The 144,179-nt window shown below is 35.3% G+C and overlaps 1 pseudogene; it reads left to right on the plus strand.

Moving 5' to 3' along the window:
* The first annotated feature begins 3,616 nt into the window (after nt 1-3,616).
* LOC114497224 lies at nt 3,617-5,364 on the plus strand (annotated as a pseudogene).
* Nucleotides 5,365-144,179: the final 138,815 nt, after the last annotated feature.

Genomic DNA, 144,179 nt, shown 5'->3' on the forward strand with positions numbered 1-144,179 from the left:
TTTGGCTGTTTCCAGCACTTGACTATTGTAAATAATGCTTCCATGAACATAAGGGTGCATAGGTTCTTCTGAATTAGTGTTTCAAGGTTCTTAGGGTATAATCCCAGCAGTGGAATTGCTGGATCAAAAGGCAGTCCCATCTTTAGTTTATTTTTAGGAAATTCCATACTGTTTTCCACAGTGGCTGCACTAGTCTGCATTCCCACTAACATTGCAGTAGGATTGGTTCCCTTCTCTCCTCAACCTCAACAGCACTTGTTGTTTGTTGATTTGTTAATGATGGTCATTCTGACTGGTGTGAAGTGGTATCTCACTGTGGTTTTAACATGTATCTCTCTGATGGCTAGTGATGTTGAGCATTTCTTCATTTGTCTATGAGCCCTTTGTGTCCTCCTTGGAAAAGTATCTGTTTTTTTTAATTGGATTGTTTGTTTTCCTGGAGTGGAGTCCTGTGTATTCTTTATCTATTCTGGAGATCAAACCCTTGTCTGAGGTATCATTAGCAAATATATTTTCTCATACGGTTGGTTCCCTTTTTATTCTGCTGATGTTTTCTTTAGTTGTGCAGAAGATTTTTAATTTGATGTAGTTCCATTTGTTCACTCTTTCTTTTCTAGTCCTTTCCCTACAGGATGTATCAGTGAAACTGTTGTTGCGTGGGATGTCTGAAATTTTCCTATGTTCTTCTCTAGGACTTTTATGATGTCATGACATATTTAAGTATTTTATCCATCTTAAATTTATTTTGGTGTATGGTATAAGTTGGTGGTCTAGTTTCATTTTTTTCCATGTACCTGTCTAGATCTCCAACACCATTTATTGACAAGGTTATTTTTACTCCATTTATGTTCCTGCCTCCTTTGTCAAATATTCATTGACTATAGAGACATGGGTTTATTTCTGGGCTCTCTATTCTGTTCCATTGATATATGTATCAGTTCTTATGCCAGCACCAGACTGTTCTGATTACAGTGGCCTTCTAATGAAGTTTGATATCAGGTATTGTGATCCTCCAACTTTGTTCTTCTTTATCAAAATTGCTGTGGCTACTTGGGGTGATTTATGGTCCCATGTAAATTTTTGACATTTATTCCATATCTGTGAAATATGTCATAGGTATTCTAATAGGGGTTGTGTTGAATCAATAAATTGCTTTGGGTAGTATGCACATTTTGATGATGTTAATTCTTCCAATGCATAAACACAGTACATGCTTCTATTTATTTGTGTCTTCCTTAATTTCTTTTTTCAGTGTTGTGTATTTTTCTGAGTACAGGTCTTTTACCTCATTGGTTAAATTTATTCCTAGGTACTTTAGTTTCCTTGTTGCTATGTCAAATGCGATAATTTCCTAATTTGTTTTTCTGATATTTTATCATCAGTATACAAAAATGCCTTTAATTTCTGAATATTGACTTTGTATCTTGCTGTTTTTGCCAAATTCACTTATTAGGTCAATTTTTTTTTGGTGGAATCTATAGTGTTTTCTATGCACACTATTATGTCATCTGCAAGCAATGACAGTTGTACTTCTTCTTTTCCAATTTGGATGTCTTCTATTTCTTTTTCTTATCTGATTACTGTGGCTAGAACTTTCATTGCTGTATAGAATAAATGCTGAAAGTGGGGAAAGCAGACACCCTTGTATTGCTCCTGATGTTAGGGGGAATATTTTTTGTTTTTGTTCATTGAGTGTGGTAGGTTTCTCATATATGGCCTTTATTATGTTTAGGTATGCTTCTTCTACTCCCATTTTGCTGAGTGTTTTATTATAAATGGGTGCTGTATCTTATAAAATGCTTTCTCAGTGTCTATTGATATGATCATGCAAGTTTTGTCTTTCATTTTGTTTATGTGATGTATTACATGTATTGATTTGTGAATGTTGTACCATTCTTGCATCCCTGGGATGAATCCCACTTGATTTTGGTGTATGATCTTTTTAATATATTGCTGGAAGTGGATTCCCAATATTTTGTTGAGGATTTTAGCACCTATGTTCATCAGCAATATTGGCCTATAGTTTTCTTTCTCTCTTATGTCTTTATCAGGTTTTGGAATTAGGATAATGTTGAGCTCATAAAAAGAGTTTGGGTATTTTCCCTCTTCTTGGATTTTTTTTGGAATAGTTTGAGAAGGATTGTGGTTAACTTTTCCTTAAATGTTTTGTAAAATTCTCCTGTGAAACTGTCTGGTCCAGGGCTTTGTGTGCTAGGAGTTTTTATTTTTATTACTGGTTCAATTTTACTAGCTGTTATAGGTCTATTTAGGCTTTCTGCTTCTTCTTGACTCATATTTCGAGGATTATATGTTTTTTTATAAATTGTGTGTTTTGCCCAGGTTGTGAAATTTCTTAGTACATAGTTGTTAGTAGTAATTTCTTATAATCCTTTATATTTCTGTGGTATCAGTAGTAATTTCTCCTCTTTCATTTCTGATTTTATTTATTTGGGTCTTCTCTCTCTCTCTCTCTCTCTCTCTCTCTCTCTCTCTGTTTCCTAAGGAATCTAGTTAAAGGTTTGTTGATTTTATTTTTTCAAAGAACCAACTTGGATTTATCGATCACTTGAATTGTTCTTTTAGTCTCTGTGTCATTTAACTTTTCTCTAATCTTGATTATTTCCTTCCTTTGTTTCACTCTGGGCTGTGTTTGTTGTTGTTTCCCTAATTCTTTAAGTTGTAGGGTTAGGTTGTTTATTTGAAATTTTCAGTCTTTAAGTAGACCTGTATTGGTATGAACTTCAATCTCAGGATTGCTTTCACTGTGTCCCATAGGTTCTGGTCTGTTGTATGTTCATTTTTATTTGTTTCCAGATATTTTTTTAATTTCTTCCTCAATCTCATTGTTCACCCATTCACTGTCTAATAATGTGTTATTAAGTCTACATTAATTTGACTGTCTTTGGGTTTTTTCCTTGAGGTTGGTTTCTAATTTCAATCCATTGTGACCCAAGAAAATGTTTGATATAATTTCAATTTTTTTTTGAATCTGTGGAGGTTTGTTTTGTGTCCTATCATGTGGTCTATCTTTGAAAATGTTTCATGTGCATTTGAAAAGAATGTATATTTTACTTCTTTGGGATGAAAAGTTCTATATCAGTTAAGTCCATTTGATATAGAGTATCATTTGGTGGCATAATATCCTTGTTGATTCTTTGCTTGGATGATCTATCCATTGTTGATAGTGGGGTGTAAAGAGCCCCTATTATAAGTGTGTTTTTGTTATATCTTTCTTGAAGTCCTATAAGATTTTCCTTATATATTTGAGTGCTCCTATGTTAGGTGCAGATATGTTTACAATGTTTATATCTTCTTGATGGATTCTACCCTTAAGTATTATGAAGTGTCTTTCTCTGTCTCTTTTTATGGCCTTTGTTTTTAAATCTATTTTGTCTGATATAAGTTTTGTTACCCTGGCATTTTTTCCTGTCCATTATCTTGGAATATTTTTCCAACCCTTCAATTTTAGTCTGTATAGGTCTTTTGTTCTTCAGTGGGTCTCCTGTAGGTAGCATATATGCAGGTCATGTTTTCTTATTCATTCAGCTACTCTATGTCTTTTGATTGGAACATTTAATCCATTTATATTAAAAGTTATTATTGATCTTTTTTCATATCTGGTTTATTACCAGAACACAGGTGTTGTGAAAACCACCACTAAATCAAAGCCAAAATGGGAAAGGAAAAGACTCACGTCAACATTGTGGTTATTGAACTTATAGATTTTAGCAAGTGTACTACTACTGGCCATCTCATCTACAAATGTAGTGGTATCAACAACAACAAAAAAAGACATTGAAAATTTTGAGAAGAAGGCTGCTGAGATGGGGAAGTGCTCCTTCAAGTATACCTGGATGTTTAATAAACTGAAAGTTGAATGTGAGCATGGTATCACCATTGATATATACCTGTGGAAATTCAAAACCATTGAGAATTATGTGACCATCATGATGTCCCAGGACACAGAGACTTTATCAAAAGCATGATTATAGGCACATCTCAGGCTGATTGTACTTTCCTTATTGTTGCTGCTGGTGTTAGTGAATTCAAAGCAGGTATCTCCATGAATGGGCAGACCATAAACATGCCCTTCTGGCTTACACATTGGGTGTGCAACAGCTGATTGTTGATGTTAACAAAATGGATTCCACTGAAGTGCCCTACAACTAGAAGAGATATAAGGAAAGTGTTAAGAAGTCAGCACCTACATTAAGAAACTTGGCTACAACCTTGACACACATTTGTGCCAATTTCTTATTGGAATTGCAACGACATGCTGGAGCTAAGTACTAACATTCCTTGGTTCAAGGGATGGAAAATCACCCATAAAGATGTCAGTACCAGTGGAATCACACTGCTTGAAGATTTGGGTTGTATTTTACCACCAACTCATCCAGTTGACATGCCCCTGTGTCTGTTCCTTCAGGATGTCTACAAAATTGGTGGTATTGATACTGTCCTCTGGATTAAATGGAGATCAGTATTCTCAAACATGGCATGATGGTCACCTTTGCTCCAGTCAGTGTTATAACTGAAGAAAAGTCTGTTGAACTGCTCTATGAAGCCTTGAATGAAGCTCTTCCTGGAGACAATGTAGGCTTTAATGTCAGGAATGTGTCTGTCAAAGATATTCATTGTAGCAATGTGGCTGGTGACAGCAAAAATGACCCACCAATGGAAGCAGCTGGCTTCACAGCTCAGGTTGTTATCTTCAACTATCCAGGCGAGATCAGTGCTGCATATGCACATGTTTTGGATTGTATCGCATCTCATGTTGCTTGAAAATTTGCTGAGCTGAAGAAGAAAATTGATCTTGGGAAAAGCTGGAAGATGGGCCAAAGTTTTTTTTTTTTTTTAAATCTGGTGATGCTGTCATCATTGATATGGTTCCTGGCAAGCTCATGTGTGTTGAGAGCTCCTCTGACTATCCTCCTATGGGCCACTTAGCTGTTGATGACATGAGACAGACAGTTACTGTTGGTGTCATCAAAGCAGAGGACAAGAAGGCAGCTGGAGCTGACAAAATCACCAAGTCTTCCCAGAAAGCTCAGAGGCTAAATGAATAGTATACCCAACACCTGCTACCCCAGTCTTAATCAGTGGTGGAAGAACAGTCCCAGAACTGTTTGTCTCAATTGGCCAGATATGTTTAATAGTAAGGGACTGGTTAATGATTACAATGCATCATAAAACCTTCAGAAGGAAAGGAGAATATTTTGTGGACCATTTGGTTTGTGTGTGTGTGTGTGTGTGTGTGTGTAAAAGTTTTCAAGTTATTAGTTTTTAAAATCAGTACTTTTTAATGTAAACAGCTTGACCAAAATCTAACACAGAATTTTGAGACCCATTAAAACAAAGTTCAATATGAAAAAAGCAAAGTTATTGTTGATAAGTATTTATTCATTTCCATTTTTCCTCTTTGTACCTGTGTTCCTCTCTCTCTCACTTTGTTCCTTCATCTTCTTAAAGCAGTCCTTTTAGCATGTCTTGCAATGCTATTTTGGTGGTGATGTATTCTTTTAGCCTTCTTTTGTCTGGGAAACTCCTTGTTTTGCCTTCCATTTTAAATGAGAGCCATGCTGAGTAGAACAGTCTTAGTTGAAGGCCTTTGCTCTTCATTACTTGGAATATTTCTTGCTATTTCCTTCTGGTTTGTAGAGTTTCTGTTGTGTAATCAGCAGATAGTCTTATTGAGGCTCCCTTGTCTATTTCTAGATTTTTCTCCCTTGCTGCCTTTAAGATTCTCTTTTTGTCTCTGAGTTTTGCCATTATAATTATGATGTGTCTTGGAATGGGCCTCTTTGGGTTCATCTTGATGGGGGTCCTCTGTGTTTCCTAAACTTGTGTGACTTTTTCTCTCATCAAGTTAGGGAAGTTTTCTGTCATTACTTTTCAAACAGGTTTTCTATCCCTTGCTATTTTTCTTCTCTTTCTGGTAACAGTATTACACAGATATTACATTTCACATTGTCCTGCAGCTCCCTTAGCCCCTCCTCATTCTTTTTGTCTTTTTTCATTTTGCTGTTCTGTCTGGGAATTTTTTTCTACCCTGTCCCCCAGCTCACTGATTTGATCCTCTGAATCATCTAAGCTATTTTTAATTTCTTCTACTTTGTTCTTCATATCACATATTGTATTTTTCATTTCTGCCTGGCTTTTATTGATAGTTTTCATATCATTTTTGAGGCTGGTGTAATTCACAGTATGTTCCTTGAAGCTTCCCTGGAGTTCTCTGAAGTTCTCACAGAGCTCCGTGAGCATCCTTATGAGAATTATTTTGAACTTGATGTTTAATAGTTTCGTTGCCTCAATTTAATTTAGCAGTCTTTCTGGGAATTATTCATTTCCTTTTGGTTGGGGGTTGTTTCTATGTCTTCCCAATTTAGGTGGTGGTTCTTGTTTGTTTCTCCATGTAAGATTGATCTGCTTTGACTCCATGTAAGATTGATCTAACTTCATGTGGTGATCTTCTATGGTAGGAGACATGTGAGACTCAGTGCTGCAGTCTCCTTGATTACCTGAGCTTGGTGCTCTTGGGATGCCCTTTATGCTATTTATGTGGTACCTCTAGTTGTAGTTCATTTTTGGTTGTTTTTGAAATATTCCTTGGTGGGCTCTTCCTTCCAACTGACTGACTGAGAGTCACTCCACCCACCATGTAATGTATACTTTGTACAGGAGTTGCCAGAAAATAGCCAAATATCCCAGGAAACAGGCCCACACCTTAAAAATAACCCCCACCCCAATTACACTATTAACAGCAAATGAGCCAATATTAATAAAGTATTAAGAGAATGACTATCATAAGAAAGGAAAAATGAGTATGAGATGACTAACTGAAAGAAAGAGATTTTGCAAGGGTAGAGGGAGGGGCAATAATAAAAGTAGAAAATAAAGACGAGGCAAAGAGGGAAAGAAAGTAAAATTTACTGCATAAATCACAAAGGGAGGAGGGAAGGTGGAATGGAGTAAGAGAAGAGAAGCATATAGTGTTAGGTCAAAACCGCAGTTTAAAGAACGTGTGTGTGTGTGTGTGTGTGTGTGTGTGTGTGTTTGTATCAAATAATAGGGACCTAATTGTAGGAAAAGATCCCCCACAGCAATATCAACAACCAATGAGCTGAGATTTATATATGTGGGATGGGAATTAGAGGGAAAAACAAAAGAAATAAGAGATTAATAGATGTTTAGAGGAAAGAGAAGTTCTTCTGAGGGGACAGAGGGAGAAGGAATATTAAGACTGTGAAATGAAAACATGGCTAAGGCAGGAAAAAATTAACATTCAAAACGAAAAGGAGGAAAGTAAGTGCAGGAAGAAGGCTAAATGGAGTAGGAGAGGGGAATGGTGAAATTTGAGATTTGAAATATAAAGATAGTGACTGTCTAGAAATAAAATTGAAGAACTGTAACAACAACCTCCTTATCCACAAACTACAAGCAATGATTGATAAAGGTGGAGACAGTAAGGGTATTTTAAGAATGGGAAAAAGTCATGTTAGATGATAATGACAATAACAAATGGTTTTGAGTGGCTGGAGGGGGAGCAATAGTAAGAGTGAGGAACAGAAACAAATCATAGCAAAAGAGAAAGTTTAAAACAAAAACACAAAGAGGGAGGAAGGAGGTAGTATGGAGTAAGAGAAGGGAAGAGCAATATATGAGATTTGAAATGAACTATATTATAAAACCTGATGCTATATTATTCCCAAACCTGGAGGATATGAAATGAATGTTAAACGTCTATGTAGAAGAGAAGATAGTGCCTTCTTATGCCTGTCTCTATTTTTTTCTGCTCTGTTGTTTTTAGTAGATTGGGGCCTGAGGAGCTGTGCTGAACATAATATCTGGCAAAGGGCCTTATCTGTGTGCTTTTTCTTCGTTCCCCTGAGGAACTATATACAGCAGGAAACTTCTGAGCCTGGCCTTGCTGATACACAGATCCTGTAATCCCACAGGTGGGGTTTGGGTTCAGTTGTCTGTGAAAGGGTATGGCTGACTGGAACAAATCTCAGGCATCAGCTCCTGTCTTCTGGACCTAAACCTTCTGCTCTCTCACAGGAAGTTCAGCCCAAATTCTCCACTCTGAGTGGCCCTTTGCTTGCGAACCATGCTGGATCAGGTCCTTTCATTCCTTCCATGTATTCTCTGCCTCTGAGTTTTTGGTTAGCAAAGCCTCTGCAACCTGCCTGCATGCACAGGCATGCAAGCCCCAGATCCTTGCTGAACCTCAGATCTTGCCTCAGCTCCCCTTTTAAAAGAGTTTCATTATGGCCCCATGCTATAGCACTGGTCCCTGAGGGTCCTGCTCCCCACACTCTCTCCCTCCCAAGAAAACTCACAGTCATCCATGGTCAGGGCTGGCCACCTTTTTTCAGAGCCTCTGATAGTTTTAGTTAAAGTTTCTCTCAGCATCTTTTCCAGTTGGTATTGGGAAGAGCCCTGCAGCTATACTATAACACAGGACGGTGGCAGCTTGCTGACCCCACTCCCTCCAGAGATCTTCAGCCCTGGGCAGGTGTGCTCCTTCCATGTTATTTCTGGAGCTCACGTATCCCAGGACTTCTCTCACTGCCCCGGTAGCTCATGGATCCTGAGCCAATCTACACTAACCCCAACTTTGTGCAGCCAAGAGTTCTGGGATAGGCAGCATTGGGAGTCCACTTAGAAAGCCCAAGTCATTGCCACCCAGGCACCCTGCAGTACTCCTCACACTCCCCATGCTCTTGTCTCCATATGCACTCACTAACAGACATTTTCACTCACTCTCCACTCTGTTTTGGGACTGCAAATCTTGTCCATTTCTGAGACCAGATGAACGAAGCTGCCAATTACTCTGCCACCATCTTGTATTCCACCTATCAGTATTTTTAAATGTCAAATACTATGATCAATTCCTCCAAAAGCATTACCAAAGAAAAGGATTTCAGTGCAAATAATTTATTTGGAAGCATGGTGAAGGATTAAGAAAGTGAGAAAAAACTTCTACAAATGATACCATCAATAAAATGAAAAGACCACCCAGTGAACTTCATGCAAGAATGTATTTGCAAATCATATATGTGATAAAGAAACTTTATCCAGGATATATAAAGGATACTAACAACTAGATAATAAAAACCAAGTGCCTAATAAAAACTGGGAAAATTATTTGAATATACATTACCCCAAAGGTATACAAATTGTCAATAGAAACATGAAGAGATTTTCAATCTCATTAGTTATTAAGGAAATGAATATCAAAACCACAGTGAGTTACCACTTCACACCACTAGCATGGCTAAAATCAATAAAGCCAATAATATATGTTGGCAAGGATGTGGAGAAATTAACCCTTTCATACATTGCTGGGTGGAACGTAAAATGTTGTGGCCACTTTAGAAAACTGGCCATTTCTCAATATGTTAAACATTAAGTTACCATACAGTACAGTAGTTCCATTGCTAGGTATAACCCAAAGAGCAATGAGAACATAAATCCTTACAAATTTCTGTATATAAATGTCCACAAAAGCATTTTTCACAATAGTCAAAAAGTGGAAACAACTCAAATGTCCATCAACTGATGAATGAATAAATAAAATGTGGTAGGTATATCGATATAATAAAACATTGAGCAGTAAAAAGGGATGGAGTCTTGACACACGCCATAAATGTTTGAAACTTGAAAATGTGCTAAGTAAAGAAGCTAGTCACAAAAAGATCACATATTATATCCTTTTATTAGTTGAGAATGGTTGGAAATCAACTGAACCAGAAAATATAGATCAGTGTTTGTCTAGGGATGGGTAGTAGGGAGAATGGAGAATGTTATCACAAAAATGTTCCAGATTTACATTTTATTGATGATTCCTCAATTTTGTGAACAAATTATCAAAATAATAAAGAAGAAAAAAACAAGTGAAAAATCATTAAATCATATACTTCAATTGGATGAATTATATTGTATATAAATTATATAACAATAAATCTGTTTTTGTTTTACTTTTGATAAATCCAAAATAAAACATTAAATATTGTAATAAAAAATAACTTGTTCTTAGCAGCTTGTGATTTTATAAAAAATTACAGTAATTTCTCTATGTATGAAACTAAGGTTTAAAATAACTAATGTAGAGCCCTGAGTGGTGTGGCTCAGTGGACTGAGTGCCAGCCTGAGGACCAAAGGGTCACTGGTTCAATTCACAGCCAGGGCACATGCCTGTGTTGCTGGCTGGGTCCCCAGTAGGGGGCGCTCAAGAGGCAACCACTCATTGATGTTTCCCTTTCTTTCTCCCTCCCTTTCCCTCTCTAAAAATAAATAAATAAGGTCTTCAATAAATAAATAAATAAATAAATAAAATAACTAATGTAAGTGCATTTCTGAACACCCCAACCACTTCACTTAAGAGTCCCAATATTTGTAACAAGATCCTTTAGTGAATTTTCCTGAACATTTGCTATAATAGAAATCTCTGCAAGGTCAGGGAACAGAGAGTGACCCTTGCTGCTTCTCTAGCATTTTCTTTTTTGTTTTTTTTGTTTGTTTTTAATTATATTTTATTGATTATGCTATTATAATTGTACTGATTGTTTTCCCTTTGCTGCCCCTACATCCAGCAGGCCCCACTCCCTCAGGCAATGGTGGGATCTCCACCATTGTTCATGTGCATTGATCATGAGTATAAGTTTTCTGACTACTCCATTTCCTATACTGTCTTTTACATCCCCACAACTTTTCTGTAACTACCTATTGTACTTATTAATCCCTCGCCTCTTCCTCCATTCCCCCACAGCCCACTCCCATCTGGAAACCATCAAAATGCTCTCTCTATCCATGATTCTTGCTCCGTTCTTTGGGCTTACTTAGTTTGTTTTTTAGATTTAACTGTTGAAAGAGATTTGTATTTTTTGCCATTTTATTGTTCACAGTTTTGATCTTCTTCTTTTTCTAAAATAAATCCCTTTAACTTTCCATATAATAATGGTTTGGTGATGATGAACTCCTTTAGTTTTTTCTTCTATGGGAAGCTCCTTATCTGCCTTTCTATTCTAAATGCTAGGTTTGCTGGGTAGGGAAATCTTGACTGTAGGTCCCCATTCTTCATGATTTTGAATATTTCTTGCCCATCCGTTATAGCCTGAAAAGTTTTTTCTGAGAAATCAACTGACAGTCTTATGAGAACTCTGCTGTATGTAACTAACTGCTTTTCTCTTGCTGCTTTTAAGTTTCTCTCTTTATCTTTAACTTTTGACATTTTAATTTTGGTGTGTCTTGGAGTGGGTCTATTTGCATCCATCTTGTTTGGGACTGTCTGTGCTTCCTGGACTAGCATGTCTATTTCCTTCACCAAATTAGGGAAGTTTTCTTTCATTATTTTTTCAAATAGATTTTCAATGTCTTACTCTTTCTCTTATCCTTCTGGCACCCCTATTATGCAAATGTTGGGCCTCTTGAAGTTGTCTCAGAGGCTACTTACACTATCCTCATTGTTTTGGATTCTGTTTTCTTCTTGTTGTTCTGACTGGTTGTTTTTTGCTTCCTTAAGTTCCACATTTTTAATTTGACTCTCAGCTTCATGAACTCTACTGCTATTTCCCTGCAAATTGTACCCTATTTTAAATAATGTTTCCTTCATTTCTGACTGGATCTTTTTTATGCCATTGAGGTTCTCACTAAGTTCCTTGAGCATCCTTATAGTCAGTGTTTTGAACTCTGCATCTGACAGATTGCTTGTCTCATTTTGTTTAGTTCTTTTTCTGGAGTTTTTATCTGTCCTTTTATTTGGATCATGTTTCTTTGTCCCCTCATTTTGGCAGCCTCCCTGTGTTAGTTTCCATGGATTAGGTAGAGCTGCTTTGACTCTGTATTTTGGTAGTATGGTTTAATATAGGTACCTGTAGGGTCGAGCAGCATAACCTCCCCTATCACCCAAGCTGGGTACTCAAGATGTGCCCTTTATGTAGATTGAATACACCCTCTTCTTGTAGTTGAGCTGTGGTTGCTATTGGCAGATCAATGGTAAGGATTTGCCCAGATAAGTGAGCTGCAAGGACTGGCTGTGACCACTTACCTCCAACTTCCACCCTCTGAGCCTCTATGGAGGCTCAGCTGTGCAGGGGCAAGGTGGTGGTGATCCTACATGCTCTGTAGCTGTATACTGAGTGCACTGGCCCTAGGGTCTCCTGGGTGGTGCAGGCCAAGGTCAGCCCCCACCTGTGTTTTGCCTGGGGCCAGCCTGCCTGAGCAATCTGAGATGGCTAAAAGTTGTGCTGGGCTTGGATATTCCCAGGAGAAGACTAAATGTGAACCTCTGATGACTGCTGCTGGTGTCAGATCTTGGCCTCACTGAGGCCAGCTATTGTTTATTTGATAAAATTTAGGAAGATGTGAAGCATGAGCCAAGGAAAAGCAGATTGAGTGGGCCCAAAAGTTGGGTGGGACCAAGTCTCTGGGTATCTCCGAGGTAGGTTAAAGAGTGTTAGCCAGTTTGGAGTCTCAGATATGGCACCAGCCTACTGACTGTATGTGGGGAAGGTTTAGAAAAGGGTAAATGGATTCTGTTCACCTTGATGCCACATTTCAGTTTTTCTCTTTATACCACTGGTGCCTTTCAAGCTGCAACCCTGGTGCTGGAGCTCAGAGGGAGTATCTGAATAGATGAGTCTGTGTGTGGGTTCTTTAGGAGGAACTTCTTGGGGCTCCAGAAGTTTCTTCCACCAACTCAATCCCCCTGGTTTTTGCAGCCAGAAGTTGTAGGGAATTATCTTCCTGGCACTGGAACCCTGGGCTGGAGTCCTGGTATGAGTCTGGGACACCTTACTCCCAAGAGATCCCTCCTGAATTTTTATCCCCCACACATGAGTGAGGGAGAAGCTCATTCCACATCTGTGCCCTTCCTACCAGTCTGGACGGATGCATTTTCTTTAATTCTGTAGTTGTCAGATTTCCATTCAACTTGATTTCTGATGGTTCTGAGTAATGGTAGTTCCATATTTTAGTTGTAATTTTGATGTGGTTGTGCAAAGAAGTAAGCTGCATCTGCCTATGCCCCCATCTTGACCAGAATTTCCACATTTTGTAATAAACCTATGGAAATTACCAAGGTATTATCACACATTGTCACAAACTGCCCTCAAAATAGGGGAAAGCTGGGAAATATCAAAAGCCGCATTGTTTCTTGTTTTGGCAATGCATTCACAGGGTGTTTTTATCCAGAATTTTCTATTTTCATAGAGCCTTGGGAAAATAACCAGATTAATTGTTTATGGATTACTACATAATTGTGTTTCTTCACCGAAGATATAAGTCAGTCTGAAATACATCATAAAAATAAAATCTGAAATTCCTGTAAATCTGAAATGAATTCCTGTAAATCTAACATTCAATTATTGTCTTAAAGCCATTCTCCTTTAGGCAAAGATCACTTATTTGGTCTTCCTCTAAACCTAGGCTTATGTTTGACAGCTAGGACTTTAGGACATAAAGAGAGGGGCACTAGCTAATTCCCATGGCTGCCTAAGACTTATCTGAAGCCAAGTACCTAAGACTATACCACAGACAATAATAGAAGTAAAATCACAAGTCTAAACTCTCTAGCAATCTTTTTCTTTACAATTTTAAGGGACTCTCACAATCTTACCCAATGCAAATTACTCAAGGGATAAACATTATATCAATCCTGGAATTTCCTCTTTAGAACCTAAAAATATTTAAAAGGATAGTAAGAACCTTCTGCATAAAAGACATTTTTTTGGTCTTTAGGAAATAACAAGCAAGTTTATTTACACAATTAAATCAAGTACTTAGATTAACATCCAATCAAGTACTTAGATTAACATCAAAAACTCATACAAGCAAGGGCTAATTTTATATATATGTATATATATATAGTGTATATACACACACATGTACATAATATATATACATATATGTATATGTATATATATAAATTACAGAATGGAATTTAATTGCTCTTCTGTAGTAATTAACATGCAGCTTTTTTAAGTGGTCACTTTTCTTCAGTTCATTAAAAAATCATGTTCAATAGAACAATTAGTTTCAATCTGGAAATAGCCTTAGTTATCCTGTAATATTATATGTGACAACATATAAAAGTCAATGCTTCTTTAAAAAAAAAGATTTTATTTACTTTTTTTTTTAGACAGAGGCTAGGGGAAAGAGAAAGTGAGGAAGAGAAAAATTAATGTGTCCTTGCCTCTCACATACCCCCTGATGGGGACCTGGGCCACAACCCAGGCATATGCCCCAACTGAGAATTGAACCAGCAACACTTTGATTTGCAGGCTGGCGTGCAATCCACCAAGCCATACCAGCTGGGGCAAAAGACAGTGCTTCTTAACTAATACAACAGGTGACAGAAAAAATTACATAGAAAACAGAGTTATTCATGCATTTGTTTATTTATATCTGCTTCATTCCTTAAAAAGAATCAGTGCCTACTTATAAGAAGTTTGTGTATAGGCAGGGAGTGTTGGTGAAGAGATGTGAGCACTTTCAATTTGGAAAGAAAAAAAAGATATAGTAAAGATGAAATATTTGGAGTGAGTAGGCTTTGTTGAACAGAGATTTTATTTTTACCAGAATCTTATTCAAATATTATCTATGCCAGGAATTAAGTAATCATCAAGGATCCATTAGACAAATCAGGTGTCAGTGAAAGCTCTCAGCAACACCTTTTCAATCCTGGATATCTTTCTTATCTTTTTATCAGGTTTGATAGAAATTGATCCTGTCAGCACTTACGTTTTAGCTCTGTAACTGAAATAGTGTAAGAAAATTCAATTGGCCATGCTGCTTTAAATATAATAGTGACAATACTTTGCTTTCTAAATGTGCTACTTCATGACCTTGAATTTGGGGAACTTGCATTAAATTACAGGTATGCTACAAAGTGTTTGAATAACTTTGAACAACTTTCCAATGTCTCAATTTCTTAGTTTTTTCTCCTAAAAATGTGACAATCAATATCTGTTCCATCCATAACACAGTATAATATTATAAATTTAAAAAATCTATGATGCATTTACACAATGGAATACTATGCAGCATAAGGAAAGAAGGAACTTCTACCTTTCTCACAGTATGAATGGAACTGGAGAACATTATGCTAAGTGAAATATGCCATTTGGTGAAATATCATATGATCTCACCTGTAAGTGGAACCTAATCAACAAAACAAACAAATGAGAAAAATAGAACCAGTGACATGGGAACAAGGAACAGGCTGAGAGTGGCCAGAAGGGAGGAAGTAGGGGGATAATGTCTAGTCCCTTTCCCTTCCTTTAAAGAAGGGAAAGGGACTAGACAAAGAACATGTACGAATAACCCAACGACATGAACAACAGTGTGAGAACTGTGAGAGTGAGGTGTGGGATACATGAAGGAGGACAAAGGGGGAAAATTGTGACAACTGTAATAGAATAACAATTAAAGAGATTTAATAAAAACATAACTATACAAGCTATTACTGTAAGATATAAGAATAACTTACATAATCCTTTACTTTCTGTTAATTGATTTTATGTGCATACTCAAAGCAGCTCCAGGTTCTCTAAAGAGAAGATCGACAGATTAGAAAGCTTCCTGCACCCATATGGTTCATGACAACAGTGGAGATAGAGGGCACATATCTGTCAGTTTCTTAGTGATAAATTAGCATTTTATCACTTTAAGTTATAAAAGGTTTTTATACACATTATTTCACTTAATTATTTCAACAGCTCAGAGCTGTTGAGGTATATCCACCAAAATATATCCATTTGTAGATAATAATAATTGCTGACATGTCCTAATTACTTACGACCAGCTGTTGTTCTAAGCACTGTACATACGCAGGTATTTTCGTTATCACAACAGTCCTATGGGCAAGGAAGAAAATTCCTCCTGCTTAAAAATGGAGAACCTAAGTAAAGAAAGACTAACATAATTAAAGTCACCAATTTAATTAAGGGCAGATATAAAGCTAGGTCCAACTCTCTTACATACTATACTGCTTCTCAACAAGTGAAGCAAAGACAAGTTGCAATATCTCATATAGCCTCCTGAGCTAGTTAGTACTGGAGGCCCATAATCTTTATTTTAAGTCATTTTGTTTTTGAAAACAGTGTGTGTGTAGTGTCATTAAAATGAGAACTAATGAATAGGTGAAATGGCTATATTATATAATTATAGTAAAAATGAAATAATTTTTTATATTTACAGAAAGTACATATCCTCAAGTTCTTAAATCTCATATAAGAATATGAAATCTTCCCTCCACTGAAGTACTAAAAGATAATGTAAAAATCTTTATCATACAGAAAATGTAATGTTTCATGTTCAATTTATACCCATTGATCATTTTTTCTTTTTTTATTGACTTTATTGGAGAGAACTGGTTAACAAAATTATAAGGTTTCAAGTTCACAATTCCACAACATGTCATTTGTACATAGCTTTGGGGGTTCACCACCCCAAGTCAAGTCTCCTTCCACCATTGTGTACATGAACACTGGTGGTTCAGTGGTAGAATTCTTACCTGCTCTCAATCACTCTTTTCCATGAACACTTTTTTACTGGAACATCATGCCATCTTTCTTGCTTCTAGTTACTGGTTCAGCAGCAGTTACATTTTTTGTTATATAGATGCATTTAATATTTAATTATTTTCAAAAAGGTATAACTAATCTTTAACAAAAATATATTAATAAATTCTCAACACTCTTACATTAAAGTGTTTGTTTAAATGTACAGTGAGTACCTGCTCCAAAATGCATACAAATATGAGAATATGATGATATTCATTTAAAAATAAATAAGTATGGGCACTCTCTCTGGAAGCAAATTTAGTATATCATTTGAAGAATGTTCCACTTAAAATTCTGTTTCACCAAGTTGGTTGATTTAATCCTGTTTTATATTCAGATAAACCAGCTGTTATTTACTGCCTGTATACTAGCTCTACCACAAGTGAATACATTTTTTTTTTTACTTTCTCTCTGCTTGGTTTAATCCATGGTTATTGATAATTCAGGAATGAGAATAGGTTAGTCTAAATAAAAAGACTGTATTGAAATAAATTTATAAAGTATTTAATAAAGCAATAGACAGAACATTGGCTGAGATTTTTTTCTGCTCATAGGTGCTGTACTTGCACAAAAACTCTAACTGTGGTCCTGTCACTTTCCTCCAGTGAAACAGGTGGCTAATAGGTTAGAGGCCACTTTCCCGGCAAGGACACCATTAGCTTGAAGAATGAAGGCAATGAGAAAGGCAATATTGGTTTTTCCAGAAAGGTGTACGTGGTAGCTTTTTATGCTTAACAATTTAGGTTCGAGTGGCAGAAAAACATAGCAATCCCAAGCAAATCTTTGGAGAAAATATTCATGATCAAAAGGGGTTTCTTTAAGTAGAGCCTACACATTGTATGTATAACCTTTGGTCTCTTGTGCTATTAAATTGGGAAAACAAATAAACTTATTTTATGAATTATTTTCTGTAAATAGGGGAGAAAAAGTATTGGCTGTTTCTGCTGAAAAGACTGAGTAGGCAACAAAAGTAACAGAAGCCCACACTGTCATTTTTAACAAAACACTATAATTTCTTTACCTTCGTGAAGTCCCTCCTCTGCTCTTTATCTTCAATGCTGCTATTAGAGGTGGAAAGAGGAGACTGGTATCACCCTTGTTATTCCTGGTTTTGAAGAGGCATAGACATAAACAGGCTGGATGACATGATGAAAAGATCTCTGTCTGCTAAACCAAAGCCAGCTCTCTTCTATCCTAGAGAGGAATTACAACCATGATCTTAGCCTCTATAAGAAAGGAATCAGGAATCTAGAAAGAAAACTGATTTTCCCAAACTGATCAGGCAAGAAGATTGGAAGGGTTACTGGTATCCACACAAGACCTGACCTCCTTTTTCCAGGATGGATTGGCAAGACTGGAGCAGCCAGCAGCTGCAGAAGATAAACAGTGAGCCCAAGTAGCAAAAGTTGTTCTCTGCCTACAATTTTTGTATGGATGAGGCCAGGCCACTAACAACAATGAGGTATGTATCATATGCCAGTTATTTTTTACCTGCTTGGTAAAATCAGCCTTCACTTATAGTTCATAATTCTTGTTTGCATATTTAGTCACTTAAATAGTGACTCCCCTAATCATAAAATAGATATAGGGTCTTTCCAGATGCAATTAATTGAGATGTAATTAGTCATAACAGGTTTGCAATGTTGGGGGGAGCTAACTCCAATAACAGGTGGTGTGATAAGCAGACAACATACAGAAGTACACATATGAAAGCAAGCCACCTGAAGATGCAAACACAGACTAGAATTACGTAGCTACAAGATAAAAAAAATGTCAAGGATTGATGCAAGACAAAGAAAGGAAAACACTAGGAAGGATTCTTCCCTAGAGCCTTTAAAGGCACATGGTCCTGCTGACACCTTGACTTTGGACTTCTCGCTTCCAGAACAGAGAAAGTCAGCTTCTGTGATTTCATGTCATTGGTTTATGATAACACAGTATAGCAACCCCAGGAAGCAAACACAGATGTCATGTCCTCAGAGAAGTCTTCTTTGTCCTGGATTTCATCTCACTACTCCACCTAACTAGAAGTTTCTTTAATGTCATTGTGTGCTCTTTTCTCTATCACAATTTAACACAATTATCCACTTATTTGCCTTTCACTTCATAAAAGAGTAAGACTTTGAGGTAAAGGTTTTTGTCTTTTTTTATCCACAAATCCTCAGGATTTAAGTAAGGGACAGAAAGTGTAAATAAACGCTTATAAAATGAATGGTTGACTTTCTATTAGAATGTAATCATTTCCTGATTTCAGTGTTTTGTACATATATCCTTTCAGATTCACATTATCTTAATTAATAATATACACCATCACCTTCTGCATACACCAATAATTTATCATGTGAGGTCTGAGAAACTATAAACCAAGAAGATATGACCCTTGACTTCAAAACAGTCTAATGAAATGGATTTTTCTTTTTAATCAAAGGTTTGTGAGAGCTGAGGTAACTTGTGTTTGGATTCACATGGAGGTCAGACGGATTCCAAAACTTTTGCTTTTAACTGCTTGGATATAATGTCTTTCCCCAAGAAGAGAAGGTGATCTCTTCTATGAATATTTTCATCATGTTTAGGAAGGGAGTGCAAGTACTGACTGATGTATACTGACAGCGGGTTTTAAGTCTGGCTAAACTCTACCCACATGTGGTGCATCTCAAATCATGGTGAGCATGATAAGCACCAGAGATTCTTTGGATTCGCACCAAAGAGGTCTGGGTTAAAATCTAAAGATGCATCTTTTAACAGTCAGCCCGATTATTTAGATTTCAGCTATTTTTTCTAAGAAGCTTCTGGAATTCTAAACACACTCCTAAAGAAACATGTGTTATTTGTTCCCACCTATGTATCTTGGTTCATACCATTATCATACTGTAAAATGTACTACCAGTTTTCCTCTATTGCTACTAAAAGATGTTCTCCAAATTCATATGAAGTCTCACAAATTTTCTTAACCATTTCAACATCACACTAATGACTATATAGCAGTTATGCAATTATTATCTTATTCTATTTACTTATTCTTATACTTTTGCTATATTTTTGCCTCCATACAAATGGCAGAGGAAATTTTGATATGCATAGTTGATATTTAGTACTTTAAATAAAACTGTGTTCAAACTAATTTTGAGAGACCATAAGGAAATAAGTTGAGGAGGCTAAATATTTCTTGCTAATCAACTACCTAGGAACATTATCTACCTAGAGATACCCATTTATAGAACCTGTTCTATCTTTAAAGCTTGAATTCATTTTTAATTTTATTTTTATTTTATACAATGTGTAGACAGTTCCCTGTTCTCTGCATTTAGAAGTATAAACAATATAAATCTGTTAATTCTGTAAGTAATATTTATAATTATGATGTAACTCTATCTTATCCTTAAAACATTCAAAATAAACCCTTTATGTTCAAAAAAAAAGAAACTGTTCTAACACACTATAGGACTGTAAAGCATTAGAATTAGTATTATGCCTGTTTCAAGTTTTTTCTTGAAAAATTTAATATTCATACATAATATTCTTTTGCCTGAGAAGGCTATTAAGCCCAAGTAATATGTATGTGCTGAGTGTGATTGCAATTGCATGTATATAACCCAAGACCATAGTAACAGAAGGTTTTATTAGTTTGTATTGATATTATAGGTAAAAAAGAGAGTACTTAAAAAATCTTGGTGAGACTGACTTCTTTATATACAGTCTGCAGAGCAAATCATTTTTAAATAAATTACTGATAGTATAAAACTTATTGAACACAGTATCTAGGCTGAATTCAGAAATATGGAGTTCATTGACAAGGATTGGTGAGAAATTTCTCTAATACAAAACTTTATACAGTTCTCTATATATTTACATTTCCATTAGTCAGTCTTCCTGAACCTTGATTTGTTTAAAAAGATTGATTTTGCTTTTGTACTTGTAAATACAAATAATGATCTCCTTTTACTTTCCACCTACAGCTGCAGAATCCCACATGAATTAATCTAGTGATTTATTGAAAATGAACACATTGATCTTCCTTTACCCTCCCCTTCTTGGCTCTGTAGAGGTACTCCTGGACCCTATGGTATCTGATAGTTAAAACTCTGTGGAGACTGAGCCTCCCTGGTTGAAAATAAATTGCTGCTCCTTTTGGTCAAGCTCAATTGGTTTTCTAGAGCAGGGCTAAGTTCCTTGTCATGACCACTCAGTTCCTGGTGGAAGGAATTGATTGATTGATCTTGCTCAGAATGTCAGAGGAGCAATGCATAGAGCATAAGGGATGAGTCACAGTGGGGTTTCTGGGTTGGCTTTGTGGGGGGATGTAAAACCCCTGGCAAAAAGGCAAACGTGACAGTTGCGATGGTAAGTGCCTCTGTACAGCAGCTTCTTCCATCGCAGCTGGTCGTGTCACAGAAACAGCAGGTATCAGGTAAAAGTAATTGCTGCTAGGTTAGTTACACAAAAATTCAGTAAAGAAACTTCTTAAAAACCATATCATCTTTCTTAAATATAACATACACCTGGTCTTTAGCTTCTTTTTTTTAATGCATCTGTTCAATTTCATGATTACTTGCACATTATCCAATTATCAAACACATATAAATGAGAACATTTTAAATAAAATGGCTCACAACCAACAAGCCTCATTTTCTAAAATTATGCTGACTATTGAATTTTTTAGGTGTAAAACTGAGTCTGAAAAAAGCATCTTTCCTGTGGAGAGCAAGGATGTTGAAACTAAGCACTAAGGCTGGCTTAATGTTTCATTCTCTCATTTACCAATTTATTGAACACCTGCCATATGAAAGACATATACTAGAACTTGGGTCCACAGTGGTGAATAAAATAACATCCACCACCAAGAATTAGTTACCTATATACTAAGATAGATTGAGTGCAGTGTGATGACTGCTATAATATGGTTAGGGACAAGTTGGTATGGAGCACATAAGAAGGAAGTTTTAGTATTGTCTACCACAGAGCATAAACCTGTTTGAAGAGTACCTCTCAAGGACTAGGTTAAGTGTAGGTGATGTAGTCAGCAAAAATTTCTTTAAGAAAAAAATGGCTTTTTCACAATCATTTTAAATTTATTCTGAAATACTGCCTTTACAGGACTAATTAACCACAAATTAGGATTTTTATAAATCTAAGCATTTCATTTCACTCTGGCTACTGTGGCTCAGTTGGTTGGAGCATTGTCCCGTAGCTGAAAGTTTACAGGTTCAATTCCCAATCAGGAAACATGCCTGGGTTGCAGGTTTGATCCCCAGTCTGAGCATGTACAGGAAGCAACTGATTGATATGTCTCTCTCTCTCATTATGTTTCTCTCTCTCCCCTCCTCTCTCTCCTCTTCTGCCTGGAAGCAATAAAAAAATATCCTCAGGTGAGCATTAAAAAATAAATTTAAAAATTATTTCATTTCAGTTAGCTATCAACAGAATATTTTACTTAATTTTTCTTTCATAAACAAAATAAAACTTGTCTTTTGTTAATACATAAAACATAATTTGAACAGATCATAGTAAAACATTTTAAGACACATTTTTCAAATATTTAACACTTCCCACAAGATACTAAGGCGGTACTATCAGGTCTCATTCATGCCATATACTCATTTAAAGCATATCCATGGCTTCTTGTAATCACAACAAAATATTTCAAGCAATTAAGACAGACCTTAAGATCCCTCATTGTTTGGCTGCTACTGTCCTCTCTAGCCACTTCTTCTAATCCTGCACTTGGAGTAGCAGACCCCAAGATCACCATGCTACTGTTCTTCCTGAATCCACTTAGCATCATGTTATGACCTTAATATGGTTTTTTCTTTGACTTCGTAGTCTTTTGTCTCATTGACAGAAACCAGTAAACACTTCCTCACTCATCATTTGTTCATCATCCATTGGATGGAATGTTTTCCCACACCCACAGCACAGTTAACTTCTCCTGGTCTTCATTTCCCTGCAGGCATTATACTGTTAATGATGTAACATTTTTTCCCATTTTTTCTTATACAGTTGATCCTCATTATTTGTAGATTCTACATCTGCTAACATTTATCTAAAGTGCCAATAATCATGGCACTTTCACAGTCATACACAGACATGTGCAAAGTGACAAAAAAATTTGAGTCACTCCATGTAAGTATTCCCACTGGAGGTAAAACAAGGCAACACTCTGCTTTCTTGTTCCTGTTCTCTTACTCTAAACAACTGTACTTTTTGAAGACATTTGCTACCATATTTATTAAACATGTCTTTGCTTTCATTTTGTGACTTAACTATTTAAAATGGCCCCCAAGTGTAGTGTGGATGGCTGTCTGTTGCTCCTAAGTGTAAGAAGGCTCTGTTGTACTTTATGGAGACAACATATATGTTAGGTATATTTTTTAAGGCCTGTGTTATGGTGTTGTTGACTATAGGTCCAATCTTAATAAATCAACAATACACATACATGGTGTCTTTAGACAGAAACACATGATAAATCCAGTTTATTCATTTTGCGGTTGGCAAAATCGAGGAGAGGCTCTCAGGAACCTAATCCTATTCATGCCAATGGGGTGTTCATAGTGACTTTATGGGGCGTAATTACTGCAAATAAGAAGAACTGACTATATATGTCTTGACTATTATATTGTCGACTCCTGAAGTTTAATAACAAGTTTTGTTCAACTTACTATCTCTGGGACTGACTATCGTGCTTAATACTGTAGGAGTTAATAGGGGATATTTATCAAATGCTTGTTTAGTAGAAGGACAGGTAAATGTGTTAATTAATCAGACAATGACTGTAGACTGTACTTTTGTCAGACTCAATGGAACTATTGCAAGTTTTTGACCTAGCAACTTTTAAGGGGAAAAAAAAAGAAATCCCACTTTGAGAAGACTAATTTAAAATCATATCAGAGAAGGAAAAATAAAAGTAAAAAACAGAATAAAATATATATTCTACTTAGAAAGGTTTTCTAAGAACATAGGAAGAAATTGTGTCCACTTAATATAAGAAAGAATGGAAAGGCTAGATGAAAGGAAATTTTAGTAAGAGAAATTTTAAGGTATCAGTAGTAACTATATATTGTTTACATTCCTCCTCTCAAATCACATACCAAGAGGCAGAGCCAGGAGACGAAACCAGGTTTCCTGCCTGGTAGTCCAGTTTTTGCATTTAAAAGCCTTTGAGCTGTCATAGACCAAAACATTAAAAATACCATAGACCCAACTCTGTGTAGTATCTTTTACTGTCTGAATATAGAACAGGGTCCCCTGGTGATACGTGGAATAAAGGTAAAATTATGACTGCAGGGAGGCCAAGTTTCTTCTTCATATCCATATCCTCTGGTTTTCATCATGCTCACACAGCACAGGCAGCAGTCAGGAAAGGAGTTCCATGTGGACTCTGATTCCAGATTACCACAACTAAACAGATGGAGCGGTGAGGGTAACACGACACCCCCTCATTTATTCTCTAAGGCAGGAGGATTCATCTCCCAGAGCACTGTGAATGTTATTGCTGTCTCAGTGGCAACAGACCTTCTTTGTGAGAGCCTGGTCTGTCCTAAGTAGACTTGGAATCTTCTTTTTGTTATTCTTAAATAGAAATAGTGATGGCCCAGAATACAGTGGCACTTCAGGTAAATTTTCTCTTATAGTTCCTTGGAATTAGATTGTATTAGGAATACAGTTCAGTTGAATTTTGAATGGCAGAAGTTGTTTGAAGATATAATTTGGCAACCAGCATTTGCCTTTTTTGTCACAAAAATTGATCAATTAATCCATCTTTCAAGTGGCATGCTATTCTGGGCCTTGCACTATGTACCTAGGAAAATCTATAAAGTACTATTAAGAAAATTAACTTCCATATAGTTTTCAGTCTCTGCTGAGTTGAAACTGGGTTTATTTAACAGTGGCAGACATTTTTGGAAGCTGCATAAAGAAGACTTTGTGTTTTGTAGAGGTGATATTCCTACACATATTTTATGGTATTTATTTATACATTCATTTAATAAAAAAACATTGTTACTCTACCAAAGTGCCACAGGTTTGATTCCCAGTCAGGGTACATGCCTGGGTTGCAGGCCATGACCCCCAGCAACTGCACATTGATGTTTCTCTCTCTCTCTATCTCCCTCCCTTCCCTCTTTAAAAATAAAATGGATAAAATCTTTAAAAAAAAAATATCGTTACTCTGTAAAGAGCTGGAGACATAGATATTAATGAGAAATTGCCCCTCATTTCCACAAGTTCACTCTATAATATGGGGGCAAATAATTTCAATACATATAATATATTACGTAGCGATAAAAGGGCCTTATGATAATGGTTACTGTGCAGGAAGTATGCAGTTCTTTGAGAATATATAGAAGATGCATTTGTCTCAAAAGAGGAAAGTAGATACATCTAGGAAATAGTCTTCAAAGGTTTTAATTGAATTCAATCTTCAAAATATTTCAAAAATAGTTCAATGAAATTCTAAAAGAGGTAGAGGGGAGATGGATGGTTGAATTTTTCATCTATTCAGACCTTGAATGAGGCATTCCTAATTGAGAAAATGTTATCGACCCCATTGTCCTATAAGATCAGTTTATAAGTCTATCATCTTTCATGACCCGTAAGCTCCTTGAGGGCCAATATTCATTCATATATACATTTGTATTTCTTTTCTAGAGTTTTTATATCAAAATACCACAAAGTGTCCCATGTCCTTCTTTTAGCTTTCAGTGGTATGCTGACCTCTTTGTGTTCCTGGATATATAGGCACATCACATCAATCTTTGCTTTCAGCTTCACATGGCATTTTTCCTGCATGCATGTCTATTCCAAATTTTCCCTTTTTACAAAGATACAGTCATGTAGATTAGGACTCCCCTCATGACCTCATATTAACTGTATCATCTGCAAGGATCTTATTTCCTAATAAGGTCACATTCTCAGGTACTGAGAATTAGGACTTCAACAGCTTTTGGAGACTGAAAATCATGATTCAAACTATCATCATGTTCTGGATGTACAATGAGTGTATGCTGAGGAAATAGATAAATATTAAGAATGCTTTCTAAAAATGACTAAGGGCCCTGGCCAGTAGCTCAGTTGCTTAGAGCATCATCCTCACATGCCAAGATTGCAGGTTTGATTCCTGATCAGGGCATATAGAAGAATCAATCAATTAATGCATAAATAATTATAACAACAAATCAATGGTTCTCTCCTCCTCCTTCTCACTCTCTAAAATCAATAAATAAAAATGACTACAACCCATAATTATAATAAAGTGATATTTTAACAAGGAAACAATATATTTGAAACCCAAAATTATTATATAGGCATACCTTAGAGATATTGTGGGTTCTATTCTAGACTACCTCAATAAAGCACATGTCACAATAAATGAACTGCCAAAAGTTTTGGGTCTCCTAATGTATATAAAAGTTATGTTTCTGTGATAATGTAGTCTATTAAGTATGTAATAACATTATTTCTTTAAAAAGTATATACATTAATTAAAATCTATATTATTGCTAAAAATATTAACCATCATCTGAGCCTTCAGAAAGTCTTGTTTGTTTGATTGTTTTAGAGGAAAACTTTTTATTGTTATTCTATTGCCCCAATTTTTCCCTGTTGCTCTTGCCTGCTCCAGACACCCTCCTCTCCCACAGTCAATCCCCACCCTGTTGTCCATGTTCATGGGTCATTTATACTTGTTCTTTAACTAGGCCCTTCCCATTTTTTTTGTCTTTTATTCCCCTGCCCCTCCCCTCTGGCCACTGTCAGTTTGTTCCTTGTTTCTTGCCTTTAGTTCTATTTTGGTGGTTTGTTTGTTTTGTTCATTGAGTTCCTGTTGTAAGTGAGATCATGTGGTATTTGTCTTTCACCACCTGGCTTATTTCACTTAGTATAATGCTCTCCAGTTCCATCCATGCTGTCAGAAAGGTAGGAGTTCCTTCTTTCTGCTGTGTCACACTCCATCGTGTAAATGTACCACAGTGTTTTGCTCCATTCATTTACTGCTGGGAATTTAGGCTGCTACCAGCACTTGGCTATTGTAAACTGTGCTACTGTGAACATTGAGGTGTATAGGTTCTTTTGAACCAGTAATTTGGGATCCTTAGGGTATAATCTCAGCAGTATTAATCTATTTGCTGATGAAAGACCTTGCCTCAATATTGCTGAAAATGCACTATCTGTGAAGTGCAATAAAGCAAAGCTCAATAAAATGAGGTATTCCTATAAATAGAAAGAGACTAAAGTCTACCTACTGCCTGAGTTTGCTCTTAAATCTTTGACTCTTTTATTCTCAATCTCTGTCATAAACTGAGTGCAGGCATTTTATAATGAATGCTTTAAAACTAGTTAACCTACCCACATCCTACTGTTCTACAAGCAGCCTCTCCTCACACTCAAATCTGTAGACACAAAAGTAGGCACTGAAAATTGTCATTACTAAGGCCTCTGCTTACAACAGTTGTTTGTATCAAGGTGATCAGTTGGCTCATACTGAGCTAATGAACATCTTTGGAGAATTTCAGAATAAGAATATGTAATTTCACCTATATTAGGTGACATATACTGTACTTAAAAGGGGGATATGTATAGCTTATCTCTTTCAGCCATATATGTAGTGTGTAGAATAGAATATAAAGAAAACTAGTATGTACTTAGAAAAAGGAAATAAAGCAATTGCCAAATAGATACAAGGACAAAAATTAAATATATCCATTTCTGGTTCACCTAAGAGTGACTTGCTTCCATAAGAAAGTTCTTATATTTTATTTTTCCTTTTGCTTAAGCTAGATATAGAGTTTCTTGAGGAGTAGCATTAATAACACAAAATTTTGAGCCCTAATTCTTAGAGTTTGAATTCTGCTCTACTACCAATGTGTAAAACTTTTTGAACTCCTTTATTCTTCAGTATCTGAACTAAAAATAAAAATTATGAGGTAACATAATTTGTAGATTGATGACAAAGTTAAATAAGACTACATATGTATAGGTATATGTATATTTATCTCTGTATACACATATGCACACATATTTATACACACATACGGTCTTATGCTGTAATAATCACATTTCACTCAATGACAGATTGTGTGTATGAAGGTGGTCCCATAAGATTATAATGGAGCTGAAAAATTCCTATTGCCTGGTGACTTATAGCCATTGTATCCATCAAAGTGCAACACATTGCTCATGTGGCAATGCTGTTGTAAACACAGAAAGTCACATAAAAGTTTAACATATGCAATTACATACAGTACATAATACTTGATAATAATAATAAATGACTATGTTACTGGTCTATGCCATCATTTTTGTTGTTATTTTAGAGTGTTCTCTACTTCTTAAAAAAATGTGGCTGTATAACAGTTTGCCATGTACACCAATAGCAGCTTCATATACCTCCTGTTTACATAACTTTATTCCATCATTTTCTCTTGTGGTTGATCTAAACTCATGTTGTTTTGTCCATCATGAACCCGAAGCATACAAAATTCACTGCTAATGTTGCCAGTAAGAGGCCACATTGAGTGACTTAAATCAAAAGAAAATTAAAAGTCACTAAGGACTCCAGTGGTGAAAGATCAGTAATGGTTATTGCTCGTCAGTGAGGCATGTCTCATTTCACCATACCTATGATCTTGAAGAGCAAAAACCAGTTGATGAAAACTGTTAAAAATTCACTTCATTGAAAGCAAGACTAAAAAATAAATACAAGAAGGAACTGTATCAGATATAGAGAAACTTCTAATGGTCTAGTGTTGGGAACTGCCCTGCCTGGTATCAGAAGCTGTAACCCCCACCTAGGCTAAGGCTAAGGAAAAGCCCTTGGAACCATAAACGAGCAAGGAGACAAATTTATCTCCCTGGCAGGAGTGCTGCTTTTGCTGCTTCATTCATAACTGAACCTCAAAGCTTGGTCAGTTAGCCAAAGATGGGTAAGATTCCCCAAGGGGGGAACAACATAGGACAGGCACAATCAAGAGGGAGGCCCCCAAAAGAAGGACTTTGGGGGCTACAGCAAAAGGGGGTGATGGACCCTCACTCCTCAGCTTTAACATAGCCTGAGTCCTCGTCGTCTGGGAGAAAATCTCTTTATCTCTTGGTTGCCTTAGTTCCCTTGCTCCACCTAAACCTGAAACAATGACAGGGTGGTGCAGCTTTGTGCTGAAAAGGGCGGGTTCCCCAGGTGATCAGTACTGAGAAAGAATATGTAAAATCCTGTGAAACCTTCTTTGTTTAGAATGCTCTCAGTTGAATGAGAAGGATCCAAGGAGGAAGTTAGTTTGTTCCTCAATGCTTACAGCTCTTTGACCCTGACTCAAAATAGGCCCTCAGACTTCCTTGTTATCTATTGTTTGATCCTTACTTCCTAGCAATGAGCAATGACCTTTTACCTGAATTCTTATGCAAACGAAACCAATAAAAAGCCTCTCTGGAGGGGGAATGTCATGTTCTCCCCACCAGGGAGGGTGGCCTTGGTGCCCTCAAGGAGAGAGGGTGGCCAAGGCGCTCCCCATGTGAGGAGTGGCCCTGCTGTTCCTATTCCCCCACAGGACCTGGTTGTCTCTGTGCCTGTTTTTTCTCACGTTTTTTGACGAGCCATCCACAGCGTTCCGTGATCACTGCTGGCCGGTGAACCACGCATCAATCTAGAGTGACCAGTGACCAATCAAGACCAGACACAGAAGAGTATCGTCTCACCCTCATGAAAATCACAGTCAAAGAAAAAAGTTGGTTTGTGATATTGAAAGAAAGCTGAAACTGACCACTATGTTGAATTTATTGTTAGTTCTGGGTGGCTTAAACATTTCAAGAATTGTTATTTACTACATATTGTGAAAATGAGTGGCAAGTCTACAAAGGCTGATATCAAGACAGCTGAAGAATTTTTGGAATCTCTAGACAAACTGATTGTGGAAGGAAATTACTTGCCAGAGAAAACATTAAATTTGAATTAAAACTTTCTATTCTGGAAACAGATGCTTGAAATTACTTTCATCAATATGGAGACCAAGTCAACACCAGGTTTCTAGGCTTTTAAGGGCAAGATAACAGTCTTCCTTGGGGGCAATGTTGCAGCTACAAATTGAAACCTTTTTTAATCTGGCACAGTAAGAACTTGGCTGTTAAGTATATTGATAAGCACATACTGACACCCTACCAAAGAGTAATAAGAAATCATGGATAGCCCAGCTTTTATTCCAAGATGCCCTTCTGAACTGCTATCCAGTAAAATGGAAAAGTACTTTTTGGAGAATAACATACCCTTCAAGATTTTGCTTATTTATTGATAACACTTAAGGACATTCTCCTTTTATTGTGATTTTTATCCCAATATCAAAGTGATGGTTCTTCCTCTAAAAACCACCTCTATGATCCAATCAATGAATCAAAGATTTAGAGCAGCTTTTAAGGCCTATGGCCCGATGAAGACCATTGCTCAGATTATTGCTGCAATTGAGACAAACAATGAGAAGACACTGAAGTAATTTTGGAAGGACTACAACCTCTTTGCATCGAGAAACTTTATTGGGTTTGGGGCGATATTATCAAGGAGTATATAAATGACATTTCAAAGAACACACTCAAGAGATCTTAACTTTAAAGGATTTGCCAAGGATCAGAAGATTACAACAATCAACAGGCTGTGGTTGAGATGGAAAACCACTTTAATATGCCTGTGAATAAGGATGACATTGAAGAATTAACTCCTTGCGGTGGTTCCTGAGGAACTGATAATGAAAAGTTATTAGAGCTAGAACAGGAATATATAACCAAAGAAGAGGCAAAAGAAAATGGAAAAAAAAAAAAAACAGCCTAAGTGCCCATCAGTAGATGAATGTATAAAAAGGCTGTGGAATACTTACACAATGGAATACTACTCAGCCATAAAAAAAAAATAAGGAATTCCTACTCTTCACAACAACATGGATGGAGCTGGAGACTGTTATGCTAAGTAAAATAAACCAGTTAGTGAAAGACAAATACCATATGATCTCACTTATATGTGGAATCTAATAACAAAATAAACTAATGAGCAAAAGAGAATTAGAGGCATAGAAATATGGATTAAACTGATAGCTGTCCAGAAGGGAAGAGGATGCAAGACTGGTTGAAAGAAGGTAAAGGGATTAGACAAAGAACATATATGCATTACTTATGGACATGGATAGCAGTAGGAGGACTGCTTGTAGGAGTGGGGGTGGAGAGTATAGACAAAGGGGGAAAATTTCAAACTGTAATAACATAATAAAATATTTTCTAAAAAAAGAGGAAAAGAAACTGCAGGAGAAGAAAAAGAAAAACACTCCAGAAAATTCACAGTAAGGGGATAGTAGAAGTTTTTGCAGACTTCACCAGTCTCCTTTAAAATTTTGAAAACATGAATCCCAAAACTGGGATTCATTGCAGTTTTTATTGCAGGGGTGTCCAACGTTTTGGTGTCTCTGGTCCACAGTGGAAGAAGAGTTATCTTGGGCCACACATTAAATACATTGTCACAGGTAATGATTAAAATATCTCATAATTTTTTGAGTAAATTTACAATTTTGTGTTGGGCTACATTCATAGCCATCCTAGGCTACATGAGACCTACATGCTGAGGGTTGGACACCCCTGGTAGAAGAATGTCCGTGGTGCATTATCTGCTTACAAGCAAATCTAGATGAAAAAAGAAAGAAAGCTAACCATCATGGACATGCTTCTGAAGAGTGACACCTCCTACAGAAGAACTCTAGGGAGGTTCTTCAGGAGATATTTTAAAAGAAAACATTGTTATCATAGAAGATGACAGCTTCAAGTGTGTTATTGTCCCTGAAGACCTGACAGCGAAACGAGATGTGGAGGTGGAAGTCAGTGATACTGAGGATCTTGACCCTGCATTGGCCTAGTATAATGTGTCTGTGTTTTAGTTTTTAACAAAACAAGCTTAAAAAAATTAAAATGTTTTTAAAATAGGAAAAAACTTATAGAATAAGGATATAAAAAAATAAAATATTTTTGTACCGGTGTATAATGTTTGTTTTAAGGTAAGTATTACAAAAGAGTAAAAAAAAATGTTTATAGAATAATCTGATCATATTTGTTATTGAAGAAAAAAATTTAACTAAATTTGGTGCAACCTAAATGTACGATGTTCACGAAGTCTACACACGTGCACAGTAAATGTCTTAGGTTTCACATTCACTCTCCAGTCACTCGTTAACTCACCCGGAGCGACTCCTCGTCCTGCAAGCCATTCATGGTAAATGTCCTATACAGGTGTACAAATTTTTTCTTTTCTACTGTTTTTCTACTGTATGTTTTCCATGTTTAGATATGGAGAGATGAACGATTACCATTATGCTTTAATTTCCTACAATAGTTAGTAAAATAACGTGTTGTACAAGTTTGTAGCCTAGAAGCAATAGACTTATACCATCCAGGTTTATGTAAGTGCGCTCTATGAGGTTCACACAAAGATCTAATCACCTACGTAATGACACAACCTATCTCCATTGTTAAGTAATACATGGCTGTACATAATATACATATATACTGCACAAATTCATCTATGCATGTAAATCATATACACATATATGAGATATATAATACACAAAAATGTACACATATATATAAACATGCAAATATAGGGCATATAAACACCTATGGATGGAGAATATATATATATATACCACACACCCCCCCCAGAAAGTTAATAGCACCTGACCCATAGGATGCACTCGATAAATATTAGCTTACCAAGAATGAATACAGTAGAGAGGCAGTGCTGTATTCCAGTGACTTCAGATGTTTTCCATGAGATTCCTGGCCATAAACAAGCCAGAACAACTGCTTTTTTCTTTGGGGGGGATGTCTTTTAACAGAATTATAATTTTTCTTTAAGTTTTTAGGAGCTATCAATTGGGCTTCCCAAGTAATTCCCTTAGAGAACTGGTAATAAGCTTAGAATGTGAACACCAGCCTTATTCACCAGACTGTTCCCACAGCCTATAACAAGAGAGAAAAGTGGGGGTGTGGTTTCTCTCCTGGAGCACACCATGCATGCATCTGAGTTCTCTCACATGTAATCCTCTCTAAGGGAAGATAAGAGGACAGGAAAAATAAGGTGCTTCATCTTGCTGATTCTCAGCTTGAACGCGTTTCGAACAAAATGCATGTTAGGCTCCCAGGGCTGTTGTAACAAAGTTACGCAAGCCTGGTGGCTTAATCTCTGACATTTATTTGCTCACAAATCTGGAGGCTAGAAGTCTGAGATCAAATGTTGTCTAGGCTATACTCACTTTGAAAACGCTTATTGAGGATCTTTTCCATCAGCTGCCCCATTGTGTTTTCCTGAAGCTCATTGACGGTCTGAGATCTCTTCCCTTTCAAAGGTAATTTTAGTTTTGGGAAAATCTAGAAATCACAGGGCACCAAATCTGGGCTGTTAGGGGGGCTGACTCACGTGGGTGATTTGATGTTTTACCAAAAAACTCTGCCTGAGATGTGATTCATGAGCTGGCATGTTGTCATGATGAAGCTGCCAACTAGAGTTCCCCCAGGAGGGACACACCACAGGTTCAGGTTGTGAACTGAAACTACCCCTCTACAGGAGTAGTTTCAGCTGGGTGGAGCCACCAGTCTCTATGGCTTTCTGAATCATGTAAATAGTTTCCATGGAGGAATGTTCAAGCTTAACACAAAATCTGGTGCAGATTCGTTGCTCTACCGCTCAGTCATTTTGAATGTGATAGCTACACAGTACCCAATGCTCACTCAATGGCATCTACCACCCCTACTGACTCCTACAGTGAAGTCATTATTGCTCACACATATGCATTCCAGTCCACTCTCCTTGGCTGCCAGGTTACATCAACGTTGAACAAACTATTCCTGTTATATTAACAATGGCTGGACTTTTTCCGGATGGACTTCATATATTCTCTTATTTCAAGCTTACTTTTTGAGTTCAGAAGTATTGATAAAACTTTTCTTGTATAGATATTTTGCATTTTTGTTAACTTTATTCTTTAGTATTTAATCATCTTGTTGTAAATATGGTTTTTGCTATTATAATGTTATTTAGTTGATTATTTTTTGTATATATGAAGACTATTGATTTTTGTAGGTTATTTTTGTATCCTATATTTTTGGATTTGTAGTTTTAGTTCATTTTATTATTGATTATTTTGGATTTTTCATATTTCATACTATATACAGAGACTTTTTATTACCCATTATCATTCCACTAATTGATTTCTCATGTGTAATTACATTGACTAATACCATTAGCACTTGTTAAATAGCATAGAGTGCCATTTGCTGTCAAATTTAATGGTTTTGAGCTTTTCATTTGTGTTTATTCTCCCTTTAGCTCTTAAAAATCATTCTTAATTTATGATTTTTCTTCTACTATTTCTTCCATTTCTTTCCAGAGTAGTTCAAGTCACTCTTTTACATTTCTGTGTTTTTTGTCCATTTAATTTTTAAATTTATGATTCAAAAATTTCCTGGGCACACATAATTTTGTTTGGAATACTAGTTTAGACTACTATTTTCCTTTTTGTTCTTTGACTGTGGGAGTAGTTCATTTTCTATATGTTACATAGTTTTTTCTAAATTTCTTCAATAGTTTTATATTTCACTTTTGTTTATATTTATGGTATTGTGTATATTACAGTAGGATTATCATAAAACAATATACAATATTTCTAGTGTAAGAACATACTTCTTTCATTATAACAGAGTCCAGATACTTTTAAGGTTTTGTTTATGTGTTTATTTGCTTTGATGCAAGGGTTATAATCCTCTGGTTTTATTATTCTCTTTAATCTTTCAGAACACTGTATCTCCTCCCCTTTTCCCCTTTCATTCCTTCACTAACCAATTGCCAAGGGACACATCTTTCTTTTTTGTTTTACTTTGGTTTAATTCCCCAGCTGGCATATGTTTTAAGAAGTGTCTCTGTGCATCTGGCCCTTTATGACTCTGAATCTCTTGCTCTTGAGACCTCTTCCCAGTAGACTGTGCTCACATCTGCCTAAACACTTTTCCAGTATTTTCAGATTTAGGGTGGTTGTTTCAGATCATATTAAGGCCCCTGTGCCAGCCATCCTCATCTGTCTTCCCTACAGTTTTGTTTTTTTTTTTTTCAGTCCGCCTTTGGTCACCACAAAAACATCGAGGCCGACCAGAGGCGAGACAGAAGTTTGAGAGATCACTTAGTGGGATTCAGTAATTTCATTCTCCTTACTACTACTTATTTTTTGTGTTTATTATTCTCTGCCTTTAATTATGATAAGTTTTCCATAGAATTTATTTGCCTTTTTTTTTTTCTATTCTGAGTTGCAGGGAATTTTTAGGGATAATTAGTTTGTTACCACAATTTTTCTCAGCTATATAGAAGTCTGGTCTATTGGACTGATTTGCTTAATTTTTATTTTACTATTTCTTATGGCTTTTCCTTTTCCTTATTACTAAATGAAAATTTTTATTTCTTTACCATATCCATACTGTTTTTTCAGCTTATTTCTTAGTAAACTTATTGCTGTTACTTTATTTTTAAATCTTATCTAATTTTGTTCATAATTTTTAAAGATTGTTTTGTATTTAAATCTTGACTTCCTCCAATAGTTTTGTTGTCATTGTTACTTGTTCACTTTTTCAAAAATTTGTAATTATCATTTTCTTTTGCTTTGTTGAGAAAGAACTTCCTTTCCTTTGGTATCCAGTAATCAAGTAAAATGGCATGATTAGAACAATCTGACCTATACGTGTTCTCTCAACTACTTCTCTAGTGAGGAGGAAAGTGTCTTGTCTAACAGGAAAATTTTGGAGAAGGATCTGAACATGTCACGACTCTGTTCCTTTTCTCTCTTTTTCTGCAGATTTGATGTATTAAAAAGATGAAACACCTAACTAAAACCTTTAAAAGAAGATATTAGAAAAGGGAGAAGGGTTTAAGTTGTTGCTAGATCAGAAAGTGACTGAACTGCAATGACATCTGACAGAAGAAAAGAGTGAAATTTAAGATAATAGACTTGAATAAGTCCACCAGGAAAAGCCAGAATCAAGGAGACACTATAGAGAAGACTTTCAAAGCTACTGATAGATAATTCCCTATAATAGCAATACAGGAAACATCTTTTAGATATCTAAATAAGTAAAAGTGAAGGGACATGAAAGGTTAGCATGAAATGGTCAAACCATTTTAGGTGATACTTCAGGGTGTTATAATTATTGTAGGCAACGTACCTGGCAAATCTGTGCTTGCATAGATTTGAGACATTAAAAGTGTTCCAGGCAGAGGTACAATAAAACTCCAAGCTTGGTTCTGATGTTGGTCAACAGGAAAAATAATTTCTTGATGGTTTATCCAATTTAGGGTGGTGAAAAAGGATAATATTTTGGAGGCTTTTGGAAACTCTACTATCTTTGTTCTATTTCTATGGGAAGCGGACTCAACTGATGTCAAAGCAGAACTTTTGATGAGCCACCCGAGACAATGTGGTTAGACGTTATTTCAGTTGAAAAATACAACAGAGAGTGGAGTTTCAGCAATAGATACAAAGGGATATTGATTTTTTTTATTTGTCTGCTCCTTTAATCCATTCCAGATACTTCTGGAGTTCAATTTTGAATTCCCACTAGTGGGAGGTTAGAGAGGCTGGTGTTGGAGTAGTCAGTTTAAGGAATGTAGGAAAATTGCCCTGAAAAACTGCTAATCTCTTTGCCTGAGAAAACAGTCACGCTCTTGGTTTATCGGAAGGCTCATGGTTAGATAAATGGGTTAAGAAAACAGATCTGGGGAAACTTGGAATATGAGATTTAGGGGAACTCTTCTCCCCTCGCTTTTGTTCCTTCAAATTGCAGCCCATCAGGGACCACTATTCCTTCAGTTCTCAGGAAACCACTCATGTTTGATGGAATTATTTCTTTAGAGGATTTTTGGCACATAAAAAGAGAGTTTCACAAATTTCAGTGCAATTCTCAATTAAATATATGCTAGATCAATGATGTTATTCTGACTTTTCTATAAGTTCACATTCAAAGATACCATTACTATAATGGTATCTGGGTGTCCAGGTATAAAAAGAAAGATAAATTCACAGCCAACAATTCTTCCTATTTTGAACTTTAAAATAGTGTTATTTGATCTGTGTATACTTTAGTTGTAGAGGTATTCATTGACTTCAACTATATGACTTTATTTACAAAAGCCCTAGGCCCATGAGTGTCTGCCCTTATTCCTGCATGTCAAGGTGGCTTCTGTAGTAATTCTCCATAGCAGTTCATGGCTATGCAACGACATTTAAATCCCTATTATTTGCTTATTCATGTACAAAGATGAACTGAGTCAAACCATCTGCTCAAAACTCAAGATACCAGAGTGAACAAAGACATGAGGACTTTACCTTTATGAAGCTTGCACTCCAATAACAGAGACTGACAATCAAACTGAATAAAACAGGTAGTTACCAGGTATGAGAAGTGCTGTATACATACAACTGGCATTTAGTAAGAGAGTGCCTGCTGTATGGGTAGGGGTTTCTTGATGTAAAATGGAAATGGAAGGAGACTCAAAGAAGAGGGCATTTAAGTGAACCCGAAGACAAGGAAGAGCCAGAACTGGCAAGAGTTGGAAGGTGAAGAGCACATCACTAGCAGTGAGAACTACCAGCAAGTGTAAAAACCTTCAGGCCCTGAAAAACTTCTCAGGGCTGATACCCAAAATATTTAATGATTAGTAGGATACAACTTGTTTGTGAGCAACCACCATTACTGCACCAGTGCATAGAGACTGCAATACTGGTTTGGGTTCTTGTTATAGTCAATAAATAGTGTGGCTATACAGAGGGGAGTGAGAGAAAAAGTAAAAGTGTAGAACCAACTATACAAATAGAAAATATATTTTACCTTGTGTATGCTGTTACTATGCTATACAGTTAAGTCCTGTTATATTGTTTAAACAACTTGTTTTTTTAATTAGAGGAGTAGCAAAGGTTGGTTCACACAACAAACTGTTGCTACTTGGAGAATAGAGAGCAGAGAAACAAGAATGGAGGCAAGGAGGTTGTACTCTGCTTTCCTCAATTGACTCCAAAGAGCTTGTGCAGGGTACTATCTTTGGCTCTTTCAGTGTGAAGACCTGCATCTTCTCTTAGACATTTTAAGCTCAGGGGCAACTACTTTTAGCAGAATCCACAAAATATAAACATTTCCATATTTAATGGCACACAGCAGGAAAGCCCCTTGAGCAAGGAAGTCTTGGACTTTCGCCAGGCTTCCAGCAGGAGGGTTCACTGAAAAGCCGCTAGGACAGGATTTGTGGCCAAAAATGAGCAGGGTGGCAGCAAGGATTTCTTAAGTCTAAAGTACAAATTTGAGGATCCCAGTGGAGTCGAAACTTGGCAAAATTCACTATAGTAAGAAAATCAATTGTAAAAATAAACGTATTTTTTCCCTTTTCATACCTTTCTTTGGTAATACCTATGAATTAATCTATATGATTTCAGTACACAGAAATATTTGTCTTCAAACTTCAAATAGGAATACTGTGGCTTACTAGCTGATTTTCTTTGTAAGCAAAGAATGGAAAATTATACATTTCCCTATTCCTTTTAAATATTTTATTTATTAAGTCATATTTATGTGTCAAACACTGATTATAGGTTCTAATCTGTAAGGGCTTTCAGTCAAAGTTTAACAGTTGGTACAAGGCAAATGATTAGTTTGTCCTAAGGTAATGCTCTGTGCATCCTAAATCCAAGGTCCTATAATTAGAAGGTAATATTCATAGATAGGTAAAATCTCTGTGGGGTTGAGATTTCAACAGTGTCAAGTTCAAGTGTATACAGTATAACCTTGTTAACAGAGTTTAGAAAAATGTGTTTTAGAACCTTTTATTATTAAAAAGTAACTTTGGAACATGGTGAAAAACTCTCATTGTAGCCTCCAAAAGAATATGTGGCCCAGGAGTCATATTATTAGTTCGAGTTATATGACTGTGTACATTTAGGAGAAAGTTTATTCAATGTCTTGGGCCTTGTATTTATTTTTCTTTGCTGACACCAAACCTCTTCTGCAACTAAGGACATTACTGACAGATATAAAATAAAATAAAGGAAATATAAATATCTTGAGGACTGTGCCATTGACAATCAGTAACTAGCTTGGGTCATTCTGATCCTGTTAATATATATATATAATTTATTTTAATTTGAGGGAAGTATAATATATGTGTTTAGTCTGGTGAAATTTCAAAAATTGATATCACTTGTTCTGAGATTTTTAAATCCGGTGTCCGCTTCCCATAGCCTTTTCACTGCAAAAGTTCCCCATTTGTACTCTCTTTAATCATCATCAAACTATGAAAAAGCAGATTGGAATCTTAGTCCATAAATGGATCTTGTCAACTACTAACTATACATTTATTCAGTATTATTACATAAGCCAGTTAAAACCTCCAAAAGCCTTTCTTTCCTCTTGGACCTGTCAAATTCTGCAAAGATCTTCCAATCTTTTGTGTAGAGAGAGATCTGCCACTGAACGTGCTGGTAGCCAGCTTGAATTGATTTAATCACTCTAAAGACTATACCTTTTACTCCCCCTCAAATGTGCCCAATAGCCCTGACTCCAGAATTACTTTATACTCTGCAAAGAATGAACTTCCAATTGTTTTTTTTTTTTTTTTTCCTGTGAGAGACCTCCCTAACCCTAGAAAAGAGTAAGGGATATAAAATTTTCACTGTTTTTTAATCAGGCTTTTAATCAATATTTCTATTTTTAACATTTCTTATTACATCTACAGCCAAAGGTACTTGTTTTGTTTTCCTAAATCAAGAGCTCTCAGGAGATTTAGTGGTGTGATTTTCAGCTGTCACTCTCTAGTATATAATCTAAATTTCTTTGATATAATAAATTATTTATTACTTTACCATCATTTTCCAGATTCTATTTTTTTTAAATTTCAGTCTTACACTTTCTTGGTTTTTCATATATACACTTTATTGTCAGAGTATGAGGGAGAAACAAAAACAGATGTGTGTGATAGAATATTCTACTTTTGTTCATAAATCTCCAAATTAGTTTTTGTTTCCTTAATTTCATGATAGGAGTTAAGGATCAATTTTTCAAAAGTATTAGCTAACCCCTCAATTCCATGGACAATTTAATTTCATTAAACTTTATAAATTAAAAATATAATGAAATATAATGAAGTTTTCTCTTAAAGAATTTTCTTTCATGGTCCTCATTTTCCACCATATTCCCCAGGTCTGTTTTATATAAATATAAATACATACATATTTACATGCAATATACAAGCATATATTTACATATGTATATGTATACACACACACACACACACACACACACATATATATATTTCCTGGGACTTCATAGGTATTTTTCTTTGTTTCTCTGTTTTATGAATCCAGCGAGGAACTGGCTCTCCTTTGTTTTTTATTTTGTTTCTCTAGGTGTCAATATATGAAAATTTTTTCTAGGACTATTTAGTTGTTCAAGAGAAAATTCATTTACTCTCATTGACTCTGGTACCTGAAAGAATAAGTTTTGCTTTCCAACATTCATAAAGCAGGCCAGGGGAAGGTCCTTTAGTGGGTAGATTTAATACCATTCAGGTACAGATTTTGCATGATTCATTTCATTACTTATTTAATCTTGTAGTCAAACTTTCCCTTGGACATGAATGGGATAGATACTGGGTTATGGAATCAGGGCAGGACCTAGATGTGGTCAATCCTCTCTCTGAACAAACTCTGAACCAAATTCCCCACTATTAGTGGGAGCTTCACAGCCACTTTCCTGTAACCTGTGCTTTTAAGCTTTGTGACTCTCAGATGTTTACAAAAGTGAATTGCCTTATTTTCCTGGCTGCCCACTCCTTTAACAATTAGGTTATAAGTTTCCCTACTCTTCAATATCATCACTTTCTCATTTGCCTTTTATTTTGAAAAACATTTTGAAAAAAATTCATTATTGTTGCCTCCTCACCCCTTCCCCTTGTCTTTATGTTCTCACTAAACAATAACTTTGGTGGGGTTGCATGTTTTATAACCATGTAAGAAGTTTGAAGGCATGCACATATTTTGTTTAGTTTTTCTTTTTTCTTTTTCCACCAGCACTTAGGTTAGTATATGGCATAAAATAAGAGTTTAGGGGATCACTTTCTTTATAAGGGAATGATTGCTGAAATCAGTATTTATTAAACTACTGCTGAATTTGTAACATAAATATTATAGACAGACATTTATGATAAGATATATGTAATATCTTATAGTATTGAGAAAATTCAACTCAAAAAACAGTCCAACTAGAATGTTGTTTTTCTTCTTTGAAATCTCCTTTGTCAGCAGATTTTCTATTTATTCTTCAAAATGTTGACCTAGTGGGGTCATCACTTCTAACTGGACTTCTCCTCCATTCTGTACTATATTTGTGTATTGTGATATACTTAATATTTAATACAATGATTTGTATGCTTTTATTAATTGAGAGAAGACACCTGGTCATATCTGCATTTCATCCCTAGGAGCTAATACAGTTGACACAGAATCAAAACTTCACAAACATTTATAGCTTAATAAATAATATATTTATACATTATAATACATTTACATATACATATAAGTAATACATTTATAGTTTAATAAAAATTACTCAGTTTAGAAACAAACTGAGTACTTCCCTCCAGAAATTATAGGAGAATCAGAAAGGCAGATATTGTTATTGCTACCAGTTGATTTTAACCATTTTAACATAACCACAAAGTGCAGGAAATTGGTTTTGATTTCCCAAAAGAATTTTGTTACTAGTTTTATTGTAGAGAAGGAAAACTGTGCTTTCCTACAAAGGGAATGAGGAAAAATATGAAACAAATTGTCTCTCATAAAGGTTTGGAAACATATACCCAAATCAGAATTGGCCCCTTGATTAATTTATTCTACTAGTTTTAGACCATCCAATAGGACATTTAGATGATTAGCCATGTGGAAAGTCAAAGTAGATGATCTATTCAGCTCCCTTTTAATATCAATATTTTTATTGGATACAATAGCTATAGGTATCCATCAGTTTTTTCCTAGTGCATTTCTATCTTGAATGTGTGTATTTCAGAATGTGGTCCAAGGTCAAAAGCTGCCTCACTATATTTTAAACAATGGAGGAGTCATCATTTCAGAGAGGCCAGGAAGAATTTTTCCCTCTATGGGTAGCTGATTTTTAGGTTTTCATACTTGCAGCGAAAACTTAATTTTATAGAAAAAAAGAAGTAGCACCTATCCATTGTAAAAAGCATCTGTTATTTTGAAGGTAGGGGAAAAACTGAAGTAGCGAATGAAAATGATTCTCTCAGATTGGTTTAGCAATGAGATTAACTTTATTCAGCTCTATCAGTAATAGCCCAAAGTACAGTGACTTTTTTCTTTTCTTTTTTTTTATTTAAAATTAATCAAATCAAACCCTGATATGCTGTATCTCATAGCTGATATGAAACAAGAAAGCCAACTTACAGTGGTCTGGATTACTACGCTTTACTCTTATTGATTGGGAGCTATAGTCCTGCCAGTTGAATTTTAAATGCGTCTTGATGCACCCAAGCATGTGTGATCATCTAAATACAACTCTGGACATTTTAGCAATTAGATAAAAAGCAATATCTCTGAAGCTAGTTGGAAATACAAATTGCTTGTCAAATGAATAGAATATGTTCTCTTTACCAGGGAGAATAAGATGAAGAAACGTTGGAGAGGTAGAAAAAGAATTAAATAGTTAGCAACCCTGCTAAATAATTAGCCTTCCTGCATTGTAAAGCCTAACCTTTGTTCTATAATTATTGAAGTAATATAGGATTATTTCACTGATAACTGTATAGTTTCAAAACAGGAAAAGTATTTTAGCAAAGGTTCTGTGAATGAGAAAAGTAAGTTTGTGTTTCTGCATATCATGGAATATAGTTAATACTCAGCATAATTAACAATGTACATATTGTATTCTTTCTATAAATATTTTTAACGTCCAACTGATTGAATAGAAATTAGGACATGTGTTTTAAACACACCCTATTCTAACCTTAACTGAAACAGCAAGAATGTCTAGTCACTAGAGGGCACCCATAATCTGTTATAGTCCATAAAGATCTTCCTAGATATCCAAGTCCAATTGTTGCTGTGGAGGGCATGATTTAGAATCAATGAGCTGTTTTTTAACTGTATGTATTTCAGAAACAGGACACTGACATCTATGTTTAGACAACGTATTAGAAATGATCTGATTAAAAAGAAAGCAAACAGACTATTGCAACACTGTGTAAATTTCATGTAAATATATACCTCAGTTATCAGAGGGAAAAAACTGAATGCAATGAAAAAGAAAGTACATGAATTTTCACGTGGATGGACTGGCTTCATCCACATTTCTATCAGTTTGCTGATGTTACCAGGAAACCAAAGTTCCAAGCGAAGAAAAGAGAATGACTAAACAAGTAACTATGGAATGCCTGTGAGGCTGCTCATTTTTCGAAATTTAGCTAGCTTCCGCATGCATGGAGATCTACTGGGAGGACTTGGAAATCAAAAGCAAATGAACACTTCCTATCAACAGATGTTACTAGGATTTTGTAACTGGGATAAATGTACTCTCTGCCAACCTAAAAAAGAACACTGCCAAGTAAGCCTTACACATGGTAGAGTTTAAATTTCTTGCCTTCAAAGAGACCTTCTTTTCTGGCAAATCTGAGTTAAAGATAAATGCCAATTAGCATTATGCAGACATTTCAGCTACTGTCCTTCCCCTTAGAACTACCCACCTATCCTGTTTAAAAATCATTTGCAGGATCTATTGAGCCCAATAGAGGACACTAATGAGCAATGCAGTGCATGGTTATTTCACTCTCACTGCTGAGACTTACTGTAGGTGACCTATATTGCCTTCTATGAAGCATACAGGAAAAATACTACTGTTGGTGAGAGTATCTTACTAACAGAGCAATGTTTTCACTCTTGATTTTGTCCCACAGCAAATTCCACACCACTTTCAATTCTGTTGGTCACATAGAAGTCCAGTTGAAAGAATATGGAGAGATACACATGACTATTTGTATAAAAGGAAAATAATTCTAAACACACGTCTTATTAATATTATATCTCCTGACTGCAATGAGATTAATTTTCCTTGAATTAATGAATTATGGATGAAGAAATAAATTGGATTAATATCACTTTCATGTAAGATAATATTTTGAAGAAATATATATGGTAGAATACACACATACCCACTACCTTTAATTTTTTTCAGATGTCCATAGATGCTTCTGTGCCTCATAATTTAAAATTGTGACATAATTCAGATTAGCTCCTGCTATACTTATTTTAATCAACATTCACTGAGAGTAAAACTGCAATCATGGGAAGGTCCAAATAGTTTTAAAGTTATTGGCAAGCACTTTTTATAAGTCCAAGTTATATTTTAGATGTCTGTAAATAACAAAAATAATGCTTTTGTCATGACCTATTGATGGGAGCTTGCTGTTTTGCTCCACTGACAATTCTGAATTGTGCAACCACTTTGTAAAATGTACCAGATATATAAATGGGTTTACAAAGTTGGAAAATTATATTTATTTTGGTTCACCAAAATTTTAATTCATCCCATGTATTTTGCAATGTATATATTTTTTGATATATTGTTATACTTTTGCATTAAAGTTAAACAAGCTAGAGCTCCAAAACAATTAAAGTTAGTTCAGGTCCCCAAAAATGACCATGCAATTTGAATTAAAAAAAGCTCTTGATTTGAAGTTAAAAGACTTGACTTCCACTCCTGGGTGTGTTCTAATATGCCATGTGACCTTAAGCAAGACATTTACTCTTTTTTAAATTAGTTTATTATTTTTTATTTTCTCTATGCATTCTTATTGTATTTTCTCCATTATCAGTTGGTCCCATTATACCGCCTCTCCCAAAAAATCACCACACTATTGTTGTACATGCCCATAAGTTATTTTTCCTTTTTGCTCAATCCTTCCACCCCCTAACCTCCTCCTTGCCCCCACAAGAGCCATCAGCCTACTCTCTGTGAGTCTGTCTCTATTTTGCTTATTAATTCAGTTTCTTCATTACATTCCATATATGAGTGAAATCATGTGGCATTTGTCTTCCACTGACTGCCATATCTCACTTAGCATAATGTTCTCTAGGTCCACCCACACCATCACAAAGAGTAAAATTTTCTTTTTTTTATAGCCAAGTAGTATTTTGTAGTGTAAATGTCCCATAGTTGTTTTATCTACTCATCTACTATTGGACACTTGAGCTGCTACTATATCTTGGTGATTGTAAATAACACTGCAATAAACATAGGGATGCTTATGTTCTTTTGAATTAGTGTTTTAGGTTCCTTCAGATATATTCCCAGAAGTGGGATCACTGGGTCAAAAGACAGTTCCATTTTTAATTTTTGAGGTATCTCCATACTGCTTTCCACAGTGGCTGCACCAGTCTGCATCCCCACCAACAATGCACTAGGGTTCCCCTTTCTCCAAATCCTCACCAGCAATTGCTATTTCTTGATTTATTGATGACAGCCATTCTTCAGATGTGAAATGATATCTCATTGTGGTTTTATTTTGCATTTCTCTGATGATTAGTAATGTTGAGCATCTTTTCATATGTCTATTGGCCATCTGTATATGTCCTCTTTGGAGAAGTGTCTATTCAGGTCTGATGTCCATTTTTTAATTGTGTTGTTTGTTTGCTTGTTCTTGATGTTGAGTGTTCTAAGTTCTTTATAAATTTTAGATGTCAACCACTTATCAGGTGTATTTGTGAATATGTTTTCCCATTCTGTGGTTTGTCTTTTTATTTTGTTGATATTCTCCTTTGCTGTGCAAAAACTTTTTAGTTTGATGTAGTCCCATTTGTTTTTGTTGCTGTTGTTGTTGTTGTTCCTTCTGTTTCCTTTGCTTGGGGAGATATATCAAACATATTGCAATGAGCAATGTCCAAGATTTTGCTGGCTGTGTTTTCTTCTATGATTTTTATGGTTACAGGTCTAACATTTAAGTCTTTAATGTATTTTGAATTTTTTCTTGTCTCATAGTTGTACTTCTCTTTGGTACCTATTTGATTTCACACTGTGTATGGTCATTTGTGTACTTGTCAAATTCTCCTTTGTAAGACACAAGCCCTGTCCTTGAAAGCAAGGAATACTTCAGTCATCTTCTCTCCAGCAAAGGAGATAGCAAAGGAACCAGCACATAGCGGTTGGGAAGTGCAGTAAATATTTCTGAAAATAAAAATGGGGCATAGGAGCTCTGTCTTATTGTAGAGACAGAAGTGCATTTTTCTGTGTCTCTTACCATCACCTATCAACACAGTACTGAATCTGATGTGTTGTGGTGACTGCACTCCTATTTCATCATTATTGAAATGAAAGATAGCCAGTAGGCAAATATTCAATTATTCAAGATATCACAGCTTAAAAACCTGTATGTAGAACTTGATTGGAACATTACACCTATTATTTTGTGATGTTTTTAAATTAGCAAAAGTCCAATATTTCTTTTTTTAGGAGTTAAGTAATCAACTTCAGTCCAGAAAAGCTTTACTCTATTCTTTAACTTTCCACTTTGCAAACTTCCCACATATATCTGTTGTTTTCTGGACATTTTTCTTTTTAATAGATTAGTCTCTGTCCAGTAATATCAGCATATGTGAATCAATCATTTACCTTTAAGTTTACAAAAAGTAGTAATACTAGGATATTTTATATATTTTCCCTTTGTGCAAATCTAGGAGGAAAAAAAATACCTGAAGATAACAAAGATACACAGGTATCCAGATTTTTCCTAACATTTATCCTCAAAGCACACTTTAGAGAAGTTATTTCAGCTGTAAAGAAAGGAATGCCCATGTCTTATTACATTGCATCTTTGTGGGCTTGCTTTTAATTACTTTATAGGTTAAAAATAAAATAACTTATAGTCAACGATTTAAATTCTCCAAATCCTATATGAGTCTAAATAAAATAGTTTATTATAAAAGTCACTCAAACTATTATAAACAAATTGAAATGAGCATACCGGAAAAGTGTGACAGATCTTAAACCTCGATCTGTTTCTGTTTTTCTTAGACACTTGAAGTGTTTATACAAGGAATGAGATTAAGGTTTTTAGTTTTATTACTTCATTGTGTGTGTAAATGGGTAACAATAACACCATATATGCAATTCTCAAAATCATAAATATGTGTCTAAGAAGATGACCTTCTCAAAGCCATTTTCTTATTTCTGAAACTCTTTCTTTGCTCTGGCCATAAGGTTGAAGAAAACACTCAAGATTCTGACAACCAACCACAGTGGCCCATCTGTCTGCTAAACCATCCCCACTACCCTCTTTTGTATTATTTTCCCTTCATTTATCATGACACTCTCAAGGCCTTTTCATAACTTCCAGAGAATTCACACATGGGACATAGGGGACTGTCCCTCGTTTGCCCTCATTTGACGTGGTTGGTTAGCTTGCCCCAGACTAAGTTTCTGTTCCCTGGGGATAACCACCTGATAAGATCCTGCTGGGTCCTGTCTCAAAGGAGAGAACAATCTGCACAGTCTTAAATCGACTGGAATAGGGGTTAAATGCTGAAGTGCCCCTGGCACCTGGAGATACCGCATCCCTGACCTTCAAGCTGCTGGGCCTGTGAGTGACTGCTGAGCTGCTGGAGGTGTCACAGAGAGACTCAGTGGGGATGAGAATTTTTAATGATTTATGGAACTTCAGTAAGTACTGAGAACTACATTTTCTAGTTATAAGACATTTTAGAAATTATTGCAATATGGAACTTCTGTTAACTGCTTTGTAGAAACATATGCACAATAATGTTTATCATTATCAAGATTTGCAGTGTGTATTCACATGCACTCTGTTGCCTGTGAACATGGAGTATTGTACTGACAGATGTCATCATCTCCATCATCACAGTAATAGCTCGCATTTATCTAGTGTTTACCATGTGTCAGTTACTGTGCTAAGAACCTTCTATGTGTTTCCTTATGTAATCCCCTCAGTAACCCTGTATTATTTGAGCCACATTTTCATCCCAAATGTTGTTACTATTATTATCCCATCAGACAGGTGAGGAAAATTATGCCTTGATAGTTTCAAAGCTAGCTAAAAGCCCTATAGCTTTTGACTGGTAAAGAACAATTTCAAACTATTGCTGATTTCCATAGCCTTTCCTTCAAATAATAAAGGAGCATGTTATTTATCCTTGAATGTGTTCAACCACTACAATATGCAAGTCATAAACAGAAAGAACTTAATTAACATGGGTGATGAACTATCCAGAGCCACGCTACAAGGGTCAAAGGGACTACTAGGGTCTCTAACACAACAGCACCTACAGCTGTTATTCTTAGATCACCTGATGCAATGTAGACACTTAATAAACATAGTAGAACAAAACATCACTGGAGCTTATTAAAGGAGAGATGTTATCACTAGCATTCACTCCTTTGAACCTATTGAAAAGTGACTAATCACAGGATAAAATGTGTTTTCTACTTGTTGGGGAGGGTGCATCCTGAAGTGGAAAAGCAGTGACACACACCGATGGGCAGCCACTTCCCAGGTGCAAAACTAGAGCTAAAGTATTGATATTTTTAGGACCTGGGGATAGTAACCACCTTACCAACCACACAGGGTAGTTGTGAGGACTACATCAAATATTTCATATGATAGGTTTAAAGAATACTTGAAAAAACATATCATAAGCCCTCCATAAACATCAGCTATTGTGATGGTTGTTTTCCATTTTACAAACATCTCTGATGAAAAGGGCCATTGAAAGCCACCCAGGTTTATGAGTCAGGCCCAATTGTAATGGCTTACAGTATATAAATAATACTGTCTTCCCCTTGCATCCTCCTTTAATATAAATTTATGCAACATTGTGCATTCATAGCTAAGGAATATTATGTAACCTGTTAAAAGAGTGAAGTAGATCTACATTTTGGTGTGTTGACTTGAACACACAGCGTTCACACAATATTTTTTACCTGCAGTTACAGGGATGGGCACATGGTGAAGAAAGGGGAAGAATGATACCCTTAACTATATTCCTTGGATCAACATAGTGTTTCAATCATTTTCATGACAATATGTTATTTTTAAAAATATTAAGTGTAATTTTAGATGTCGAGGACATAAAAGATGCCTTATCTCTCATGATTTTTCAAATATTTATGGAAATATTTTGATGTATAATAACAACTACATATAACTGAACAAATATTTAATGTTTGGCCAACAGGATCTTAATACAGGTAAGTCTTATTCAGTGATTCTGAAAAATCAAGCTATCTAGTCCAGAGGAAAGAAAGGTACAGAATTATTCCACCTGAAGATCCCACGCAAAGGACAAAGAAGAGTTAGCATTAACCTGTACCTTAAAAAATCCAAGTGGATCGGTGAGCAAAATAAAATATCTTAGGCAGAGCATACAGCATGTTCTAAGGTAAAGTAGGACATGTGAACAAGACCAATCGAATTATAGCCCATCTTGGCAAGGCATGAGGTGAGAGATGACATTGAAATGATAAGCTGGTTCTATGAGGAAAAGGCTGACACAAGGATAGTAGGAAGTGTATCCTAGAGAAACTGGAAAAAAAAAAACTAGAGAAATACAGGAGGATTTTTAGGGAAGAGAGGAACATGACCACGTATATTTTCTGGAAAGTTCATTTTAGAGGTGATGTGAAGAACTGATCTTAATGAAGAGAAGGCTGGGGCCAGGTAGACTAGAGAGAAGTATGTTAAAATAATTCAGCAGAGAGATGACGAGTGTGTGGGCTAGACAGTGGGAGCAAAGGAGAGGAGCAGGCGAATTCAGAGATGAGTCAGTCCACGTACAAGTTACTTCAGCCCTTGGGGATGTAATCAATCTGGGCCTGGTAATGTGAACTCATTTAAGTAGCTAAGTGCTCTCTTACTATCTCTTCACTTATCTCAGGATTCAATTCCTTTGTTTGTCCTACCCTTCTGAGTTTGAAGATCATTTTTTTCCTGATTGAGAAAACAGAAGCAAAATAGGAGTTTAGTCCTTCCAATGTCATCTACTAATATTACACCATCTGGCCCAGCAAGCAGGCCTATCTCGTGTTCAGTATTTCTTAGAAATTATATTTAAATTCTCTTTAGTGCTTTCCAAAAGACTCGGCTCACACTGCAGCTCAGCCTTCATGACACTATTTTTGCAGGTCCCTGCCACTCTTTGAATTTTGCCCTTGGTAATATGTCTCTCCTGCTGGCTTCCATTTTCCTCAAGATTTCAAGAAGAAAAATATCTGTGTATAGTCTGTGTTAAATTTCTTCGGCTCAAATTTTTAGCTTACCTCATTGTAAGAGAATATTAAATATATATCCTTTTCATTTTTGTTAATAAACAATATAGACTGGCAGTGTTAATACTAACACACATTAAGAATATTCTCTATATTTGAGGTTTTTTCCCACTTCAGTTTAGAATGTCCTTCACCTATATATTCTGTCCTTTACTTTTATATTCTGTTTTCTTTTTATTTGTTTTGTTCTAGGCTGTTATGCTTTATATAACTCTTCTCTCTTCAAGGATTTTCTTGCTAATAATTTCTATTTTAATTTCCCTACCTTCTTCTGAATTTTCAAGTCTCCTTCATGGCCCCCTGTGTCTTTCTCAGGTTACATGTATTAAACATACCAACACTAATGTTTCTGTCATTCCCCAGGCCAATGATGTAGGGATCACCATATATACCATTTTTCCAATGGTATTTTAGAAATCTGTTTATTTATTTTAGAGTACTTCAAAACCACTTTACTTTATGTCCTCTGGATAACATAAATTTTATAGGTACTAAAATTAAAGTATTTAACTGTTGTAACTTATATTTATGCCATAGAAAGGAAAGCATTCTGAGTTAGTGGAAACAATCCCTGAATAGGAGTAAAAAGATAAGGAATTTTCTGCTTTGAAGCTATGTAACTTCCTTGTTTAAATCACAATTTTCCTAAGGCTCAGTTTCCTTCTCATACATAAAATAGAAATAGTAATAATTTCTATGGTAAATCACAAACTTGTAACTACTGAATGAAATGATGTACATAAGGTCTATTTGTTAACTCCAATCGTGGCCCACTTAACGAAAAGGATACATTTTGAGAAATGCATCATTAGGTGATCTTGTTGTGCGAGTATCCTAGAGTACGCTCACACAAACCTGGATGGTATAGCTTGCTACACACCTGAGCTATAAGGCAGGAACTATCGTCCCTAGGCTACAAACCTGTACAGCACGATACTATGCAAAACAACACAATATTCAATCTAGCACAAGAGGAAATGTTGCAGTCAAGAAACAAGGTAAACACGGGATATATAAGGCTACTCCCTGTATAACAAAACACACTGTCTAAAAAAAAAATGCATATGGTTTTATAGCACAGTGTTTATAAGTAGAAAAAACAATAGAGTGTAGTATAACAAATATATAAACCAGTAACGGGTGATTATTATCATTATCAAGTATCATGTACTGTACATAATTGTACGTGCTATACTTTTATATGACCGGCAGTGTAGCAGGTTTATTTTCCTTGGCATTACCACAAGCGTGTGATGTAATGCATTATGATGCTATTATGGCTACAGTGTCACTAGCTGATAGGAATTTTTCAACTCCATTAAAATCTTATGGACCACTATCATATATGTGGTCTGATGTTGACAGAAACATCATTATGGGATGCATGATTATATAAAGTATTATAAAAATACAAATCATTGCCTTTAAAAATTAAGCCCCAAAATTTTGTTTTTGTAATTTTGTTTGTGCATGACTCCCTGTATATAACTTAGAAAAACTAATAAAAAAATTGTTCACATATATATTTTTTCTACCTGATGCTAGGAAATCTAAGCTCTTTAAAATTCTTTGATTTTTTTTTTGAGTTACATTAACTTGAGGTCAATGAAATACAATTAAATAAATTAATTAAAATCTCAGCTTTTAATTAAAGTTTTTTCACCTCTTGATGGGAAAGCATATTTAGCCCATGGAATGAACTGTTTTTGCATGATATTTTCATAGATAAATATCTTCCTAACAAAAAATCACAAATATAAACTATTTCTGAAGTGTTTCTTTGTGAAAATAATTATAGATATTATGAATATTGTTTTCAAAGACTATAGATTTAACTATCCTTCACACAAAATACATATTCATAATGATTATACTGGAAATTATTTTCAATTTTAATAACCAAAAATATAATAATGCTAATACCAATAATTACTTTCAGTTTTAATAACTAAAAACAGAAAATCAAAAAATGCTCTCATGAGTTATTGATGATTTCCAAATCTATCCACTTTCACACTCATCAAATTGACATTACCTTCACTTGAATTAAAGACAAGATTCATATATGGAATCTACTGGGGGATTAAGGAATTCAAAGAGAATGATAGGAACTCCTTGAATAAGTAATTTTGTCCTTTTTGATAAAACTTCGCAGAGTCCTGATGGAATGTTAGTTGTAATTGCCATGCATGTCCTGAGGTTAATAGGCTCAAGTTTGCAAATTCAAGCTAAGACAGAAAGTATGGGAGGACATCAACTCAGGACCCGGTGCATGTTCTCTCTGTATGGGATGAGCGTATGTTTCTCTACTTATGCAATGCAAATCCCTTTGCATTTTAAGGGAAGATAAGTTCAAATGTGACACTGACCCTACTGGAAAGGAACCAGCAAAGTTTTCCTGGTAAATGAAGGAAAGACTGGTAAAGTGAAGTATGTTAGCCTGGTAAGTAGAGAGTCAGTCTCTGATGAACTAGAGGGTATGGATATACCCGAAGGTGAAATGGTGTGGTGATGCTGTTGCACCAGAAATTGTCCGCATTTGGCTTGAAGGGTAAAGAAACAAAAAGCAGCGAGAATCAACATTCTCACTTAGAATCTGCCAGTTCTCTGCTGCCAATGAAAGCCCTGTGTTTTCAGTCAGATAGATGCCCATTATATTTTTCCTCCTTCCATTTAACCAGTACTGGGCCTTGTTACAAACCAAATTCAATTCACAGCTCAGCTTAATGCCTTTCACCCCTTCTGTTTTCTTCATTCCTAACATTCTCCCTTTCACTGATAGGAAATAGGTGGACAAGATCAATACCCACATTGGGCCATCACTCTCTTAAACCTCCCAGGAATAAGCTCTAGAAAGATGCCCTGATTTTCTAATTCCAAAGGATTCTTGACTGATTTTGTTTGTGAATTAGAATGTGTATAGATATAATAGAGGCAGTCAAAGCAAAATTAACATAACAGAACACTATGTTTTAGATTTCTTTGATTTTTCATTGAAATGGTCAGCAGTACACTGTAACATTGTTATTACAGATTTAAATAAGCATAATTGATTGACAAGATCAATAATTTTAAGATCAAATAGTAATAGCATTTTTTTTTCTTTAATCAGGGCCTCTTTGTTTTATACATATGCTCACAGCTAGATACTGTTTGCAGTTGGTAGACAGTGATTCCTGCTGTGCGCTATTGAGAAAATGAGAAGACAAAACAGAGAATTAATTGAAGGAAAAAAGCTTTATTTGGCAAAGCTTTATAATGGATCAATGGAATCTAACTAGTTAAGATATCTTTTAGTAGCTGAGATAAAAGTATATAATTACTGTAAATACTCTTTTTGCATTCTATGTCTTCCTCATTTTGAATTTCATTATTTGGAGAAAAATCTGCATAAGTATGCAAATATTTCTCTTCTGACATTTCAATGATTATTTCCTTTGTGAGCTATACATAACCACTGTCATAAAGCAATAAATAAAAAATAATTCAACTCTGTAAACAGCCCACAATTATTTGGAAGTCATCTACTTAACAATGGAATTCTCACCCTGACTGGCGTAGCTCAGTGGATTGAGTGCGGGCTGCGAACCAAAGCACCGCAGGTTCGATTCCCAGTCAGGGCACGTGCCTGTGTTGTAGGCCATGGCTCCCAACAACTGCACATTGACGTTTCTCTCTCTCTCTTTCTCCCTTCCTTCCCTCTCTAAAAATAAATAAATAAATCTTTAAAAAAAAAAGAATGAAATTCTCCTCCAAGACTTTAGAAAAAGAAAAGTATAAGTTCAGTTTCAAGGTGGACATAATTGTTTCATTTGATTACTTAGTATTTAAAGGAATTAGTTATTTTTTACTTATTCTTTTATCGCTTGTTTGTTTAAACAGGTTTCCCATAAACACAGGATGTATAAGACTGAGGTAAAGCAGGAGCATTTGTTTAATTGGTTAATCCATAGATCCCATATTTATTTAATAGCTGTCACTAAATTTGCATACCAAAATAATTAGCTGTTTAAAATTCCTAATAGCATTCAGTGAACTATTGTTTGAACTATTTTAGCACAATTTTGTTTATTAAAAACTAAACAAACATTAACAAAAGTCCTTTTAACTGGCTCTAGTTCACAAGAAGAAAATATTTCAGCAACGATGCTTAGCTATAAAATAATGAAGTAAATTATTTAGAAGCTAATTTAAAGCTTCCAGTTAGTTTACAAAATAAATAATATGTTTCACTTTAAATACACTGTATATGGAGATACTTGCTTTGTAAATAGGATTATTTTTATTACATCAACATAATTTTTATATCAAGTCAGAACTGTTGTGTATAGAGACTTTAGTGATTCTGAAGCATGGTTATTCAAAACACTAGCAGAGCAGTAACCATGCACTTTTGAAACATTCTGATTGCTAAATGCAGTTGACACTTAAAATCTAATATTCTGAATACACTCAATGCACTAGTTCCAAATTGAATTGCAAGGTACATATAAATTTTCACATGGTAATTCATCATTAAAATGCAGTTTCTGGACTTGGGAAAGCATAAAATATATGTGCACACTCACCAAATACAAATATTCATCTGAAAAAAGGAAATTATTGATATCATATAGCCTATAAAGACTACTCTGATCAGCAATACTTGAGTATGCTAATTATTACATTTATTTTTCTCTTGAAGACACTATTCTATTTGTTCTAAATAAAAACATTCCAGTAGACTATGATTGTTGTTAGGGCAAATTTTAACAAATGTAGCTATTGAATAAAAACTCTTGTGCCATCTTGTAGCCATTGGGGGAGTTCCGAGACAAGTCGGGTTTTCTTTGATATCTATGATAGCAGATTTAACAATTCATTCAGCAAATTTTATTGAGTTCATAGTGAAATGCTCAGAGTTAACCGATTGGAATTACTAGGGGCAGATCTATAGATAAGAAGTCTATATGGAGACAACTTAAAAACCTTAAGTGTTAGAAAAATATTGAACATCTGAATTTACAATTTTCTTTTATTGATAAGGGACTCAAGGCTAATATGTCAATGAACTTGCCCAAGATCACTCAACTACTTATTGGGAATAGCATACATTCTAAATTTTACTTTTTTGTTTCAATATACTGTATTATCTCAATCAGTGTTCCAACCTTAATGTCCCGACCCTGTTCTTGGTACAACCCAGAGAGGGTTCCTGGATTGGTGGAGAATCCTATGGCATGAGAAAGCAAATCAACCAACATTTGGTGAAAGTTTGAAAATATAATCCAAATTCAAAAGAAGCTCATAATCAGTTTGCATTTTGAGAAGCACAAGACCATGCCAGGTGATTAAAGAACCAAAAGTTAATGAGCCTAAGAAGGAAGGTATACAATGTTCTAGATAAGCACTGGGTCAATTGCAAGTGTCTGTTCTGTCTTCTATATTTTTATATTAAGATAAATGATGAGGGCTGACAATGGAGTGAAAATAATCATAAAGAACGTTTTACAAGATGGTATGGGTAATGTAGTATGAGATGTGAAGGGTTTAAATTGTGAAACAGGGTCCCTGCCTTCCTAGAGCAAAGAAAGGAAGAGGAAGTTGTAATGTTATCTGACTTAGCAGTAAAATACAGGTTAAGAAACAATAAGGGAGCATGATTCTTTATGTGCAAGTATTGACTTCTTTGAAGAAGGTAGGTAGTTACTCTTATGCTATGAGGCACCATATATACTTTAAGATATCAGGAATAGAATGACCTCACCTAACTCCCAGGTTTAGGAAAATAATTATGACCTCACTACACTACTTTCTGCCAGATAATTGCTTCCAGATAGAACATAGAGTAATGAATAAATTTCATATTATATGAAGCTACCAACTTTATGAATTGTGTCATGGAGAAATACCTGGAATATGGTTGGGATCTTCTTAGTGAATCTGGGACCATAAATGTAATATGATCTCTGTGGCAGCAGTGACAGCAGCCTAACAGGCACAAAGCAATAATGAAGAGGATGGATGAAGACAGGCAAGACTATCAATTGAATGAACTTGGCTGTGATCAGCCCAGATAAGGATTGAAATCATGTATGCATTGGTTAATCATCACTTTTTGGGTGTGAGGTCAACAGATTTGAATTGGAAATACATCCTTATATTGATACTATTATTTGATAAGCTTATTTCTGGGAAAAGCTTACTAGAAACATTAATTGATGAAAGCCTTTTTTTAGGTCAAGTCAGTTATCAAAGTAATCTGACTTTACCCTATTAGAACTGAAATGTAGTTCGTGATTCCATTAACTGTGAGCATCAAGGGAAGCTGTGTTCTGGAAAATCGTGGAGGGTAATGGTCTACTTATTCAGATGTGTAAATAGGGGTCAGGGAGGAGTCCTACAATACAATCTTGGATCACTCTGGTGTTTACTTAGAAAAATGTCATGGTACTGTTGGTAAAACATACTAATTTTAGTCAAATCATTGTTTAACTTCAGCAAGATTATTTTGATCTGTGGTTTTGTTCAGCATTATTTTAAGTTATCTCTTTTTGGTTGGCAAGTATTGTTCCCAGTTTACCATTTTCCTGATATCACTGTTCCTTATAATCTCTCATTTGATTAATGACCTTGGATAGTGTTTTATAAAATCATTCTATTTTTGTTCAATTAAATATAATTTTCATACATATCTTTCAATAATAATTATTTAATAATATATTAGTGTTACATTATTGAAATATAATATTGAAATAAAATATATTAAAATGATTAATAATATTATTGACTCTTATATACACTATATATATGATTGTGATAATATAATAGGAAAATATATATATTTTAGGGATATAGATCCATCCCTAAAAGTTTGGTTAAATAAATGTTTGTGAAACAGATAAATTGGAAGAAGTATTTTATAGAAATCTTCCTTTTTTTCTTTCTTTATGTGTTTATTCAGAAAATATTTAACCACCTGCTTTATCCCAAGCTTCAGGCTAGAAACTAGTCATTGCTCTCATATAATTTGTACACTATACTAAGGAAGATAGTATGGTGAGAGTGGAAAGAAATACTGAAAAAAAGTGTTAGGAATTCTGAATTCTTGTTTTCTTCAGTTGTTGGTAAACCATGTCACTTCATCCACCTTTTCCTGCCTGTAAAATGAGGAAATTTAAACTAGACAATCTTTGAATTTCCTTCAAGTCACCAATCTCAATTTATCTCTCTCTAGATATCTTAATCATTCTCTCTATTTATAAACAGATACAGATATATGAACACATTTTATGTAATATATATACCTGCACTGTAGCACAAAAATGTACTATAAAAATCATTGTGATATGGTTAGTAAACTTTTTATTATTATTCATTAAAGTTTGATATTTAAAAATTTCACATGAAATTTATTGGAATTAAATATATTAAATGTCATTAATGTTAAATAGCCATTTTATCTTAACTTCATAAATATCATCACAATGTTTTCGATTGTCTGTATCTTTTTATTCTCATATTTAACATTTCTTTGGTATTTATTTTATTCCAAAAGCTTTATTCTCTATTAAAACACTGGAGCATAAGTTGATTTGGTGCAAAAAGTTTGGCTTGTCAATGAGTATATTGAATTTCATTTTAGCCTGCTTCAAAGCTATTTATCATTTTCTATTATTTTACCAATAATGGGTTCAGGCAGAAATAAGCCAACTTTATGTTGCTGTCATATAGAACACCAAATGGCCCTAACAGACATAATAATGTTTTATAATAATGTGGTAGTTTAAAATGTCCAATGCTCTGTAATATCTTAATATTTTTGCAGTACAGAAAGATGTTACTTTTATGTATTTCTAAAATATTTAAAATTTAATTTAGTTATTTTTTTTAAATATAAACTAAAGCCTACAGACTTCAACTGATTTGTCCCAGGCCACAAAGGCAGTAAATGATGATATTGGAATTTAAGTTGAACTCATTTGAGTCCTAGACTTTTCCTATAATACCATTCTGTCTCTTGTAACAAGACACACTCATCTGAAGATAAAAAAAACAATGGAAATCCCGAACTAGAGCCATCTTCCAAGACAAGGATTTTATGTGAACAACTTGGCAATGTATTGTTTTAAATAAAAACAGTTCAGAAATAGAATCTAGGCTCCCAAGTTAACCAACAAATATGAATTTACTGCATAGAAATATAAAATTATGTTTGATAGTATAGTAAGCACAGACAATAATTAGGGATTTCTCAGTGATAGGGTACATTAAATTGGCTATTATGAGGTAGAATTAGAGATATATAACTGCTGTTTCTCTCAGAATAATGTATTCCATGAAGTGAGAAGAGAATAGAACACGGTACCTCCACAACCCAACCTTAACCCTATTAACCATATCACCAGGACAGAGAACAGATGGGGAGGGGAGGAATGCTCAGAATACTCTGATCTCTTTCACTTTTCTGCTATAGGTAAGCAATGCCAACATACTTAGATGACAAGAAAAAATGGATTGGAGAAAATGCTTGCTTGTCAAGTTATAGTAAATATTATAGCTATTATTGCCCTAATATGCCACACTTACATATTAAAGCCCAACATTTATGATTAGAAATTAGTATTCTTGATATTTGGACTCTGGAGTACCAACTATAGTATGCTGCAGTAGTAACTGCCAAATTTTCCATCCCTTACTGTGTGTGCGTGCGTGTGTGTGTGTGTGTGTGTTTAACTTGTAAATATCTCTTAGGCACCTTTCTCTTTCATCTGCACTAACATAATTGGGCAGAAGATAAAATACATTTTTCAATTGTCTGAAAAAATCATCTAGAGTCACCATGGCTGCATAACCAAATACTTCAAAACCTAATGTCATAAAACAAGAGCATGTTTGTGATTTTGGGAAGCTAACAAAATGTACAGATCAGACATTCAGTAGGGGTCACAACGGGAGAGGCTTTTCTTTCTTCAGAGATGTCTGGATCCATGGCCTAAAAGAATTAAATGATGGGGAAGGAAAGGTGACTCAGGTGACTGAGGGTGACCTGCATGGCTGATGGCTGAAACAACTAGATCTGGATGATCTATGTCCACTTGCTTTTCTTCACTCACCTGAGCTTGGGTAACTTGTGGCCTCAGCTTAGTTAGGATCGTTGACCAGAGAAACTGCATGTGAGGCTTGAGTTCTAAGAGGAAGCATCTGGAGAGACAGATAGGAGCTACAAGTTTTCTCTTGACCTAATCTTGAAAGCCATGAAGTGCTGATGACACTTCATTCTACTTATTATAAGGAATGAACTAAGACAAGCCCAAACTCAAGAAAGGCAAGGGAAAATAAACTCCAGCTCTTGATCAGGGAGTTACAAGTTCACATTACAAAAGAAATGGGAGGGGGGAGATAATGAGGTCATTTTTATCTGATCTCCACTCAGGTACCACCACCTCGAGGAGGCCACATTATTAATCTTTTTAATTTATAGCACTGTGTGACTTTCTAGAATTTATCAGAGTTCCCATTTTAAAGCCTGTGGTTAATTCTTTAAGTTCTGTATTCCCCTAGGACTTTATACTTCACACCAGTGAGAATGGCCATTATAAACAAATCAACAAACAACCAGTGTTGTAGAGGATGTGGAGAAAAGGGGACCCTGGTGCACTGTTGGTGGGAATGCAGACTGGTGCAGCCACTATGGAAAACAGTACGAAATTTCCTCAGAAAACTAAAATTGGAACTGCCTTTTGACCTGGCAATTCTACTGCTGGGATTATATCTTAAGAACCCTGAAACATTAATAGAAAAGAACCTATGACCCCAATGTTCATAGCAACACAATTTACAGTAGCCAAGTACTGGAAGCAACCCATGTGCCCATCAGTAAATGAATGGATCAAAACACTATGGTACATTTACACAACGGAATACTATGCTGCAGAAAGAAAGAAGAAACTTCTACCCTTTGCAACAGCATGAATGGAACTGGAGAGCATCATGCTGAATGAAATAAGCCAGGCAGTGAGGGGCAAATACCACATGATCTCACCTTTAAGTGGAACCTAATCAACAAAACAAATAAGCAAACAAAATATAACTAGAGATATTGAAATTAAGAACAATCTGACAGTAACCAGAGGGGAGGTGGGAGGGGGTAATGGGAGGGGAGGGGGGAAGGGTTTTCGGGTGCAACTACAAAAGGACACATGGACAAAACCAAGGTGTGGGGTGAAAGCAGGAGAGGGAGGTGAGAAGGGCTGGGGTAGGGGGCAAATGCAGACAACTATACTTGAACAATGATAAAATATTTTTTAAAAAATCTGTATTCTCCAGTAAACGTAAAACTCACAATAGGAACTGGGTATTCCGTCCCAGCCCCAGCCCCAGATAACTGTGCTGGATTATGTTCAGTCCTTTGTCTATGGCTAGGATCCACCAAGCACTATATAAGTTAAATAATTTCCCCAGAAAAGTCCCAGCAGGCTTCCCTCAAGTTCCATCTCTGTGGTTCCACTTAAGCAGTTCAGACTTTTGGGTTTACTTGAATGCTCTGACTGTCCCCCTGTCAGGTGAGGAGGATAGCAACTTTTTCTCTGATCCTCCTACTAACTCCTTCCAGACATTTACTTCCACATTTACTTCTACAATATGGACAATTGTAGAAGGTCTATTTCCTATAATAACTTCCATATCCCCATAATATCCTATGTTCCCAAAATATTTAATAGTGACTCTTTTCTTGACTAATAGGATATTCTTAAAACTTTTCCCAGTGCTTGGTACATATTAGGTTTTATATATATATATATATATATATATATATATATATATATATATATATCAGGATATTTCTGATATATATATATCAGATATATATATATATATCTGATATATATATATATATATCAGGAGATTTCTTTTGATTTGTTCAAAAAAGGGTAATAATAGTTTCAGACAGAAATGATCAATAGAAGCTAAAACTAGAGCATGAAAGGTGAGAAATAACAGAGTATTTATAGTCTCATTTTACAGTATGTATACCGCCAAAATATTTATTCATCACAAAGTGAGAAAATAACTTCATGGTAAAAACGCCTGGCAGATACCTCCTTAACCATGGGACCAAAGTTGCCATGACCGTAATAGGACAAATAGACACCATTTGCACTGTTATGAGCCACAGAGAGGGACACATCATCACTTCCAGGGATATTTCTGCCTAATGTGCATGTCTAAATTTGATTGTGAGAAAAAGAGTAGGCAAACCCAAACAAAGGGACATTATTCCCTATTGTCAAAGTCCTGAAGTCAAGGAAACACTAAAGAACACTAACACATTGAAAGATGATAAAGAGATATGTAAAGTAAGCAAAGTGTTTGCTTGTGAGCTGGACTCCTCTGTGGTAAAGGATGTAAGTGGAACAATTGGTGAACTCTAAATAGTGTGAAATTTAATGGTAATGATATATTAGTGTTATTTTTTTGTTTTTTATAGAATTTCTCATGTGTAGAAAAGTGATTTTGGGGGGGAAAAACACTAACATTTCAGAATGATAGGGTATTAGTTTGTCCAAGTGACTCAGAAATAGTTTTAAATAATAAAATAGAGAAAAACAGCAGAGGCGGTAAAGAAAAAAGATGGCAAAATTTTAACATTTGGGAAATATTAGTAAAGGGTAAATAGAAGCTGTTTGTACAATTATTAGAACTTTAATTTTGAAATTATTTAAAATAAAAAGCTAAAAATAAAACAAGGGTGTTAAAAGAGCAATATTTCTTTTTTCTCCTCTACAAAGTTTACAATTATGTACTAGAAATTTTATATAGTATAAGATATTACTCTGATATTCTGAAATTATAGAGCGATCTCTGAGTGTCTAAAGGGTTAGCCCATCAATGACTATCCCCACTGGCAGGGGGATGCATGGTCACACTGTTTTGTTATCTTGCACCATCAGGATTGCTCTGACATAAGCTGTGCCTTTCCATCTCCCAAGTCCATCATCCTCTGATATGCTTGATCTGTCATACTCATCCAGGAGGTGATTTTTCTGACATGCCTAGTGTGATGAGTGAGATTGAATGTCTTTATCCCAGAATGAATCCTCTATCTCTCCCTACCTTTCGCAATAAAGGGGGACTTTATAACCAAGGTGATTAGGTTTTCTTCCTCAGAAAATTTATACCTTTATTTTACTGACTAAAGAAAGTGAAAAAGAAAAATGTGGAATTAAAATAGGACTCATTATTTTTAACTGTTATGTGTGTGCTTAGTTAAATATTTTATCAAGCATTTTTTTTTGCAGTGGAACAGAAGACTTCTCAAAGTGACAGAATAAAAATATTACAGATTTTTTTGAAGTTAAAAAATAATAATATGAGCACACACAGAGAGCTGTGATGTGTATAAGATGATGATATTACACCAGGGTCATTCTGTCTATGTTTTATAGATCCCTGTTGAGAACTGCCAGTAATGAATTTGCTCCTGGAAAACACCTTCTCGTAGTTCTGCGCTGTCTGGGTTTCACTTTTTGTCTTCGAGACAAAAAGATTTTACATCTGCACCTAAAATGGTAAAATCTATGGCTGGCTTTTGTACAACAGCATGCTCTCTCTGGGTCACATTCAGTCACTCTCCTTTCAGCAAACATTTATTTAATCAGGCAGTGCACATGGCTCAGAGGATAACAAAATGAGTAAAATCTTGACAAGGCCCTCTAATATCAAATATTTCTGCAGCAGACACCTCTCAATATGTATGCACACGTGCAATTACGTCTTTTCATAAAAAAAAAAAAAGTCCCATCTCTGCCTTCAGGATTAGATTAGGTTTGAAGACTTACCCAAGCTCAACCACTGTGAATCTGTTTTAATGAATTTGAAATTAGAACTGAAAGGATCTAGTTCCATCTGACATTTTGATTAAATTTAAGTGAAATGTTCTGGAGAGGTATGGGCAGACTGCCCTCTCCCAAGTATGTGTAAAAGGAAAAGGCATCTAACTGCCAAGCAGAGGAGTGAAGCTGATCTTCAGAGGAGCAGAATAAAACACACAGGAAAAAGTGAGGAAGCTTCAAAGAATTATTGTTTGATTTACTAGTGGCTTTTCAATTCTTGTTCCTAAGTTTTTGTGAGCCCTAAATATACCTTCTTGGGGTTCTGTGGAACATCACTTTATTCTTGAAATCAATTCTCCCTCTTTTTTTCTCTTAAGTAGTCAAAATACTCTTTAAAAAGGTCATATGTGGCAAACTAATAATTACAGTAATGTGACTGAGCCTGTAAAGGGAGCAATAGTGTATTGCATTAATTGGTAGATTGGTCCACTCCTTTATAGAGACCAAATAACGCTAAACTCCACATGATAAAAGGTTTATTTTTTCTCACATGAATGTCCTAGCTAATAGACAATCAATTAAGTGTAGAGATGCTAGATTTCACAAAGTAAACCAGCAACCCAGACTCCATCTATTTTATTGCCCTGTCATTCCTTAAGATGCTCTTTCCAAGTTCCAACTTACAGGAAGGGAAAAAAGAAAGTACAGAGGTCAAGTCACTCCCCTTTAAGAATGTTATCCAGAAATTGCTCACAAAACTTCTGCTCACATCCTATTGAACAGAAGCTACTTCTATGACCATGAGATAGGTATTTAAAACTTCTATTGCCAAACGGAAGAAGGGTACAGTGCCTACTGGGGCCCCTTAGCAATTTCTGCTACAATAATGGCATTGGAACATCATGGTGAAATTCCTTAGTTCATTCACCCAAGATTATAAGAAAAGGTCTTCTGGAGAAAATGAGTCTCGGCTGAATCTTTTTTTTTATTTTACTTATTTATTTTTAGAGAGGGAAGGGAGGGAGATAGAGAGAGAGAGAGAGAAACATCAATGTGCGGTTGCTGGGGGTCATGGCCTGCAACCCAGGTATGTACCTTGACTGGGAATAGAACCTGCGACACTTTGGTTTGCAGCCTGCACTCAATCCACTGAGCTACGCCAGCCAGGGCTTTGGCTGAATCTTGAATAATGAATTGGGTGGTGTGAAAACAAAAAGGAAAGAGGTCATTTCAGGAAGAGGAGACATATTGTGGGAAGACAAGGATTTTTTATTATAATGCCTTGTGGCAGGAACACAGACTGTATATGATGAGCGCCTGACAATTGCATTAAGTGAGTCTGAAAATAAAGACCAGATTACAAATATTTTATATTTCCTTGTAAAGAATTTGTGTTTAATGTTATGACAGCAAGAAGCATCTACTTTTTTGTCAGCAGAGTGGTGATGTAATTCGATATAGTGGTGATGTAGTTTTTAGAAAGATGATTGGCAACCTGCGAACGGTAGAAGTAGGTACCATACTGATGGTACATGCAGTGAGATCATCGAGATAAATAGCAGAGTCAATATTCTTCAGGCACAGAGTAAACAAAATTTATGTTAAAGTCCTCAGCTTTCCTTTTATCATGCATTCTCAAAAGAGAGACTTTTTGTGAGATTTTGCTCCTACTTTCCCTATTCTTCAGATTGCCTTCTCTAGTCAGCATTGTTGGTTTTTTGCACATCAAAAAGTATGCCTAATTTCACTCAGAGTATTACTAAGAAGAATACAAAGAAAAAATGTAAGTATTCTGTAACACATTATTAGCAAATCCTACTGGCTGAATGCAATAAAGCCATTTATTTGTAGACTAGCACAATTTTCTTCATTCTCTGGGTTTGGAACAAATGTTAAAAATTAACCAACCAAATGCTGGTTTCTAGCTACTTAACTAAAAATTGATAGTGATTGGAAACTATAACTCAATTTTTTAAAAATCTTTTTTCACTCATCGGCGTACTCATCTAGTCATCTATACCCACCCCCTAATGTGAGCACCCCCTTTGTGTCAGTGCTTCAGGCACTGGGGCTCTACTTGTGATTGAGAAGGACAAAATCCTTTCACCTAAACAGCTTACTTTTTTTGCTTTGTTTCATCCACTCTACACACCCTAACTTCTACTTTGGAAGGCAAGGTAAGTAAGTGAGGGATTTTCAGTGATCATGAATTCATTCATCTATGTCCTAATTCATTCAACAACCAATTAAAAGGGGGAATGCATTGTAGGCTGTGGAAATACCCTATTTAAGAAAATAGGACAAACACCAAACAAACAAAAACAAAACCTTGCCTTCATAGAGCTTATATTCTAGTGGACATGGCTCCTCAAAAGCATTTTCTGCAAAATTTACAATCTTATTTGTTCCTTTACTACGGACGTTTGTCATCCTGCAGCCATTCAAGGCTGGGCAGATTCCCATGGGATTCCGGCAGACGAAAGAAAATTCATGGAACCATCAGATGTCTGACATGCCTTTTTTTGGGAGTGGGATGATCCATGTGTGCTACAAGCTGTAAGTTACACCATGGGAAGTCCCAACTCCCTTATATACTAAGTACACAAGAAGTCGGCAGGGTGTCAATACTGACCTTCTAGTTATATAACATTGCTTCATTCTATGCGCGTGGGACCCTACTCAAGGCCACATGAACACTGCCAAGCCACCCACAGTCTCCCAGACATCCAGGTGAGGGAACCTGACTGACGCCATTTTATATATATATTTATATATACATATATACATATATACGTGTGTGTGTGTATAGTTGTATTCTGAGTTGTACCTTCTTTGCATATGTAAGTCCCTGTCAAGCCTAAAATCTTTAACTTCAGTGTTCCTGTCCCACTCATTTAGTTGCACCTTCAGCAGCTGGAGTGATCTCTGAACAGAAAGCCATATCATGTTATTCCTATGTCCAAAACACAGTAGTCAGACAATGGTATCTAATGCTCTTTACGATCTAATTTTCTGCTACCTCTCCAATTTCATCTCTTAATTTCTTCCTTGTCCATTTTGCTCCAGTTATCTTGCCCTTCTTGTTATTCTTCAAATATGTTCTCACTTAAAACCTTTGAATTCCCTCTTTTTGGTTCCTAGACCTCACTTGCCTATGACATTTACATGGCTAAATTGTTTACTTCCTGAAATTCATCATCTCAATCTGTGCCTTTAAGTCACCCTTTTTAAAACTGCAATATCTCTCCATACCCAATTCCACTTACCATAATTTACATTTTGCTTTCTCAATGATACATAAGAATTTTTATTTATTTATTACCTATACCTTTCCACTAGATTTCAGAATTCATGTGGTAGGGTTTTTTGTCTCTGTTATTCACATGTGTGTTTGTTTTCTATTGCTATGGAACATCATACCATAATCACCGCAACCTTACTGCCTTACAATAACACCATCAATTAATCCACAGTTCTGTCAGTCAGTTAGTCTGGGTGGACTTGTCTGGGTTCTGCTTAGGGTCTTCCAAAACTTGAATCCAGATGTTAGTCAGCCTGCCCAAGCTCTTATCTGGAGCCCAGGAGTGGGGAAATGGAGAACGTGTTTCCCAGCTCATTTAGGTTGTTGGCAAAATTCAGTTCCATGCAGTCCTAGGACTGAAGTCCCCATTTCCTTGCTGGCTGTTAGCAGATGTATATCAATCTCTTTCATGCATAGAAGCTGTTGCTTCTGCTACCAGCTGAATAAAACTCTGATTTTTAAGCTCTGATGTGATTAGGTTAGACCTATCCAGATAATCTACCTTTCACCATATAATACAACACAGCCATGTTAATAATTTCATATTTATAGGTCAATAGGGGTCATCTTAGAATTTGGCCTATTAGCCCTGCCTGGTGTGGCTCAATGGATTGAATGCCAGCCTGTGAACCAAAGTGTCACCGGTTTGATTCCCAGTCAGGGCACATGCCTGGATTGCGGGCCAAGTCCCTAGTGGGGAGCCTGCGAGAGGCAACCACACATTGATGTTTCTCTCCTCTCTTTCTCCCTCCCTTCCCCCTCTCTAAAAATAAATAAATAAACAAATAATTCTGCCTACCACAATGCATATATTCCAAGTTCCAAGAAGATTATTGGAATATTTACTGAATGACTGCATAAATGATTGAATTTGTTAATGAATGAATGAATGAATTACTGTTGCTGCAGTGTCACATGCCTATATAGGGACTTCCATAAGAGACTCTGTGTCCCCTCTGCCTAACACAGCAGGAAATCATTGGTTAGCAGGGCCCAGCACACCTGCCTAAGGTTCTACCTGGGTAAAACTCACAGTGGCAGTTTTGCTTGACTCAAATCTCATGAATGGATCCAGAGAATCTCTTTACTGAGCTCTTACTCAAGTAGATCAGCTACAACAGACTAAGAAAAAATCCATTTACAAGGACCCATCACATTCTAAACTTACAATTTCCCTCCCAGCCCTCTTCTTCCTCCCTTGAATATAGAAAATTATTTTCTACCTAGGCCCTGCTCTTTTTCATTGGCTTATTCCCTGTCCTTTATAGGCCATTCTTAGTCCTATCCATTCTCTTTAGAACCTACTTATTTCACTTAAAATTCAGGAAGAGACCAGTTTTTAGAATGAAGGGAAAGGAAAGGAGAGTGGGAATGAAAGGTACCAAAAAGGAATTAAACATATAAGAAAGGAAATATCATTATTTGAAATTTCCCATATATTATTCCCTGCTACATTTTAAATCCTTTCTTCACTTAATAATTGTGATATGTTTATATGTCTGTCTCTTCCTCTTATACTGTAAGATCCTTAAGGACACAAATAGAATCACTGATTTATCATAGCAGTTGCCCAATAACTGCTAGCTGAATAAATAAAAAATATAAATATGTGCATTCAAAAGATAAAATAGAATATGTAGACTTTTGTTATTCAATTTAATGTAAAAGTATGCAGCCCAACAAAAAATACCTAGATTTCAAATGTTTTGGCAAATAGAGACATTTAGAAAAGAATCTCAGATAATTTTTGTTACACAACAATAGATAGCTTAAAGAAATATTGATGAAGAGGGTTATCTTTCCTACTAATATAGTTCTGAATATAATTAAAATATTTAAGCACTATTTTATTATACATTTTCATGTGTCATTTACCAATATAAATCATAATATTAAATGCAAAAATTCTTTCTTGGATGTCAAGTACATGTATAATATACTTCAAAAGTTATAAATTTGCCTCAGTTGGTTTCAGATATCTGCTAGAGGATGTTCACATTAAGATAAATGAATTGTCATGTTCTAAGAACTGTTTAGTTTCACTTTTAGGGGACCATCTGTTCTCTGATGAATGGTTCTGTGTATAAGAGTGGGCATGTTGATTTAGCTCTTTTAAATGAATGCCATAGCTAATTATTTTTTTAAGAATGCAGTTCTTAATGCCTCTAAGATAATCTCCTTTAAAGATATATATATAAAAAGTGTTCATACCCACTTATAGTTTTCTGATAGGATGCAAATACATTCATCATAAGGTATAAAAAATAATTTAATAGTTTGGACTTCACGTACTCTTGACTAACTAATGTCCTTCCCTATCTAAGAAGTTCAGTTTCTGAATAAGTACATAGTTTGAAGCACACACAATGAGCAATAAGGGAGAATGAAGGGCCAGCCGATCCTACTTTCAGTCTTATTTGGTACTGAGATGAGAGATACCTCACTATCATCACCCACACACATTTGTTTGACACTGCTACTCTACATCATCAGAGAAAGAAAAATCATACAAATAATAGAGTTAGGAACACATGCAATTAGTATATAATGGCCCATATGATTTGTTAAATTGGTGGGTGCTAGGTAATTTAAGGTTTTGAGCATGTATTCAAACTATTCAAACTATAGTCCATAATTGTACAATCAAAAGCAAGTCATTAAGCATTTTCAGCTGTGATGTGCATCAGAAATGATCAATGGAGCTACTCATAATATAATACATAAAATATTCACTTGTATATTACCATGCTAATATTTATAAAACACATAAACAAATAGACAAATAGACAGGTAGGTAGGTAGCTAATTTCTTTTATTATATAGACCTGTAGTTTTCCAAACTGTAACCTACAGTAGAGCCTTAGGTTTTGGGGCCTGAGTGGGATTGAAAGAGAAAGCTGACCAAAGTTGAGCTCACAAACACTCGTTCCTAATTCTAACAAAACTGTTTTATTTTTAATTTTACAGAAGATGTTTTTGCATGTTTTCATTTACTGAATCAGTTCCATAGCTAGGGTAGCAATGGGGAAAGCAGTGCCTAGATAAATCTACTTCCCTGTTATCTTTCCAGTTTGAAACACCAACCTTGATTGCAGAAAATTTTTTTTTATGCAAAACAGCATGTATCCTTGTCAGAAGAAAGCAAGTAAAGGCTGGCAACCATTTCTTACTTATTGAAATGGAGAGAGGGAAGAGATTTGTTGCTTCATATCTGCTCACCTGACACTGTCTCTCCAGTGTCTACCAGTGATGAGCTCTCTGCAACCATATATTTTTTCAGACCATGATGAATATTCTCTGTTGCTAGAATCTCTGGCACTGTGTAAAGAACCTTGAGAAAATATTTTAAGATGGAAAAAACATTTATTTATTTTTTTACATAGCACTGACTTATTTTATCAGTTGGGGTTTTCTTTACTGAGCCAAAGTAAATTATTCTAATTAACTAAAGTAAAAAAGAATGTATTGGCAGGATGTGGGGTAATTCACAGATTTCAAGTAAATGCTAAAGAACCAGGCATCATAACAGAAGGACCCAGAGAAGCTTCCTGAATCTGGGTAGTAGCAACTATAGAACACTCTCTCCAGCACATCCTTATTTGGTCAAGTCATTTGTGTACTAGTTCTTTCCTCCTATCACACAAGAGTAAGCGCCCTGTTCCCATTAAAAGTCAAACTACCCATTTGCATTCTGGAGATCATTTCCTCTAGCCTTCTCTATGACTAAATTCTGATAACTTTACACTTTCCAGGATATTTCTCACCTAATTTCTGTCCTTGTCCACATTCCTTTCAGCATGCAAGCATTCCTTAGAACACACATCTTACAAAAACAAAACAAAAAATCTTCTTCTGTTATCATTGTTATCCATCTGCTACCAGCTACCCCTTTCTTATCATCCTGCAGATCAACACTTCCTAAAGGGAATGGATAATTTTTGCTATTTACACTTTCTCACATGGCATTCTTCATAACTCTCACCATTGCTTTAGGACAAAATACTGAAGAAATCACTTCTGTGAATACTGTTATTCTCTATCTTTGCGAAATCTAATGGTCACTCTCTGTGCCTTACTTGGCCTCTGAGCAGCATTTAACCTTGTTGATTATGCCCGTTTTCTAGAAATACATTGTTATTTGTCGTAAGAAATGTTCTTCCCCCTCACTGGCTACTGCTTTCCAAGATCATTTGTCAGCTTGTCATCTTCTGTTTGACTTCTAAGTGCTGAAGTGTGTCCTGGGTATTGTCCCTGTCACCTCTTCACTGTCTGCTCACTCTCCATCCCTGACCCCCTTCACTTGTCTCATCGCTTACTACACATGTCAAAGAATCCCAAATATCTCTCTGCAGCCCCGTCTTCTCCTCAGCTCAAGGTGGATATATTCAATTGTCTATCTGGAATCTTCATATGCATGACAAACAAGCATCTAAAACTTACCATGTGAAAAACAGAATGTGTACACTACTGCCATTCTGCACCAGATCTTTCTTTTGTCTTTTTTACCACAGTAAACCACATCACTCTATAACAAGTTGGCCAAGTCAGAAAAACCTGGCATACATCTAGTTCATCAACAAATCTTATTGATTATACTTCTAAAATGTACATAAATTCTATTCACTGTTTTCAGTCTCTGCTAAAGTCAGCCAAGGAAATCCACCCCTATTTTCACTTGGACTACTGTTGTAGTCCCCTAAATAAGTTTCCATTTTTTATCTTAATATTTTTATTTACAAAAGAAAAATGGAAATATTATTTGTAGTATCACTCTCTTGTTTAAAATCTCCAATGATCTCTTACCGTATTTAGAATAAAACCATGTTTTTATTCTGCTTTGGCTGTGATATAAGTCCACTACCTCTCAGACTTCATTTCATGCTAGCTTTCCTTTGGTAATTCCAGTGGTCTTCTTTTCATTGATTGTACTAAATAGTAGTTCTCCACCCCCCCCCCCGCCTTTCCCATTTTCCCATGATTTGTACTTAGATAATTTCTTTTTCTTGATTTTTCATATAAATTTATATCTTTAGGTAGCTATCTGTCCTAACAAACAAGTCCAAAGTCTCAGATTTACCTCCACCTCTGCCTCCACACACACATTTCTCAACTGCTCATATACAGTTCAGTTTCACTTGGTGTGCATGGGTGCACGTGTGCATATGTGGTAGGTGGATTTACTCTGCACCACAGCTTTTCCAGGGGGCTGCTTCTATGTAAGGGCTCCAACATCTTTATGGGACCCAGAGATCCTTACTTGAAGCCTCTGCATCTGGCCTATATCATCTTTAGGGAAGAGACTTCATGGAGAATTACACAGGATCTTTTTATGAGCCAGATCTGAGGTATATTTTATCAATTTTTCTTCATATTCCAGTGCCAGAATTCAGTCATATGGGCACGTTAAAGACAAGAGAGGATAGGAAATATGGTTTAGTGGTTCCCCCAGGAGGAAGAGGAAGACATAAATATTGGTGATGATTAGCAGTCTTTGACATACCACTTAACCAAGTACTTATCCAGTAACACTTTTTCATGTTACTTAATTTGAATTCTGTACAAAGCCATTTGTACTACATTGGATTTAATGATTTACTAATTAAGCCTTTAGTCACACATTAATATTCCTGTTGTTTCCCTTCAAAAGAATGTAGGCTTCATGATGACAAAGACCCTGTCTCTCTTCTTTCTTGCTGTAGCTTCAGTTCATAGATCCAATTCATGATGTGTACAGATCAAGATGCTAGTAAATATTTTTGTAAGTTTAGGGCCTCTTGCTTGCTTTATACCCAAGATTAGAACAATACTGCTTGTTTGACAAATCCATGAATGCTGTATCTTAAGAAAGACAAATACAATAGGAATTGTTTTCTTCATCCATTTTAGTAACTTAGCAAGAAATAGGTTCAGAGGCAACTGAGTGCTTCTGATTGATTTAATCAGAAAACTAGGCCAATACTGGAGGTTAAATTCTGGTGGGTGTCCTTTTTCTCACAAAGTCACTATATTTATGTGTAATTAGGAAGCCTCCATTGTGACATAGCTTCATAGATCTTCTCTGTCCCCCTTTCCTAAAGTATGTAGTTCATTTCATATTTTCCTAAAATATGTAGCTCAATGAACACCACAATCCTGTTCATTGTGTGAACACCACAATCCTGTTCACTGCAGCTAGTTCCAATCCAGGCAAAGTTCTCCTTGAAGTAAGAAGAATGTGAGAGACCATGGATTTTACTCCACTAATTCTCTTTTTTTAAGTTTCTGGCCAACACATTTTTGGGCATTTAATATGTGTACTGTAAAGTTTTATTGTCCATAAACCCCATGTATAATAATATCCAGTTAAAAAAAAGAGTAAGTTACCAGGCCAAATCTGAGCATACTTATCTAAAACACAGAGGATGGAATTTAAACAAATAAACAAAAAAACAAAAACAAAAAAGAGATCTGATCTACGTTTTTCTTCTCAAGAAGTTAACATCTGTAAAATTAGAATGTCATTTTATACACATCAAAAGACTAGTTTTGTATCTTAATATTTAACAGCATATTCATTAAGTTATAGCAGGCAAAACTATTACTCTATAGTTAGTATGTTGTATGTACATATGCAAAGAGTTAAGGATTCTTTATTTTGAAAAATTCACTATAGATATTTCACCATTTCCATTTTTTAGAGTTCATATATTTTCCCTCATATTCCTATTTTAGATAGTCAATATTTTTCAATGAAGCACAGTTTGTGGAAGTTATTTGAATTGTAATATCTCTGGGATTTAAAAAGGATTGCATTCTCATCCTAGTAATTGGTATGCATAAAACTTTTTTGATGGTTTTAACCTATATTTTCCTTCATATATGAGACAGCTTTTAATGCAAGGTGACTGATTCAATGAAGTTATTTTTGCAACTTTTATCAAGTATTTTTCACAATTTTATATTCTAGTATGACATTTTCCCTCTTGGATCCAGCATCAAATAAGTACATCTCGAAGCTGGCATTCATTTATTTCATTATAGAAATTTCATTTTTTTCAGTACTTTTTATTCTCATGTAGTATGCATTAAAGTCAGACTACTCATTTTTATCAAGTATACAGTGATGCATAAAAATAGTGTTTAACCACAAAGAGTTGTAGTTTTGTTAGAAAGCCAAATAAAGAAGACAAAGTTAAAGTTCTCAAAATGTATAATAGAAGTACATGCAAATAATAAGAAGTGTTTAGTTTTGATTCAAGTTATACTGTCTAGAAGGAGCAATGCTTGAGTTAAATCTTTTTGATGAGCCGGAATTCACTAGAATTACAATGTGTGGGAAGGCAGTGATTTGTGAAGTAGAACAATAAATTCAGGTGTGGTGAATAGTTGAGTATGCAGTGGGGAAAACTGAGTTACGTGAGAAGAAAAAGCTAAGCAGGGACTAGATTATAAAGGATCGTGTTTTCCATATAAAGAAATTTGATTTTTGTTTTCTATGCAAAGGGATTTGGAGTTCTCTGAATTTCAAAATTTCTAAAGTAATTTAAGCATGGGAATTACATAACCATATTTTAGTATTAGAAATATCACCATTAAGAATTGAGGGATGAAGCCTAATGAACAAATGGAGACCAATTAGAATGACTTATGGCTACAATGATTCTATAATATCATGATTAACCACTGTCTTTAACTTTAAAACAGTAATAGTAAATAATTTCTAAAAAATATTAAAATAAAAAACAATAGTCAAAATGAAATAAATATTTCAGTGAAATAGAAATGAAATATATCCAGCAGTTTCCTTTCTGGCTATTTATCTGAAGGAAGCAAAATCACTATTTGAAAAGACACATACACCTCCATGTTTATTGCAGCATTATTTATAATAGCCAAGACATAGAAACAACCTAATGCCCATCAACAGAGGACTGAAGAAAATATTATTTATATTTACATACACATACACACACAGAATACTATTCAATCATAAAAGAAGAAATCCTGCCATTTGTAAAACACATGGATGGACTTTGAAGGCATTATGCAAAATGAAATACATCAGACAGAAAAAAGAAAAAATGGAGATCAGTCAAATTTGTGGTTACCAGAGTACCAGAAGCCATGGAGAGTAAAGTTAGGAGAATTGGATAAATGTTGTTAAAACGTACAAACTTCCAGCTGTAAGATAAATACCTATTGAAGATGTAATGTACAATGTGATTACTGGTGACTATAGGTAAACTGCTCTATGGTTTATCTGAAAGTTAAGAGACTAGATCTTACAAATTTTTATTACTGGGAAAAAACATTTTTTTTCTTTTTTGTTTATATTTCTATGAGAGGAAGGATGTTAGCTAAACTTACTGTGGTAATGCCTATGTTATCATTATGCTGTTAAAAATGAAGGAAGGAAGGAAGGAAGGAAGAAAGGGAGGGAGGAAGGAAAATAAATGAAAAAATAAAGACCAGGGACAGTTACATAGGAATTTTCATATTATCAGAACCATTAAATTTCCAGCATAATTAATGAAAAAAATTATCTACAGCAAAACACATTATCACAAGTTTTCAGAACATCCTGGATAAAATTAAATATTCTAAAAGTCTGGAAAGGGGAAATAGAGTGTATGAGAGAGTATTTTTAAGTTGTCATTACATTTCTAAAAAACAATACAACAAATTAAAGAAAATGGAGTGCTATTTTAAACACTAAGGACAAATAACTTTCAGCTCAGAAAGCTTAGTGAAACTATGAGTAAAGTTGGGGTGTAAAATGATGACATTTTCATTTTCCACTATTTAATGCAACTTTTATTAAATATGTTGCTACTGAGGTACATGTTCACAAAATGAAGAGAACATAAAAATAAAGGGTCTAAGAAACAGAAGGCCAGTGTAGGGGAGAATAAAACAGGCTATTTAGGGAGGTAGAGAAAAGTAGACACAAAAAGACAGTCAGCCAACACACTTAAAGAGCAAGGAGTCAGTCCAGAGATGATATATCCATTAAACATATAGATCTGATAAATCATCCAATGTCTTCTTCATCATCTTATCAGAAAGCAAAGTCCTCTTAAATTTTAACATATATACCAGCCTTTACATTTTCTTAACAAAGCCAAAATGTGTGCAGTGTCTTTATGCTGTGTCAAGTCTGAGAATTAACAGATCACTAAGGATTCTTAGCTCCCGCTCATCCCCATTCTCTCTGCCAAGGATAAGGAAATTACCCTAAAGGGCGCCTACATATGAACAAGGAAAGTGATGCCTAAAATAAAAGTACAGTAGTTTCCTCGAGGCATAGAGATACCTGGAGTGCAAAACAAAAAAAATATTAAGACCAAATTGTAAAACTTTTGTCTCTCAGCCCAGGGCAAAATGCTTACCTCACAACCTCCAAAAAATAATCTGGAAGGTTTGGAGCCCAAGTTCTTCTCCCACCCTCAGGGTACTGTCACTAGCAAAGGCAGAGTACTAAAGGAATAAAAGATGAACTCGCAAGGAAAGAACACAAAACATTGAGATCTGCAAGCACTAAGAGAGAAACCCAGAAAATGTTAAACTTCACCTACATCTATGAAAGCCTAGAGAAATTTTCAAAATAGAAAAAGACTCAGGTCTCAGTGTTAGGATAACAAAAGAAGATTCTAAAATGTGAAAACATTAAAGTCAAGAACTATCTATTACTTCTAGCACAACATCAGATAACCAAAAAGAATGAGTTTTATTAATAATATCAAATTTCTTTATGTAAGTGAGAACTGGGAGAAGAACAATAAGTGAGGACCTTTAATTGCACATCCAGTAAAACAATCATATGTAGTTAAAATAAAGAAAAATCATAAGCAAACAGGATCTGAGATGATTTATCACACAGTGACTCTTTTGGAGGGGGAAGGAAATAAAAAGCTTGTATTCTAACAATAAAAATCAATCAATAAATCTAGGAGAAAGGAAAATAAATCATACAAGAATAAGAGGGAACACAGATCGTATTGAGGTTTAGTCTTTTCTTAAAAAGTAGTGACAAAAAAGACAAAGTAGCCATGATTACTAAAAGTAAATTTCCAGATGATATTACTGTAAGGAAGGAATTTTATTTTCCTTCTTTACTCCCTTTCTTTAGATGTTAAATTGACACAAGACTGATTAACCAGAGAAATACAAGTTTCATGTCTTTGTGGGAGCCCCACAAAGACAGGAGAGGCACAAAGGATATCAGGTAACAGAGGCTTATACACCACCTTGAGCTTAAAAGAAAAGGGTAGGGATCTGGGCATTTAAAAGGGGAAAAGATGTCCTGGCTGGTGTGGCTCAGCGGATTGAGGACCAAAAGGTTAATAGTTCCATTCCCAGTCAGGACACATGCCTGAGTTGCAGGCCAGGTCCCCAGTAGGAGGCACACAAGAGGCAACCACACATTGATGTTCTCTCCCTCTTTTCCTCCCTCCCTTCCCCTCTCTCTAAACATAGATAAATAAATAATTTTTTAAAATGGGAAAAAGAAAATGCACACAAAAATGAGAAAAGCAAATGTTTGATAAACAAGTTTACCATGCAACACAGAAGTAATGGGAGAAAGAAAGGGCTTTGAACAAGCAAGCCTTGTATTGTGTGTTCCACCCCATTTACCATAACTATTTAGCCTATATTTTTTGTAGTTATTTTACATCCTTTTCAAAAACTGATAAAATAAGTAGAAAATATAGTAAGAGAAATTAAATAATAATATTAACTTGCCTAAACTATTATAAGCAGAACTGTAAACCCATGAACTAAAAATATAAATTCTTCTTGAGCAAACATAAAACATTCAAGAAAATCAAATATGCATCCAGCCAGCAAGCCTCATATATTCTCATAATCAATATCATAAAAGCTACATTGTCACTCTAAAATGTAATAAAATTAGAAAGCAATGATCAAGTATGGCTTAAAACTACCCATATGTTGAGAAATTTAATACTTGAAATAATCATTACAAAAATATACTTTAATATGCTTAAAGATTTATAACAATGAAGTATTTATAGCTTAAATTTGCGAAGTAAAGAATACAGCCTTGCTATTAACTTTATTCAAATTGTTAGACAATAAGAAAGCCTTAAAAACACTAAGAAAACAAAGAATATAGACAAGTAAAAAAGTAAAATGACCTGAAGAACAGCTTGGATATTTTTTTTTTAAAAAAGGAAAGAACAGGTAACAAATCAGAGAAGTAAAAAATAAAAATTGATACATGTAATAAACAAATGCTGCTTCTTTGAACAGAGTACCAAGACAAATAAATGATTAAGAAAATGGAAAAACATTCAAATAAAGAATTAGTATATAAAATAGGATTAATTATTCCATATATCACTGATAAAATTATAAAATAGTATGAAAAACTTAAAATACATACTATCTTTGCTTGGGCTGCTATAACAGAATATTATAGCTAGCTTACAAACAACATAAATTTATTTCTCATTGGGACACTCAGAACTCCAACATCAAGATGCCAGCAGATTCAGGAGCTGATGAGAGCCCTTCTTGGTTATAGGTGGATGCCTCCTTGCTGTGTCCTCACATGGCAGAAAGAATGAGGGATCTCTCAGGGATCTTTTAATAGGGCAGACACTATCCTATTAATGAAAGTTCTACACTCATGTCTTAATCACCTCTAAAAGATCCTACATCTGAATAGAGAAGAGCGGAAAGTAGAGCATAATGATTGAGAAAAATACCTAGAACCTTAGGCCCAACCACAAGGCATCATCAGAGATGTGTGAGGCATGTGGTATACTGAAGGTACGCATAGCATCAAGAAATGCAAACCTGGATCATCTCCTGAATAGATAAACTCAAATACCAACAATAACAGCTTGACAGAAGAAACAAGCCCAATTCCAGATTTAACTGTACCTGCCTGAGTCTCTTCTGTTTATTCCATGACGCCTAACATTACATTAAAATGAAACACTCACACAAATGGAGGGGGAAACAGTCTCATTCATTGTCAAGAGAAAACTATACTTTCGTGGTCAAATTAATAAATGGTACTTCATTGTCTATTCTTTAGTAAAGTTATTTCTCAAAAGCTACATGTCTGATTTCTATATGAGCAATGTGAACATTATTTTGTAGCTTGTTTAAAATGCAAATTTTCAGGCCACATACAAGGCTTATTGAATCAGAAACTCTTGGTTTGGGACCCATTAAACTGTTTTAACAAGTTCTCTGGAATATACTTTTATAGAGAAGTTTGAAATACATCATAGAATCACTAAACTAGTCTCCACTTATTTCCTTGAAGCTAAAATTGTTAAAGGATAGGGGAAATGTTGTGTTAATATTGGCATGTGCCAACCTACACAAATGCTTGTGAATCCATATGAGAAGGATTTTTCCCCCTTTTCTTCTCTTTTGGGGTTTTCTTATCCCAGCTGAAAATGCTATTAGCTTCATAGAAAGCAAGCTCACAGTGGCTATAGACCCACCATTTGCACATGTGACAGATTTTATTGGTCTATCACAGATGACCTGTTGGAGAACTTTGATCCAATTTTTCAATACAACTTATTAAGAGAAAAGTATTAACTGTATGATTCCTTCACCATACAATTCACTAATGGGAGATAGCACATTTTAAATGTGAAAAAAATGTTACACAAACCTGTCCTCAGTTTTGGATTTCCCCTCTAGAATTTAATACTGGCCTCTTTCTCAGACACTTACTACTGTTATAAGTACTAGAGATTGCTCATAATATTTAACATCTGGAACATATGCTGCAGATGAGCAGCCTTGCACAGTAATTCATCAATCATGATAGAAAAGGGCTTACTGCACCATTTCATGAACTCAAGGGGAGTGTATTTCATTTTCATTCTTAGTGAAAAGTAGAGATAGAGCTAAAATAAACAAGAATAGTGGCGTGTGTATAAAAATGTTTCCAAGTAAATATACTAATTCAGTTAAATAATATAATGATTAGCATACTAAATCAACTTTTATATCACAGCCAGTGTATAATACAAAATGATGCTAGTTAAGACTTAGAAAAAAAGTCTTTTAATTCTTAATTTTTTGAAAGAGAGATGAAAAATTACTGCAATGTTTGTTTATCTTTCCCAAATATTAGTCATTCTTCCTAACAAAACATTGCATTATAGACATGTTCAGGGTTTTATATCTACCTCAACAGTGTTACAAGTATTTAAAAAACATAAATTTAGTGAAGTTATGAAATTAAAATATAATTGGAAAAGATAAATGGCAGTTTAATGTATCTTCACTCCTAATGTATTATGCTGATTATCTGCTGTATTATGCTTTTTTTGCCTTGGCTAGTGTGGCTTAGTGGATTGAGTGCTGGCCTGCAAACCAAAGGGATGCCAGTTTGATTCCCAGTCAGGATACATGCCTGGGTTGCTTGCCAGGTCCCCAGTGGGGGATGGACATGAGGTAACCACACATTGATGTTTCTCTCCTTCTCTTTCTCCCTCCCTTCCCCTCTCTTTAAAAATAAATAAATAAAATCTTTTTTAAGCTATCTTTTTTCTATTTAAACAGCTAAAGATTGACTGTCATACTTTTTCTTCCTTCACCTGCCAAGTTGTTGTGGGACTTTAAAAGATGTACAGCTTTTCTGAACCAGCATTCATTTTCTCATCTGACTTTAAGGAGCACTACTCTTTAGAATTATTGTTAGGCAAGTGACTGCCAATATTTCTTTTAAAAAATTTTTATTGTTATTCAATTACAGTTGTTCCCATTTTTCCTCATTACTGTCCCCTGCCCTACCTAACTCCCGCCTCCCACATTCAATCCTCCTCCCACATTGTCTTTGACCATGGGTTCTTTATACGTGTTCCTTGACCATTTCCTTTCCCTTCTTTCCCCAGTTATCCCCCTCTCCCTTCCCCTCTGGTTCCTGTCAGTTTGTCCTTTATTTCCATATCTCTGGTTCTATTTTGCTCACCTGTTTGTTTTGTTCATTAGGTTCCAGTTATAGGTGAGATCGTGTGGTATTTATCTTTCACCGCTTGGCTTATTTCACTTAGCATAATGCTCTCCAGTTCCATCCATGCTGTTGCAAAGGGTAGGAGTTCCTTCCTTCCTTCTGTTGTATAGTATTCCATTGTGTAAATGTACCACAGTTTGGGGTTTTTTTTTTTTTTTTTGGATCCACTCATTTACTGATGGATACTTAGGCTATTTCCAGCACTTGACTATTGTAAATATCGCTGCTGTGAACACTGGGGTGCACATGTTCTTTTGAATTGGTGTTTCAGGATTGGATTATTACTGCAAATCCATATTAACAAATCATTTCAAAATTAAAGAAACATTTTATGTTCTCTCATACTATAGAATTTCATGGGGCTTATATCTCACAAATGTTATAACCATGTAAAAGACTTCTCTCTATACTAACTATTCAGAGAAACCAACAATGTTATTACAAAATAGCTGGTGTAACTACAGGAGAGAACTACAAATTGGCCTCAGATATGAAGCCACTAAGACGGGGTGCAACAAACATGGAGAAATGCTGGGGGGAAACTGAGGCAGCTGCACTGGTGGCTTGGAATATGGTTAATAGGAAAAAAGAAAAGAAAACAAAGTAAACAACATGGAAGAAAGATTCTGCTAATGGGAAAACATCTCCATCAATATTAAGGAACAATCCTCAGAATGAGAGAACAGCAGCCTACTATCCTGGTAATTTACGTGACTTTTAAACCTTTCCTTGTAACCCATTTGTGAACTATAAGAAACTGAAGACAGTACTATTTAACTTTTTAATTAATATTTTTAAAACTTTAATCCACATATATTTAGGAGCAAGACTCATCACAGGGCAAGAGCAGGTTATCCTTGTGTAGTGTTAGAAAGTGTTGAACATCTTCCTTTAGCATTATTGTTTCCATTCTCTATGCCATTCCTTGGAGGAAAGATCCTCCCAAATATAATATGTCATTGATTTCTCCATATTAATTTTTTTCAAACGCCTTGCACTAAATTAAGAATAAAATATATAATCCAGACATGGTTTCCATTCTCTTCACAATCTGAACTTCACTCACAGTCTAGCATCACTGCTTTTCCAAAGTTATAAGTATGTCCAGACACACTAAATTTTTACAGTTTCCAAAACTTACCACTGTTTCATTCCTGGCTAGCAACATTGCCCATCTTTCCTTCTGCCTAGAGATCCTATACTCCTATCTGTGTGTTGAGTTTCTGTCCATATTCAAGGTCTAGTGCAAGAATTTCTTCACCTATAAAGGCCTCCCTGATACATCCAGATGTGGTTGGTAATTCACTGCTGTGGAATCCCAAAAGTCTTTTAAAAAGAACCTCTATTACAGCTAATGACACAATTATAGGTATATATTTTTGCTTTTTTTTACTATACTCTTAAGTTTTTAAGGAAATAATCTCTCTTCTATTCACATTTTAAACACATATCAAGATGCTCACCTCAGAATGAGTGCTCAAACAAGATTTGTTGAAAAAGTGTATATCCAAGTGTCTTCTTAAAGGGAGTGCAAAGAGAATGAATATGCAAATTGGGACAGGGTAGCATACGTTGGTAATAATATTAAGATGAAATTTATTTCAACAATTATGTCACTGTTATGATATATTTAAGTGTTCTTGTCATTCAAGAAATCATTAATAATAAGGAAAAACCACAGCTTCATAAATATGAATATGAACAGAAGTATGAATATGATTATAAATATTTATAAATATATAAAGGAGAGAATCACTATAATTATAATAATGAGGAATTATACCACATAATTTCATAATTAGAAGCATACAATACAATAATTTTTATCCTGTGTTTGATATTTTTACTGAAGCCATGCCTTTAGAAAGATTTTTAACTTCCTGAGGCATCAGTTTCTTAAGATTTAAAAATAATATAATGTACAACACATAGACAATTCCAGAGAAAGCTCTTAGTACACATTAGTTGCTGTTTTCTATTTATCTATTTATTTACTTATTTATCCTCACCTGAAAACATGCTTATTGATTTTAGAGAGGGGAAAAGAGAGAGGGAGAAGGAGAGAAACATGATAGGTGCCCCAACCAGCATGGAACCCTCAGCCTAGTCATGTGTCTTGACTGAGAATCGAACATACGACCTTTCGGTTTAAGGGTTTAAGGGATGAAGCTCCAGTGAGCCACACTGGCCAGGGCCATTCAATGCTGTTTTATTAATTTTATCTCATTTGTCATTACAGATTTAGTTACATCCATTTACATCTCACATGACCATCTTCAACATTTTAAAATAAGGCTATATTTGCAGCACCTTGTTTTGCTTTTAGTTTTAGACATGCATAAGAAAAAAAAAAGAAATGATGTTAAATAGATATTTTCAGAGATCATTTTTATTTTTGACCACTTAGGATTGAAGTTTAGTGATGTAGATTTAGGAGAATGTTGTAAGAAAAATGAGAATGGGAAAAGCATTTTCCCAGTTATACATATATGTTGATTTTGATGCTTCTTTATTGTTCATCCATTTCTAAGGTTAAAAAAAAAATCCAAATGCCAGTTGTAATTTCTCTTGCTCTTCTTTCCTACTCATAATTTATTCCTTACCTTCTCAATTTTTTTCTCTTATTTTTCTTCCTGACTCAATGGCAGAATGACATTACAAGGGGGGACCATCCCAAAAAGGAATTATCTTCTGGACAGTGTACTACAGACTTCCCCTGCTAAGTGAGTGTTCTAGGAACCCATCTGTGTCAGTGTACCAGCTGGCGTCGTTGTGAGATGCTGCATTTGGCTACAGTGAAATTTTTTTTGAAGACTCTTTCAACATAGTTGCTCATTTCATGAGGGTGAATTACAAGCACGCCTGTCCTCACTGCACTGAGTGTTTGGCAGTTTTTGACCAAAAATGGCATGACCCCCATGCCTTGCCTGCCCTAGTCACCTGATCTTACCTAGAGCAACTTTCTCTTTTTTGTTTTCCTGATGAAAATAGTTCTCAAATGGAAATGTTTTGCCCATGTGGAAGAGATTTTTTTAAAAAAGGAAGAGCACTAAAAGGCATCAAAATCAATGAGTTCAAAACTGTTTTGTGGCCCTGGCTGGTGTGGCTCAGTGGATTGAGTGCTGGCCTGCAAACCAAAGGGTTGCTGGTTCAATTTCTGGTGAGGACGTATGCCTGGGTTGCAGGCCATGTTCCCAGTTGGGGGCACCCAAGAGGCAACCACACGCTGATGTTTCTCTCCCTCTCTTCCTCTATTCCTTCCCCTCGGTCTAAAAATAACTAAATAAAAATCTTTTAAAAAAACTGTTTTGAGCAGTGGAAAAATATGTCATGATAGGTGTATTGCATCAAATGGAGACTACTTTGAAGGTGACTGAATTTTATATTTGATCTCAGCCAAAAGGCTGAAAAACAATGACGTTTAAGCATGCAAGAATATATACAAAATTTTTTTATAAATAAATTATGGAGTTTTGGGGGGGTTCCCCCTCATGAACACATGTTTGAAATCAAGTAACAATATTAGAATTTGTTTAAAGGATCCATTATTTTCATTTTTTATCTCCATTGGTGAATAATTTCCCTACTAACAAATTAACTTTTTTTTTCTCTGGTAAATTTGACACTGATACAGGCATACTAATAGTACAGATCCCTTAGGGGAAATACATAGGCATTGTGTAATACTCACTTTTGTAGTCTTTCTTCTTCTAAACACAGAATGAATATAGAAAAAAGTATGCTTGTTATGCATGGTACTTGATTTGGCAACTATAAACTGATATTTCAGTTTTAGCTTTTTTCTAGAAATAAGACAAATAGGAAAGTCTATTCTATCAAATCCCCTAGCAACTAAAATAACAAAGCTATCTCCAAAAAGAAAGATGGAAATTAATTTTAACCTCTTTTGTTTTATACCTAATGACATTTTATGTCTAATGAATAAGAGTTTATAAGGAAATATACTGAACATAAAAATAGAAATTTAAAAAAATCACACACATCAAAAAATCTTAGAAAATCATAGAAAAATTTCTTAAATTAAAAATAGTTTATCCAATGATTTTCCACTATGCATTATAATAAAAATGTCATATTTTAACAAATGTAATACTAGAGATAAGATATAATTTTAAAAATGTGTGTTTTAAAACTGTGATCGTGAAATTATTTTATATAAATATTTTCTGCTGGTTTTCTTGCCTGATAAATTATGTAGTACAGGGACTTCACTTAGGCAGGGATATCCTGTCTCACATGTCCAATTAATGAATTAATAGGCACTATTCATGTTGATTAGATGGAATAGTACAGAATAGACAGTGAGAGATTTGTGTGAATTTGTGACAGAACTTTTTGTTGTCATTATTATTAAATGAGCATTCACAAACAATCCTAGATAATAATATGTATGTCGACTTGAATGGAGTTTTCTAGAGTCATACCTCTTGGCTCTACAACTAACGTCTAGATGAAGAAGACACTGGTGATGCATTGAATATGTTGGTCTATAGTTTGGAAGAAAGATTGAATAAAATGAATGGCAGAATCAGAATTTTGAAGGATTTTGACAGGCATGAGAAATGAGCCAAATATAGCAACATTAAATCTGAAAATAACAAGTACCGACTTCTACATATATCCTGGATGGGATGTAATCATATGGCCTTTGTAAAAATGAGGTTTGGGGGCAAAAGTATGGTCCTTTAAGTACAGTGTCTCCAACATCCCGGATTCTAAATGCATCCTCTTTCAGTCCCTTTGCCTGTTCTTCCAATACCCTTAGAGGCAAGGGCAAGTAGGGTGGGTTACTTGGGGCTCTCATTCAAATGCAAATGGATCTCCTTTCTCTGAATCCTCAGAAGACAAGTTACTCTTGTGTATTTACAGATATACTTTATTTAATACTAAGTAAGAAGAATTAATAAAAGTAAAAAAAGTACAACAAAATTCATTTCAGTGTCTCCCATAGCCAACCTCACAGGGAAACAGCTTTCCTCCTCACAATTCTAGCCCCTACCTCTGACCAGAGTAGAAAGCCACTTTGCTTTGTGCCAAAACAGAGAAGTATTCTGGATATTCTTGATGCTCACACTGCACCTGGAACACTCTCTCTCTCTTTTTCTTTCTCTCTCTCTCTCTCTCTCTCTCCTCCTCTCATCTCTCTCTCTCCTCTCTCTCTCTGTCTGGTTTCTCTCAAATTCCTATGGTTTTTCAGTGGTGCATCAGCTTGCAGAAAAGTGAAACTTTGTTCAAGTGACAGAATAAATACCTTTAGGAAAATGAGTTTTCAGTGATATCAGTGATGAAATAAGTTTTCTATGAGAAGGAGAGGGAGACAAGTGTTGAAGAGTGAGATTTACAGTAACTCCTTAAAAGATGGGACTAATGCTAGGTCTGGAGAGAAGCCATGCATTCTCTATTATTTTTTAATTTTCACCAGAGGATATGTTTAGTAAATTTGAGAGAGAGAGAGAGAACATCAATGTGAGAGAGAAACATCGATTAGTTGCCTCTGTACATGTTCTGGCCAGGGATGGAATCTGCAGCCTAGGTATGTGCCCTGACAGGGAATCAAATTCACGATCTTTTAGTGTGCAGGACGTTGCTCCAATTGACTAAGCCCCTGGCCAGGGCAATCTGTAAATTCTTAATGATGCTAATCTTTGGTGATATGAAGACCTAATACATACATTTATAAAATGATAAACTGTAAACTTTCTCATGAAATATGTTAATAAGGCTTCTTCATGGTCTTTTATTTATCTAGCAGTCTTTCAGCTATATGAGTTAACCTAGTGACATTACTAACGAAATTTAAAGTATAGTTCACTAAACAATTCATGAACTGTTGCTACCAAACTTAAATAAAAATATTCTTGAAATGTTTTACCATGACAATTATCTAAAGAAAGTGCACCTCAATTTGCTTGAATGATATTAAAAATGGTACATATTTGCTTGACATAAAATGTTTGGATACTATCTGATGCTTTTAAATCAAACAATTCAGGAAAATAAAATTGGTGCTAAAAACTAATAGGCTTAAGATAAAATCCTCTATGTTAAAAATTATAAAGATAAGGACAAGAACATCAAATTTACTTAATCAGGAACATAACTGAACTTCTCATGGATATATTTAGGATATTATTAGTTTAGAATTAATATTTCAATTGCAAATCATCAGTAAAAAGATATCTTTAAGTTTAAAGAAGGCACATTAATCTGCATTAAAAATCAACAGTGAAATATATGCAGGACAATGTGGTAGTAACAAAGTTTTTAAAAACACAATATGTGTTTTTGACTGAAGCTATTTTATTTTATTTATTTATTTATTTATTTATTTTTGTTAAGGAAAGAAAACTCATTTGTCTTCCATGGAGGAAAAGAGCCATTAGAAACTTTTGTGTTTAATTTCAATGATACAACATAACTTTTCACTGGGTGAATAGAAAACTAATCATTTGCTCATTAGATTGAAGGAGTTCCCAACCCAAATTGGGGTCCTTTGTCTTTGAGTCTGAGCCAGATACAGATAAAGTAACGGAGTATTATTATTTCAGTATAAAGGCTGAAGAAGAGCTTTGTAATTACATTTCTGGTGAGGTTGAACAGCAATTTGGTATCATCAACTTCAGCACAATGACACCATTTGGGGTCTGTGGTGTTCTCTTTAACAGTGGAAAATGAAGAGATCTGTGAATAATGGAAGTTAAGAAAGACATTTTATGTGTAAACTAAGCTAAGATTGAAATGGATCCATCTAAGCTAAAAGAAAAAAAGAGGAGAACTTTATCAAAAGCCACAGATTTCTGATAACCTTAGATCAATGTGCTTTACATAGAAAGGACAATAATGAACCTTTCAAGTGCTTCCCCAAGGCTACCTGCAATCCTCACAATCTGTTATGTTCTTCTTTCCCATAAGTAAATGAACCCATTACATTGATGACATAGTGTTAGCATGTGAAGATTTGCCTCTAATGAGGTGGGTGCAGGACACGAAGAAAGCATCCTCAGTTTCAAGACACAGCAGGCTTTGGTAGAACATCTGTGAAAAAAAAGACGAGCAGTAAACTTACAGAAAATACCAGAGTCAGAGTAAAGTTAACTTGTAAAGTACATGATTGTCTAACCACTCACTATGCTTGGATAAACCGGAAACTCATGCAAAATAATATGAGTGTAAACTGTAACTGAAAAAAAAAAGCGAAACAAAAAAGGAAACATTGTACTAAAATGCCAGAAACCATTAGAAGGGGTTGAAATAACCAAATAAATGTATGCATCAGAAAGATTACTAACAGAAATGTGGACAGATGAAGTAGCAGTGGATATAACCTCCATGTCCATAACTCCAAGCTGATGTGAAAATCCTAGGTAATGGCAATGAGGGCCTGAGCCATCAGGACGATAGAGTCCATCAGAGCAGAAGCAGACTCAGCTCAGAAGGAACGAAGGGCAACCAATACTTTTCTCACCTGGCTGAATGAATGTATGGCAGGGCCAGTTCTCTAAACACTTGTCTTTGGAAGGACCATGGAGGTGATGACATAGGTAATTAACAAACAAGATATTTTGTTTAAGTTTCCCACAGTATAGTTTGGGGTACTACATTTTCCCTACTTTCCCCAATTTGTCTCAATAATATATTGAAGTTTTCTGTATAAAATGAGTGGGCATGTATGATGTTTATATCAGTCCTGGAACTTGAGGAATACTTCATGTCCTACAGCCACCTTACCAGCTGGCTTTTGTTTCTCCCTTGCTACTACTGTAGGGGAGGAACAGTTTTTCCCTCTACCCTTATAGATTTCTTGGCTGGTTGAGTAATTCGACTGACATAAGCCACATTAACAGGGAAAAATTGTTATGTATATGTGGGAGACCCATAAGAATATGAGACCCAAAGGAAGTCAGGAAATTGAGACTTATATGCCATTATGAGGAGATAGAGGTTTGGGACTTCAGAGAGGGAAAAGACAGTTTAGAGCAAAATGGTAGAGCAAATGTTCAGTAAAGAAGTGTTTGCCAGACTTCTGGCAAGATGGAGGCATAGGTGGACGCACCGTACTCCATGCACACCAAGATTAGAACAACATTCAGAGGCAGAATAACACCCCAGAACTGACAGATAATTTATCTGAATGGAATTTGACAGCCAAGAGTTGAAGTAGACCCATTCATCCAGACTGGTAGAGGGGCAGAGAGGAGCAGCCGGGTGCAGGTGGCAGCGTGGAGAGCAGGGAGAACTGGTGCAAAAGGCAACGGGGGAACGTGTAGGCATCTGGGCACACAAGATCACAGCGGGTGGACCCTGAGTATGCAAGTGGCAGCTGGCGGACCCAGTGGTGGTGATTGTGGACCAGGGCAGAGCTTGCAACCCAGGATCCCAGAGAAAGGACTGAGGTCCCAGGAGAACGGAGCTACCAGCCATTGTTCCCCATCCTGCCCCCGCCCCGACCCCACATACAACACCACAATCTAGCAACTGGGGTGCCCAGCCCTGGTGAACACCTAAGGCTCTGCCCCTCACCATAACAGGAGCGACCAGACCAAAAAAAAAAAAAAGAGAGAGAGAGAGAGGGAGGGAGGTGTCTCAAACAGAAAAACAGATCAGTGACCCAGGGCTCATCCTTCTGAGCAACCAAGAGATAGCCATTCTATCAGATGCACAATTCAAAACACTGGTGATCAGGAAGCTCACAGAATTCGTTGATTTGGGGCGCAAATTAGATGAAAAAATGCAGGTTACCATAAAAGAGATGAAGGAAGATGCTTGGAGAACTAATAGTGATTGGAAGGAAACTGGGACTCAAAACAATAGAGTGGACCAGAAGGAAAAAAGGAACAACCAAACAGGAAAGAATGGAGAAATAAGAATTCAGAAAAATGAGGAGAAGCTTAGGAACCTCCAGGACATCTTTAAATGTTCCAACATCCGAATTATAGGGGTACCAGAAGGGGAAGAGGTAGAGCAACAGATTGAACACGTATTTGAACAAATAATAAAGGACAACTTCCCCATTCTGGCAAAGGAAATAGACTTCCAGGAAATCCAGGAAGCTCAGAGAGTCCCAAAGAAGTTGGACCCAAGAACAAACACACCAGGGCACATCATAATTACATTAGCCAAGGTAAAAATGAAGGAGAGAATCCTAGAAGCAGCAAGAGATAAGGGGACAGTCACCTACAAAGGACTTCCCATCAGACTGTCAGCTGATTTCTCAAAAGAGACCTTACAGGCAAGAAGGGGCTGGAAAGAAGTATTCCAAGTCATGAAAGACAAGGACCTATATCCCAGATTATTCTATCCAGCAAAGCTATCATTTAGAATGGAAGGGCAGATAAAGTGCTTCTCAGATAAGGTCAAGTTAAAGTTCATCATCACCAAGCCCTTATTTTATGAAATGTTCAAGGGACTTATCTAAGAAAAGAAGAGAAAGAAAAAACATATATATAAAAGGACAGCAAACTCACAATTATTAACAACCACACCTAAAGCAAAACCAAAAGAAACTAAGCAAACAACTAGAACAGGAACAGAACCACAGAAATGGAGATCACATGGAGAGTTAGCAACAGGGGAGTGGGAGGAGGAGAGAGGGGGAAAAGGTACAGAGAATAAGTAGCATAGATTGTAGGTTGAAAATAGATAGGGGGGGGTAAGAAGTGTGGGAAATGTAGAAGCTAAAGAACTTATAAGTATGACACATGGACATGACTAAAGGGGGGGATATGGATGGGGGAGGGTATACAGGGTGGAGGGGAGTGAAGGGGGGGAAATGGGACAACTGTAATAGCATAATCAATAAAATATATTATATAAAAAGAAGTGTTTGCCATGCCATCAAGAAACAATGGGACACAGAGGGGAATTTGAAAGAACAGGCCCTGCCAGGCTTCTCCCAGGCCACCACCTCTACCCGCTATTCTTTGTAGTTATCTCTGGTGAAATTTCTCTTCCTAAACCAGGACTTATATCTAAACTTTCAGACAGTTAAGGGAAAAATAAAGAGCTTTTCCAGAGTTGTTTGGCTTTAATTTTTTCAGACTAAAACAGTGATTTTCAACCAATGTGCTACAAGAATTTTTAAAACATGCAATACCTATTTAGTCAGAAGTGCTAACCTCTTTTTCCTTAAACAGTCAAATTAAAGAATGATAACAGCCAACACAAGAACAGCCACCTGGTGTGATGTACTAAATTTATACCTATTTGTTTTATCAGATTGACAAAAAATATATTTTTATGTGCTGCAGAATTTTAGTAATTAGTTTATGAGTGCCGTGATATCAAAAAGGTTGAAAATTGCTGGTTTAAAATAATCTGCATGCCAAAGTGACAAATTCTGGGGAGACTTGTTCTGAACATATTTACTTCTCATATAAGTGTGTACCTTTTTCTAAGCTCTTCTACCAGGGTAGCTTTATGGCAGCACAAAACAAAGCAAATTGAGAAAAATTTTCCACAGCCTTATACTGGGCATTTCTGGTACCCACATCTAACATGATACTTGATCTCCTATTATGGGCATTGGGCAAGAACTGTTGGAAAGATAATGCATCTCTGGTTCTCTCACTGTGTCTGTGTTTCTGTCAGTTTAACAAAGGAGAGCCACCACCAGGGCATTGGCTTGAATTGGGATTGTTGTGGGGAAACCCTTGAAAGGCCTTGATATGCTTCACCATTTAGCTAACAACAATTATGGACCCTTTACTTTTTGCTACATATGAAGTTGTTCTCCTTACCCTAAACATTCTGTGAATATTTTTCCTTCATCCACGTTTGTTCTGCTCCTTCTGAACTGGTTGCAGTCCCATAAGGCTAAAATTTCTGATTTAGTCTTTTCCCACCCTCACAAAAGTATTGTTTGGGGAAAAGGACAGTAAAAAGCCAGATTTGATTTGCAGGTTATTTTGGCATTTTGAAGCAGAGATTTTCGGAATTATTGAGCATCATTAATCTGGATAGTGAAAGAAATACTGATTGAAATTACAGACTTTTGTGTCACCTGCATAGGGTTCAGAGTTGAAATTATAGGGGTAGAGAAAATTCCTCAAAATAAGTATATAAAGTAGAAAAGAACAGAGGATGCCTCTAGAAATTGGTGAATAAAGAGGTTCCAAGGAGATGAGAATGAAGAGTGGTTTATGACTTTAAAATTGACAAAAAAGACTAAAAAAAAGTAATGTGACAGAAATCAACCAATCAACCAAACACACATATGCATACACAACAAAACATCATTTGCCAAGAAGGAAAGTATTTAATGTTATGCACTTGAAGGTTGGAGTCCAGTTTAGTTAAAACACAAAAGACAAAATAAAAAATGATTGCAACAAAATAATTGTAGTGGTTCTTTATTGCTTTCATATTTTACATTGATCTATGATGTTCCAATAACAGAGTTCCCTGGCCAAGGAATCCACTATTGTTTAAGCATTGGGATTAATGTCAACAAAACTTCCTAATTATTATAATAGTTCATGTATACCAACAGGTGAATAGATTAATGACCTCCCAGGCTTACAAGTGTGTCATATGCTAAATACAGACTCCACAGCATTAGTAATCATTCGTCTTTATTCTCTACACTCTCCTTAGAGTTAAATACCAAGAAATTGGATGCTTGCAATTTTAATGCTGTGAAACCTCTGTAAACATTTTCTTGTAGCAATCAAGGTGCATATACTAGTAAATCAAATTTCCCCGCATTAGGTAACAGTTTAAATGCTGTTTTTATGAAGAACCATTAGGACATACATCAGGTATGCATGATTATGGTATAGAATTGATTTATTAAAGAAAAAACTCTGCATTTTAAACAAAAAGTAAAATATGTCTTCATATAAATGTTCTTATGGTACAAGTTTATTGTATTACTGAAATACAAATAATAACAGATTTTATGAATTGTCGTGAAATATTTATTATACATATTTCTTATGCATCATAATAAAATGCTTATTCCAAATACAGTATATAAAATTCACAGAGTATGATTCAGGGTAGTTATATGCTTTATACATTGACTTTTTAAACATTTCATTGAATTTTTTTGTAAGTAACTGCATAACCTATAATACCTTTGCTGGCACCTAAAACAGTGATAAGATTACAACTTTGTGTGATAATATGCATATGCCTGGATTAGTCTGTGGGAAGCTGATAATATGATGCTGCATATGAAAAACATTTGAAAATCTGTATATTCAAAATGTCATTGGAGAGCTTATCACTCTCAAACAATATCCTCTGTTAAACTTTGATGAAATAAATGATGTTTCATTAAACTGTGTAATTTCTTATCAACTACAGTGGCACTCCCATATATTACATAGCTGTGGATTGAAAAGAAATCATTAAAAATCATCCATGCTGTCTTTACTTTGTCCCTTTCTGTTCATTTAAGAATAACAGCTGCAAGGAGCAGGCTTATTGTTATGCTAAGGAGTTTTGTTGTCTCTATAACTGTATTTAATTGTTATGTCAAGTGAGAGCCATGCAGTCATGATAATAAAAATAAATTTTCATAGCAGCTGCCTTTAGGAATTAATTTTAATATATTAACTACTTTGATCTGTGCTCACCAGAGAGTAAATTTTCCAGATTGTTTTCAATATGGTAGAATCAATAACCAAGTTTAAAATCATTATATAAATTTTAGTTAAAATCAATTAAATGCTCAAATAAAGAAAGTGTTTGTGGAAACAGTCCAAATTTTGCATAGGAGTAATAAAGTAGGATTGATTGAAACCACCATTTCTGTCAGAATAAGTTTCTTTAAAGCTTTTTTTGCCAAATCCAGCTTCCATCTCAAGCATAAAAACTCATATACAACTTCTTATTAAAACCTCTAAGCATGCTAAAGTATATCTAAAACCTCTTTTATTCTTTAATAACTCAGCTTAAGTTTCATGGAATCCCCTAAAATTTTTTCTTGAACCCAAGCTAACAAGTGAGCACAGAATTAAGTGACCATAATTACTAACTACAGATGAGTAGCATGTTTCAGATTCTCTCCCTAAATTATTTAATGTAAAGTCCTCAAAGCCTTTACAGGATGTCAAACTCATTTTCACCGGGGGCCATATCAACCCAGCAGTTGCCTTCAAAGGGCCGAATGTAATTTTAGGACTGTATAAATGTAACTACTCCTTAACTAGGGGAAAGGAGCTCCGCACTGCCACCAGGTAGAAACAAGGTACAGAGCAAGATAAAACAAGGTGGAGGGCCAGATTTGGCCCAAGGTCCTTGTGTTTGCCATCTGCGCTTTAAGAGAAGTTATTGTCATCTAACTTTTGCTTATGAGAAAATACATAGTTAAAGGAATTAACTAAATTGGTTAGTTTTCTGTGGTTCATAAATTGTGGGGTGTTAATACAATCCTAAGTATTTCATTCACCCAGCAAAAGGTGTTTCTCTGTGTCTGACACTGCCCCAGGGACAGGGTCACAAGGAGTCCTAACACAGGTCCCTGTCATCCAGAAGCTGAGAGCAGGTTTGATTCTAAAGCTCCTGACCTTTGACATTATGTTGCTAACTCAAAGAGCATTTAATCTTACTCTGATAATTTGATAACTCCTTATTCTATCAAAAATAATGAATTCTTAATCAGTAAATTTAAAACTCAACTAAGGGGGTTAGATACATGCATCAACAATGTTCAGACTAGTTAAATAAATGCTTTAATTATTTTTATTTACAAAAAGATTGCAACATGAAGTTAAAAAAATAGCTGTATCTATTTAAGAAATCTCCCATAGAATGACATCAATGTTCAATGTAAATATATGTGACATTAGACGAGTTATAGTCTGGGCTACTTAAATTCACTTTTTTTCCATGTGACAAAAAAAGACAAAATGCAATCTAGAAATAATTTTATAATAACCTCGATAATCAAAAGTTTAACATCTTTAATATATAAAGCAGTAACGTTTGGTTTTCAATGTTTAACAGAATGACAAACTGTATTTTTTTATTATATAGAAGAGCAATTAATGAAAATGTCCAGATATTTGAGCAGAAGTAGAAGCAAGCCATCTCCAAGTTTAAAAGTTGATATACAACTTGGGTAGAGGAATAGTTACATGAAATATTTATAAATCATCGGGAAAATAAAAGCTATAAGCAATAATGGGCAATGCAAATAAGCAATATAAAAGACTGAACATATATATAACAAGTAAGCCTTGAAAAACACTTAACTTCATCAGTAAATAGACATCAAAACACACTGGTGTGGGTAAAAGTAGAATTTCCTATTGTGAGGCCCAAGCCCAAGAGTGAGCTAGATCTATGATGACACAGTACCTGAACATTATAAAGGTTTGACTGTTTAACTTACATTTTGTAGCTTTTCTTGTTATATAATTATTTCTATATTTTATCTAATCAGAGAAAACCATAGAACCATTAATTCATTCATTCACTATATCATTTGACAAGTATTTATTGAAATCCTAATACATGTGAGGCATTGTGTGAGGTATTGGGTTATAAAATGATACACTGCTTGTTTTCAAAAAGGTTTTAGTCTAATGATGCACATGAACATTTACTCAATTATTTAATAATTATTTATTTAATGCCTAATGTGAACAAGAACTAGTGTAAGTTTCGGGATATTCAGAATAAAACAAAGCCAGCAGACTGCAACTCTTATGCAATTAACCCTTTTTCCAGCCCCCTTACCTACCTTTTCTTCTCCTTATGAATGTTGTACTTGAAATCAGATGTTAAGACATTTTTTGATGGTACATAACCCACTGTCTTCTCAGCTTGCAGGCCATCTGGATAAAGTGCCCATAAAGAATCAATCCTTCTCTACTTATTGTTTCTGCTAATAACGAACAGCATAAATGCTAGATTTTCCAGTTTCACTACAATCTTATTTATACCATGATATAGAATTTTTCTAAATAAGAAATCAATCCATGAAAGAAAGCCTTTGGAGAAATAAAAGAAGACATCCTATTGCCATTAATGGCTAAGGATCTGTCACTCATTTACTAGTAATAAAAATAATGGTGTTGTAGGGGATCCAAACTAGACTCTTGAAAAGAAATGAGTTTTGATGATCAGTCTTGGTAATGCAGGTTGTCTCCTCTAGGAAGTTGACTACAGAGTGTCCTTGGATCAAAACCTGTGGAAGGGAGGAAAAGACATAAGACTGTGTAGAGGAGAAGTTGAGCTTCAATGTGGGCCAGACAGGCTCAATATGCACATCCTGGGAATTAGGGCAGGAAACCATGGGAGGCCGCTTCAGAATTCTGCCTACCACACAGGCCATATGGCTTCTGTCACAACTACTCAAATCTTCAAGCTACACTGTGAAAGCAGCCAGAGAAAATATATTCATGAATGGGAGTGGCTGTTTTCCATAAAACTTTATTTATAAAAATAAGAGTTGACTGGGTTAGCCCATGGGCCATAGTTTGCCAATTTCTGGCCTATCCAAACAGTAAAAGCAGATTTGTTACAAAAGACATTCACATTAAATGCATATTAAGTAGGAGTCAACTGAATAAACCTCAGGCACAACAATTCCATGCAGAACTGTAAGTAAACGCAGGTCCGGCCACCTGCCGCTACAAAGCCAACATTCAATGGCAGGTGCTCATGTAAAGGAGAGTGGTTTATTTGTAGGTGCCGGTCACCGGGAAGATGGGGAACTCCTGCCACAAAACCCACCTCCACCTCTCATTGGAGACAGACGTTTTTTATAAGGAGGGAGAGGGGTACAGAACAAAGAGATCGAGGGAGGAGGCTGCAAAGTTCTCTACATGAAGACGAACACAGCCCATTCCAATACGAAAAGTGATGGTCCAGTGTGCATCACCCTGGTTTAGTCACCCCAGCTTCAAGTCATCGGGGCTCTACAATTGAAGTTCAGAAAATCTGGAGCTGGGATGCTTGAAGGTTGGGATCTGTATCTTTTGAAGTTAGTTCCTAAGATTCTTATACAAACATTCTGTTCATCTACAAGCTACATATGACAGAGCCAGCACTTACAGAAACAATGTCAAACAAATGGTGGGGCGGGTTACAATCTCCCACTGTTACAATTTCCCGCTGTTACAGAACCAACATATCAAGTTATCTACAATATCACAAATGATTCACTTGAGAGGAAATAATAGAAAATGTGACGGCCTCTGTAGCTAGCAAAACGTCCTTCACCGCTGAATTCTAGAATAAGTTTTAGCTCTCACTAGATTAAAAAAATTACAAAAGGTGACAACCAGTGGATATTTACAAGTGTTACCTGATACCAGGTTTTTGATAACTAAGGGTTAAGAACCTTTGAAAATTAAAGGTATTTATAAAATAATATGAGAAGCTAGATTTTAATTAAGCAGTTATAGAATAAAAAAGCACATATAAAAACTAAAATCCCTAATCATTCAAGAATTACATCTTTATAAGCAAGTGTTAATATAAAAACACTAGTAAACACTAGATTCATTTAATTATTATTATGTCTATATATTGAGAATTATATATAATTACAATTCTTAAGAATCCCTTCTATAATCTAAATTCATGTTTACTCTATTTTTTTTTTTTTTTTTTTTTTTTTTTTTTTTTTCATTCTGACCAATATAAATTCATTTAGCACAAAGATTGTGCTATTTATATCAATCACCTTATGACTTAATAGATTGGATAAAAATAAGATAAGTGATCAATTAAAGAGACATATAAGGTTTCCTGGATTTATGAGTGGGAACTAGACTGTTAGATTATACTTCTTAAAATGAGAAACCATGTTTTAATCTTTATTTAAGTTCCCTGTGGTACTTAGAATAAAGTCTGGCCATAGTAGATGCTTAATCAGTATTGTTTAAAATTTTTCTCTGCTAGTTACAACAACAGTAATGACAAAAATAGAATCCAAATCATTGTACTTAAATTCTTTGTTGATTATAAGCGGTTCTGGGGGTTCTTTGTTCACCTGTGGGCATTCGTATACACATATAAGAAGACTGTAAAAATATCAACTAGATTGTACTATGGAAAGCCCATTTTCCTAATACAGAGCAGAAAAATAAATAATGATTTTGTCTCATACCTCTGTTCCTTTTCTCTCCTCCTACAGTGGGTCACCTCAGTAAGGATAAGCCAAAACCATACATCGGCTGAGTAGCAAGTGACTATCCACAGCAAAAATACAGTTAATGTGAACGTATTACAATCAACATATCTTAGATGTTTTAAAATTCTGATACAAAGACTTTCAAAACATTATTGTTATGGAAACTTTTATCTAAATATATGTTTACTCAACACATTTAGTCAAATTTTCAATAGAAAATATATAATTTTCCAAATTCACTTTATTTTTTTGTGCATTGACTGTAACCCCAAGTGAATACTTGTTCTAATTTTCATACTTTAGCTCTAAGAAAACATTCTGTACAAAATAAATAATTTTATCAGTTTGTTATTTATTTTATTAAATGTACTGGGGTGACATTGGTTAATAACACTATATGTTTCAAGTATAAAATCCTATAATGCATAATCTGTGTATTGCATTGTGTGCTCACCAAACAATAGTCTCCTTCCATCACCATATATTTAACCCCCTTTACCCTCTTCAACCTCCCCCCACACCCTCACTCTCTGGTAACTATCACATTGTGTTTGTGTCTGTGAGAGTTTTGCTTGTTCATTTTGTTTGTTTATTGCTTTTTGTTTCATATCCCACATATGAGTAAAATCAGGATGATCTGATAAAAAATTTGGCACATACATACAATGCAATACTACTCAGTTATATTAAGAAAAATAAAGTCCTGCCATTTGCAACAGTATGGATGGATCTTGAGGGTATCATGTTAAACAAAACAAGTGAGGCAGAAAAGCATAAGTACCGTATGATTTCACTCATATATGTCATATAAAACAATTCTTAATTACTATACAAATTAATTTTCTTAGTGCTTACACTTTAACAGCTTTCATATAGTTTATCTTAACAATGATCTCTGGTAGAAGTTCCAGTCTCAGGTTTTTGTTCTTTGGCATTATGTCTTTCAAGGTTCAAGCAGAGAAAACAAATAAATAGATTAATGTGTAGAAATGTATTTTAAGGAATCAGCCTATGCAGCTGTGGAGGCTGGCTAAGCAAATCCGAAGTGTGTGGGGCAGCCATCAGGCAGGGAAGGTGATGATTAGGCTCTCCTCTATGGATACCACCTGAACTTTGTTGTCTGAAGGCAGTGAGGGAGGAAGAGCCACAGGAGAAAGGAGAGAAATTGCTGACTTTGCTGCCCTTTGGAATCTCTGATCTCAGGAAAGACTTTAGCCCCCTTTTAAAAACCTTTTAGCTGACCAATCAGGATCGCCCAGATAATCTTCCTTTTGATTAATTTAAATCAACTGATTACAGGTTTTAATTACTTCTGAAAAATCCCTTCACCGCAGCATGTAGATTAGTGTTGGACTGAACAAGCGTGAGAAGGTATGTGCATGATTAAGAATAGCCATTGCCTCCTTTCCCTGTTCCATCTCTGGCATGAAGTTATCTCTTGTAGCACATCATAACATCACAGTGTCATCCCAGAGAGGGGGTTCTGGGGATTGTAGTTGAGCTTTACCACATTTACACATCAAAATACCATCACATAAAGTTTTTGCTTTTGGCCTTATAAGTCTCAGAATAATTGGCATTTGGCCAATGTTCAGGTAAAATTTTAAATACATTCAGGCTCTGGATGATGTGGCTCAGTTGGTCGGCCATCGTCCTGCAAGGCAAAAGGTCTCCAGTTCATTCCTGGTCGGCACACATCTGGGTTGTGTTCTGTCCCTGGTTGGGCGCGTGCAGGAGGCAACCGATGAATATTCTATCTCATCTCAATGATCCTCTCCATCTTTCTCCCTCCCTCACCCTCCCTCTAGAATCAATGAAAGAAAAAAATATTAAAAAATATCTATTTGATAGAACCAGAATCACCTTTTATACCAATTTCCTCAGTTAACCTAGATATCTTAACTCACTCATTGAAAGGAGGGAATGTAAACTGGTACAGCCACTATGAAAAACAGTATGGCACGTCCTCTAAAGATTAAGAATAGAGTTACCATATGACCCAGTAACCCTCTTCTGGGTATCTACCTGAAAACCCTGAAAGAATTTATTCACAAACATATGCAACCCTATGTTCATTGAAACATTCTTCACAGTGGCCAAGACATGGAGACAGCCAAAGTGTCCTTCCATAGAAAAGTGTATAAAGAAGATATGGTACATATATGCTATGGAATACAACTCAGCCATAAGAAATGATGAAATACTGCCATTTTCAACAACATGGATGGATCTTGAGAATATTATGCTAAGCAAAATAAGTCACTCAGAAAAAGCTAAGAACCATATGATTGCACTCATATGTGGGATATAAAACTGAAACTCAGACACACACAGGGAATAGCACGATGATTACCAGAAGGAAGGACTATGGGTGGGTAGTGAAGGGTAAAGGGGGCCAATTGTATTGTGATTGAGAATGGTTTGACTTTGGGTGGTGAACGGACACTGCAATAAACAGATCATGTGTCATGGAAATGCACACCTGAAACCTATGTGGCCCTATGAACCAATGTCACTCCAGTAAATTTAATTATAGATAAAAAAGGAGAAGGAAAATATTTTTAAAGTAGTAGAAACAAAAATGCATAAGACATTAAAATAAAGATAAGATTAGAGAAATAGATTTTCAAAAATAGTATATGCAACAATGTTTAAATTCCTAAATAAAGTTAGTTTGCTGACATGTTTAGTAAAATATGTGACTCAATGATGTACATTTTTTAAGGATCTGAAAGGTAAGAAAACATTTTCCTGAAATAACATCAAGTTGATCTATTTTGTAGACTGATTTGAAGGACCGCATCAAGTCATGAAATGAGCCAGCCTTCCTTGGCAAGTCATCACATGTGAAAATCATAGTTTGGTTGAACTTGCAGCAGAGGATTTTGGAGCGACCCTGCTAGCAAGCCAGAGAAAAAGAATTACGTGTTCCTAAGATGACAGAGTGGTAATCACCATTTATTTACACACAGATTTACTTCAATGTTTACTATGATCCAATTCTGTGCAAAGCACTATTTCTGGAGCTTAATATATGTAAGTGAAAGACAACAAGAAGAGTTTGATGGAAGGACAAAATAAATGAGAGTTAGGGAGAGAACAAATGAAAGAAGGAGAAAGAAATAGGGAGATAGGATAGCAGAGAATAAAGAAGAGAAGAGAAAGTGGAAGAGAAGAAACATTTAAATTAGGCATTCCTTCTCTTTTAGCTAATGGCCCACTCCTGTCACAAATAAATGTAGCTTCAAAGATCTCCTCAGCATAAGGAGGCATGTAGTAAAAGAACCAGCCTCCGGGGAGAAGGCCAGACCCTGGATGTCTCTGCAGACACTTGCCAAGTTGCTCTCCCACATTTTGGGGAAAAATTAGATAGTTGAGGTTAGATTACTTTTGTGGACATTTCAATGAGGCAGTTTTGATGAATATATGGTGTTATAGTTTAAAAACAGCAGTTACTGAGGAATGTCTACTCTGACAATGTATTCCAATGATTAGAGGAATTTTGTAAAACATCACAGTAACCTAAAAAGTCAAGATGCAAAGTTGTATTTATTCTTAGAGCTTGTCTGGGCTGAGCTATATTTGTCTGCTTTGGAGGGCAAAGATGTGAGTGTGTCGGTGGGGCTGGACCCCGTGGCACCTGTCACTGAGAGCCAACTGTGCTCGTCTGGTAATTGGTGAGGTGGGAAAGCACCCCCGCCCCAATCACAAGTTTCAAAATTGTTATCCAAGATTTTCTTCATAGGGAATGTTTCTGCTAATTTGTTTTTTTCTCATAGTTTAATCTCCAAAACAAAGGCTCACAGACTATGTAGAAATGATTTTCCTCAAGAATAAAGGATAAGAAATAACAGGTCTCAGTGGATTTCCAGGGCAAATAAGATATTTGACTAAGTCTCAAGTTTCTTGTAAACTTAACAAAGATCAAACTAGTGAGGTTCATGCTCTGGTAACACTCTTATTCCTTTATTCTTCAGCTTGATTTTGTTTTTTTTAAAGAGAAGAATAGCACTACAGAAATTTTACTTCTTTTATGTGAGGCATTTATGCCTCTATGTGTACCTGAGTGAATGGCCCAGATAATGTCTCATATGTGTGGGGGTATCTGTGTGTGAATCAATGTGTGTAAGGTAATGAATAATAAGACATTATCTACAAACTTAGGAGTAAAAAGACCTTTTAGATATGGAACTTGACTTAAATTTTAGTGCAATTTTACTGCTGAGGAAGCAGGTTTAGAAAACTGCACAAGAATTTAAAACTGTCATTTGAATCAATAGCCTCAGTGTTTTCCACTAAATGACACTGTATATTATGTGCATTCTGGGTATGTTGTACATATCAAGTATATTACAAATTCTTATTTTACACACTATGAAAAGTGGAGTATGCACAAGGAGCTCACAATTTTCTATGAAGTTCAAAAGAATGAGCTTCCAAAGAAGCATGTGGAAAACAGTTCCTTATCAATAGTTCTCTTTCTACATGAAAAATGATGTGGAACACTTGTGAAAAACACAGATCACTGGGTCTTGAGTCCAGAGATCTTCCTTTCCAGAGACCTAAGGAAATGCATAAATTAACCAGCAGGTGAGGTTGTGATTCTGACACAAAGTATTCCCATTCCCATTCTCATATTAAAAATACTAGTGAGGGAAATTATCAGAGTTTCCTGCTAAGTGAAATCAAAACCCAAACCCTTTGCCAACCACCAAGGGAGGAGATGTCTCCACAGGCTCATGACTGTCCTCGAGCCATTCGTCTCCTCTCACACATGAACATCCTTTAGCACTGTGTCACTGTGTCGTTAGCAAAGTGCTTACACAGTCAGAATGGTTTCCTTTTCTGCAAGTCAGGGTGGAAAGAGAATGGTGGAAAGGGGTAGTCCTGGAGGGAAGTAATTTAGTGCCAGACTGGAGTCATGGTGTCAGTTCAGTATGGAATTCCCAATATATCTGAATCCCCATTTTCCCATCATTCTGACTCATAGAAACACATAATTTCTCATTAATGTCATCTCCTCACTAAAACCCTATATTCTGAGAATCACTTTCATGAATCAATACCATGACCAAAGTTCAAATAAGTTGTAGAATAAATGTATTTGGTCTCATGACAAAAAGCAAGAGGTCAAATACTGAAGACTTTTATCTTCTCTAAACATCCCAACCATACCCCTTCATTCTCACACATGATGCAGATTAAGCAACCAACAGCACACTTTCAAATGGTCATAAAGACATTTAATCATTTAATAATTATTTCTAATTTATTAATTAAAATTGACATTAAAATAATAACTAAATTACAAATTTAAACATGATTACAAAATGAAATGGGTAAACAGAGAGGACATCTTCCTGTCTCTCTGATGCAGTTTCTTCTCTAAAAAATGTGTTGGCTGCTATTTGTTGCATAACACAGTATGTACACCACTTTCTAGCAATTTTGTTGTATAAGATAAGTGGAGTATAACAGACTTATTTTACAGGTTGAAAGAAAAATATAGTTTCCCACTATCTGATTTTTCATTTTCAGTTCAGCATTTGATAAGCCAAACAAACATAGTAAAAATGATATATACTTTTTTACTCTTTTCTACAGAAGATGAGATACAAATTATTGGAAAACAACACACAGACCTAAAATTTGTGTTCTGTTGCTTTAGTGTGGCAAAACTAATGGTAAAGAATGAAATTCTTCTTAGAGGCAGAGAAGAGACAAACTTTGCAGTGTTTTCTGGATATATGAGAGGATCTGCATGAACACGTAGTAGAAGGGTTACACCCAAGAGTAGGTATCTCCTTGGCTGCTGTCAAATACCTCAAGCATCACCTGACATTACAGTGATTTCATTGGAGGGCCAAACACAAATGATTATTGTGACTTAAAAATTATAATATCAACATATCCCTCGCAGGAACTATATGAATTGTTCGAATCATAATTTTTGAGAAGCAGGCAGAATAAAACATACTTCGTGGGTGCTTTGATACAGGTGCTCATGCAATACTGCCAAACTTCAGAACTTCAGGAAGAAAGATTATAGTTTATTAAACTTTACGAAACTATGCATATACCTATACCAAGATATTTAATGTGTAGGATTTTACCCTAAGATAAGAGTCAGTAACCTTTTCTGTGAGGGGCCGGTGAGTAATATGTTAGGTTTTGTGGGCCAAATGGTCTCTGACACAGCTCTTGAATTCTTTTGTGTCATGGGAGCCACCATTGACCAAATGTAAAAAAAATGAGCATGCTGAGGTCTGATAAATGTTAATTACAAAAACTGGCCACCAGCCATAGTTCATTGCCCTCTGTCTTAAAAAATTAAGCAAAGTGAGCAAATTTATTTTACAGATATTCTGAAAACCTATTTTTTTTGTGAAACCAAGAATTAAACACAACCAAAATGCCCAATATAATGGAAAAAACTATAGTAACTATTGAAAGTCCACAAAATGGTAAAACAGTGTTTCATTTAAACTTCAATATTGGGTCAATAAAATAGAAATTAAAATTACACATGTAATTGTGATCCCAATGTTATCATATATTATCATGTTCAGTATGAAGATCTTCAAAGGAAATAATATATAAAATATTGACAATGAATATTTTCTTCTTTATCATTTTTCCTTTTACCCACAATTTTTACAATTAGTCAGTATTGCCTTAGTAGTCAGAAATATATTTTTAATGTAAAGTTAAGTCTAGTATAATCTCAATTTAACAAAATGTAACTAACATTTTCACTTAGCTGATTGTTGGTTTTCATTAGAAATGAGAAAAAAGAAAAAGAAATTGTGATGTTAGTAATGTTGTTAGTAATGTTTACTAACATTACTAAGAAATATTAGTAAGTAGAATACTAAGGAAATTAATGTATAGAAAAGCTTAATGTCAAAAGACTGCCACTTTTCAAAACTTTATCTTTAAATTCAATGTAATACCAATAAAAGTTATAACTAGTTTTCTCAGAACTTAACAAAGAAACAAGAAGAGCCAGGATGGTTTGAAAAAGAAAGAAAAAGGCCATTGTTCCCATCTTATAAGATATTAACAATTATTATACATTTATGATCATTAAGAAAGGTTAATATTGACACATGAATAGAGTGACTGATAACCTAGAAACAGGTGTGGGCTTATAGAAAACATACTAGAATTAATAGAGCGATAACATTGTAAGGTATAAAAATGTTAAATCATTCACTAATCGTACAAATGAAACTAATATAACTAATGCAATATTGCATATTGATTATACATAAATACAAAAAATAAGATAAAAAATGCTATAGATTTGATTAGAAATGCCAGTGTTGGCTTTAATCTGAGCCCTGTGCTACCAGAAAACAGCAATGGTAGATTTCCCCCCAAAATTAACAGAACTGATAAATGAATTCAGTAAAATAACAGGGTACAAGATAAATACCCAGAAATCTGTTGAATTTTATATACTAATAATGAACTATCAGAAATTGAAACTAAGAAAACAATTATACTCACAATTCTTCAAAAAGAATAAAATACCCAGTTATACATTTAACCATGAATGTGAAAGACCTGTACTTGGAAAATTCTAAAACACTGAAAAAAGTAAATGAAGAAGATATAAATAAATGGAAGCATATACTATGTTCATGGATAGGAAGAATTAAAATTATTAAAATGTCCATACTAACCAAAGCAATAAATAGGTTCAGTGCAATTCTTATCAAGATATCAATGGCATATTTCACAAAATTAGAACAAACATTTCAAAACTTTATATAAAACTACAAAGACCTCGAATAGTAACAGCGACATTAAGAAAGAAGAACAAAGTTGGAAAAATTGTGCTACCTGATATCAAACTACACTACAAGGCCATAGTAATCAAAACAGCATGGTGCTAGCATAAAAACAGACACAGAGATCAATGGAACAGAATAGAGATCCCAGAAATAAACCCACATCTTTATAGTTAACTAATATTTGACGAAAACAGTGAGGTAAAGATAGTTTATTTAATAAATGGTGTTGGGAAAATTGGACAGATACATGCAAAAAATAAAACTGGAATACCTTCTTACACCACACACAAGAATAAACTCAAAATGTATTAAAGACATAAGTGTTAGACTGGAAGCCATAAAAATCCTAGAAGAAAACATAGGCAGTAAAATTTCTGACATTTCTCATGGCAATATTGTTCTGACATTATCTCCTCAGACAAGGAAAACAAAATAAAAATTAAATAAATGGGACTACTTCAAACTAAAAAATTTTGCACAACAAAGGAAACCATAAAAATAATAAAAGGACAACCTACTGAATGGGAAACATATTTTCCAATAATAAAGCCTGCTAAGTGATTAATATCCAAAATTTGTAAAGAACTTATAAGACTCAAAGAAGCCCAAGTGTCAGTAGATAAGCAAATAAAATAACTATGGGACATTTATACAATGAAATACTACTTGGCCATAAAAAGGAAGGATATTTTATAAAAATTCTTTGTAACAGTATGGATGAACTTGGAGAACATTATGCTAAGTGAAAGAAGCCATTCAGAGAAAGACAAATACCATATGATGTCACTCACATGGAAATCTAATGAACAATCTGAACGAACAGGGAAAATGAAGACAGGCTCATATATGGAGAGCAGATAACCACTAGTGGGGAGGGGGAGGTGAAGAAGTGGTGGAATTGAACACAAAGGAAAAAAGACTAGGACTCATGAACATGGACAACAGTGTGATGATTGCTGAGGGGAGAAGGGTTATAGGGAACTAAATGGTAATGGAAAATACAATAAAGATTAAATTTAAAAAGCAATAAAAATATGCAAAGGATATGAATAGCTGCTTCTCTAATTCCAAGAGCATTTATTGCATTTTTAATGCAAATGTCAATTTACAAAGATTGATTTTTTAAAAATGCCACTTCTTTGAATTTATACAAGGAAACCTAAAACACTAATTTGAAAGAATGTATGCATCCCTATGTTCATTAAAGCATTATTTTCAATGACCAGGATTTGGAATCTCATAGATAATTGGATAAATATCAGCTCAAGTGTAGATGAGTGGGTTAAAAAAAAAAAAAAAACTGTGGTACATTCACACAAAGAGCTCTGGTAAATTTACATGATCGAATACAGCTCATCCAAAAAAAGGGGAATCTTACCCTTTGTGACAGCATGGATGGACCAAGAGACCATTATGCTAAGTGAAATAAGCCACTCAGAGAAAGACAAATACCATATGACTTCACTCATATGTGCAAACTAATTAAAATGAACTAATAAGCAAAATCAAGACAGACTTATAGATGGCAGGCTGACAACTGTCAGGAGAGGGTTAGGGGGCTGGTTGAGGGGGTGGGAGGATAGAACAAAAAAGAAAACCCTGGGAAAAGAGAAAAAAAGTCATGAAATGGACAATAGCATGGTGACTGCTGGGAGAGGCAGGGATGAAAGGAGAAGGAGGAGGGTACAGGGGGGATAAATGGTGATGGAAGGAGACTTGACCTGGGGTGGTGAACACACCATAGAGAGTACAGACGATGTGTTGTGGGATTGTGCTCCTGAAACCTGTACAATTTTGTTAACCAATGTCACCCAAATAAATCCAATGAACTGAAAAAAATAATGCCCTCATTCTACCATTTCGTTTCGGAAATGCCCTCACACTTTTGTGTTCCAAGCCATGGTGAACCTTAAACATGCCCTCACATAGCCCCAAACAAGACCCTCTTTTTCTTTCCTCATGACTGCCTGAAACTCACAGATTACTCTTTTGTTTAGCCTCTTCTGTAAAACTGCAAGTCCACTTCCTTTACTTTGAGATGCTCCACATTAATTTTCTTCCAACTGCTATAGTTTATAGGATAAATTAATCTTATTTTTTTCAGTACATTTTGTCTTTCACAAAAATCAAATGGGAAAATATGCACCATTCAACATATGGGCTTGGAAAACTGGCTAACTCATATGAGTCGAAAAAATAAGCGTAACCCTTTTTCATAAGATAGACATCCTTTTTTTATAGGTGTAAAATCCAGTGCAAAAAGTAAACTTCAAATTCTTTAGAAATAATATAGAAAAACACCTTTATGGCTTCAAGTGAGGCAATGTTTCCCTAAACAAAAGAAAAAAATGCAAACCATACAAGAAGAATGATAAATGTGACTATAATAAAACTAAAATCATGTGCTTCAAGAGATGATAAAAATGAAAAACAGTAAATGCAACTGAATAGGAAATTCACAATGGAGTTTGTTATATGGTTTTCTATAGTTATTTTATGTCAGAAAATTTTATAACAAAAAAATAAGAAAGTTTGAGATTTAATCTTCGGCTAGCTTTGGAGTAGAAAATTCAAATAATTCAGATCTCTCAACAATTAGTCATCAGTCCTGACCTAGATCAAACAGTGTCTAGGCTAGAATTATAGTTTGTATGTTTCAGTAGTCTGATTCTAAATCTTTTTAAATAATCATGGACAAGAGACAATGGTCTGAATTACAACCCCTTTGCCCTGGTGATGGGAGGTATTTTCTCAGCCCAGTCGTACCTTTCAGAGCCTCTGGCATTTTTTTCTGGGTCCTGTCCAACCCCTGGTGGTGCAGAGCCTGGACAATTACCCTGGGCATCTCACCACAGGAGAGTCCTCACAGCAGGACTCGTCCTCTGTCAGCAGGTAGCATAGTATTCTCTTGAGAGTACAGCAACAGCTCCAATATCCAGGTTCTTTTCAAGTTTGCTGTTAGCAATAATGACATAATATATATGAAAGGGGTATAAAGAAGATAAGCTCTGCTTTGGAAAAGAATGTAGAAAAAAGAGGATGATAGAAAAGGCTTCCTACTGAGAAAATGAATTCAATAGTGTGGAAAAGAGAGAAAAAAAAAACTGTCCTGGATTTGTATATCACTGTTTCTTTCTAAGAACATTGAGGGATTTCTCATTCTATTACTTCATTTTATCCTTGTAATTAGGTACCCAGCAGAGACTGTAGCTTAAGATTCTTGAAGTTAGAAAACTGCCAAGTGGAGGTTATAAGCTGTTTCTGCCTTATTGGCTGGATATGTTTTTTGTTTGTTTTTGTGTTTTTGTGTTTTTTTTTTTGAGGGGCAAGGGAGCAGATAGGCCTTCCCTTTTTTCTGGGAGGGGCAATTTGGATGATCTAGACTCTATGTTATATAAATATTAGGCAGATAGGTAAGTTCTTAAATTATTCTTGAAAAGTTCTGAAATAGTCCACATTAAGAACTTATGTGTTAAATATGAGTTGCACTGCTTACTAGTCTGACAGGAGAGAGAAAACAGAAGAAAACAGAAAATAAATTTTGATTTAATCCATTGTTTTTTTTCATTCATTAGCAACATAGACCAGATTAGTCAGAATAAATAATCAAATACAATTTTCTCTTAGAGTCCCACTAATCTGATGGAAATCAAAGGAGCCAGAATGAGGTATCTCACATAAAGTATGATTGAATACAATGTATCTGACTTGGACAACGCACTGTCAGTTCTGAAATTGCTGTATGCCGTCCATGTGACCCACACCACACACTACTCATAAGAGTGGACATTGTACTCTAAGGTAATGGGCATTCTTAAAACTGGAATCCTACTGAAAATAAGTTCAGTGGCAGCAAATGAACTGGAACTTGGACTCTAGGTGAGTCAACGATTTAGGGCAAGTCTTCCTATTGTCTCTGAGATAAGTTGAACCCAATATTCCAGACACACAGATAATGTATATTTTCTTTGATGTGAGATAAGCCAGAGCCCAGAATGTAAATACTTGTGTTTAGTTAGGCCATGGTTTGTTCGAGAGTTCTGTTCTGTGAGACCTAAGAATAGCCCCTCACTAGTAGTGGTTTAAGCTGCATTTATGTCACACTTACCTTAACATTAAACCATTCTGAATTCTCGATAACTGTTACTTCCCAGTATGAGTTGTGCTGTGAAAAACCAGGTGCCATGGCCAGGGAAGGAAAAAAACACATCTAGCAGGTAACCTGATATAAATTCAGGAATGTAATGGCAAAACAAGAAGACAGGAGCAGGGCAGACTTGTTCTGGGGCATCCAGGAAGTTTTCCATGAACACCCTCAGAAACACATAGTGGGGTGTTAAGAAGTCCAGATTCTTGACATATGGGAATATAAGAACTGTAGCTTTAATAATTTGGGTATTCAAACCACATCATCTTATGTCATCTTTATCTAGTAAGCTTACATTCTCACAATATTCAGTTGTCTGGCACTTGTAGGTGGTCAACAAATATGGCTCAGTTAGGCTTTCTCTCTATTTTCAGGGTAGAGAAAATGAAGAACAGACAAGTTTGTAAGGTGACAGAGCTGGTATGAGAGAGTTTGAGACTTTAGTGCACGTGTCTATGGTAGTTAGTGTCCAAAGGTGGCTAATTCCTCACCTCTGTGTACACAGATAATCACTCCTCAAATCAAGAACTGTAACTCATTTTTCTTTCCTTGGATCTGGGCTAGTATGTGGCTGTTATGACCAACAGAATGTAGCTGAAATTACAGACTGGACATAAAGTGACACTAGGACCTTTCGAGGACTGGCAGCTTCTGCCTCCTTCCTCTTCAGTGGTTAACTCTTGGATTGTCCTCTGTCGATAGCCAACCCCATACTACAGGAAGCCTAAGCCACATACAGAAGCAAGGTGGGAGAAAACTGAACTGCTCTGATTAACAGCTCCAAATATGCTCCCAGCCAAGACCCAGCATCAGTTGCCAAGCCTTTGAGAGGACTATTTTGGACATTCCATTAGAAGCCCCCAGCTGACAACGGTTTTATCAGACATAATATGGAGCAGAGGAACTGCTCAAATGTGTCCAGCATCCCACAAAATTACAAAAGACAATAAATTTTTGTTTTTACCCACTAAGCTAGGAGAGGGGAAGAAGTGTGATTTGTTATACAGCAATGAATTACTAAAACGTATCCTAGTAGTCTTGGAATTAAGCTGCTAAAACCATCCACTGCAGAAAAAGAAACAGCCTTTTGTTCCAAATTAAATGCAAACTGATGTGTTTTTGTTACCTTTTTGCCATTGCACAATACAAAGAAAATATTTAAACAATACTCTGAACTTGGTGAAATGCTGATGGTCAGATGATGAAAATCCTTCAGATTATCATCAAACTATAGAAACACTTATAAGACAAAACCCCTAAAAACTCTCTTGCAGACATCTGTCCATTTTTATGTCTACTCTGTAGGCATAGCAGTTCCAATGAAAGTCATTTGTAAATTAGTACTTTCTATATTTTATAAGATGTTAGGTTTTTATTGTTTCTATTATCATTCGTTAATCCAGACTTTAAAATATGTGTAACCCAATTCTATATAGAATCCAGAAATTGAGAGCTCTGGCCTCATTATTTATGATATTATTAGAAGCCCAAGAAAAGTAAGCTGGACCCAATTTATTATTTTTATTTTATTTGTTCATGCATCAAAACCCTCCCCTCTGTCTTTGATTAGAGCTAAGAATCATTGAGAATTTGTTGTCCATAAAATGTTTGGCAAAATAAAAGTTAGATATGTTATAGAGGGGAAAAAAGCATTATGGGAACATTCTTACTATGTATGCAAACTTGAGTGTCATTCATCATTGTCATGTTATCCACAAAGTGGCAAATTATATTATATGAAAAATATAGACTGGCAATCAACTTAATTGTAACAACTGGATGGTTATTCAGAAACTTCAGCTATGATTACTTTTCTCTTAAACATTTACATTGAATGAAAATGATACCATAATCCTGAAAGTACAATAAGTAATAGACTCCAGAAAAATTATGACTCTCTAGAGACTATCTATTAAAGATCTATAAATATTTTTACAACAAATAAGGCACTTTAAATCAGGTTTTATAAAACAATTTCATAAAATTTTGTCTCTTCCTATGATTTAAAATAAACTGCCTTAACAAAAATGGAGGATTATCTCTGACACTATTTTTTTTGGTATAGTGTAGAAATGAAAGATTCTCTAATGTATAGTGTGATGTTTAGCAAAGTGGATTAAATCTAGAGATAATCCTTAAGTAATACCATTTAATTCTTCACTCTTTATTCACAAAGAGCAAACCAAAATAACAAACTAGAACCTGAAATGATTAATTGTCAAATACAACAAAACACAAAACAAATACAATAAAAAAGTCTCTTTTGATTTCCTTTCCTCTACTTATCTGTATATATATATATATATATATATATATGAAGAACAATTCATCTTTCAATCTTCAGAGACAGAAATCTATTATATAGTCCTTCACATGACTGAAGAAAGAGTAGGAAATCTCCAAACATTGTTGTTTGCTATAATTCAAACTATTTTTTCATAGTTTTTGTTTTCATATTGATGAGACAAATAACATGAATAATCTAAGTTAAATTAGCTGGGGCTTTTCTCTTTATAGTTAAATATAACATTCCCAACTTTAAGTATATTTTTGCTTCAACATTAAAAATCATGGCCTGTGAATGTCATTTATTATGCCATTTGATATTGGAAACATAAACTTTATATGCAAGAAAATCTAACTTGAAATAGCAAATATATTTCTTAATATAAATTGTGTATACATAAATATGTATTTTATTCTTCTTCTAATGGCATTTAAATATTTTTACTTAATATTTTAGCATATATGACATTTTAGAAATATTAATTACCCATTATATTTAAACACAATGAAATAATTTAGTTCCATTGTACATGGCAATTTTGTAAAGCTAGATATATTTTGACTCAACATTAAATGATACACTATTTTGTGATCATATTACACAAGATATCATTTTTCATCTAAAAGTTGCATAATTATTTACACTTTTTTAAAGCAGAAGTTTTAAAACATATACAGTCAACCATTGTAGATAGAGTAGAGTCATTAGTGTGCCACCAAACAATGCCAAATTCTGGGGTGTACATAACACTCTGATAGTCACTGAGATACTATATTGGCTACTTACAGTTTTATAACAAACCACCACAAACTTTAGAGCTCAAAATCCCCATTCTTGCTTACAATTATTTGGGCCTATCATTTAGGCAAGACTCAAAAGGTTTAGCTCATCTCTGCTCTATGGTTGTTCTGCCAAAGTTGACTTTGTCTAAGGTTGGAGGAATCAAGATGACTTCACTCATGTATCTGCCACCAGTGTTGTGTAGGCACAACATGAATGGGGCTGGCTAGGGCAGCTGGGTTATATTTTCCTTGGTGTGCGTTGGGCTTTCTCATATGGCTGGGGCTTTGGTTCTTCTTTGCAGGACCTCCCTCTCCACTTGCTTTCTCTTATCCCTTAAGAGCTCCCCCTCCACCTGGCTTTTCTCTTTGTCATTATATCCTGGACTTCTTTACATGATGACTGTGGTTCTGAGTAAAAGCAGAAGCAAAAAACCTCTTAAATTTTAGTCTCAGAACATCAGCCCTTGCATTGTATGCTGAGAGAGTCAAAAGGCCAATACAAATCAAAGGGTTGGGAAAATGTACTCTACACTTTGATGGCAGGAGCAGCAAAGCCATGGCAAAAGGCCATGGCCGCAGAGAAGCATGATTTATAGCGGGACCATTTTTAACAATCTACCATAGGAATCTACTCAGAAATTTTCCATTCTTTTTTCCAATTTTAACAAAATGTGCTGCTTTTGAGCAAGTGTACGAATTAGCTAAATGTCTGCTGTTTTCTTTTGTGTCACTGGTTTGCTGTTAGACTATGAATGTGGTAGAAAACTTTCCCTTACATTACTATTTTAAACTGTTAAAAACCTGTGGAGCAAAACTAAATGTTTGAGTTTCAAAAATTAAAACAGAGTCTTTGAAATATTGGAATCAAATGTAAAAACATACAGTTTAGGGAGATCAAGATGTCAGAGCAGTAGGTGGAAGCTACACTAACATCCTCCCAGGACTAATCTGGAATTACAACTAAATTTTAGAGAAATCATCCTTAATAACCAACTGAACGATAGCTGGAGAGAAGCCTTGTAACCATAGACAGACAGAAGAAACCTCTTCACCACAATGAGATTGGTAGGGAGTGTGGAGGAGGTGTGAGAGGGCTAGCTGGGATACCATGGGTGGTAGTTGAAGATCTGGAGGGATATTTCAGCCACCGGGTATTTCCCTCTGAGAAGTGGGGGGCCTAAACCCAAGCTGGGCTCCCTAGCCTATAATACTGGTGCCAGAAAGGAGTCCAAAAAACATCCAGCTGTGAAAAGCAGCAGAGTTTCTGTCAGTCAAGGAGAGACAGCTGGAAACTCAGAGAAACTTTTAGAGAGTCAACACACAAAATTCCATTTGCAGTCACTGACCCTGGGCTCTGGCAGAAGCAAAGCAGAGTGGACTAGAGATGTTTGAAGAGTCTGGATTGGTGGCTCTAGGGAGAGGATTGAATGAACAACAGGAAGGATACCTCTGCTGAGTCATTTCCCGTGGTGCAGAAGCCATCTTCGTCAGGCAGAGCACTCCTCTCAGAGTTGCAACAGCCTGAGGGGAAGCAATAGCACTTCACAAAGGAATTACTCTGCCCCATTCTGTGGCATTTAAGCCAGGATATTGGTTACAACTTGACGAATATCACTGATTGGCTTAACAACTAAGGCAGACCTTTGGAAGCACTGGACAACCTGGATGAAATGGATAAATTCCTAGGAACATACAGTGTTCCTAAACAAAATTAGGAAGAATCAGAGAGTCTGAATAGACAGATTACACTTAGTGAAATTGAAGCAGTAATTAAAAAACTCCTAACAAACAAAAGCCCTGGACCAAATAGCTTCACAGGTGAATTTGACCAAACATTCTGAGAAAAACTAATACCCCTCTTATCAAACTATTTTATAAAATTCAAGTAGAGCTCCCAAACTCATTTTATGAGGCCAACATTATCCTGATTCCAAAAAACAGATAAAGATGCCACAAAGAAAGAAAATTATAGGCCAATATCCCTGATGAACATAGACACTAAAATCCTCAACAACATATTAACAAACCTAATACAGTAAAGCATCAAAAAGATCATACACCACAATCAAGTGGGATTTATTCTGGGAATGCAAGGTTGGTACAACATTCTCAAAATAATGAATGTGATTCCCCACAAACCAAATGAAGGATAAAAACCACATGATCATATTAAAAGATGCAGAAAAAGCATTTGATAAAATATAGCACTGATTTGTGATAAAAATCTCAGGTAAGTGGGATTAGAGGGAACATACCTAGACATAATAAAGGCCACATATGACAAACCCACTGTAAGCATCATACTCAATGGACAAAAACTACAAGTGTTCCCCTTAAGATTGGGAACATGACAGGGATGTCTGCTTTCATGTTTCTTATTGAACATAGTGCTGGAAGTCCTGGCCAAAGCAATCAGACAAGAGGAAAAAATAAAAGGGGTCCAATTTAGAAAGAAAGAATTAAAACTATTGTTATTTGCAGGTGACATGATACTGTACATAGAGAACCCCAAAGATTCCACCAAGAAATTACTATGACTTATAAATGAATTCAGCAAAGTAGCAGGACACAAAATTAATATCCAGAAGTCAGCTGAATTTTATATGCCAATCATGAATTAACAAAAAGGGAAATTAAGAAAATAATCCCATTCATAATTGCTACAAAAAGAATAAAATACCTAGGAATAAACCTAACCAAGGTTGTAAAAGACCTATACTCAGAAAATTATAAGACATGGAAAGAGAAATTGAAGTAGATACAAACAAGTGGAAGCACATATCTGTTCATGGATAGAGAGAATTAACATCATTAAAATGTCCATACTACCCAAAGCAATCTATAAATTCAATGCAATTCCTATCATGATTCCAATGACATATTTCACAGAACTAGTACAAATATTTGAAAAATTTATATGGAACCACAAAAGTGACCCTGAACAAAGAAGAACAAAGTTGAGAGGAATCACACTACCCAAAATCAAACCACAGTATAAAGCCATAGTAATCAAAACAGCATGGTACTTGCATAAAAACAGACACATAACTCAATGGAATAGGATAGCCCAGAAATAAACCCACATTGTTATAGTCAATTAATATTTGACAGACAAAACAAGCACACAAAATGGGTAAAGATAGTTTATTCAATAAGTGGTATTGGGAAAATTGGACAGATACTTGCAGAAAAATTAAACTAGACCAGCTTCTTACACCACACACAAGAATAAATTCAAAATGGATCAAAGACTTAAATGTTAGACCTCCAAACATAAAACATCCTTTAAAAATACAGGCAGCAAAAGCTCAGGTATGCTCATAGCAATTTTTTATTGGATATCTCCCCAGGAAAGAGAAACAAAAGAAAAAACAGCCCTGGCTGGTGTGGCACAATGGATTGAGCATGGCCTGCAAACCAAAGGGTCACTGGTTTCGTTCCTAGTCAGGGCACATGCCTGGGTTGCAGGCCAGGTCCCCAGTGAGGGGTGCTTGAGAGGCAACTGCACATTGATGTTTCTCCCTCTCTTTCTGTCTCCCCTCCCCTTTCTCTAAAAATAAATAAAATCTTAAAATAAAAAAAAATTTTAAATAAGAAAAAATAAACAAATGGGACTACATCAAACTAAAAAGATTTTACACAGCAAAGGAAACTATCAACAAAATAAAAAAGACACCCACAGAATGGGAGAACATATCTGCTAATCCACCTGATAAGGGATTAATATACAAAATTTATAAGGGACTTACAAAACTAACCCCCCCCCAAAAAAAGAAATCCAACTGAAAAATGGTCAAAAGGACCTGAATACACACTTCTCCAAAGAGGACATGCAGATCACCCATAGCCATATGAAAAGATGCTCAACATCATTAATCATCAGAGAAATGCAACTTAAAACTACAATGAGATATCATCTCACACTGGTCAGAATGGCCATAATTTATAAATGGACAAACAATAAATGCTGGGAAGGATGTGGAGAAAGGGAAACCTTTTCCAACACTGGTGGGAAGGCAGATTCGTGCAGCCACAGTGGAAAGCAGTGTGGAGATACCTTAAAATTTTAAAAATCTATCTTCCTATCTACCCAGTGATCCCACTTCTAGTAGTATATCCGAAGGAACCTAAAACATTAATTTGAAAGAATATAAGCACCCTTATCCACTGCAGTGTTGTTTAAAATGGCCAGGATATGATAGCAGGCCAAATGTCCATTAGTAGATGAGTGGACAAAACAACCATGGGACATTTACACTACAGAATACTATTTGGCCATAAAAAAGAAGAAAATTGTATCCTTTGCAACAGTATGGATGGACGGTGGAGAACATTATGCTAAGTGAAATAAGCCAGTCAGAGAAAGACAAATACCATGTGATCTCACTCACATGTGGAATCTTATGAACAAACTGAACTAACAAGGAAAATTGGGACAGGAGGATTCATGGGCATGGACAACAGTGGTGATTGCTGGAGACAGGAGGTTATAAGGGGACTAAATGGTTACGGAAAAAATACAATAAAGATTAAATAAAAAATACAGAGTTGAAAATTCAGACAATACTCAGAAGCACTTTCTTATTTTATTTTTATCTTTCCTGTTGCTAGTGAGTAGGAACTAAACATTTAAGGAATATTTTCCTGTAACCTTACTATAATCTCTACATATTTGCTTCTGAACTTCAAAGTGCCTCTTTTCCTAGCCTTCTCCTTTATCAGTTTAACTAAAGTAATTATTTTATTATAACTCAAAGTTGTAAAGACAATATAATAATTATTTATTTTTACTTCATTTATTCATTTTTTTTTAAATTGATCACATGCTGCATATCATGTACTGAAATTAATTCCATAAGGCACATTCTTTTACCTTAAAATGTCTCCTCTGGGAAGAGCAAATGAGTGAACCCCTCATTATGATATAACACAATAACTGCAGCCATTATGGTCAAAACCAGTGTATTGAGAGTGCAAAGGTTTTGGACAAACACCAGCGACACTACTTGTGAGTTCAGACTGTAACTCACAGCTGAAAAGTCAGCAGATACACCCTGGTCGCCCTTTCTGCTAACCTGTGAAGTGGCCTTTGTAAGTGGGACCTGAGGTAGTAGCTCCTGGGCTGTGTTTCCAGCGAGAGGTCATGATGACAACCTGATGTAGGACTGAAGTAATAAATGCTTGTAAAATTTGTGCATACAGTATATATGTATGAATGTTAAATTCTTAAAGAACATTTGTATTTTAACTCACCCTTTCAGTTGGTAGTATACTGACTTTTCCCTCTTCATTCCTGAGTTTGGGATTTGTATCTGCATTCTGAGATCATTGGAATCAGTGCTAAAATAAAACCAAGTCTTAAAGAGAAAAGGGGTCTATAAAGGCCTTTGTAGCCAAGAATAACCTTTTTTCTTCGTATGTCTTCATTTTCTTCCAAGTTTAGCTATGGATGTCCTTCTCTGTGCCTTCTTCAAGCTTCCAAAGCTAGTAGAGTCAGGTGGAGGTAAGGGTGGAAAGTGATGTTCTCCAGTGCTCTTGTATTTATCTTCACTGGATTTTATTGAGATAGTCCCTCCTGTTCAACCATATTACAGTCCAATTATATAGAAGCAGGGTACTTTTCCTGCAACTTAAAGGCTTCTGAGGCTATTGTTTCTTTCAGTTAATTCTGTAACATTCTTAGACAGTAGAGAAAATTTTTCATATTCATCCAGGTTATTTCTCAGGGCTTGTCTATATAGACTTGCCATGGCTGGCCCTTCTATTTTCCTCTTTGATCACAAATATGGTGTTAGGAAAATTTCAAAGGTTGGTTGAGCTCCAGATTACAAAGAAATAATGTGCAAGATCCTTGTGCTCTTGGTTCCCCGGATCTGTCAAGGGAATGTATCCTGAGGGCATGATGCCAGGAGTAAGGAGCATTCTGTCAGAGACACAGGACAGTGGCTAAAGTTCTTTCCCCTCCCTTGTCTGCTTTGAATAACCTTTTAGTTTGTAAATAATCATCATTCTTTGTACCTATTGTTTAGGCTACGACTTGGTAGGCACTTGATAGTCCAGAGAACAAGTGTTTTACATGAAGAGAGCCTTTCCTTGTACTGCCAGTGCTATCTATGCATGGAAAACTTAAAGATAAACACTGATCTTCTTTAATTCTTACCTGAGGACATGCTTATTGATTTTAGAGAGAAGGGAAGAGAAGGACAGAGAGAGGAAGAGAAACACTGATGTTAGAGAGAAACATAGAATCAACCATTTGCCTCTTTAATGTGCCCAGACTGGGACTGAACTCACAACCCAGGTATGTGCCCTGATTGGAATCAAACCCACGACCTTTCAGTTTACAGGACAATGCTCCAACTAACTGAGCCACACTGGCCAGAGCTAAACAGTGTTTTTCTTGAAAGTATTTACTTTTCTGAAATTTCTGTGGTAATAGTCCTGCCTGAGGCTAGGATGATAAAGGGATGGGTAAAAATTTTTGGCAAAGCCTTTTACAGTACCAGTCTGACTCAGCTAAATTTCAGTGAAGAACAAGTCTGATCACCAGTATTTGACTGTGTTGGATGAAAGAATAGAAAATAAAGCATAACACTAGGTAGCTTGGTGGTTCCTTTCATCTAAATAGACAGCAGGAGCAAAAGCATGTTTGGGGAAAGATGATGAGCTAGACCATAACTCAAAGTAAGGTGTAATATCTTAACTGAATAACACAGTCTGGTCCTGAGATTGCTGTCATTCGATACATACTGAACCCACAAACAAGCAGTGAAAAAGTTATCTATTAAAAAAAGTGTAAGTCACACCATATGACTTCATGGGCCCTAATGCTAAATGTTATTGTTGGTACTTCTTTTTTTTAAGAATTTAATTAGAAATGAAAGATATTTTTTTTAGAGAGAGGGAAAAGAGGGAGAAAGAGAGAGAGAGAGAGACATCAGTGTGTGGTTGCTGGGGGCCGTGGCCTGCAACCCAAGCATATGCCCTAACTGGGAATCAAACCTGCGATGCTTTGGTTCGCAGCCTGCACTCAATCCACTGAGCTATGCCAGCCAGGGCTTATTGGTACTTCTGAGGCAAAATTTGTCCCTAAAGACAAAGATCCCCAGAAAATTGAACAAATACTGGAAACAGTAGCAAGTTTCCCAGTTTTAGTGCATGGGAGGTATCTCTGCAAGAAGTAAGTTTTGTCAATTCTAAAAATGTAAGAGTAAAAAAGGAAGTTTTCCTTTTCTAAGTAAACACTGTGGCTGAGACTAGCAATCTTCCAAGACATATTCTCCCCTTCTTTTATAGTAATATTTCTGAACTTTCTTATTTTCAGCTGAAAATAACCGCCCAACATCCCAGGGAATGTGACTAAGTGCTAGCCAATGAGACATGAGAGAGGGTGTTTCAGGTTTCCTCTGCTTACCTTCCTTAAAATATCGTGAAGTGTATACTTTGTTTTTTCTTCATCATTCCTTCCTTTTTCCTACTTGTTGGAATGTCAGTATGATCGCTAGAAAGGACAGTCTTTTAGAATTATGAACTGACTTGGGAAGCAAGAATGAACATGACAATAAGATAGAGGTAACCTGTTATTCTAAGGATGTCATAGAACAAAGTTGCTGTAGCAGCTCTAGACCGTCTACTCTGGACTTCGATGTGAGATAGAAATAACATTGTTTCTTGAGTAAGCTCCTGTTTTTTTTGGATTTCTGTTTTTCACTGCCAAAGCTAATTCTAGGTGACATATTCATTGTTTTTTTCTCAGAATAAGTTGAACTTCGGGTCAAAAAACTAACAGCAAAAGCAGGTAGAAATGAGTTAAGCATTACCAAAAGATCATGATTCCTCTCTAGAGATACATTATTAATCTGACATTAAGTCAATTTCTTTGGCAAATTATTGCATTCATCTTTTGTTGATTTCCTTCATGTCCTATTTCCCACCACGATGCTGTTGTCTCTGTTGTTGATATAATATAGATCAGAGCTTGGGCTGTCAGACTTTCCTGTGCTTTAATACCTTTGCTTACATCATCTTAGACCAAATCATATTTAATATTTTAGCTATTTTACTAATTTATCCTTTAAATTTCTCTCTAGCCCTGAAATCTATGACATCAAAGACTTCCATTTTACTTACATCTACATGATCTAATTACTAAGTCAACACATATAATAATATATGCTAATACAATGCTATATAGTTTAGGTGTCTCCTTGAAACCTTTAGTGCAATACAGTATGGTAGGCTTTGGAGTTTTACCACTAACTAGCTATTAACCTTAGGCAAATTGCTTCTCTACTCTAAAATTCCCTTTATTTCTTCCTTAAATACAAAATGGAGTATTAATGAAAATACAAAAAATAATCCATGTAAAGCAATTAACAGAGGCCCTGCCAGAAGAAGTGTACCATGTATGCTAATTGAAAATAATAATGAGTTTTATTTCCGCTTTGCCATCTTACAAAAATACAATCATGTTTCCTTTTAAAGATAACATTGTGTACACGAATTTATTGATTCAGCAAACAGTTCTGACTTGTTTCTTACCAGGTATTGGAAATGCTGTGTAATAGACAACCTAGCCCTGAGCATCACATCATCCATTCGCTTATTTACATAGAAAATTTACTAGCTAGAAAACTCGTATGCCTTACTGGCTAAATATTCTCTCAGGAGTGTTGTGCTTTTTAACGTCCCTTTTCATATTTTTACACTGTCTCTTGGCAATTGTCTAGGTAAATAATGCATCATTTTTTGAATTGCTTTCATTACATTTTCTAGCTGTGCATGTGTGTAACTAATAGTGCTTCAAAAAATTCACTGAATTAAAGATAATTGATTATTTGGTGATGACACATAAGTACAAGAGAAGATGAAAAAGCTGAAACAATGGTCTGAAAATAGTAGTTGTTTTTATATTTGTTTTCCAAAAGCTCAAATTCTAGTGAAATCTTAGATTGACTACTTAGTTGATTTATGTTTCTGTTTCTTATTTAAAAAATAGATTCTGAGAGATTTTTTTTTTACTTAGAAACACAGTTTGGATATTACAGATGAAATGTATTCAGAAATCTTTGCAGCTTCCTTCTGTGATGAGAAGGAAACGTGGACCATTGGGGGAAAGGCTCAGTGAGCACTTGGTAGGTGTGGCCTTCAGGTCAGGCCGCCTTGGGGGCAATGTTCTGCTGCCCCTTTGCCTTCCCCTACATAGCTCCTCGTGCCTTGCACTGCAACCTTCCCCCCCAAAAAAGTTGTCGCTCCTTATTGTCAAATCGTTGTTCCTAATGTAGATCAAGAACTTTATTTTCCTCAGTTGATGCAAAAAAAAATGGAAATAAAATATGAAAATAAAACATGGAAATTCTTTCTGCTAGACTAAAACTTTGTTTTTGTCATATCTTTTGCTCCCTCATCTAATAGAAAAAGTAAAATATGAAACATTTCAGTGAGAAGCTTGCAAATGGTATCAGTGGAGAGCTACTACAGGATCCCAAAGGGCATCACCAGATTTGCACCCCCAAAATCATTCTCCGTTGAGATGCTAAATAAGTTTCTTTATTTAAAATCTGCAGCATATCATATTATGCGGTATACATCAACATAATGTGATATGATCTGACATCAAGGAAAAAAAATGCCTTTTCTGCTTCTGCTGAGACCATATGCTCCAATTATTAAAAATACCCATAAAGTCTTTTTTTTTTAAACAAACTTAAGCTTCTCTCAAATAAACCATTTTGATTTACATTATTGTTTGGGCAGAAAACTGCCGTTTCCTCTTGGACACTTTATTATCATTTATTTTACAGGTAAAGTTTTGATTTTTTTTCCAGGAGAGCTGTTATAAAAGAAACACATATGTACACATACATATGTTTCAAAAAAGTAAACTACTTTAAAAGTAAGGTGGCTAATGGATAGTGAAGGAAATATGCTTCTTAGAGGTTAAAGCTTCTGAGTATTCTTCCTTATTTTGGGCTTCTAATATACAACTACAAGTCATTGAATATCTAAATGTTAGTGCCTGTTCATTGTCACTATTTGACCTGAATTCTGATTACTGAGCAATATCTTAAAAACCAGCTCACTCATGGGTATATAGAAGCTAAGCTCTTAAAATATATATGTAAAATCCCATCTAATTTATGGGAAAATAGCCAAGTTGGCAAGTTTAAAAAACACACACACAAATGCTGGAACATCTTGACTGGGCTGATGACATGACAGCATTATAGTGTACTACCAGCTGGGAGCTGGCTGAGGTTCAGGAATGGACTCAAGACAGTGGAGCAGAATGCAAGAGGAGGCGGCCACTGGTGTGACTGCTTTGTTGAAAGCAGCAAGAAGACAGACCATTTGCTACACCAGCTTTCGCTCACTCTGCCCTTAGCTGATTTCTTGTCGGCATAAAAAAATGTGACATAAGGGGATACAATAGCATGCGAAGTGATACTGCACAATCTGCTCAAGCTTCCATCGCAGTCTCCAGGCCTGTTTTCTCATCTTGCCCGGATCCCTCTGAGCTGATGCAAGCACGGAGTTCCTGCGGACTTGCAACGGAGCTCCACGCTTCTAGCAGCTATAGAATGGAAGGTGGAAGGGGAGCAGAGAGCAGGATGTATGAACCACTGCAAGTTATTTGGTTTACTACTATTTCCTTAAAATAAAGATCAATGAACTGTCAGGTAAAACTCAAAAAAAAAAAAAAAATCACAAATCCACCTCATTTATAAAGGTTTTAAAAGTTCACTTTCGCCGTTTTAATGTCCTCTGCACTTCTGGTTCTTTTCATTTTTTTTTCAGGCTGACCCAGAGAATGCTGAAAAAGCAGGGAACAGCCATGCATGTTGTATTTTCAGTCCAACCAGCACATGATGTGCTCAAATCTTGCAAAATAGGCCTCGTTTCTCCAGATGTGCAAGTTCAATTTTGCAAACACCAGAATTTCCATACTTTTGATAAAGTTCAAGTAAGCATCCTCTAAACTTCAGTATTTATTTGGACCATTGTGAACATTGCATTTTTTTGATTCACTCAGCACTAATTACCTTAACATTCGAGATAACAGATACTGATCTGTAATCTTTCCTGGGGAAAAAATAAATGTGAGGTCCTCATAAGAAATAGCTATGATATTAATATCCTTAAGGATCTTGAAACATTGGGTATTGATATGTCAGCATAACTGTGCATCCTGTTTGGGCAGAGAAATTAACTATCTGGCATTACTGATACAACAGGGGAATTTTCTGAGGTCTTTGATGAGAGGAAAGTAGAACTGTAATGAAAACTTAAAGTTTTTATCCTATCCTTCCCTTCTCAATTTGTATTGCAGCATCATCTGGTGATTAGGAAAGTGAAAGAAATAGTATAAAATCTCCTAGTAACTAAATGAGGCCTGAAATAGACCTGCAAACTTAAAAGTCTATAACCCTAAGCATAAAGAGAAATTAACTACCTTCCAGCATTCCTTTAGAAATGCCACCTCTTTATCTAGCAATAATAATAAAGCTTGGAAAGTTTATGCTTATGTAATAGTTACACACTATTTTGAAAGTATTCTTCTACTAATCCTTCATGCTTGGTCAGCTGTGAAAAATAAAATGTTGAAAATCTCACAAGCACTATATGAATCTGTATTTGGCACACAGTACCCCATTATAGGCTTTTTAAGATGCTAATTAGGACTTATAAGTTAAAATACATAAGGTAAAAATAACTTCTAATTGCCTTAGCCATGAAATCAACGACTGTCCTTTATTCGACTGTTGACAAGTGCTTGAGAGCAGCCCCCGGGGTCTGCAGGAAACTGTCATCTCCGTCAGTTTGCATTCAGTTCTCTTCTCACGACTTACATCTTCTTTTCTGAAATGATTTTCCTGGTGGAAATTCTATGCCTAATTGCCTTTTTTCTCTATACTGTATAACATTCTTCTTTCATTTCTATTCTATTTCTTTTCTCTCTCAGCTCCCAGCTAGATTTTACTAATATGGTTTTAATTTACTGATGCAAAATAGATATTTAGAAGAAGAAGAACAACAACAACAATAACAACATATAGAAGGGGGAGAAAAGGAAAGAAAGTACCAAGCTATGCTTCATTGATTACTTATTCTATGTGCTACCTGTGCTTGATGTATCACATATGTGATCGCATTTAATTTTCATAATAATCCATAAAGCAGCCACTGTTATCTCCATTTAAGAAATGGGTAAATTGAGGCTCATAGAATTTAAGGAAACTCAGTAACATCACAGGGTTAGTAGTAATAATGAAACTGGAAATGAAACCTTGGCATTTACACTCATCAGTATTAATTTCTATTTCTTCTTGTTCATGACTTTTCATTCCTAGTCTTAAGCAATTCCATTATAAACTGTCTGCCCAGATCCTACACAAGTTGAAAATATGTCTCATTTTAATATGTTGCACTAGTTTTCTTAGCATCCTACCAGCCATGCACTGGAGCAACTTTCTGTGTGTGTTCCGTGGCACTGCTGCCGTGTTTGTATGAGAGGCGTGAAGCTGACAGTAACAGCAGCCCATGAAACTCAGATATTTTTAGCAATCTTGTTCTCATTATTTGATGTAAGTCAGCTTAATTTCTATCATGAGCTCCCATTACTTCAATATAGCAGGAAACTTGATCTACTTAATTCTTGTTTCTTATGGCCAATCCGGTGATTTCTCAGTGTATAAGCATGCATGATAGTCCCATTTTAGATTTATTAGTTTTATTATATTTTAACTTTTTCCTTTTTATTGAGTTATTTTGGTGACACTAGTTAATAAAATTATGTAGGTTCCAAGTGCACAAGTCTGTAACACATCATTTGTACACTGTATTGTGTGTTCACCACCCTAAAAAGTCTTCTACCATCACTAACTTATCCCCCATACCTCCCCCACCTCCAACAAACTACCCCCCTAGACGGCAATTACCACACTGTTGTCTGTATCTACAATGTGCCTTTTTTCTTCCTCACGATTTTCTGAGATGATATCATTTCAGAATTTGGATTGAATATAGGAGCATGATTTTGGTCTTCCTCAGTCTCATTTCACTTCAGACCTTCCCTTCCATCTTAAATTATCAGGTCATTTGTAAAATAGTAATGTGGTCACCTGAATGTCTGTAGACCTAAATTTTGGTTTTCAGTTTGACTAAATCTGTCATAGTCAGTTGATATTTCAGCTATGTTCTTATTCCATCTCTGCACAATCTGTACAGATATATCCCAAGGATACTTTCCCTATCTTTTACCAGGCCTCCATGAAGTCTTGCTGACATTGATTTCTCTGTCACATGTCAACAGTACTCTACTGCAAAACCAAAGAAATTTCAGGATGCCCTCACAAAAAATTAAAATACACCTTGGGTCCTCTTGTTTCCCAAATAGTATAAGCTATTCTCCCTGAAAGTGACTGGACTTTCTGACCATATTCCATAAATAAGGGGAAAAATAGCTTTCTAGTGAATAGATATATCAATAACCCCCCTCTGCCAAAAAGAAATTGATCAAGGTAAGCAAAGATAAGTCACGTTGATATTGTGAATCATTATAGACACACAACTCATCTCCTTGGTGTTCTTCTCAAAACCCACAAGAAACCACTAGACAACCCAAACCTAGAAACATTCTATAAATACTTGATCCTTACTCTTCAAAACTGTCAAAGTCATATAAAAGAAAAAAACTGAGGAACTCATAAATCAGAGGAAAGTAATGTAACATAACAACTACAGGCAGTGTGGTGTCATGGACCAGATCCTGGGACAGGAAAAGGATAATCTTTGGTGAAAAAAAATTACGAAATCCCTGTAACATCTGTAGTTTAGTCATTAGTATTGTCCCAATAGTTACCTTCTTAGTTGTGATAAATGTACCATGGTTTTGTAATTTAACAGGGGAAATTGGTAAAGCATATATGAAAACTCTCTGCAACTTTTCTATAAATCAAGAATTATTACAAAATACCAAGTTTAAAACACTGGACTATGTACATATCAGGTATGGCAGAGAGTTTAATTAAGTGTAAGAAGAAAAAAATATGAGCCATCCTTAGTCACAGTAAGTGAAATGATCACCTGCCACATACTAAGGACATAAGGGAAATTTTACCTGGATAGATAGAAACATCTTCACTCTTGCTATGTATCAGTATACTATGAGGTATTGCAATTCTATTTTATTTTTTTTAAGATTTTATTTATTTTTAGAAAGAGCGGACAGCAGGGAGAAAAAGGAGAGAAATATCAACATGTGGTTGCCTCTTCTGCACCCCCTACTGGGGACCTGGCCTACAACTCAGGTATTTGCCATGATAAGTAATTGAACTGGTGACCTCTTATTTTGCAGGCTGGTACTCAATCCACTGAGCTAGAGCAGCAAGGGCACAATTTTTAAATATGAACATATAGACTACACTATCTAAACACAAAAATAAATCTGTAAATGTTTTGAAAAGAGTAGAGTAGAGAAAAAAAGCTTGCATGCTACACAGAGATACTTCACATATCTTATGAGAATGCACTAAAGGGGTTAGCAGAATTAAAGATCACTTGTATGTTTTTAATTTACAAATATAAGTATTCCAAAATTGCCATATTTTTTACAACATGTAAGAACATTGATGCTTTTCAAACAACCTCCTGCTATGGACACAACAATTTGAAAATTCACATTTGTAAATATATCTAACTTTAGATAAATTTGTTGTTGAAAACAAAGTGTCACCTGTAAGAATTCTTACACCAGCAATGTTTAATAACTTAGAATGCTAATTCTCTAAGCTGATTACATACAGATCATCCAAATGAACATCTATGACTGACTTTGAGCATATTGTTCTACAAATATAAAATATAGCATTTCTTATGCAAAAGAAAAACTAATAAACATCAGGGAAACTCAACACTTAGTAGATAACTTTGACAAAATATTTTCACTATTAGTGAGTAGAATTGAAACATGAGTTTCAAGATTTAGTAAATGTAGGCAATGTGTATTTCTTCTCTTTGGATCACGGAAGTTTTACCTCTGGACTTTTCCCATAATGACAGCCATTAAACCACTAAACAATGTTTCAATGAAGAGAACTTAGAAACAGACCTGGATATCATTTTCTAGCATAAGTGAAGATGTTCCCAATGCCTATTTAATCACAATGAAAGCATCAAATAAATTCAATAAAATATTTAAAAGTTTTTAGCTCCACTAAGAAATAGAATAGAAAATGTGATTTTTTATTCTTTTTTATTTCTCTCATTCATTTCAATTTCATGGTTTTTTTGTGTGTGTATATATATATACACAAAATATATATATATGTTTTATATATATAATATATATAATATATATAATATATATATATTAGAGATTTTATTTATTTATTTTTAGAGAGAGAAGGGGAGAGAGAGAGAGAGAGAAACATCAATGTGTGGTTGCAGGAGTCATGGCCTGCAACCCAGGCATGTACCCTGACTGGGAATCAAACCTGCGATGCTTTGGTTTGCAGCCTGCACTCAATCCACTGAGATACGCCAGCCAGAGCCGGTTTTTGTATATATTATATAACACAAATATTATAGTAATATATATCATGTGAAGATTATTATAAGCACATAACTATTTACATACCGAGGGATAAATGCTTTTTTTTCTTAATGAGATAAGTTCTCAAAAAAAAAAAAAAAAAAAACAGATGGAAACAACTACCTCTCCTGAACCCTTGTTTTCCAGTCTGTGCTACGGGCTAGATCTCTCTAATCTGCTTCTAAACTTAAGGAGATGTCACTTACAAAGTGGAACATGGGGAATGATGAATGTTCCTTAATAGACTTCGAACCCTTCATCTCATTTCTTGATAGAGAGCAGTAAAAGAAGATTGATTTTAGCCAAGTTGAGCATACACACCTTTCAAACTTAGCTGTCTTACATCAACTCTTAAATTTACAGGTGTAAGTTAGGGATCATTTTTCCCTCTATTTTTCTTCACTTTAAATGAAATGGTCCTCAGAAATAACAGAATTTAACACATGTTTAATATATGTTGTTTCAATGTATTTGCCCACAATTCAGATAGGAAACAACTACTCTAACATTATTTAAGGAGCAAAATCTGTCATGAGGCAGGTTCACCTTGGATGATTCACAAAAGAAATGTGCTTCTGAATTTACAAGGTAACCTCAGCTAATTCCAGGACAAGAAGGCAAAGGGCAGGAAGGCATCAGGGTATTGCAACCTGGAGTGGGTGTGCTTTGAAACAAAAGAAAATCATCATGCAAACTGCACGTGCCAATGTGGCACAGATTTTAAAGAATGAACCCTCAGGCCCTGAAAAAAATTAATGAGTTCTGCCTCTCCTTTCCGTGACCTTTCAGTTAAGTTTTCCTGGGAATTTGTTTTCTTTGTTTTAGTCTGAGCTGTTCTGGAAGAGTCACAGTGGGATAGTGAATCTGCAAAAGTACTCTCATAGCAGAGATTTTTCAATCGACCACGGAGTTCTTGAGTACTTGAAGGTCCTGACCTAGGCAAATTCGTGGAGAAGTCAAACATTATCTTACGAAGTCCAACCCAGGGTTTTTCTTTCTAGGTGTTTTCCTCTTTGAAAATTTATTTTATTTTTCCTGAAAGGATCCTATTCATCACCTCATTATCACTCCTTTTTTTCTTCTTCCAAACTCACTTTCATTAATAGGTCAGATGAATTCACTCAACCTGTCACAAGAGAATAGAAAATAGGGACAAGAACAATGGACCTGCAGTCAGAAAATCTGGCCAAAAAATCTGATGTTGCCACCACCATGAGATTGAGGTCAAATTAATTGCATTTTGGTCCTCAGGTCCTTATTGTGTGAGATAGGGCTAATAACCCCTGCCTTGACTGAAATAGCAGCTGTGTGGACTGGGTTCCTGTACCCCTTCCACTGTGTTCCCTCTCCCCACTCGGCAGCTATTGAACTTTGAGTGGGATCCACATCCAGAGTGCGTCCCTGCTGGGTCTAAATTTATCAGCTAATTTCATCCCATCTGCTATGAAGTCTGGCTCCTGAATTGGCAGCAATTTAGAATTATGTGAATAGGCCCAATTCTTTCCACAGCAGTTGCTTTAGGGGCGGGTTTGAAAACTCAGTTTGGACAACAAGCACAAAAGGAGCACCTCCTTGCTGTCAGTAACTTGTTGTGTGGCTCTGAACCCTGACCGGATATAAAGGTTACTTAGAGATTTAAAATTAACCATGGCAAAATTAAAAATATCTAATACTCCTTAAACAATTGCCTTCCTAGAACATATCCTGCAACAAAGCCCTGAAAGCTATGAGGAACTTCAGGAAACTTAGTCTACGGGCCCGACCCTGTAGCCAATCATGGGCCTTACAAAAATATCCTTCCTGTTTGTTCATCTATTTCTTACCTTCTTACAAAATTATTTTTTTAGTTGATTTAACTTAAAAACAATTCTTCTGATGTCTTGAAGAATTTAGAACTATAAAATGAAGATATGAATTGAATATGAATTAGAAATAGTGAAGGAAGAAAAGTGAGAAAAACAAAGTTAGAAATATAAACTTGCAATAAGAGTAAGGCTAATTAAACAGTACCTATACATTTGTACACATATGCAAAGGGTAAATGATACATTTTGTTTTAAGCCTGGATGGTGAATTTGTTTTGTGTAAAATTTGAAGTGTTATAGTTTGTAGATGTTCACCTATAGTACTTTGTTGATAACCATGCTTTACTCAAGCTTATTTCTTAAGGAATGCATGCTATATTATTAATAATTACCACCATACGAGAAAGTAAAGGCCTAAGATATTGGGAGAAAACTCTTCTACTTCTGTTCATCACTGACAGCATTTGTATATGAAGCAGCCTTAGAAGATAGATATAGTGCCCATCTTAAGAGCAAAGGGCATGTCTATATACTATTCAGTTTAATAAAGATAATGTCTCTCTCTGGGTTTAGGTCTCACAGGCTTACTGCCAATTGTAAAAGGTTTTGTTTCCTATCCTGGAGTTTCCCTTCTTACAGCAGAACCCACTGTATGTGCAGAGAGACCCAATCACCTGCCCTTCTCTGCATTGCCCTGTGGGAATTGGGGTCCAGGCGACCCGCACAGATCCTGATACTCTGGTTACTGCTATTGTTGCAAGCAGGAAGGCCATGTCTATGGTGCAGGAGTCTCATCTCTGCTACCAGCATTCATGAAACAGTAGTTATGTTCAATTTGAGGTTGTAAGCAGTGTAAAATTTCAGATCCTTTACAGTTCTTGACATAATAGTTTGAATTTGTTTTCTTTTACTGCATACCAAAACTATCCCAAACATAGTGGCTTAAAAGGACACCTATTTATTAGCTCACATCTCTTTATTTCAGAAGTCCAGGCACAATGTGGCTAGGTTTCTGCTCAGGTGCACAAGATAAAAGCAAAGTATTGGTCAGGATTTGTTAATTTCTGAAATCTCCAGGGGAAAAATGCACTTTCAAGCTCATTTACTTTTTGGACAAATTTATCTTCTTGCTCTGGACTATTCTTAGCTTGTAGAGTCCACACGTATTCCTAGTCACATGGCCCCATCTATCTTCAAAGTCAGAACAGAGACTATAACTCATGCTGAATCCCTCTCACCCTTTTAGTGTTTGACTCCCTCTGCCTCTGACCTCTAGATCCATATTTAAAAGGTTCATATGATTAAGTCAGACACACTGAGGTAATCTCCCTGTCCTAAGATCTACTAACTTGGGGCCTTAGTTAGATCTGCAAAATCTCATCCCTACAGGTCCCACTCATGTTCAAAGGGAGGAGAATGTACAAGGGTGAGAGTCCATGGGGGATACGGAATTCTGCCCAGACAGAGTCTTGATATTTACCATCCCTGAGTGTTTAGGAAACTCCCCACATGTTCCTCTTTTAGGATCGCACTACTTCTACAGTACTTTATTTCTGACACCCGATGTGCTGGTTTTCTGCACATCAAGCAATTCTCTGTGGCAAAAGCTGGGTGTCCTAAAGTTCAATCTATTTCACACTAATGAAAGTTAGTACAGACCCTATAGGTTAAGGGCTCAGTCCCACAAGATTCCTCACTGTCTACTCTACACATTAATCACTCGCCCCAGGTTGTCACCTGTGCTTCTCACCATCAGGATATAAATCAAAGGTTCCTATGACCTTCCTCCTTGGGTTTGATTATTTGCCAGAACAGCTTATAGGATTTAAGTGAACACTTGCTTATATTTACCACTTTGTTGTATGATAAAAGTTGTGATGAGAGACACAGATGAACAGTCTGATAAAGACATATGCAGGATGAGGTCCAGAAGGGTCCTCAGAGCAGGAGCTTCTGCTCCCCTGTAGCTGGGGTGTAACATAGTCCTGGCATGGGGCTTTGTTCATCAACTTGAAAGCTCTCCAAACCCCATTCTTTGGGGATTTTTATAGAGACTCCATCACATAGCACAATCAATCACTAGCAGAGCCTCCAACCTCTCCCCTCTTCCTAGAGGATGACAGGTGGAGCTAGAAGTTCCAAGTTTTATTAATCATGGCTTGATCATTCTGGTGACCAGCCCAGAAGCTATCTAGGAGCACACCAAAGTCACCTCATCAGAACAGAAAATGTCGCTATCATTCAGGAAGTTTCAAAGGAATATTACAAAAGGTGCCCTTAGTGCTGTTATCACTCAGCAAATTATAAGAATTTTAGGAGTTTGGTACCAGAAACTGGGTGGCAGAAATAGATCTCTTCAGTGCTTATATATATATATATCTCCTTAGTGCCTCTCTCTCTCTCTCTCTCTCTCTCTCTCTCTCTCTCTATATATATATATATATATATATATATATATATGTGTGTGTGTGTATCCAACTGGGGACATGGTCAGCAATCCAGGCATGTGCCCTGACTAGGAATTGGACTGGCATCCTTTCAGTCTGCAGTCTAGTGCTCAATCCACTGAGCCACACCAGCCAGGGTCATAGGTATATCTCTTACACTATCTTTCAGCATAGACTCATGGAAACATGAAAGCAAAATTCAGCTAAAGAAATTGTATAATGGCTCATTTTAAAGAATCAGCATGCAGAGTGCTCTGCCAGTTATTCTTAACATAAAGGTAGATAGATGTCAAAAGTGTCCAGAGCAGATTTAAAAAGGTGAAAATGTGTCAAAAACCAGGCAAACAGCTTAATGATAAACACAGTAGCGATTGGTGTGATCTGAGGTTAACTAGAAAGGCACACCCAGCCAATGACATGCAATGCCTCATGTTCAAAACACTGCACCCGACACACAGAACACACCATCAGATTGCAAAGAGGCACTTCTAAGTCGTAACCCTTGATATATCTTTCTGCCATTCAAGCCATATCTTCTATATTGCCACCTTGGATATTAGATTACATTTGTCAGTGAGTTCAAGATCATATGTCTTGGATCACATATGGAGCATAGTAATCAAGTAAAAGCCAGATACTAGTTTTCAATTTTATTAGTGTTTCTGTGATATTTCTGTGCAAATTCTGTTGATGGTTATATTGATATTCTAATTAGAAGTGTTGAACTTCCTACAAAATAATCTCTTGTGAATCTATTTTTGGAAAACTAGAACTACATTTTGTTTCTGAGTAAATTGGTTTAACAATCATTAGATTTCACATTTAAGTTTAATATATAAATACATATCACATTTCTAAGTTTGTGCTGAGGAGAGTTGTAAAAAATGGAGAGCCTATAAATTTAATTAAATATCATTTGGTGATGACAAAACACAAATTTTATGTCCGATCCATAACTGCCTACTTGAAATCTCATCTTAAAATTTTATAGACATCTCACATTTAATAGGGGAGTAAAATAGAACATTTTATTATTTCCTCAAACTCAGTATCATGTCTTCCCTCATTCAGTAAAGGCACCCCACTAATGGGTGAAAAAACAGTCATTAATGATTTCTCTCCTTTAACTCATCATAACTAATAACCAAGTATGGCCTGCTGATAGCACCTCCAAAATATAGCATATTACTCCATCCCCGATGCCATCATCCTTGTTGTGGTCATAATCATCTTTCCTTGAATTGTATAAAACCATCTTGATTACATACCTATTCCATTCTTCAGTTTTCCCCTCCATTCATCAAATCCCACAAAGGTCATCTTCTTTACTAATCAGATACTGTCACTGCCTTATTTAAAACTCTGTAATGGTGTCTTTATCACACCAAGTGCACTTGTACTTCAGAGCATTTGTGTCTGCTGTTACCTGGGCCTGGAACATCTTCCCCAGAGACCCTCTAGGCTTCCCACCTCATTGTGTGTAGGAATTGTCCACATCCCTTCTCAGTGAGATTTTCTATAATATCCTACCTAAACAAATGACTTCCCTCCCTCCCTATGTCTTTTACTTATTTATTGTGTTTCTTGTTTGTCTCCTCCTCCAGAGTATAAGCATAATGATGATGAAGATTTAGTCTATGTTTTGTCCTTGCTAGGATATTTTTCTCTCATTCTCATTATGGTAATTCTGTCTCTTTCTTTATCAGTTAGTTTAAATATAATGTATCCTGGGAGAAGAATTCTTTTTTAACCACTCATCTAAAGTCAGTTCACCTTAATGTATTACCTTTTTAGCCAATTTTTAAAAGCCATAATGGTATAACTAAAATAATTTTTGTGGTTGTATGCCCCCAGCAATTAACTGAATATTTTTCAAATGACTAACTAAATAAGTGAATGAAGGAATGAATAAAGTGTAGAATATAAATCATGATTAAGTGAAGATGGGTTTAGGACCAAAATAATATGCAAATGAATTTGATATATAGTATACATCTTCAAATCCATTTATTGATTTAACTTTTCCAGTAATATCACATTTTTTAAAACAATCAACCTTACACACAAAGATCATGTGTTGTGATACTTGGAATAAGTCTCAGAGTTAAATTTTCATTCTAATTCTTATTAGCTATGCAGCCGTAGACAAGTCACTGAACATTAATTTCTTTACTAATATAGTTAAGATAATTATATCTTCATTATACATTTAAATGTGGTAGCATTCAATTAATGGTTTTGTTTTTGTTGTTAATAGTGTAAAAGAAAGTGCTCATAGAAGTGGGTGAAAGCTCTTTTGAATAAGAAATAAAATACATGCCCACACAGCATTAAGCACCCTGGGGGTAGATAAGTTACAAAGATTAGCGTTTACATAATTGGGGTAACTCATAGTCTGCATTAACCTTATGAAGGGCAGCCATTTTTCATAGGTGTTGAGAATAATGTTAAAGAATACCAAAACCTAAGCCCTAACAATCATGAAAGTTAGCATGGATTATTAAGCTAATTAAAACACTGGGGCTCTGGAGACCTGAATTTTAATACACATTTCGCCACTAACTTATAATGTAACCCTAGGCAAGAGAGCAGGTCTCTTTATTCTTTGCTTTCTTCATCTGTGAAGTGAACATTACCTTTCAGAGGTGGTTGTGCTGCATAGCAATGAACTGATGTAAAGTACCTTGTGAGAATGGCATTTTTATGATAATTGCAAAAAAGTAAAAGGGGGGTCGCATGGTTAAAAGAAACCTGCAGATAGACAGATTACATCTTATCTTTTTAATTAGTTTATTGTTCACAAAGGAAGTATATTAGTTTACTCCTCCCCACCATCTCTGCCATCACACACTCTTCAACAGTAAATTATATACCATTGCAGAATATTCCAACAAACTGAAAGACTAGAATATTTATGGCCAGCGAATGTTAATTAAGATCATGCCTTCGCCTAATTTACCTTAAAACTCGAGGAACACAGAGTCACTTCCTTCAGAGCACCCATATGTATTGCTCTTTAATTAAAGCTCTGATGTTAGTCCACTGCTACTCTTGAATAAGCCTCCCAAGAAGGGTAATTGGGAAGTAAGATCATGGTTCTAGATGATGAACGAGTGCAGCACTCCTCATGCTCAGTGCTGCACCAGAATGTAAAATGAATGGATGTCATTATGGTGTAAAATATGGGCTTGGGTTTAAGATAAATGAGCCTACCTGTGGTGCATCCAGTTTTTTAAACAAAATTAATTTATTTTACCTGTCAAATTACTGTACATTTATTAATTTTTTTCAGGTTATTTATTTTATTGAAAGAAAGTTTCCATGCAATAGTAAGGTGCTTCTTGATTGCTATTTTTATTTGATTACATTGTAACTTAAAAATCTTTTTTTCTTGACATCTTGTAAATTTGCTATCAACATGAAGAAATAAGAACAGGCATTCAGAAAGTTATTATTTTATATTCAAACACCTTTAACAAAAATAATATATTTCTACATTTTAGAGAAATATCTAGGTTAATGTCTAGAAAGCCCAAACTATACTCAAGAACAAGTCATACCTCTCAAGAGAACTAAATTTATTTTCCCTATTTATTCACACTTAGAGAGTTTATTGTAATACAGTCATAGGTTACTGATTTGGGCATGTTTTTACGTAGTGTATAACCTCCTTCGAAGCCTTATGGATAAAGGAAATCAAAATAGAGAATACAAAACTGACGGGATATTACCCAAGAATATTTGATAGTCATTACTTGAGCTCTCCATCACATCAGATTATTGCAAAAAGAAATAAGGAATTATTGTTTATTTCAGTGAAAGGGACCTTTTGACATTAAAAAAAAGCAAAGAAAAGATAAAGCATAGTAGATCAACTTATTCTACTAAAACAGATTATGTTTCTCTGTATCAACAATGAGTACAAACTCAATAATAAGTGATCATAAATGAATCATGTTTATTTGGAAGTAAATCACAACATTGTTAATATCACCACATACTTTCTAAAGGCATAATATAAACCAATACTGTTCTGAATATTTCCTGTACTTCATCAGAAAAGACAATCTCAAGTATTCATATATTCCCCTAATGTTATTTGTTTTATAGTTCTACCAGAGTTCTTAAAACAATCAAGAATTCTGGAGTGAAACATGAATACATTAGATCTTATTAAGGTATTTAAAAATTCTTGGTTTTGTTTGATCTTTCAATAACATAATCTATAAGTTAATGTCGACCTTATTTGACCTTCAGGCAAGTGTTGTATTTTGAGTATGGAATGTGGGATGACTGTTTTTGCAAATGTTTTGTTTGAAAACATAGTCCAATAACATAGATTTACAGTGATGTCTAACCACAAAACCCTTATGAATACAATATTCAAAATGAATAGGACATTGACAGTACATCATTCTGGAAAAGGAGAGAAGCTCGGAGCTATGAATCATAGACATACATAACTGGTATCACTTAAAACACACCAATATTAAAGAATGTAGTTTACATTTTAGAATTATTTAGTATGCAATCATTGCATTTCAACTTTATAGTGCACACCTACTCAACATAGAAAGACATGTAGCAAACGCTTTAAATATAACAAAAATAGTCATAGCCTTTTAAGTCTGCATAATTGATTATCAGTAGCAATATTTTCTGCCCTAATAATAATAATACTTAAATTCATAATAATATCAAAAATATAATTGATTATCAAGTAGTTTCAGAGAACGCATCAGCTTTCAAAGTTAGGGATTTATTATTTTAAATGATGGACTGATTATATCAGCAATAGTCAAGATAAATTTTGACTGAGATTTATGATTCATTACATATTTCTCAAAAGACATGAAATACATACATAATACTATAATTATGTATATATTTATAAAAGTAAATAACAAAGATTTTGCTGCTAAAATCTTCTAGCTTATAGATTTTCAGTTCCTCTGAAGAATAAAGAGAATCTTGATAATTGATGAATATCTTTCTATAATATGCCCCAAAAGTGGACAGAAAAAAAAACTGATATTACACAGACATTAGAAGTCAATTCATAGCAGGTTGTTGGTTGAATTGAGTAATATGTAAAGTTAAGGCTGACCATCTTTGTGAGCAGGTGTTATTGCCACCCTGGGAAAGTGCCACATGTTTTACTCAATAATGGTGATAATATGATGGAGTTAACCCAAAACTGTTGGTAAAAATTCCAGTAATAAAAGCACATTATGGGTTTACTATTAGTAGTATTATTATTCCTGTGTTGCTTTAAACTATGTGCCCCCAAAGATGTCTGCTTTGGAAAATGCCTCTTAGATGAAAGGAAAACTGATAATTTTGAAAGAAAATTAGATTCAAATTATAATGCTTTGTTAAGGTCACTATCTACAGATAATTTTTTTCCCTCAGCTTTTCCATAAGTCATTTAACAATGTGGAAGAATTACCATAAAATATATTGTCACCTACATTTACAGTAACTAATGGTAATGAAAAATACTGCATTTCCTATCTAGTACTGGATTTCTAATACTAATACTAAACTAATACTGGTTTTCAGGTACTGTAGGATCTCCTCTGGCTGTATGCTCTAATCCTTAGTGCTTTCACTGACCTAAAAGTATAGCCTCAGGGTAAGGCAAATCAGCTCATCACATTAAAAAAATGACACTAGTTAGTTAAGCATGATTATTTTAGTTTGACCATACAAGGTTTTATTTGTTTTGGTTTAGGTTTTACTCTCCATGTAGGAAGTACAATAAAAGGGATGATTATAAATGTAAATATACAAGAAAGATAATTTAAAATGAGCAAAAAATATCAAGACCTATGCCATCTTACCCATAGTTCTCTCACTGATCTCTTACAGAGATTTCTTTTGGGCTCAGGCAAACAAATAGGCTTTCAAACTAAGCTGCTCCTAACTACAGAGACTTCTGAATATGCCATCTCACTAGTCAGTCATTCTGTCAATGTTTATTCATTTTTCAACGAGGCATCATGCCAGGTGCTGAAGCTATACAAGTAAAGAGACAGGAACTGACCTTCAGGGACTCAGTGTCCAGTGGGAGATCCAAGCATAAGACCCCAAATTGTGGACAGTGTTATAGAAGAGCTATGAACAAGGTGATAGGAGAGCATAAAGAAGGAAACATAAAAGTGCCTGAAGACTTCACCTAAATCTGCTTAAAGATTGCAATTGCTAAAGATTAGTAAATACTGTGTCCTTGGATACTGGAAGCATGAACATCAGAGTTTAAAGGATAGCACATATTTAAATCATAATCATTATTCACTCACCTTGTGATGTCAGTTTTCTATTCTAAATGTGTATGTGCAGTTGTGATGTCTTTCTGGGTCTGCAACAAAGCAAGGTGTCTATAGCATGTCTAGTTATCTTGTGCAAATATGACAACAACCAGTCAAATCCAAGTCTATCTCTCCCAGTGCCTCTATTTATGAGAATATTTTACATAATGGATCTAATTGCATACTACAACATACAATGAATCTAAATTTAATCTTGGACTAAATTTGCCACCTTTTCATCTTGGTGTCCATTCTTAAATCAATATTAACAAAGGACGTGAGGTGATAGTGACACAGTTAGTAAAACTAAAGATCTCTTTGAAAGGAAGTATGGGATTTGGAAAGGTTCTGTACAGATAACTTCAACTGCTTCATCCCACCTGAAATAAATAGTTAAAACTGACTCATTTATAAATATAGCCAGTTGGAAAGAGCATTTGAAAACCGAGATAAATAGCTAAAGCATTATGCCAAAACTAAAAAATTCAAATTAAAAAAAATCCTTTCATGCACTTTAAATGATGAAGGTATAATAACAAAGTTAATAAAAACTGTTATCTATCTATCTACCTATCATCTATCTGTGGAATATTATTCAGCACTAAAAGGAAGTGAGCTATCACACCGTGAAAATGATAGGGGACTCAAAACTTGGAAAATTTTAGCTTAAGGTAAATAGCCATAAATCTAGCAAGTAATGTGTGTGTTAAGCTTTTTGTTTCAGAAACTACAGATAAGGCCCATCTGGTGCCTGAGAGAAACAAAAAAAACTGGCTGACCCTCTGGGGTTCTGGCTGGAGATACCACCTGGAGATATCCCTACCAGGCAACTACCCCTCCCCTTGGAATTTCAAAGACTCTCACTAACTCCTGTTTGCCCTCCCCAACCCCCTTATAAAAGATCTGGCCAGGAAAGAAAAAGGGCAAGATGGTTTGTTAGGGTATGAACACGCCATCTTCTCGAATCACCAGTCATCTGAATAAAGCACCTATAAAAGATGCAATCACTGTCATTGCTTATTGTATTTGGTAGTGACAGGTAGCCCAAACACCGGTGTCTTCCAGTTACAAAAAGACATGGATGAAACTTAAGAGCACATTACTCCGCCAGTCTGAAATGGCTGCATATTGTGTGATTCCAACTCTATGACATTCTGGAAAAGATACAGCTAAGGAGATACTTAATGACTGATGGTTACCAGTGATTTAGGGGGAGGGAAGATGAACAGTCAGAGCATAGAGTATTTTTAGGTCAGTGAAACTCTTTTCTATAATACTAAAATGTTGGATGCTTATCATTATACATTTTTGAAAACCCATAGAACACACCACACCAAGAGTCAACTTTAGTGTAAATTATGAACTCAAGGTGAGACTGATGTGTCAGTGTACACTTATTGATTGTTATAAATGTAATGCTCTGATGCAGAATGTTGATAGTGGAAAGGTTGTGTGGGGGGGTAGGGTGAGAAAAAGGAGGTGTATTGGAACTCTCTGAACTTTCTGTTCAATTTTGCTATGAAGTAAAACTACTCTAAAAATGATATCTACGTCAAGGGAGAGGAAAAATGTTGGCATGTGATGCAGACCCCGGCTTGTGGGGTCCGCGTCATTATGGATGAAGTATGAGACCAATTCACATGGACTACTGAGTCCTGTGGAGGAAAAGGGATGGCATGGCTTTTCTCTCAAGGAGAGCAAAATCCTTGGCCCTGGCTCCAATGAGCTTTTATTGGCTTACTGGGCACATTACAAGGTTCTCACTAACTGTGCACAGGCTTGCTTTAAATGGTTACCTTGTACAGAAAACAAAGGAGAGATGCTGGTAATCACATCACAGAAGAGGGATATTTGCAAATGAAAAGGCAAAAGTAGTTCAACTGGTTATACTCATCCTTGGAAGGTTTAGCATGGTTTTTAGGAAGTTGCTTTGCATTAAATGTCCTCAAATTCAGGGTGTGGGAGTTTTAGCAAACAGCAGGACTCACAGTGGCCTAGGTACCTTGCAGGCCTGATTCCCCACTGTGCCCTGAAACCTATCTGTGGGTGTGGGTCCTGTGCATCTCCCAGTGGGAGTTGGGTCCACACCAGGAAGAGTGGCCTCCCACAGCCTGAAAGGCTATAATAAATATTGAAGATTTATCACACCCTGAATAAAGATTTTCAGCATATATCAATGGTTTTATTATCTTCAGCAAATTAATAAGAAAATGACAAATAACTCAAAACAAAAATGTGCAAAGCACATAAAGAGCCAAGTACACAGATTATAATACAGAAATGGCTAACACCATTTCATTCAACTACAGCCTCACCAATGATCACAAAAATACAAAATCAAATCACAATGTGATTCTATTTACGCCATTCAGATTGTCAACATTATAAGAATCTGAAATGACCAACCACTGGAAGATTGGAGGCAGTCAAACTTTGCACATGCAAGTATAAATTGGCACAACTGACTTGAAGAAAAAATATCTATTATAAGTGCAGAAACACTCCAATAGATAATAATTACTTATCTAGTTACAGGCATAGAGGAAATATGCCCCAATCTATCAAAAGACGTTTGCAAAAAAAAATCATAGTAGCATACTTTATAATAATAAAAAGTGGTATGGAAACTGCTTAAATATCAACAAAAAGAGAATTTAGAGATAAACTCTGTGTGTATGTACGTAGACAGAGCATTAAAAATGAATGATACTGAGAACATTGGAAAGACACATGCAAAAGAATGACACTAGACCGTTATTTGTTACCATCCAAATGGATCATTTTGATCCATTTTGTAAACTCAAAATGGATCAAAAACCTAAGTGTGAGACCTGAAACAATAAAATATATAGAAGAAAACATAGGTACTACACTTATGGACCTCTATGTTAGAGAGAGGATATTATGAATTTGACCTCAAAGACAAGGGAAATAAAGGCAAAAATAAATGAATGGGACTATATCAAACTAAAAAGCTTCTGCACCACAAAAGAAATGATCAGCAAAACAAAAAGGCAAACAACAAAATTGGAGAAGATTATTGTAAACAACACCTTCAATGGGGGTTAATATCTAAACTATATAAAGGATTTACACAACTCAGCAGCAAAACAAACAATCCAATAAAAATAAATGGGTAGTGGCCCTGAAAAGACACTCCTCCCATGAAGACATACAAATGGCCAACACATATGAAAACATGCTCAACTGCATTAGCTGTTAGGGAACTGCAAATCAAAACTACAATGAAATACTACCTCACACCTGTTAGGATGGCTATTACCAACAAGTAAAACATGTTGGGGAGGTTGTGGAGAAAAAGAACCGTCATTCACTGCTGGTGGGAATGTAAATTGGTAAAGCAACTATGAAAAATGATATAAAAGTTCATTTAAAATTTAACGACAGAACTACCGTAGGACCCAGTAACCTCTCTACCGGGTGTCTAATACAATTTTTGGAAAATATTTATTCATAAAGATATATGTGTCCCTATGTTCATTGCAGCATTATTCACAATAGCCAAGACATGGAAACATGTATCCTTCAATAAATGAGTGGAAAAAGAAGATGCAGTTCATATATACAATACTTGCTCATAAGAATAGATGAACTACTGCCATTTGTTATAACATTGATGGATCTTGAGAATACCACACTGAGTGAAATGAGTCAGAAAAAGTCAAGAACCATATGATTTCACCCCAATGGAGATATAAAACTGAAAGCAACAAAAGAACTAACAAGACAAGCAAAAATTCATAGCCACAGACAACAGTATGGTTGTTACCAGTGGGAAAAGATGGGAGGAGGTAGGAAAGGACAGAAGGGGTCAATTATATGATGACGGAAGAAGTTTTGACTTTGGGTACTGAACACCCAATGCGATAGATAGATGATGTTCTATAGTTGTACACTTCAAATGTATATAATTTTATTAACCATTGTCAAATATTTAATAAAATTTTAAAAAGTGAATTCACTAAAGTATTTGAACTAATATAGTAGAATTTCACAAATGTTTCAAGTAGAAAAGTAAATCACGAACTTGAACAATGATTAAAACAATAAAAAAAGGAAAAGTAAATCACATTATTCAACTGATTATAATAAATTATTTTTATTGGATTTAAAATTTTAAAATATAACCAGTACAATTAATTGTAGGTCATATATTAAGTAATCAAGTCATATAGTAAAATTGTATTAAATGAAAGGATTCAATTGCTTTTTGGCAATACAAGTACTGAAATTTAAAACTGTAAATTTCATATTGTTCACAATAATAGCTTCTCAGAAATATAAGCTGAATGTGATAAAACTATAATCATAAAAATTTTGAATACAACTATATCAAAAAGAGATATTATACAAATTAACATGTTTATTTTGTTTGGAGGAACTGTGTGCCCTACAGAGTATATATAAATGTATCATAACCATCCTTAGAATATTTATCAAAACCAATCCTTCATTTGGCCCAAAATAAAGTATAATTTATCCCCCCTAATATATTTACTAAGTGAAAAGGAGTGTGACTTTTTTTTTAAGTAAATATATACACATTCCTGAAGGATCTACACAAGTCAGGGAGCAGAAGAAAGGGGATTAATATTCCATTAGCTAATTTAAAGTGTGAAACATCTGGAAACCTTGTGAAAATGTAGAGGACTACCCTCTGTGAATAGAGGCTGCAAATCTGACACACACATAAAACATGAATAAGAGAGGATTTCAACTTTATTTTACTTTTTTTGTTAGTCACAGTTTCCAAAATAAAAATATAGGATTTTTCATTTTAACTAATATTAAATAGCTGCTCAGTAAAGTGGAATTGACTAAAAATTTGGAAGAGATTTATAATTGCATTATAGTTCATAAATATTAAAAGAAAAAGAATTTCTTGGCATTATATACACCCAATAGTTCAGTAAATCAAAAAAAATGAATAAAAGGTTAATCATGTAATGATAGATTTTTTTTAAAATGTATCTAATTGGTAGAATGCCGTTAAACTCATCCTGCAGTAATTATTTGTGATTTCATGGAACTGAAAAAAAGTATGAATAGTCAGAAATATTCAGTCAAATAGAAATTTCTAGTAAGCTTATAATTTTGAAGAACATGCACAAAATATAGGCAACAAAAGGTAACAAAACTTCATGAGAAAAGACAGAAAATATATCCTAGTGTAAGCTAACATCTGAGGGAAAAAATAAGAAACAAACAGCAACAAAATAAACAATAAAATTTTTCAGTTATGTTACCAGTAAAAGTGAAAAGAAAAAGGAAAGTCAGGCATATTTCTAAGATAAATAGTATAATATTAACAAAAAAGTAATATTAATGAAAAAGCAGCTGTTCAACTTCTCTATCAAAGAAAATGATGTTAAAACTGGGAAGAGTTAAACAAAAGTTGTTTGAATGGACTTGAAAAACCCGAGACACCCTACAAACTGTCAGGGAGTCTTCTTCCTTTTGTGACAGTGATGGTGAATGACTATTGGTCATTCACCATCTCTGTCACCTTCCTTTTTAACTAATGACACTCATTTCTCAGACAGTCATCTAGAATAGTGTTTGGTTTATACACATATAACAAATTTATTGAAAGGTTTAATTCATGGAGAGAACAATCAGAAGAAACATCTTCATTTTTTTGCAACCTTTGCCTTGAAATATGATCAATTTGCTCTCTTCCCTATTCTATGACAGCATTTTAGAAAAAAATTATCTAGCTCTCAAGTAACTTTCAGGAATTAAAATGGCTTGTCGTATCCCCATTGAAAGTTCATTGTAATGTGTGATTGTTTCTAGTCTCCAAATCCTGCCCTGCCCTGCTCCACCCAC

The sequence above is a fragment of the Phyllostomus discolor genome, chromosome 5, assembly GCF_004126475.2.
Source record: "Phyllostomus discolor isolate MPI-MPIP mPhyDis1 chromosome 5, mPhyDis1.pri.v3, whole genome shotgun sequence".
NCBI lineage: Eukaryota > Metazoa > Chordata > Mammalia > Chiroptera > Phyllostomidae > Phyllostomus > Phyllostomus discolor.